The sequence below is a fragment of the Anabrus simplex genome, chromosome 10 (assembly GCF_040414725.1).
Source record: "Anabrus simplex isolate iqAnaSimp1 chromosome 10, ASM4041472v1, whole genome shotgun sequence".
Taxonomy (NCBI): domain Eukaryota; kingdom Metazoa; phylum Arthropoda; class Insecta; order Orthoptera; family Tettigoniidae; genus Anabrus; species Anabrus simplex.
Genome location: NC_090274.1, coordinates 82,411,537 through 82,549,122, shown reverse-complemented (window position 1 = coordinate 82,549,122; position 137,586 = coordinate 82,411,537). Strand labels below are relative to the sequence as shown.

The window sequence follows — 137,586 nt, the reverse complement described above, 5'->3', positions numbered from 1 at the left end:
AGTTGGTACCACTGAGGTTTAGGCCCGTCAAGATGACAGCAGTGAGGTTAGCGATGCGTTGTTGTCGATGACAGCTGTCAAAAAGCACGTGGCTTTGTTTACAAAATCAAATCTCGAGCAAAAATTCTAATTTCCCGCGGGAGGTGGAGGCCTCTCCCGAGAGCCGGAGGCGGAGGCGGCCGCCGAACCATCCAATTATACTACTCCGGAGGGATGCAGTGCCACCTAGATTATATGGATTACCTATGATCCATTAAAACGTTGTTCCACTCAGACATATCGTTAGTGCGATAAGTTCTCCTACGTATGCTCTGGGTAAATACACTGACTGACAGTGACAATGCAAGGAGGAGTGGTTCGAAAGGGATGAAAGTTGGGGAAAAAACAGAGACGGCACGGATGAATAATTGATGTTTATTTCAAACCGATATGCAGGTTACACAATGCGCACGGCATCGACTCAGTAGGATGTAGGACCACCGCGAGCGGCGATGCACGCAGAAACACGTCGAGGTACAGAGTCAATAAGAGTGCGGATGGTGTCCTGAGGGATGGTTCTCCATTCTCTGTCAACCATTTGCCACAGTTGGTCGTCCGTACGAGGCTGGGGCAGAGTTTGCAAACGGCGTCCAATGAGATCCCACACGTGTTCGATTGGTGAGAGATCCGGAGAGTACGCTGGCCACGGAAGCATCTGTACACCTCGTAGAGCCTGTTGGGAGATGCGAGCAGTGTGTGGGCGGACATTATCCTGCTGAAACAGAGCATTGGGCAGCCCCTGAAGGTACGGGAGTGCCACCGGCCGCAGCACATGCTGCACGTAGCGGTGGGCATTTAACGTGCCTTGAATACGCACTAGAGGTGACGTGGAATCATACGCAATAGCGCCCCAAACCATGATGCCGCGTTGTCTAGCGGTAGGGCGCTCCACAGTTACTGCCGGATTTGACCTTTCTCCACGCCGACGCCACACTCGTCTGCGGTGACTATCACTGACAGAACAGAAGCGTGACTCATCGGAGAACACGACGTTCCGCCATTCCCTCATCCAAGTCGCTCTAGCCCGGCACCATGCCAGGCGTACACGTCTATGCTGTGGAGTCAATGGTAGTCTTCTGAGCGGACGCCGGGAGTGCAGGCCTCCTTCAACCAATCGACGGGAAATTGTTCTGGTCGATATTGGAACAGCCAGGGTGTCTTGCACATGCTGAAGAATGGTGGTTGACGTGGCGTGCGGGGCTGCCACCGCTTGGCGGCGGATGCGCCGATCCTCGCGTGCTGACGTCACTCGGGCTGCGCCTGGACCCCTCGCACGTGCCACATGTCCCTGCGCCAACCATTTTCGCCACAGGCGCTGCACCGTGGACACATCCCTATGGGTATCGGCTGCGATTTGACGAAGCGACCAACCTGCCCTTCTCAGCCCGATCACCATACCCCTCGTAAAGTCGTCTGTCTGCTGGAAATGCCTCCGTTGATGGCGGCCTGGCATTCTTAGCTATACACGTGTCCTGTGGCACACGACAACACGTTCTACAATGACTGTCGGCTGAGATATCACGGTACGAAGTGGGCCATTCGCCAACGCCGTGTCCCATTTATCGTTCGCTACGTGCGTAGCACAGCGGCGCATTTCACATCATGAGCATACCTCAGTGACGTCAGTCTACCCTGCAATTGGCATAAAGTTCTGACCACTCCTTCTTGGTGTTGCATTTGCTCTGTCAGTCAGTGTAAAAGCACAATCCATAACCTTATTCAATGCTTATATACTGCACATAAATCTTCAAGTGTCCCATTAGTACAATACAATACATGAGCGTTCTCAGTTCATGTCTTCATTTAACGACTTCCCAAATAAGAGTGTTCTCACTGGCGTGGCGTCAGTTCGCAGGGCCTGACACAGGTGCAGAGTGATATCCCTTGACTTACTGTGGGATTTTATGGTTGTCAGAGCGTCTTTTTTTATTTACACACCAACTCTTGTCACTTCCTTAATACCTCTTATAACAAATAAACTTACAGCGGTTCCAGTGTTATGCCGTGATTGCAAAGTTGATCACTGACTTTTAAATAATTCTGACGGCTTGTGTTGAAATACTGCGCCTAGCGGACTGTGTGGTGTGCTTAAGAAATGGCGCAATACTCATTCTCCCTTGTAGTATGAGGCATTTTCACTTTATCAATTATCGGCCACACATCTAATAAATTTCCTTTCTCTATCATTTACGCTATATAAATCGGAGTATAATTTAAACAAAATCATATGTAACTACTGTTGGATATTCTAAAATGAGTAAGTAAAACAGAGCACTAACGAGGGAAGTACCCCGGCTCGAACGGCTAAAACCGACAGAAAGTGGGCTTAAAGTATACAGTTGTAACTATGTCAATAGCTATCAAGGCCATTCATCTGCAAAAGTACGTGTTCGGTCGCCAGCGCCATCTGACAGTCAGCGCACAGGCCGCGCTGCATTGGAGCTGTACCGTGACCACCGATAGAGAGGGCCTCCGCATACGAGCGTGACGTCATCACAGGTGGTGACACGGACAAGCCAACACGAAGTTGCTTTATAGCTATTACTAAAAAGTGTTGCACTCAATTATGCTATGTTTTCATTTAAAATTCAGCAGCTCAATAAACCTAACCAAATATTTTCGAAATATCGTATGCAGAGAACATAAATAAAACATGATTTCCAGTATATATTGAAATTAAGATTTTTTACGCAAAATAATGTGGGATAAAACTTAAGCAGTATCTCACAGCAAATAAATAAATAAATAAATAAATAAATAAATAAATAAATAAATAAATAAATAAATAAATAAATAAATAAATAAATAAATAAATAAATAAATAAATAAATAAATAAATAAATAAATAAATAAATAAATAAATAAATAAATAAATAAATAAATAAATAAATAAATAAATAAATAAATAAATAAATAAATAAATAAATAAATAAATAAATAAATAAATAAATAAATAAATAAATAAATAAATAAATAAATAAATAAATAAATAAATAAATAAATAAATAAATAAATAAATAAATAAATAAATAAATAAATAAATAAATAAATAAATAAATAAATAAATAAATAAATAAATAAATAAATAAATAAATAAATAAATAAATAAATAAATAAATAAATAAATAAATAAATAAATAAATAAATAAATAAATAAATAAATAAATAAAGTTAGTTTTCTTTCAGAAAAATGTCATCAAAAGAGAGATTCTGTATCGTTATGACAGCTGTAAAATACATTGTGTACTTTGTATAAAACAAATATCGGAGGGTACAGCATTGTAAGCTTGGTATTTCTACAAATTCCTGCAAGCTCGCTTCTTCACGATTACCAGTACTGAATTTGGGGAGAAGGATCTTGGAGATGGCCATACGTATAGTGAATAACAATTATGGTTTGCAATAAATACTGTCACTTTATTACAGGATAATTCTATAATTATATCAACAAAATTGTTACTTCCTCAAAATATTTTTTACAAAATGTGCACAAACAACTCAAATTTAGACCTTCAGGTGCATCACAACTACCTGAACTATCTGAAATGACCATACCATAAGCAAACTAAATATTGGTGTTCGATTATCCACTCAATAATAATACATTCACACATATTCATGATAAACTCTTAGGCTTCCAGTGTTCAATCTGCAAGCCTCTGTGAAATTCCTAAAATTTGTCTAATCTCTATTTGTAACAAGCCCTGTGACCTCGTTTAGTTCCATACCTCTGATCTTTAAATAACTAGAAACTGAGGCTAACCATCGTCGTCAAGGTCTCCCTCTACTTCTCTTACCATCTATGGCCAGGTCCATTATTCTCCTAGGTAACGTATACTCCTCCATTCACTTCACATGACCCCAACACCGAAACCAGTTTATGCATACCACTTCATCAATAGAGTTCGTCTCCTCATTCAGAGTACCTTCCTGCCATTGTTTCCACCCGTTTGTAGCCGTGATCATTCCTGCTACTTTCATGCCTGTTACTTCTAAGTTACGAATAAGATATCCGGAGCCCATCCAGTTTTCACACCGTAAAGCAAAGTTAGCCCGAAACATACCAGTGTAAAGATAGTTTTGTTCATCGCAGCAGCAAGTTCACTGAATTAGCTTTGCTGCACCTTGATTCAATCAATCACTAGTGATATGCATTTGAGGCAGTCGCCCAGGTGGCAGTTTCCCTATCTGTTGTTTTCCTAGCCTTTTCTTAAATGATTGCAAAGAAATTGGAAATTTATTGAACGTCTCCCTTGGTAAGTTATTTCAATCCCTAACTCCCCTTCCTATAAATGAATATTTGCCGCAATTTGTGCTCTTGTACTCCAACTTTATCTTCATATTGTGATCTTTCCTACTTTTAAAGACACAACTCCAACTTATTCGTCTACTGATGTCCTCCCACCCCTCCACTGACATCTCGGAACATACCACTTATATTAAACAACACTTGTATGTTTTAATATTCATCCACCAATACAATACATTGTATACAATACATTGTATTGGTGGATGAATATTTGTATTGGTGGATGAATATTAAAACATACAAGTGTTATTTAATACAAATATTTTCAATACGGACCTAAAAATGAATTTTATCACATGTAACATACCACTTAGTCGGGCAGCTCGTCTCCTTTCTTTCAAGTCTTCTCAGCCCAAATTTTGCAACATTTTTATAGCGCTACTCTTTTGTCGGAAATCGCCCACGACAAATCCAGCTGCTTTTCTTTGGATTTTTTCCAATTCTTGAATCAAGTAATCTTGGTGAGGGTCCCACACTGGAACCATACTCTAGTTGGGGTCTGAGACTTATACGCCCTCTCCTTTACATCCTTACTACAACCCCTAAATACCCTTATAACCATGTGCCAGATATCTGTACCCTTCATTTACAATCATATTTATGTGATTACCCCAATGAAGATCTTTCCTTATATTAATAACTAGGTATTTACAATGATCCCCAATGGGAACATTCACCCCATCAACACAGGAATTAAAACTGAGAGGACTTTTCCTATTTGTGAAACTCACAACCTGACTTTTAACCCCGTTTATCATCATACCATTGCCTACTGTCCACCTCAAACATTATTGAGGTCATTTTGTCTTATCTCTCATTCCACTTCTTTACAAATATCATTGACATATATAAGAAAACATAAAGGTATAATAATACTGCCTTGAGGAATTCTCCTCTTAATTATTACAGGGACAGAAACCTTCACCTACTCTAATTCTCTGAGTTATATTTTCTAGAAACAGAGCCACCCATTCAGTCACTCTTTTGTCAAGTCCAGTTGCATTCATTTTTGCCAGTAGTCTCCCATGATCTACCCTATCAAATGCCTTAGACAGGTCAATCGCGATACAGTCCAATTGACCTCCTGAATCCATGATACCTGCTATTCTTGATGGAATCCTACCAGTTGAACTTCAGTGGAATAACCTTTCCTAAACCCAAACTGCCTTCTATCAAACCAGTTATTAATTTTGCATACATATCTTATATAATCAGAAAGAATGCTTTCCCAAACTTACATTCAGTGCATGTCAAACTGACTGGCCTGTAATTTTCAGCTTTATGTTTATCACCCTTTCCTTTATACACAGGGGCTACTATAGCAACTCTCCATTCATTTGATATAGTTCCTTCATGCAAACAATAATCAAATAAGTACTTCAGATATGGTACTATATCCCATCCCAATGCCTTTAGTATATCCCAAAACCTTACAAATTCCAGCTGCTTTTCTAGTTTTCAACTTTTGTATCTTACTGTAAATGTCATTGCTGTCATAGGTAAATTTTATTACTCCTTTATCCTCTATATGGACATTATCCTTGTAACCAACAGTATTTACATACTGCTGACTGAAAACTTCTGCCTTTTGAAGATCCTTGCATGCACACTCCCCTTGTTCATTTGATTCCTGGAATGTCCTTCTTGGAACCTGTTTCTGCCTTAAAGTACCTATACATACTCTTGCATTTTTCACTAAAATTTGTATGGCCGCCAATTATGCTTGCCATCATGTTATCCTTAGCTGACTTCTTTGGTAGATTCAATTTCCTAGTAAATTCCTTCAATTTCTCCTTACTTCCACAGCCATTTCTAACTCTAATTCTTTCCAACCTGCACCTCCTTCTTAGTCTCTTTACTTCTCTACTATAATATAGTGGATCTTTACCATTCCTTACCACCTTTAAAGGTACAAATCTATTTTCACATTCCTCAACAAAGTAGCCCAAATTCAAAGAGGTTTTGTGCTCAGAATTATTCATGCGTACCGCACAATATCCACGGAAGCAGCCCTTGTTGTGGCAGGAATCCCACCTCTGTATTTAACAGCCATTGCCAAAGCTGAGCTCACATTAACAAAAAAGAGGTGTTTTGTATCCTGTTAGGATATTAACGGTCACTCCTGAACTGCAAGCTAATGCATTGACAGCAGGTCACCCAAGTAAATTTGCCAATAATCTTGAGCAAGAGGTGTGCAACACACTACATCATTACAATATTTATATGGATGGATCCCGGATTAGCAAAGAAAAAGATGGCTGGCTTGTAGGATGTGCTTTTGTAGTGCTACAGAATAACAGTGAGGTGCATGCTGAAAAATTTAGACTATCTCCCTCATGTTCAGTCTTTCAAGCCGAATTGTGCGCTATACAACAGGCAGTCATGTGGATTAAAAAACACAGTTGTGCTGCGCTGCATGAAATGGGTCCGAGGTCATGACGGAGTAGAAGGAAATGAGAGAGCTGATGAATTTGCCAAAGCAGCTACTACTTCTTATGACGCCTTGTTGATATATGAAAAGTCCCCTAAGTCTCATGTACAAAAGGAACTGAGGGAGTATACACAAGATATGTGGAACAACCAATGGATCACCAGCAATAATGGCTGGCTAACAAGGGAGTCGTTCTTTCCAAGTATTCAAGACAGACTACAAAGTAGGTTTTTGCAACATGAACATATTATAACTCAGTTTTAGACAGCATATGGAAAGTTTGGATCATACTTCGAGAGGTTTGGAATCAGTATTCAGAAGCCCTACAGCTGTACCTGTGAAATGCAACAAACTGTTCATCTTTTATTTGAGTGTCCGATTTTTAACAGGAGTAGATATGAATTATTAATGCATTTAAACATGTGTAATATAGAATCCCAAGCACCTCTCAGTATGGCATTTCGGAGAAGATGCTGTTGTTAAATTTCTCCATCTCATTTATAAGTCATCTCTATTTTAATTCAATTGTCATGTATTAACTTAGTCTCACTATCTATAGCCCTAATATGCTACTTGTAAAATAGGGTTTGTAATGGGAAATTCAATAATAATAATAATAATAATAATAATAATAATAATAATAACAATTGCTTTAAACCCATCCCAGAGTCTGTTTACATTTTTATTTATCATTTTTCACTGATCATAGTTACTTATTAAAAACTCTCTCATACCTGTTTTATCAGCCATATGGTACTGTACACTGGGAGAACACACATCCTAAATACTTGAAATGATATACTTGTTCCACTTTTGAATTCCCAACCATAAATTCAGTTCTCTTAGGCTTCTTACCTACCAACATCAAATTAGTCTTGGAAGGGCTAATTTTCATATCACACACATTGCACCTATTTTCAAGTTCCAAGAGGCTGCAAACTTTCAGCACAATCTATCAACAAGACCAAGTCATTGGCATAGTCTGACTTGCTTACCACATTTCCTCCTAACCGAATCCCTCCCTGCCATTTTATACCTTTCAACAGATGAAAGTTTTTTTTCCTAGGGGCTTTACGTCGCACCGACACAGATAGGTCTTATTGCGACGATGGGATAGGCAAGGCCTAGGAGTTGGAAAGAAGCGGCCGTGGCCTTAATTAAGGTACAGCCCCAGCATTTGCCTGGTGTGAAAATGGGAAACCACGGAAAACCATCTTCAGGGCTGCCGATAGTGGGATTCGAACCTACTATCTCACGGATGCAAGCACACAGCTGCGCGCCTCTACGCGCACGGCCAACTCGCCCGGTAGATGAAAGTTTACAGCCTTGTCTAACCCCTGTAAGTACCTTGAACCAAGGACTCATTCTAACATCAACTGCAGCCCAATTCTCAAAATAACTACTTTTGATTGCTTTTAATAATCTAGCCTTAGTCACATATGCCCCAGTATGCATAACATTGTTCCCCTCGGTGCTCTCCAGGTCTACGAAACGAACATAACTGTATACTCTTTCGTAGCATTCTTCAATTACCTGGCACTTACTGAAATTCTAATCCTGACAGCCCCTCTATGGTCTGAAACCACACTAGTTTTCATACAACTTACTTTCAACCACCGATCGCACCCTCTATTCCAAAATGCTAGTGAACAACTTCTCTGTTATACTCATCAGTGAAATAATTCGCTTTCATCCAATATTCCATGTTAATATTACTCTACGAAGCCATTTCATCCCTACCTTCCCACTATATTTCAAAATTTCAGGTCTAATTTTACATATTTCTCCCGCTTTATGACAATGGAGATCATTTACCATCCTCTCCACTTCCTCAAGTGTAATTTCACCTACAACATTGTTCGCCTCCACATGAGCCTGGTTGGTTGTGATGTTACCAGAAAGATTTCCTTTTATGATGAGAAGATTATCAAAATATTCCTTCCACCTGACCAGTGATTTCCTTTGATCTTTTATGAGTTACCTGATTTACACAAAACAAAATTCATTTCCTTCTTCCCTCCCTTTCTAAGATTCTTCATACCTGTCCAGAAAGGTTCCCTGCAACTTAACTGAGCCTTTCCAGGTTATTACTGAAATCTCCCCAAGACTTCTTGGATTTAACAATAAATTTTATTGCCTAGAAATATGTCAACTAAATTAATGTATTTAAACATCATTTGAAAACATCTCATTGAGACTTAGCAGTGCTAACTTAATGATGCTGGTTACCATAAGGATGCTGTTCTGGAAACTTAGTAGTGGATAAGAAATGGGTGTGTGGTAAAGAGCATGAATTAATCATAGATAGGGCAGGATAAAAATATCCTCAGGAATTGGCAGTAATGATTCTTGTATAGAGGCTACATGTGTGTTCATGCAAAAGCTGTTCAGAGAATGTTGGACACTTTCCAAAACTAAAAATTCTATAGCCATCAGCCTTCAGCTAAAAGTCTGTAACTTGCGTTTCTTTTCTGAAGCAACACTTTCAGAACTGGCCCTCTCTTTGCAGTAATTATTTAACAAAATATTTACAGCCAAACACACAATCATTTTCAGAATTGTTTCAGATTCATGACCATTTGGGCAACAGACATCTAAACCTATCTCTTCACTTTCTAATAAATTCATAATTACAGAAGCTGCTATATTTTTGTGACCTTTATCATTCTAAAACCTGATGTCAGAATCTAAACACAACTTAGAAACAGCAATGAAAGCATACATAACAATATGTACTACCACAGGGGAAGGAATCAAAAGGTGACCTCTATCAAGGTTCATTGTAAATCGTATGGCATCATCGTCTGCTTCATTGCAATCTTTGTCAATTTGCAATACAGATCTACAATCATCACAATTTAGTTTTTTCAAAACAGAATAAACTGTATAACCTCCAACATACATAATAACAGGTACCTTCTCTTTGGCTTGCTGAACATCAGCATCATCAATGATGATTGGGAAATCATTACAGGATTCTAAATTTTCTTTCACTAGAGTGAAATCAGTGTCAGTGGACATATCCGTGATGATTAAAGGTCCAGTCTTTGTTTGCAAGAAGAAACTGACAGTTGACAGGATTCTCAATGTTTTTTCAGTCTCATAGATTTGTGGAAGTGAAACATGATACTGGACACCTGACAACTGTCTGTATAAGCTAAATCTACTTTCCAATTGATCTGTCTGAAATTTTTCTGGTAGAATATAACTGAGGCCAAGTTCATTTTGACAGTAGGATACAATAGCATATGTTGTTTGCTTCAAAGCCGTGTGTGTTTCTTTTGAAAATCTACCAGTCTCACAGTTCATTTTCTCCCATGTATCCAGCCAGTCAAGAAACTTGACATCATCTTCAGAATTAGTGAGAGGATATTTGTAAACATCATTCAAACAAGCACCCTTGAACTTCGACTTAACATTCATAATACTCCACCATGTATAAATGATCTTGATGAAGGCAGCAGTTCCTGTGAAGTTTGCTATGTTATATTTAGGACCAAGTTCCAAAAGAGCTTCAATAACAAAATTATTAAATACGTTTAAAACATGATTAACATTCTGTCTTTCTAAATTTGAGGGGGAAAGAGATTTGAGTGTTAATGAATAACTAAACTTCAGAAGACTACTGCCTTCGCAATGAGCAAGTTTCCTCAATGCTGAGAGAGAAGCTATTTGATATGTATTTGCAATTCTCTCACATTTATTGGGAAAGTCAGGAAAATACACTGACTGACAGAGCAAATGCAACACCAAGAAGGAGTGGTCAGAACTTTATGCCAATTGCAGGGTAGACTGACGTCACTGAGGTATGATCATGATGTGAAATGCGCCGCTGTACTGCGCACGTAGCGAACGATAAATGGGACACGGCGTTGGCGAATGGCCCACTTCGTACCGTGATTTCTCAGCCGACAGTCATTGTAGAACGTGTTGTCGTGTGCCACAGGACACGTGTAAAGCTAAGAATGCCAGGCCGCCGTCAACGGAGGCATTTCCAGCAGACAGACGACTTTACGAGGGGTATGGTAATCGGGCTGAGAAGGGCAGGTTGGTCGCTTCGTCAAATCGCAGCCGATACCCATAGGGATGTGTCCACGGTGCAGCGCCTGTGGCGAAGATGGTTGGCGCAGGGACATGTGGCACGTGCGAGGGGCCCAGGCGCAGCCCGAGTGACGTCAGCACGCGAGGATCGGCGCATCCGCCGCCAAGCGGTGGCAGCCCCGCACGCCACGTCAACCGCCATTCTTCAGCATGTGCAAGACACCCTGGCTGTTCCAATATCGACCAGAACAATTTCCCGTCGATTGGTTGAAGGAGGCCTGCACTCCCGGCGTCCGCTCAGAAGACTACCATTGACTCCACAGCATAGACGTGCACGCCTGGCATGGTGCCGGGCTAGAGCGACTTGGATGAGGGAATGGCGGAACGTCGTGTTCTCCGATGAGTCACGCTTCTGTTCTGTCAGTGATAGTCACCGCAGACGAGTGTGGCGTCGGCGTGGAGAAAGGTCAAATCCGGCAGTAACGGTGGAGCGCCCTACCGCTAGACAACGCGGCATCATGGTTTGGGGCGCTATTGCGTATGATTCCACGTCACCTCTAGTGCGTATTCAAGGCACGTTAAATGCCCACCGCTACGTGCAGCATGTGCTGCGGCCGGTGGCACTCCCGCACCTTCAGGGGCTGCCCAATGCTCTGTTTCATCAGGATAATGCCCGCCCACACACTGCTCGCATCTCCCAACAGGCTCTACGAGGTGTACAGATGCTTCCGTGGCCAGCGTACTCTCCGGATCTCTCACCAATCGAACACGTGTGGGATCTCATTGGACGCCGTTTGCAAACTCTGCCCCAGCCTCGTACGGACGACCAACTGTGGCAAATGGTTGACAGAGAATGGAGAACCATCCCTCAGGACACTATCCGCACTCTTATTGACTCTGTACCTCGACGTGTTTCTGCGTGCATCGCCGCTCGCGGTGGTCCTACATCCTACTGAGTCGATGCCGTGCGCATTGTGTAACCTGCATATCGGTTTGAAATAAACATCAATTATTCGTCCGTGCCGTCTCTGTTTTTTCCCCAACTTTCATCCCTTTCGAACCACTCCTCCTTGGTGTTGCATTGTCACTGTCAGTCAGTGTACATGGATTTTGCATCATTCTTCTGGTTTAGCCAGTTATTTCTTATACTTTTCAGCAAGTGCACAGGGTCTATTATATGAAATAAAGGCCTAGTACTGTCAGCAGGATGTGGATACAATATCTGGCATGATGGTGGTGATGAAAATTGAGACATTGCTTTCCTATTAATGGCTTTGTTATCAGTAATAACGCTGATAACTTTGAAATCCAGACCTTCAAGCCCTAAAATTACCTTTTGTATTAAGCAATGTAACTGAACATATGATATACATTTCACTGGTAAGATGTGAACAACAACTTTGTATACTGATGTTACACTACTTATCATAAATACATGAGCACTTGAAGCCATTTTTGAACTATCAAATGCCATTCGAACTATGTCTCCACCTTTATAATCACAAAATGGTTTGATATGTATTTCATCTAACATCAAGTTTACTATTTTGTCCTGGTCTTTTAGGAATTTTGATTTATACTTAAAATACTTAAAATTTGTTTCACTCTGCTCTTCCCCTGGACTGAAATTGTAAGACAAACAGAGCCGCTCGATAGTCACTGGATGAGGTAATCTGATATTGCCACTTGACCTGATAAACCTATATGCATGTGGAGATAAAGTGTAAAATAATGTTGAAAACACAAGCATATCACATGAATAACTGGGCTTTTTACATCCCAGCAGAGCTATCTGTTCCTCCAGAAACTTAACCTTCATATTATTATCCTTGTTAAATAATGGGGAGGATTTCAGTGCACTCAGAACATCTGTGATAAAATCATTGATATTTTCACTTTGGCTATGATTACAGACCTGAAACTTATCGAGATATTCTATAATATTATCAATAGTAATCGTATCTGCTACAGCCAGGGTAATCGTGTACTTCTTTCCAAGACGTGACAAGGCAATATTCTTCGCATACGCTGTAACGATCATTTCCTTACTTACAACTATTGAGAAGTCTATGACTGGAGCAGGATCAGCAGATAATTTCAAAAACAAGATACAATTATTATTAGAAACAGTGACCCAATGTTCTGGGAGAGTGATAAATGAAACTTTAGCCTGCAATTCTTCCAAACTAGAAAATGTCCGCTGTTTATCATACTCTAACTTTTGTTTGAGACTCTCCTGCAAAACCATTCTCATTTGATTCTGTTCTTTCCTTTCCATTCTGTCTTCAGGGGACTCCCTGTGCGTCACCTCCTTAGACAAGTAATGTGGACTGTTTGGCATCACTGAAGGAATAGCACCTTCTCTCAACTGAGGAAATTTCAACGGTGCTGCGAGTGTCTGACCTGTTCCTTCATTGTACACATTTGTTTCTCTGACAATGTAATGGCATGTGAAGTGAAGCTCACAGACCTGAAAGTGGTAAAATATGGAGATAATGTACTTTCTACTTTTCCAAAAGGAACAGATACAAATATGACCTATATGTAACCCTTTCTTAACCACTGGGACTTGCTAGTCCCAATTCCGAGCAGCAAGTTTTATATTTGTAGTGTGGTTACTAGTCAATAGATGGCAGTTAAAAGGTTATATCAAAGATGTGGTACATAGGTGACCATGGATAACAGGGTACCATAACCGATTGTGATTTTTTTATTACTGTACCTTCCATGACAGTATAAAAAATCGTAGGAAAATATATTTAGGAAACATGCATATTTAGGAATATGTTTATATTACAGGACAGACCTTATAATCCATAATATCAAATATTCACATATTTCTAAGTGGGACTTACAAGTCTCGGTGGGCAGCTAGTGACCCTGAAGTTCCAAGCATTAGTGTTACTGAAGGGCGTTAATAATTTTGAATGAAGTGTTAGTTGCAATTCATGTGCAATAATGAAAATGTTCAAGCCTAAGACATGAGGATTAACTGGGAAAATGCATATTTAGGAATATGTTTATATTACAGGACAGAGCTTATAATATCAATTATAATTTATATGAAGATATCACAGTAGGTGAAAGAAATGTAACCAATTTAAAAGAAACACCTGACGCAGAATTGGAAGCTGCTGACTAAGTATTTATATCCCTATCAATAGCCTAATATTTTAGTTGTAATACAAATATACGATAAGATTGGAACAGTCATCGAGTATAGTTTTAATTAATTTTGTGGTGTTATGTTAGTCACATACTACATTAAAGATACTGGTATTTGTTTGTTAATTTATTTTCTCTATTATATAGGTTAATAGACAAATACACAGTGATGAATGTATAGCCCTATTCCAGATTAGGCCTACTCTTCATTTTTGGTGTTAGGCCTAATCATTATAAAATATTACAGCTAGCCTACCAGAATGGTTTGAAGCTATTATACCAGCATATTTGTTTCATTTTTAGGTGTTAGTTCTGAAAATGGTGATAATGATGGCCATGATGATGAACTGTGCAAGAATTTGAAACAAATGCTCTAATGACAAGAAAAACTGCTTTGCTCTGTACCATGAAACAGACTTAAGTTAGGGTGACCGGGCAGACATTTGGACAGTTTTTCAACTTTTTATATTTTTCAGCTGTATGTAACGACAGTCGTTACGCGTGAGTGCCTCCCGGGCTGGACTAATGATATTTGTTTATTGTTAGTTTATAATTACCACATATATTTTCATTATTTGAATATTAATTGTAAATAATTCATGTAAATCTTGTCTCAACACAACATATGTTTGTGGTCAATAATGGGTTATGAAGATCATTTACTGCCCAATGAGAGTCACGAGTCCCATGCTGTTTTCATTATATATTTATATTCTTTTGTAAAATACTTACAGTGTATTAGTATTAAATTTAACAGTATTGGACATAAAACATTTTTTCAAGAATAGTCAAGAAAGGCTTAGTTAAGTTTCCAATATGCATAAAATCACACTTGAAGGTCTAGTTTTTCTGTCTTTATTTTAAAGATGCTGAAGTATCAAAATTGTTCTAAATCTTGGTCCTGGATAAGAAACTGGTATGTGAAAGAACATGAATTGATCACAGATAGGGGAGGATTAAAATATCCTCAGGAATTGGCAGTAATGATTCTTGTATAGGCTATAGTGATCCACTGATGAGTTTGTTTTGTACACAGCATACATGTAAAGAAGTAGCCCTAAGGGAAAAGTTATATAGATTTGTATTAGGCCTGAATTAATAATCCTGATGAACAATTACTACAAAATAGTGAACTGTGAAAGATCTTTCAAACCAAGAAAAGAGGAAATTGAGTACTGGTACTCTTACAACAAAATAAGCTCATATATCATCTGATTTTTTTTTCAAATTGTCACTTGAGAAGCACTGTAAATAAAATGTTAGCAGTGATAGACATCATTTTGTTATGAAATCACCAAATTTTGTACATCCTATACTGGTCTAATTAACTACAAGAACTATTACATCTATCGAAGTGTCACTCAAATAAGTCATAATGTTATATACACTACCATACCTAACCTATCAGAATCTAACTTGGCTTTAAATTTGTTTCATAATGGTACATTCACTGATAGCCATGCTTAACTTATGTAACCAGAAACAAGATTAACAGATTCGGGTATGATAAATTTATATTGTAATAACTTTTCTAACTATAAAAGTGCCAAATTAATAAACGGCCTGGTTATAAATCTACCCATATAAGGAATAGGCAAACAAGATAGTGATTTTACTATATAAGTTTTAAAAGTACTGGTACTGTACCTGAACATGTTTTTCAGTTATCTTTAGAAAGAGTATTTGGGTGGGAACTCAGAATTTTAAAATACGACGTTCTCGGCCTATACTGCAGTTCTTTTAAGGTTAGTGGGTAGATAAAGTGATTATTTTCATCGTACATTTCTAAAGCATAGGAATGTTCCTCAACAAGTTCGTACACTTTATAAAACGTTTCTTTACACTTACCTTGCTGTATGGAGTTGGCTGGAAATCTCGTTTAATTGCACGTATCCACTTCTGTAGTAAGTCCGGATCCTTTCGGAAGCTGAAGACTGTTACTTTCTGCCCATTCCTGTAATTTCCATTACATCTGGGCACCGAGCAGCAGTGCGGCATGTTGGAGTTGATTTATATTAAGGGAACTCGTTTACAAAATTCACAAAAACACAATATCACCCATGTAAATGCAAAGTTAATTAAGCAGAACTTCTTCACCACCATTATATTCCGTACACACAGAATACCCAAGAATCCTAGCGCATAGCGATAGTGGCACCACTTATGATGATGTCACTCGTAGCTCGCTAGGCAATGCGGAGGCCTTCTCTATCGGTGGTCACGGCTGTACACGCAATGCCTGTTAGTTGCACTGAGTCGTCGTCCGACATGAGTAGGTGGAAGCCAATCAACCCTGTGAATGTTGTGAAGTTGCTGCGCGAAAAGGTATGCCGACGCCACACACTGGATAGTGAAGGTGTAAGTGGAGTGCATGCATGTTATATGATATAACGCAGAAATACAATGGATCTGTAACAGAACTGCATACCGACACATTGAAGAGTAATGGTGACTGAGGCGGACGGCGTAGAAGAAACAGCACATGAGTATGAGGGTTCCAACCGTACTGACAATCCAGCAACGGAAGGAACTACACGTGACAGTGATTTCGCTCCTTCACCCCCAAAACGTGTACGAACAAGTGTTACGGAGTATTGATGACCGAACATTGGATAACATTTACGAGGATTATTATAATTGCGGTAACAATTATCAGAAACTAATGAAGCGTTATAGATGCATTAGGTCGAAATCAAACTGCAAGGGAAACAAAACATTAAAATTGAAGGCTTTAAAAAGAGTCTGTAAAAGCACGATTTGACAGAGCCAGAGATAATGGATCAGTGGTGCCCTACTGGCATATTCAAGCGTGGGCTCTGGCGGCCGCTAGAGCAGTTTCTATGGACAATTTTAAAGCTTCGTTGCAATTTGTCAGGGCCTTCAAGGACGAGTATAATATTTCGTCCAGACATATCACGATGTTCATGGCTCGCAAAGAGATTGAAGAAGAGCATGTTAATATACAAACAGCAGAAACGGATGTGGCAGACGTCAACATGTTTATTCAAGACGGGAATATAATAAAGGCATGTGTGTGGAATAGTGATCAGCCAATTTTGTATGAATTAACGTCTTCTGCAACACTTTCAAACATACCGCAAAAATCAACAATCTGTGCGTAGTTCTACGCATAGTTACACAATTGATGTGGCTGTGTCCATGAATGGCAAATTAGCGAACAAGCTTTAAATTTGTCTGCAGGGAAAGGATGGAACGTTTGGTCCACAGGTTGCAAAGAATCTGACAGCTTTTGTCCACGGAACATCCATGTTGAAGCGAGTAAAAGTGGAAAAATGACTAAGGCACATATAATGAGCTTCTTTAATTCGGTCCTCGCGGAACATGTTGGTGAGAGAGGTCTATTACTTTGCGATTCCTGGTCACGACACAAAGACTACAGCTTCATTGAAGAATGTTTTCCAAATAAAGATATTACATTAAAGATCTTGCCACCAAAGACAACCAAATACTGTCAACCTCTGGATGTATATATGTTTAGGCAATACAAGCTCTATGTCAGACGTCCTGTTGATTCTGTACGTTTACAAATAGATACCGCGCAGGTCACGTTATATGATCGATACTTCATCATCAGTTTACACCCCATCATCTACAACCAACTATCTGCACCGAGCAGGTTATGCTGTTGATGTTCCTGTTGCTTCGTTTGATAATGTGTTCACCGTGGCATTTGAGTTTGGACTATTGCAATGCGGGAACATTGTCAAAAGTGGGAAAGATTACTATGTCAACACGGTACTGCATGTGTTAAGAGTTCTTGTTGCAAGCACGTGTTCAACCTTTTCCCATATTATTCTGCACCACATCTGTTTCTTGTTACTATAATGGTCCGAAGTGCCTGTTTCGCGGTAGTTTCTGCTGCAAATTGTGTTTCTGCGATCTTTGTACGCTGTAACTTTCAAACATTGATTGTACACTAATGCGGGGTTTTACAGATAAATGCCCTTGATGGGTAGTAGAACAGACATATCTTCGTATGTAAAGCGCACTTCCAATCGAATTTAGCCGTTCGAGCTAGGGTACTTCCCTCGTAAGTCCGAAATACTCAGAATGGCGAATTTTCATTGGCTGAGGTATTTTGATGCTTGTCTGCCTGAACGATTCCACTTCATTTTGTGGGGTTTCAGGAAGGTTTTTCTACCTTCTGTCTGCGTTGCACAGTGGATTCCTTGTCTTGCCAACAGCGGAAAATTCCCACATTTGACGTACTTTCTCTGCTATCTGTTGCGTACTGGCGAGCTATTTTTCGCAGAGATAATTGCTTTATTGCCCCCAACGGAACGTGATTTTAAGAAACGTGAGTGGCTTATGGATTCTCTTTGTCAATAAACGGCTGTAAGAGCACAGAATTTCGCTGTATAGTCTATTCACATTTGATATACACTAAAGATATACAAATGAGGCTCAATTCGATGGGTGCATTATCTACATATGTGCTTTGTTCAATGGGTTGACTGCAACTGGCGGCTTGGTCCTCACTTTTTGTTTCCACCTGTCCTTGTTGTCGATTATTGTGTAAACATTGAGTCTTCCAGCGATATATTTTGAGTGTATTTCATGTATATATTGGTGTGTTGATGAGGTGTCCATCACGATTATTTTTCAGAATATAGCTAATTATTTTAGAATCAGTGGAGTTACTGATGAAGCTACCTGTAGTCTCTACCTATTAAGTCATTCTTAGAAGGCTAAGTAAGGCCTGAAGAGAAGTTGTGCCAGTACACAGCCTTATGTACACGCCCTGGCAGAGAAAGAATTACCATGCTCTGTTAAAATTTGATGGATTCATTCTGGTGAACTCTGGTGCCTATAATACGGACATTTCGAGATAATTTTTTTGTAATTCATTTTATTTTACACTGACTGACAGAGCAAATGCAACACCAAGAAGGAGTGGTCAGAACTTTATGCCAATTGCAGGGTAGACTGACGTCACTGAGGTATGCTCATGATGTTAAATGCGCCGCTGTGCTGCGCACGTAGCGAACGATAAATGGGACACGGCGTTGGCGAATGGCCCACTTCGTACCGTGATTTCTCAGCCGACAGTCATTGTAGAACGTGTTGTCGTGTGCCACAGGACACGTGTATAGCTAAGAATGCCAGGCCGCCGTCAACGGAGGCATTTCCAGCAGACAGACGACTTTACGAGGGGTATGGTGATCGGGCTGAGAAGGGCAGGTTGGTCGCTTCGTCAAATCGCAGCCGATACCCATAGGGATGTGTCCACGGTGCAGCGCCTGTGGCGAAGATGGTTGGCGCAGGGACATGTGGCACGTGCGAGGGGTCCAGGCGCAGCCCGAGTAACGTCAGCACGCGAGGATCGGCGCATCCGCCGCCAAGCGGTGGCAGCCCCGCACGCTACGTCAACCGCCATTCTTCAGCATGTGCAAGACACCCTGGCTGTTCCAATATCGACCAGAACATTCTCCCGTCGATTGGTTGAAGGAGGCCTGCACTCCCGGCGTCCGCTCAGAAGACTACCATTGACTCCACAGCATAGACGTGCACGCCTGGCATGGTGCCGGGCTAGAGCGACTTGGATGAGGGAATGGCGGAACGTCGTGTTCTCCGATGAGTCACGCTTCTGTTCTGTCAGTGATAGTCACCGCAGACGAGTGTGGCGTCGGCGTGGAGAAAGGTCAAATCCGGCAGTAACTGTGGAGCGCCCTACCGCTAGACAACGCGACATCATGGTTTGGGGCGCTATTGCGTATGATTCCACGTCACCTCTAGTGCGTATTCAAGGCACGTTAAATGCCCACCGCTGCGTGCAACATATGCTGCGGCCGGTGGCACTCCCGTACCTTCAGGGGCTGCCCAATGCTCTGTTTCAGCAGGATAATGCCCGCCCACACACTGCTCGCATCACCCAACAGGCTCTACGAGGTGTACAGATGCTTCTGTGGCCAGCGTACTCTCCGGATCTCTCACCAATCGAACACGTGTGGGATCTCATTGGACGCCGTTTGCAAACTCTGCCCCAGCCTCGTACGGACGACCAACTGTGGCAAATGGTTGACAGAGAATGGAGAACCATCCCTCAGGACACCATCCGCACTCTTATTGACTCTGTACCTCGACGTGTTTCTGCGTGCATCGCCGCTCGCGGTGGTCCTACATGCTACTGAGTCGATGCCGTGCACATTGTGTAACCTGCACATCGGTTTGAAATAAACATCAATTATTCGTCCGTACCGTCTCTGTTTTTTCCCCAACTTTCATCCCTTTCGAACCACTCCTTCTTGGCGTTGCATTGTCACTGTCAGTCAGTGTATTTATATTAGTAATTTTTTCAAGTAGATTTCATTTGACGCCCATGCGTGAGGCGATTAAGTATATTCGTATTTTATTTTGTCATCATACTGCATTTATTTACATTATATTACAAAAGGCGCCCAACGTGATGCGATTATGTATTTAAACTGATAATTTTATTCATCTGGCAATGGTTATTAACGATTTCAATTGTTATTGACATATATAACAGTGTTTGTGTAAGATATTTTATATTCACTTTGCACTCTTAAAGAAACTCCTTACCTCACCCATTACGACAATGTGGGCGCTGTCCATTAATCGCAAAAATGCGTTGTCGAATAATAGATTAGGTTGAAATATTAGCACATTAAACACAATGACGTGGACATGTCTAAAAACTGCTCTCTTTTTTCACACAAATATATATAAGCAAGTGCATATTCAACTCAGACATTTCACCAAAACTGTTACACACATCATTCTCAACCAAGTGGGAGAACTGCAATATATCTTGTGATTTCGAAGACTAGACTCGGTAATGTAACCAATTTTCGCACTGATTCCAGGAATGTACACGCTCCACAGTATGGGGACGAAACACTTCCTTTGCAGAAAACTTCAACGCAGAGTCAATACAAGAAAATGGACTCTCACTAGAAGGCATGAACAGGTGTTTCTGAACAGCCGTCTTGACCTGACGCTGAGCAGCACGCGCACGTAGGTGTCCCCGAATTTGCGCCATCTTAGAAAGCGTATTATAAAAAGAGGGAAACTCTTCCCACGTTTTTTACATTACCATAGGCGCTCTCCTGTATGTGCAAGCAGATGAGGCTGAGGAATTTGACTTTTCTGATGTCTTTCCACATTGTTCACATTAATTAATGCGAACACTGAAAAGTGTGTATAAGCAGGTGTTTCCGGAGATTACACTTTTGCAAGAACTTCTTACCACATTGATTACAGGAATGTGGACGCTCACCTGTATGTGTAAGCAAGTGGCGCTGAAGGAACGACTTTCGGGAAAACTTGTTACCACATTCATTACAAGAATGTGGACGCTCACCAGTATGTGTAAGAAGGTGTTGCCGCAGATTTGACTTTTGAGTAAACTTAGAACCACACTCACTGCAGTTATGTGTACGCTCACCAGTATGTGTAAAACGGTGTTGCCGAAGACTTGACTTTTTAGTAAACTTTGAACCACACTCACTACAGTTATGTAGATACTGACCAGTATGGGTGGCGAGGTGGTTGCGAAGACTTGACCTTAGAGTAAACTTAGAACCACATTCATCACATATATATGGACGCTCACCAGTATGTGTAAGCAAATGACGGTTAAGTTGCCACTTTCGGGAAAACTTATTACCACATTGATTACAGGCATGACACCGCACTTTGGAATGGGTATCCAAGTGTTGTCGAAGACCCGACCTCAGAGAAAACCTTTTACCACATTGTTTACAGGTGTGTTTGCGCTCGCCAGTATGCCTAAGTATATGTTGCGCAAGAGTTGACTTTCGAGCAAATTTAGAACCGCATTCATCACACGAATGCGGACGCACACCGGTATGTGTAAGCAGGTGACGCCTAAGATTCGACTTTCGAGAGAACTTCTTACGACATTGATCACAGGTATGACGCCGCTCTCTACAATGGGTACCCAGATGTTGTCGAAGATTCGACTTCTGAGGAAATTTAGAACCAATTTCATTGGAACTTAGTGCCAATTGGCAAATGGGATGGATTGGCCTTTGATCAGAGTCACAGAACATGTGTAGGTTGCATTCATTACGAATGGACAAACTGCACATTACTCCACTTCCTTCTTTCAATATCTTGCACCTACTGTTACATGTACACACTTCACCTCTGGTCAATAATGCAACGTTCTCAAATCTGGAAAACAGAAAACTAAGATTTATTAGATTTTATGATTGAAATGAAAATGAAAATCAAATACAATATCCAGAAGTAAACGCAATATATGTAACAAGATTGCTTCTTATCACATTACATAACACTCCTAATCTCAATGATTTCAGATCAAGCCTCTAAAACATAAGCCCATATAATTTCCAATTGCCAAAAGGAATATATGATAAGTTTGCAATTAACCACAGCACATCAAAAGAATTCAAGAGGATCCAATATTGAAGAAATTATTGTGAGAATGCGTCCCTTAGAGATCTCTTTACGTGCATTTTTCAACTTTATTTTAACTGAGACTCATCCCATTTAGGATGCCAAATAACACCTAATGTTTTTATAGCTTCATCTTTAGTGAGGTTACATGTTGACAAGATTTACCTATCAAATACAGGGACATCGGCCAGGGCTTCTGGACAATTTTAAGTCCAACTTCTGAGATACACATGTGTACTATAAAGCCGGGAAGAAATTTTGACTGATGCTCCTCACCTGCTTCAAATGAGCTAGAACCTGTCAACACATCAACGTAAAAACAAGAATATGCAGTAGGGTGAGATTCTGTGTGTCTGTCAGCAAGTTGAACTAAAAATCTCGGATCAAGAAATGGGGCAGAACTTTTAACAGTATTAAGGTTGTAGTCCCTGATCTCTTCATCAGAGGATTCATGCCACGCAATATTCTGAAGACTCTTGTGGTCGGGATGTATTAACACAAATTTGTTTATCTTAGGAATTTCAGCTGAATGAGTAACAAGATAAGTTATGAACCTTAAAACAATAGACAGGAAATCAGCGTAAATTTCAGGGTCAACCATTTACAAAGAGTTCAAGGCTATCCAATTTCAAGATTGACAACATCTGTCAAACTCAATTCTTAGGCTGGTTGTCATGCTAGAATCTTTGAGCACACAGTGATGGGGCATATGATAGCTTGATGAGTTAGAAGTCACAAGGGGTACAGATTACATGTGCCTCGTTTCACTATATTCACGCATGAAAATTACATACTGCTCTTTCAAACCTGGAAATCAACACTCATATTTTCAATGTGTTCAAGCATTTTAACAGCATTATGCTTAGACTGAGCTACAGGTGACACTTCAGGACGATTAGACAATTTGCCATTAAATCTACCAGAATCATCCATTTGATCATTATTAAAGAAAAGGTTCTTCAAACGCCCTTTCATCAGGAGTAAGAAATGGTTGATGGAGTTCTTCAAACTTCCAAAACATTTGCAATTTTGTATAAAGAGAATTAAGGTTTATAAGCCTGGCACACCAAACCTTGGTTTTATTCATAACACAAAAGTCAGGGATGGGGCCTGACAATCCCCAACCAAATTTGGTAATCTAGCAAGGTGAGATAACCTTTCTTATGCAATGTATTACAAGACAAGATATCGTAGTAGACTTCAGCACTGAGCAACATATAAATAGCAGAACACTTAAAATGACATCACGAGCAATATACCAACTTGAACAATTCAATTTGTTGTGCATGAACTTCTAACATTCATATCATTATTGGGAGTTGTTTGTTCTTTACAAACCCATAAGGTGTGGGGTCCATTGTACGGGGGCACTTGTGTTGCATACACAGTTTAGATAAATGAAAAGCAAAGACATAGATACGAAAGGTTATTCTCTCTCATAAACTTGCAGCGATAATCATTGTTTGTTTGAACATGCTAAAATCAGAATTGCTATGATTATTAAGTTTTCAACACTTACAATTAAAGGAAATGCTCTTGTTGGTATTTTGAAATAAAATCTAAAACGAATGATAAAATGGCCATGGATCAAAAAAATCTGTGGATCCAATTCATGAATAAAAGGTGAAACCTGATGGTATATTAGAGTATTTAAATACTTTGGATAAACAATTGCATTTTACGATGGAATCTGAAAATGATAGGACTTTAAATTATTTAGATTTAACAGTTACTAGAAATTCTGGTCATTTTGATCTTCAAATTTTCAGAAAAGCTACTCAAACAGATACTATTATAAGAGATGACTCCAATCATCCAGGTCAACAAAAAAGGCAACATTTTACAGTTTAATTAATAGAGCTATGAACATACCTATGTCTAAGAAGAATTATAATAGAGAGATAAATATAATCCATCAAATCGCCCATAGCAACGGATATTCGAAAATATTTATTAATAGAATGATAAATAAAATGAAAAATGAACCCAAAACAACTTTAATTAAAGAGCGAAAAGAGAAAAAGAAATTTGCAGTTCTAACTTTTCGAAATAAGCATTCTTATCAACTGGCTAAAATTTTCAGGACAAAGAACATCAATGTCACATATAAAACAGATGATAATACTAATAAGATAATTTTCAATTCAGAAAAGATAGAGAATAAATGTATATTTAATAAATCATGAATTTACACATTAACATGCTGAACATGTAAACAAGGATACATAGGACAGTCAGGTAGAAGTTTGGCTATAAGGTACAAAGAACATGTTAATGCAGTTAAACATAAAAGATATTCGGCAATGATATATTTGTTATTATTGATGAACAAAAGGTTAAACCTGATGGTATATTAGAGTATTTAAATACTTTGGATAAACAATTGCATTTTACGATGGAATCTGAAAATGATTGGACTTTAAATTATTTAGATTTAACAGTTACTAGAAATTCTGGTCATTTTGATCTTCAAATTTTCAGAAAAGCTACTCAAACAGATACTATTATAAGAGATGACTCCAATCATCCAGGTCAACATAAAAAGGCAACATTTTACAGTTTAATTAATAGAGCTATGAACATACCTATGTCTAAGAAGAATTATAATAGAGAGATAAATATAATCCATCAAATCGCCCATAGCAACGGATATTCCAAAATATTTATTAATAGAATAATAAATAAAATTAAAAAATGAACCCAAAACAACTTTAATTAAAGAGCGAAAAGAGAAAAAGAAATTTGCAGTTCTAACTTTTCGAAATAAGCATTCTTATCAACTGGCTAAAATTTTCAGGAAAAAAAACATCAATGTCACATATAAAACAGATAATAATACTAATAAGATAATTTTCAATTCAGAAAAGATAGAGAATAAATGTATATTTAATAAATCAGGAATTTACACATTAACATGCCGAACATGTAAACAAGGATACATAGGACAGTCAGGTAGAAGTTTGGCTATAAGGTACAAAGAACATGTTAATGCAGTTAAACATAAAAGATATTCGACAATGGGAGAACATATGATTGAAATGAATCATAAATTTACAGACATTTCCAATGACATGAAATTATTACATTCGGCCAAAAAAGGGAAAATTAATGAATGTTTTAGAAAATTTAGAAATTTACCTTACACAAAAATATAATTTTGAATCAAATTTAAATGAGAGAAGTGCAGAAGATAACCCACTGTACAGACTAACATATGATCATTTAAGGAGCAAAAAGAAGAAAAGAAGAAAAACTTGAAGATCCTAAAGTTATATAGTATTCTCATTCAGTTCAACCAAAATTTTATGTATTGATCATTTTTATAATATTTCTTTTTACTCTTTGATATGATGTATTAGGACAATACTTCTTTAAATTGTAAAACAAAAGATTGTGTGATAATGTTTTGTTCTTTGATCTGACCACTGAGGAAGGGAATGGTTGAGATTTCCCAAAACATGTTTGGTTTAATAAATAGTTTTTCTTTCATTTAATGAGTATATTGATCACGGTGGATTCAAATAAACTATTTTAAATAGTTACATTATACATTTACGAAAAAGTTTGGAGTTGGCTCATGAATAGTTGGGTGAGAATGCAACATTTATTAAAAAACAGTCAGAAGTAATAAATCAATGCATCAAGAAAATGGAGAAATTGAGAGAAGAAAATTTGATCTTAAGAAGCAATAAAAAGACATACAAATACAGTTAGATGAACTCGATCAATAAGTTCGTCATGGCAATGTTGAAATTTTAGGCATACCTGAATGAGTTAATGAGGATGTTCTTGAAATTGTTAAGCATGTAGGTCAAGTACTAAATGTGGAGATGAAGAATAAATCGATTGACGCATGTCATAGGTTGAAGAGGCGATTGCACCGGGCGAGTTGGCCGTGCGCGTAGGGGCGCGCGGCTGTGAGCTTGCATCCGGGGGATAGTAGGTTCGAATCCCACTATCGGCAGCCCTCAAAATGGTTTTCCATGGTTTCCCATTTTCACACCAGACAAATGCTGGGGCTGTACCTTAATTAAGGCCACGGCCGCTTCCTTCCAACTCCTCGGCTTTTCCTATCCCATCGTCGCCATAAGACCTATCTGTGTCAGTGCGACGTAAAGCCCCTAGCAAAAAAAAGAGGCAATTGCATCAAGCTTCAGGTGCCATTGTTTATTTATTTATTTATTTATTTATTTATTTGGGAAACCAAAACAGTGAGAAGCCGAATTACAGAGTTCCGCAAAGAAATAGATATTTACAATAGAGTAGCACAAGGCAAGCATAAAGAAAAGTGGAAGAATAATGACGAAAAGACATCTAACGATAAAAATAGAGGAAAAAATTAAAAACTAACAAAATTAGAGACACAACATATAAAAACAAAAAATAAAGGCTAAAGAAACAACGAGAAAAATGGTTGAACGTACAACGAAGAGAAGAACTTAAAGCTAGGCACGGTAAGATAAATACAGATATAACACTTCAGTAATGGTATAGTACAGTAAAAAAAAAATATTATATTATGTACAAAAGAGAGGACAGCAATGAGAAGAGAAAAACAGAATATGAAGAAAATGAACTAGGTTAAGCTAAGGAAGAATCGATTAAAGGAGGCATACGAAGAAAAAACGTCCAAGTTCCTGTCAGAAGATAAAGAGTTAAGGAGGGTTGGTATACGGATAAATAAACTTCTTTGAACGAGAGAGAGGCGGGAATATGGAATATGAAGGGACGTATTAATCCTGGTTTTACGAGTTGGAACATGTAAGGAAAAGAAGGATGCAGGTTCAGGAGAACGAAATAAACCGTTAACAGCGTTATATAGGAATCTAAGGTCGGCTACTTTCCTGCGACTAGATAACGGGTGAAGGTTTAACTTGTCTAGTATCTGATTACTGCTCAAGTTTCGACAATCAGATACTCTGGCTCTAACAATGGCACAGAAGAATGACTGCACGCGGTCAATGTGATTCAGATTAGTAGGTGAAGAGGTAGACCAAATGGGAGACGCGAATTCCATAATCGGTAGGATGCAAGATACATAGTAGGCTCGGAGGGCGTGGATATCGGTGATGTCAGAAAATTTATACAACAAACCGAGAAGTGACATTGCTCGTGCGGTTATCTTTTGTATATGGGGGACAAATAACAATTTACTGTCAAACATCACTCCTAAGTAATTTTGCTCTCTTAGAGTTGGGAACGGATTACCGAGGAGGGAGTATTTACTGCGAATAGGGGATTTACGAAGCGTGATCGAAATAGAGGAACACTTGGCAGGATTAGGCTTAAGACGCCATGTGGAGCACCATTCAGAGAGTGAATTAAGCCCACTCTGTAAGGAGTTTACGTCTGATAAAGAATCGATTTGTTTGAATATTTTACAGTCAGCTGCAAATAATAGAATTTCACAAGAAACGGAGGATATAGAATTAATGAGATCGTCAATAAATAAGACAAAAAGAAGCGGACCTAGGACACTGCCCTGTGGGACGTGAAGTTTGTACACCGTAGTGTCAAGAATGAACTCATTCAAAGACACAAGGTTAAAAAGGATTTAAATGCGTCCCATCTCGGAGTCTCCAAGTATGAGATGGTGTATATAAACAATAGTTTGAAGTCCCTATGAAGAAAGGTCCTTGGCCAAGCTTGAAAAAATTCGGAAGGAGAGAAATTATGCTTCTCTATGGCTAGGCCATGGAGATAACATTAAACTAAAACAGACAGAGGGTGATCGGCAGTTGTTTAATCTAAAAACCCTTGACGATGTGAATGGATTAAATGTTGTATTTTCAGAAAAATGATTTTTAATGTAACTAATATTTACTACCGGAATGCAAGAGGGTTAAACACCAAAATTTTGGAGTTTTATGTTAACAATAGTGAATCAGAGTACGATACTCTGTTGATTACAGAAACATGGTTACAATCTCATGTTGCTAACAGAGAATTGTTTAGTAGGCATTTTAATGTTGTACCGTTACTAGTTAAACACCAAAACTACTACCGTAACGGCCAGCCCAAAATACGAACTAGCAGTTACACTACTGCCCCCAGTTCGTAAATAACAAGTGGAAGCACAATCTGACACTATACACTCCACACAAACAACAACAAAACAAGAAGGACTTACCTTGGCCAGTGGAGTAGTGTCACCACAAACCGTGGATAATGAACAAACCACTGTACTGGACATCAGAAATACATTAAGAGAGTGAAAGAAAGAACACCTTCACTTTAAAAAAAATAAGAATATTTTAATTCATGAAATTAAATGGTGAATTAATAACATCGTCCATAAAGAAAAAAAAATAAGCTACAGGGAAATAAAGGATTAAAGCTACCAGAATAACTGGGTTAAGGCTTAATTGCGGATCCGCTTTGTAAATTAATTTAAAAAAGCAAAGACCCAAAGATTTAAATAGCGTAGAAACTAGAGATAACACCTATAAAGCTTGTGTCTTGTACCAGCAGGATCGCACATCAGCATGAAAATCCAATTCAATAAAATTTAATTTAAGAAAGAAAGATACTTTCCTCAGATCAGGAAACCCAAAGTTAACAGAAATCAAAGGATCAAAAATTCATGACACAGCAAACATTACATCAACAGAGCCATGCCACCCAAGAAGTTGGTATCATTGAAATAATAATAATAATAATAATAATAATAATCACTTTTCACATAACCATGGCAACAAAAACACAAGTAAACAGTAAACGCCCAATGGCGGCATAAGGCAGCAACAAAGAATTAGGCGAAAATGAAACAAAAGAAAATCAACCCACCCAAACAGAGAAGTAATACCAAGAAAAAGAAAAATGAGGGCAAAGTTATCGAGCAACAAATTTAAAGTGAATTAGGATTTCATGCTCATGTTCCTCCCATGTAGATTAAACCTCACCCTAGCCTGGTTAGTAATATTCCAGATACACAGGTTAATCCCATTAACAGGCGAAAAACAATTCCACAAATTTACACACTGTTTTTACAAACACTAAGTTTCAATTTTTTTGAATTTATCAGAGATACATTTTGTCCACATTATAGGCTCTTTAAAACGGATTAAACATACAGTAGGCGCCGTAAGAAAGTTACAGTTGCACGAAGAACATGAGAAACGCAGAACATTTCCAATATCACAGGAGATGAAGTTTACGGTACATTATGTGTACATCCAAAGGCTAACCAGTAATAATTCAGTTCATGGATTCATCATAGTACTTACAGAAGTTATCTCACAGCTCACATAAGTAAACAAACTAAGAATATTACGAGGACGATGTCACCAAATTAGAAGATAAAGGTAGAAGGGCGTAAAACTCACTACAGTAGACTTTAGCCTGGGTCAAATTTCCTCCCAAGCACAAACATTTTGGTAGGTTTCCAAGCGCCATTAGCTCCAGCAACGATCTCATCTCATCATGGCTTCTCGCTTTGTCGTCACCAACTAGCCGTACCTGATTGGCTGAGACAACAGTGGGAGGAGCGTGTAACTTAGCGCGTGGCCACAAGAGTGCAGTACACATCAGGAATCGTAGAAATAAATTCACTTTCGATAGCGAATAAATGCATGGAGTTTTAAACTAGTTTTTTCCTGTCCACAGGCCGGAAGAGTACATAATGAGGAACGAGTAATTCCACAATTACAGACAGTACGTCAGAAAACACTTCACTTACTGAATAAAAGATACCAATTTTCCAGAGCTGAATAGCTAGTTCAAAACCGTTCATTGGGGAGAGGGATATTAAATCCGTAATACTGTCTCAATGTGTATAGAAAGGATCGCAGAGGTATAAGGAAAGGAGGAGGGACATTAATAGCTGTTAAAGTTTCTATAGTATCAAGGCAAAAACAGCTAGATTTTGGTGATAATGAAGCAGTTTGTGCAAAAATTATATTTAATAGTCACAGTTATGTAATAATGTCAGTGCATTTTCCATCTGCAACCAAATTGGAAACATATTTGGACTTCTATAGATTGTTTGAAGTTAATAAGGACCTTTTAAATTTAGATCTTATTATAGCTGGTGACTTAAATTTGACATTAATTACTCGGGAGCAAATTAATCTAGTAAATATTGGACCTGCACATAGATACTTAGCTCTGTTTGTCATTCTATCAGTTGCACTTGGTCAATAATATTCTTAATGCAAATGGAAATACACTTGATCTTATTATTACGAATGTTAACACATTAACAGTATATAGAGATGAGTGCCCCTTAGTTAAGGAGGATAGTTATCATCCTGAACTTATATAGTCACACTACTATTAAACAGAGAATGTAGCCATCTTTCACAACAACCTAAACAATCTAAGCATTTATTTGACTTTAAAGGGGCTAATTTCTTTCAAATTTATAAAATGTTTGAGCAAATGGATTGGTCTAAGATTGTAGAATTTACAAACGCTGACCAGGTTGTTGAGTATTTCTGTGCTCAGGTACACTTAGTATTTTTTGAAACTGTACAAATGAAGAATTTTCACACAAAGAAAAAATATCCTCCATGCTTTACTAATGACAATAAATAACCTGAAACTGAAGGAAATCCATAGAAAGTGAGCGAAATAGGTTATAGTAGGGTAATATTTAGCCAATTAAGGAGAGTAACGAAATATATGATCAACAAAGCATGTAAGAATTGTATTTCTAGACTTGAAGAGAATATCAAAAGTTATGTCAATCAGTTCTGAAGCTATATGAAATGCAAAGGAAATACCAAGAAAAGTTTGCAACAGGGCATGAAATTTAACATTGTGGTAAGAATGCAAACCTTTCGAAAAGTCTGGATAATAGCGAAAGTGTGTCCAGTTTTTAAATGTAGGGACAGTAAAAATATTGAAAACTATTGCCCTGTTTGTATTTTATGTGCACTGGCTAAAGTATTTGAGCAAACAATGTACACACGTATATTTAATAATGTGAGGGTCAGTATACATATTAATCGACTTGGTTGATTGCCAGGTAGATCAATTATGACCAATCTATTACAATTTATACAATACGTGTATGCCGTTTCAAATAATCAAGGACAGGTCGACATAATATACACAGAGTTTTCTAAGGCCTTCGACAAATTAGATCATTACATTACCTAGCAAACATTGGAAACAATCTTCGAGAATGGGATGCTAAACTGAGATGAAATTGAGAATGCTGCTATTCTAAAACTCCTAAATTCAACGGCGTTTTTCAATCACTTATCACATGCATTTCATCTGGCACATTGGCTCCTCTCAAAGTTGGTTTCTCAAGTTTTCTTGCTCCCCTCCTAGCCATTCTTGCTGTTAGCATTTCTACCAAAAACACACTGTCAGCCTGGATTTTTAACACAGTGTTTTCATCCTATGTTTTGGACTGTTATCAAACCAGAAGTTTTAGATTAAGAGGTCCGCAACCTCACCACAAGCACTTATTGTTCGTTTCTGTCTGTCTCATTTCTTTTCTTCTTAGGCTAGCATACTTTCTGGACTCAATTATGTTTTATATTAACCTTTTTTTCACTGAATTTTTTCTCAGCAAGTTAATTATTGCTCCTTCTAAATGAAAATATTGTACGGTTTATTGTTATTGTTTTTATTTCCGTCAAGTCTCATTTGCCTTTCATTTATTCCTTCATTATGCTTTTTAGCACATTTTTAGCTTTATTATGTAGATTACATTAATGCCCCCGCGCTTATCTCACTGAAGATGGCTTAAATGAGCGGAAATATGTTTTAATTTTATTGCTCCATCTAATGATGGAATTAAGTTCTGTATTGAATTAGGAGGATGCATAAATATTTTTCCTTTGTAAATTAGATCATGGCATTTTTATGAGAAAATTCTTGTGTTTTGGTCTGACCCACACTTGGTTAAAACTGCTTTCATCTTATCTTAGGGCACGGCAACAATATGTTTGCTATCATCAACATGGGTCTTATGCATACAATACTACTTCTGGTGTACCACAAGGGTCTAACCTTGGCCATTTATACTTTATTTTATATATTAACGATTTGCCCACTAGAATTAGATCTTCTCAATGTTTATTATATGCTGATGACGTCAAACTTTATAAAGAATTTTAAAATGTTTATGATATTTTGAAATTACAATATAATTTGGATTACTTATTTGCATGGAGTATTGAAAACTGTTTGCAACTTAATATAAATAAATGCTGTTTCCTTCATATTTCAAGTAAGAAAAATACATTGAATTACAGATATAAAATTAATATTGAAGAATTCAAAGTTGCTCACCCATTCAATGACTTAGGGGTAATTGTTACAAGAAATTTACCTTTCAAGGAGCATATTAATAACATGGTTAAAGAGTCCTATAAAAAATTGGGTTTTTTAATTAGATATTCAATAGATTTCACTAACATGTATGCACTCACCTTATTGCTCAATAGTATTGTCCAAGCAAAACTTTAGTATTCATGTATAATTTGGTCTGCATGTTAAAAATATTATTGGAATAAAGTTGAAAGAGTGCAGAAACACTTTTTAATATATATTTGTTATAAAAATATATGATATTCCCTTTTAGAAATTATGTTTCATATGAATTTTCGTTGAATGAATTTAAATACACATCGCTAGCCAGTAGGTATGTAATAGCTCAACAAATTTATCTCTATAAGGTTGTTAATGCATTAATAGACGATAATAGTTTGCTTCACGAGTTATGCTTTAATGCTAGAAAAGGAAATTTACGATTTTGGCAATTGTTCATAACTCCAGTCTCCGAAACTGTATTTTTAAGAACTCTCCTTTTATCAATATGTGTTAAACATTCGATAACCTAATTAATATCATACAGAGCTTAACCTTGTGTATAAATATGACGCATATGTAAATATATTTAAAAATTTTACTGGTCAAAGTGATTTGTTTATATGTATAATATTTACAGGATTTGGTTACAATTTATTTTTTTAAATGTAGTAAGAGACTTCTGTATATGAGATACTGTTTGAACCATTTCATCATGTCATTTACATAGCATTTTCATATTTTCTTCTCTTTGGTATTTCTGTGTGATTTGTGTCAGATAATTTGTAAAAGCCACCTATAATTGGAGTGTGTCTCTGTTGGTGGCACATTTAATAAATAAGCAAATAAATAAAATGATACTATGTTTTAAAGTTCACTTCTGACTATCATTCTTAGATCAGCACCATGCAGTATTTCAAGACTCATAACCTAGTGCTCTGCCACCTGAGCTAATCAGCCTAAGTTTGTCTACAATGTTTCAACATCACCTCTGTCCAGTGATCCTTAGTTCAGCCCTTTAGGCTGATGACAGTGGAGCGCTCACCTCCTAAGTTAGTCTACACAGACTTGATAGCTACCTTTCAACGCATTTTTTAAAATTCTGAAGCTAAAGCTTTAATCTCTAAGTGATGTAAACTTTATGGTATGCAATTAGAAGTCTCAAAAGTTCAAATCTTAAGCTCAACAAGTTAAAATCAACAAGTGAGTGACTCCGTGGCCGCTCAGCTCTGAGATCGAGCTGCATTACATCCATATAAGGAATTTAAATGTGTTATGCCTTACATCACATCTCTAGTCCCATATAAAATATGTACACACACTATCATGTATGGAACTACAAGTTCAAGTCCAATTCCCTCAGGTTGCCTTTGATTATGTCCCTATCAGTATTAAATGTTCACAATCTCTCCAGTCCCATTAGCAAAATGTGTCGCCACCATCTTGTTCCAAGTCCAGCACCGAGTACCAAAGGTCACGGTCCAATCTTTCCCCTCTATGAGTAAAGCACACGTATTAAGCCGAAACTTTGCTCTAGGTCTGCTCCGATTGAGCGAATGCTTCCACACACTGCACAAAAGATAATTGGAGGTATGTTGTCAAGGTCAGACACAGCATTTTGAAGGCTGTTAATTACCTTGATCTCTGTGAAGTAAAGAATGGAGAGGCTTAGCTGTGTTTGGGTACATATTCGTACTTTTATCTGGCTCATTATTGCCCCCTTTTAATTTTTCACTGAACGTTGAGGCAATGGCCTCGGGGGAGGCAACTATTGTCATTAATGTAGAATGCAGTTTGTGCTGATTTGCTGTATTAAGGTATTAACAAATGTCTTTGCTGTTGTTACTTATCTTGTTTATGTAGTTTTTGTATTCTTCATGGATGAGTCCCTTGGTGGTATTCCTCACACATTTATATTTGTCCCACATAAGATTGCTTGTATCATGCTTCCATTTCCTGTAAAGCATTTTCCTTTTGAATATCATTTTGACTATTTCTTTGAGATCTATGAAGTGTTTTTCTTGGTAATGATGGGTATATGGCTTCTTACAAGTTATGATAGCAGTTCCCAGCCAGCTCTTCTTTAGTAATAGACTACTCTATTACATTTTCTTACTGGTGGCTTCTTGTATTTTGTGGTAGGTGTAACTGTTTTCATTACACAGGTTGGTTGAGTATTAATTATTCAATTAATTATTAATTATTCAAGCAACACAATATAGAATACTAGCGCATTTCCCACGGCTTCGCTCGCGTCATAGTTGAGTTATGTCCCATTATATTATTTTATTTCCCATTTTCTTTTGAAATCCACCGAACTAACCATATGGGTTCATCGACTTTCGTAAGAAATGTAAGACATGGACGTAAATGATGTGTTTTCCTGTCCCGGTTTCGGCCGAAATTATAAAGTTTCACGTGTATTCCGAGTTCGCTGTTAAATGAAATTCTCCAGTAAAAATAGTAGCTTCTATTATTTTTTTAACCCCGTCACACATAATCTAGTGCCACTGCACAAATTAGGTGTTTGAGAATACGTAATAGCATTACAGGTGCTCTACTTTCAAACGAAGTTTGTGAGATGGGAATCCTGGAGGATTAAGAGTATTTAGGAATTCTACTGGATAATTGACAGCATCGTCCGTTTGTAATACCGTGTCGACCGATTTATACTCTATTTCTTCTCCATCAAAATATGTCAGCAATGCTTCATTTAATTCATTAGCCGTCTCATTAAAGAAATCTATAAAAATCCAGGATCTTGATGAGCATTTGGCATCAGACTGCCTATGGAATGCTAAATTTGACCTTGCACCATGAAAGTTGGCATAAAGCCAGGTTGGATGACTTGCTTAGCACCAAAAGATGTCATTTGAAAACAGCTGCTATGTTTTGTAATTCGATCAAAAACTGACCATGATCTGGATAGGCACCCATTAGTAATTGTACAATGGTCCAGGTGGGGTTTAGAGTGGTTGCAGCTGAACTTTGCCAGAATGGCAACACATGCCTGGTGTTTCATCTTTTCACTTGAGAGCATTGCAGAATTGGCATGTATGGTTCATTGTGCCAGTGGTTAGCAAGCTGTTATCTTCCTAATTAATTTCAGGATCGTAAGACATCCCGGAACGAAACTTAATTTTACATGGATGCAATCGTCTTTCTTTTCGGACCCCAGGGTGATTTTGCTCATATCGCATTTGAATTGTCCTGTGATATTCGCGATTATTTTGCTGGTGTGTAGCTGCCGCTGCTCAATGAAACTCAGGATTATATTTCTGGTATGTTGGTGCCGCTGCTCTATGAACCTTGGGGTTATTCTTCTGGTAAGTGTCCGCTGCTGCTCTATGGACTTCGGGATTCTTCTTTTGGTATTTACTTCCAGCAATTGAACATGCAGAAGGATTATTCTGTAAAAATGTAGCTGCTGCTTTTTTAAATTGTATTTTTCTCATAGCATTTGAGTATTGAGTACGACGTTTTTCAGAAAAGTTTGTAACAACGAATGAAGCACTTGTTTCTTCGCACAGACATTCATATACAGTACTTCGAAATATCCGTTAGAGAGATTACCAGTAAATCGCGATCTTTTTACGGGATTACCTTCATCACTAAATGTCCAGTATAACTTTTGATCATGAAAAACTTCAAAGCGGAATTGAAATATTTTGACTGCTGCCGTCAACTCACATGTTCCACCATAAGTTGAATATTCTGACTCGAAAAGTCGGCACAATTTGAAGAGGATTAGTTATTACCAAGATGATTTTCGGATAAAATGGAGACAACTTACGAAACTATAGCTTTATGAACATCATTATGCCGTAACTGAGTAGAATATAAAATGTAAGAAAGAGATCTAAATAGACACGCACCGTCACCTACAATGGAAACAATGTAATGTGGCAAAACTTCACCATTAATGTTCAGACTGTCTCCTTGAAATATCACACACCAGTACATTGAATCTTCTGATATGAAATGTTGGTACTCTTCTGAGGAGGAATAGTTATTAGCCAGGATTGCCAAGGTTCAAACGCTTATTGCTCAAGAGTTCTATCACACTCACTTCATTACTGGTCGACAATATTATGCAAGTTGCCTCCAGTCTCTCCTTTGTCAATATGAGTGACATATCTTCGAACCATAGACAGCTTTGCTAATGGCGCATGCACGCTCCGAACTGGTACTTCTTTCGCCTAGCCTGTTTTACCAGTTGTATGGATGAAATAATTCACTTAAACTGTAAGCGGCTGCATAACTCACTAACAAAATATAAAACTGTAATAAATCTCATTGATAAAACAATATTCCTGTGTTAAAAGAAGGCCGCCAATAGGTAGATTCGAACCTGCATTCTTGCAGTCTGTAGTCTGTTGACTTAACCGTTGCGCTATCTGCGCAGCGTTAGATAGCTTCTCATGAATTCACTCACAAACATTCGTATATTATGTAGGCCTACATACTGTTAATTGTATTTTATTTTCTTTAAGGATTTGGTTTATTACTGTCTTAAAATACACAGAAGCGGAGTGAATTGGCGCGCACACTTAAATGTTGGAAAGTGCCGTGGCCATTTTTAATTAGCAAAAGCCAAAAATTCATGCGCGCAAGGGAAATATTTCATCTGGAAAATCTTGAAAATAAATATATTTCCGTTGACTTTTCAAGAAATGCAAGATTTTTGCTGTACTATTGAGACGATTTGGAATACTGAATGAATATATATGAATAATAGTGTTCAAAGAATGGAGATATTGAACACAAAGGTAAAATCACATATCAACCCTTTTCACAACTTTAAAATCGGAATTTTTAAAATTTCTTTAAAACTATTATTTATGATATGTGAAAATAAATATCTGAATGAATATAAGTACAATATTTTTCACAGAAATGGAGAAATTCACCAAAAAGTAAAATCACATACCACCTTTTTCACCCCTTTAAAATAGGAATTTTTAAAAATCCTTTCTTAGTGCGTGTCTAAGCTACGACCGGAATATGTCCTCAAATTTTCATGCAATTATCACCAGTAGGTTTTGCTGTGTGTTGATTATCAGTCAGTCAGGACATCTTACTTTATATATATAGAATACAACAAAAGTTGCTGCTAATGAATTGATAGGAAAAGGCAGGAGGTGAAGTCGATCATTCTGTCAGAACATTTCCAAGATAAAATCACCAGGCTTCTAGATACTTTTAAATCAATGTTGTGTATTTTGTACATGGCTTAGAAACAGTAGTAATTCCTCATTGATGTCAGCAGTGGAGTTCGGAGCTTGGTACATGGAACTCAGAAGGAACTTGCTTCCAGAGAACATGAATTACACCAAAACAAATTCTGCCTTGGTTTCCAACAGCTCAAAATGCACTTGTTTGAATTCAGGTTTCGTGGCAATAAGTGATCCTCCCCCTGAGGTTTCCTAAATACTGTGTATGACTGAGGTACAACTTCTATGTTATAGACTGACGAATTCAGCCTGGACTCACTAATGCACACAATTGGTGGGTCTAAAGTAGCAAGAGTGGCCAGAACGGCCTGTTTACACTTCACATACTTTAGGCTGTAAAACACAGTAACTGTCCTGTTATGTGCAGTCCACTATTCTGAGTTGCTAACATCATTTGATGTCCGGTTAAAAATGATTCTGAGATTGAGGAGAACTACATTTCCAACATAACCATGTCTGCACGCCTGAGTTAATCTTCTACAGTAGAGATATATTAATCATTGCCCATGTTCTCTCGACTGGTGAGTAAAATAATGTACATGTCACAAACAGCTGATTCACATGATGTTTAGAATTACACACGCTACACAGGCATTTGATGAGACTTCTGAGTTTGGTCCTAGGTTCAATTCTACATGTACACAAAGAGCAACTGAACACATCACAAGGTGGTGAAATGATACGGGCGGTTTGGCAACTTTGCTCCCTCTGGCAACCCTCCAACCCCAAAGAAATCTGATACCCATTACTGATGTGGACTGCAGACCTTCACATCTACTCCATGCCCAAGAATTAATCTCACATTTAGATACTAATAACTGCTTTTTAAATTCTAAATCAGTATACCATTCTCTGTTTGTGGAGGAGTACCCTGATACTACTTTTGCAGATGTTATTACACTTTATACCATTGGAAACACGTCACAAACACGGAGAACTCATATCACAACGGAGCTGCTTGCCACCATCTTGAACTACTTTCTGGTTATTTTGTTGTGATGAGCTGCAGATTTAAATATTCAAGAATAGCATTCCTGCAAAACTAAACATTTGAATCCTTCACTTTCATCCAACACAGCCAGACAAGAGGCAGGGTTGCCAACACTCCCATCCCAAAATATACTTTCTACCTGCCTGAACACTGAGGATGCCGAGGCCAACCTCTCGCTCTGAATCAACCCCACTTTTGCTTCTGTTTACTCACTTAATTTAACCGTACCAGGATGCATTTCTCAAATAGGTTGCTTACCGGTTACTAATGACCATATTTCACTTTTATTGATTTGATAGTTCTTGGAATATTGTGATGAGTGGGTGAGTGGTGTTTCACATTTCTACCATACATTGCCTGTGATTGTGCAGAAATCAGCTACTACTTACACTGTCAGATGTAAGAACAAAGATTGTGAAAGAGCAACCGGAGGCCAAGCTAAATGTTGTAGAGCAATAAAGACTTGACATTTAGACACTTAAATATCCCCAAACTGCATGGAGCAGTGTTTATAATGAGGTGATAGAGGTGAAGAAGTTTAAACAAAATACAGACGATGGAATATAACACACCAGCCATTGTGGATCATTGCTGGATTTTTAGCCATTGGATCCCAAGATCAAATTATCAAAGGTCAGAATAAATTCTGAGTACGGAAAACAAATTGAGTACATCAGAACATGTTCATCCAACTGCAAATAATCAGGCCTTGAAATATAAGGAAGATTCCAGGCAGGTTTTTGATGTTATTCTTCCACCTGAAACAACATTTAAAAATATGTACCTAGTAACACCAAGATGAAAATCTACTGTGCCATCATACGAGCCATTATATTTAATGGCTTTGAAACTTAACAAGCCACTGAAGGCGACAGTAAATATTTCAATATCACAAAAAGAAGGTATTTGCAAAGTGTCACTAATGAAGGAAATGGGGATTTCAAAAGAAGAATAATAAAGATGTACAGAGGTATGAAAGGAGACACAATCAAGTGCCTAATTTACAGCAGGTTAATTCTCTGCACAGGTCATGTTGCAAGAATGGATAACTGCAAAGCCACTGTCAACCAGACACACCAAGAACACCTATTACAATATGGAGAAAAGAACTGTGATGGTAATATTAATAATCATTGTACTGGCTCAGATACCGAGTGATGCCAACTAGGTGGCCTGCTGATAACTAGATACTACAGGCTGACTTATTTTAACTTTGTGGAATTTTTTCATGAGCTATGATCAAACCAACAAGTTCGAACCATGAGTGAAGTACAGGAGACAGAACTTGAGAATGACCTGGATGGAACTGTGCTCGCTTTGAACACAAGATATTGGGATATCGAGGACTTCACTCCACATCGTGTCTGCAGAAGGAGCTACTCAACGCATAATTAGCATTCACACCGGTGCCGAATGGACAGTTGTAGATTTTTAATGAACATATTTCAATATGTATCCGCTATAGTTTTAACTATGTCTTTGCTTATATATTTGTGATTCATTTTATGGCTGATGATCGCATTATATATGTCGAAACCGTCCCCAAGTTGAATAAAAGGTATTTGTAACATAAACACATACCTAATTAGTATTGAAAAGGTTGAACCTCCTCGATCTAATAATTACTAATAATACCAACCGAATCCTAACTCATGGACAAATGCCCGTTCCCGGTCTCTCCCGACATGACATGGTTTACGCTGCATATTCCTAGAAGTGCCCTAAATTCAAGCCGAAATTAATTACATATAGAGATTTTAAACACTTTAATGAAGACGCATTTTTTGAAGATGCTCTTAACACACCATGGCACAACATTCAATTCATAAATGACATTGACAGAAAAGTAAATCATTTTAACGGACTACTTCTGACTCTGTATGACAGACATGCACCACTATACACTGTTAGGGTAAAGAGACCTTCAAACCCATGGCTGTCCCAAGAAATACGTGACCAGATGACAATAAGACGCAGCCTATAATTATTACGTGAAATATCCTACATCTGACAATTTCGGAAAGTATAAAAAACTCCGAAACAGAACAACACAGTTAATTAGAAATGCTAAAATACGTCACTCTTATGATATTTTGAACACTCAAAATTCTACTCAGATTTGGAAATCTCTTCGCGAAATGGGATTATGTAAGAACAAGACAAATGGCAACAACTGTAATGTACCACTAGCTGACCTAAACTCATACTTTAGCTCACGATCCTCTCAGATTGACGAACAGACCAAAGCAGCAGTAATTAACAGAATATCCTCAAAAACAAGACATAATGGCGAGCAGTTCTACTTTTCTCATGTGACCCCCAGTGACGTTAGGGAAGTCTTCAGTGAAATAAAGTCAGGGTCCACTGGCCATAATGGAATCAACCTATCTCTTTTAAAAAGAATCATAGACATCATACTTCCAGCGGTCACGCATATCATGACTGGAGTATTTCCTTCTAATTGGAAACATGCAATCATCCGACCTTTCCCTAAAAACAACAACCTCAACAGTCCCGAAGATTATCATCCTGTAAGTATCCTTCCTATATTAGGAAAATTGTTGGAGAAAATAGTACATAAACAAATGACTGAATATCTTATACAGTACAACTTACTTGACAAATATCAATCGGGATTCAGACAAAACCACAGTACTGCCACTGCATTAGTTAAAGTGACAAATGACATGCAACTAGCGATAGATAAAAGACAAAACACTATACTTGTTCTCTTGGACTTAAGCAAAGACTTCGATTGTGTAGACAGAGACATATTACTCGCTAAACTTAAGGCGCTGAAATTTTCTTACAGCACTGTAACCTGGGTACACTCCTATCTTAGTGATCGCCAGCAGCGCGTATCAGTGGGAAACGATACATCTTCGTGGCAAACCACTAAGATGGGTGTGGCTCAGGGAGGAGTATTGTCACCACTTTTGTTCTCATTGTACATGAATGACTTATCTGAGACGCTGACCAATTGTAAATATCACCTGTATGCAGATGATATTCAGTTATATATTCACACAAAGCCTAATGACTTAAACAATTCAATCACTAAGTTAAACGAAGACCTAGCAAATGTTAATGACTGGACTAGCAGACATGGCCTGAAAGTGAACCCATTAAAATCACAGGTCATCATAATTGGCACGTATAAATCTCATGCTAAAATACAAAACACGTATATACCCAGTGTTATGCTCAGTGGAATACCAGTAACATTTAGCGATCATGTAAAGAACCTTGGAGTAGTATCCGATAAATTTTTAAGTTGGTCGGAACACGTCACAAAAATTTGTCAAAGAGTATTCTACTCATTAAATTCTTCAAAAAGGATGAGGGACTTCCTTCCAAGAAACACAAGAAAATTATTAGTACAGAGTCTAATATTTCCAATATTTGACTACGGAGATGTAGTTTATAATAGTATGAGCAAAACACTTTCATGTCGACTACAGCGAGCCTACAATGCTTGTGCTCGATTCGTATTAAATATCCCAATACAAACTCATATTAGCCCTTTCCTCTCTCAGCTGTCGTGGCTAAGATTGACTGAACGACGTAAATACCACGCTGTTTCCCTTCTCCACAGTATTCTGCAAATGAGCAAACCAGACTATCTTAGAACAGACTTTAAATACCTCTCCCCTTCCGATAGAGCTCCCTCAAGGTCATCCACAGGTTCCCTCTTATCCATTCCCATTCACCCCAGTAACTCGTACAACAACTCATTCATACCTGCTACCATACGTTCCTGGAACTCAATCCCAGCTGAAATTAGAGGCATAGGCAATCCGAGGCTATTTAAAAGGAAATGTTTAATGTGGTACTCAAATATGTAAAAAGTAGATTTCACCAAAATGAATTTAATAATTAGCTCTTAATTATCAATAAGGATAGAAATTTTAGAGGTTAAGTAAATTACTTTTAGTGATTTTTAGAAATATATGTAAAAATGATTTTATAAAGCTGTTGTATAATATGGTTTGGCATAATAAAAGGCTTCATAGCCTGAGCCCCGCCATATAAGAAAGGCAATAAACTAAACTAAACTAATAGACACCTTATTGTTGAGGGTTAGGGGTGTAAAATCTAATTAAGCTAAGCAGTACTTACTTGTCTTCTTCTTTGACACAAGCGACCAACTGACCTACTGTGTGTTCATCTACAGTTATTTCATTCTTAACATTGCTGGAAGGCTGTAAGGAACAAATATGCAAAACAAAATAAGAAATGTAGAGTAAACAGATAACTAGAGTAAAAGTTTATAAACAGACATGACATAGCTGACAAAATAAACTGCATAGTTGCACAATAAAAATATCAACTTATTGTCCCAATGTAAAAAAGGAACAAGCAAACAAGTGTCAGGTTAAAATTATAATGAACGGGAACAAGAAAAGGAAACTCATAATAAGAATAGGAGGGAGCAAAAGAAGAAGAAAAATTGAAAGACAACAATCTCTGTAATTTTTTTCTTCTCTTCCCACAACTTCCTGTCATCGCATTCATCCTATTATATGTTCTTGAATGACTGGACAGTTGTTTGAATCTTGTGTTCCCACAGATGACTCTGATTGTCAGACAGACATACATTGGATTTTAACTTGAGAAAGGTCAGTCCCTTGCCTTCCATGTTCAAGTTCGTACAAAAAATAGTCAGTTGTTGGACTTTTCATGGACTCTAGACAATCTGAAGGCTTTATTAATATAGATTTACTACATTTACATTCAGATTTTAAAGGACAATGCTGGCCATGTTTTCCACAGATAGCAAGAACACCATATTCCAGGAAGCCCCAAAATTGATTCTCGGACAAGTCAGAAATTATTATCAGAATCTGACAACTAGTTGCTGGTCCAGTCAGGCTGTATGAGAACAAAGAAGTTGTTAATTGCCAGAGAGGTAGAGTCCTTAATCCAAAAAGCCAAGTATAATGGCGAAGAAAAATTGTTTTGCTCACCACACACTGACTTACAAACTGCAGGCCATCAGGCTTAGCAGGGGTTGCTTGACAGGGTAATGCACATCAGAGCTGTAGAGCCACAGGTTTTGCTTTGGTCTTAAAAGGACTCTGTTCAAAGAGTTTAAAATTACCTAGTATGTTTTCCAGATATGAACAGAACAGCTTAACATTTTTTTTTAAATTGCCATTCATCTGAAGTAGTCTACACTTGACTTTGTATGCAATGTTAGTTTAATGTTACTCATATCTCCCAAGTTTTTTGAATGAGAGAAACCTTACACTTCACTTCCTCACTAGTGAATCTTCCACTTCAATTTAGTTAAAGGTCATTGATTATTTCATCAACAGAGCAATATTCAATTGAATTCATCAATCTAAACCTTAGTAATGTCAGTTGAAGGATCAAAACTAATATCAAATATTTTGAAACTAGCAACCAGAAAAAGAGAAGAACCTCCCATTCACTGTGTAGCAAATACTCAAATAAACAAAAAATGAAGGATCCAAAGCTCATGGGTACCACTTCCATGGAAAATCTCAGGGCTCAATTCCTCCGGATCAGCTGCATCTATGGATATGACACGAAACACATGTAAAATTATATTAACTTTAATGTAAAATTTTATACCGGAAAAGCAACCCCATTTGTTCACAACAACAAAGCTTTAAACAACAATCTATATTAACTTCATGAGAAGAAACATGCTGGAAACAGGCGATTCTCCAGATATATCCATAAAATATTTTCAATGGACTGGTCATATGAAGATTAAGTACACCACAGGTGGATGAAAACAGAAATAATGTTTACTTAGCTCTATAAAATGAAGGCAATCTGAGGTATGGAAGATAAGATGGTTGGAACTTTAAAAGTGACAACACTGCGGATGAGACGCAATGCAATGGAATCTAACAATGTCACTGACAGCACACGTTAGTTGTATACCAACCTTATTTCAGAGCATACATTATCACATCACACGCATGCAAACTGGCATAATGAATACAGCTTCGGGTTAGATGGCAATCTATGTCAGTGTTTCCACAATGTTCTTGAAACAGGAACAATGGAATTGTATCATGATTTTATGTGCAAGAGGTCGTACAAGAGAATGTCCTCAAAGTGTTCAAGAAGCATGCAGCGAAACTGCATAGCCTTACAGGACAGTGGCAAAGTGGGTAAAAGCCTTTAACGAGGGACACCAATAAGTGGCAGACGTGTGTCAGCCAGGTCATCCTACTGTCAGTGAAGGAGAAGTGCTTGCTCTTGCCGTGTTAATGGACACTTGTCGATGTCATATGAAATGTGAGCTGGCCCAAGACATCGGGTTAGCGAATATGACTGTGCTTCATATTAGAAGGAACATGTGGGCATAATAAAAATTTCATCTAAATGGGTTCAGCGTGATTCAACGGAAATGCAGAAATGATTACAATATGATGCTGCTCGTAACCATTTGAAGTACTGTAAGTACGAAGAAGACGCTTTCTTATGCAATATCGTTACGCTGGATGAGACACGGTCTACATTGTATGAGTCACAGCTGAAACGCTGATCGAAATAATGTCATCATTACTGGAAACTACAAAGATTGAGAGTACATGAGAACCCCAGCCATGTGAAAGTTATTGTTTTACTCATGTATGATTGTGATCGTTTTATCCTAATGTACTATGTTCCTCCACAGCATACCGTCAATGCGTATTACCCATCATTTCCCACAACAATGCACGGCCGCATACAGTGCAAATGTGGCTGATGTTTTCGGTTGCACCATATACTATAAACCACAGATTTACGCCATTGTGACTTCAATTTGATTCACAAGATTCAGGAACCACGTTGGGGCCTTTGCTAGAGAACTGTTTCAGACATTGGTCAGGCAGTAAACCGTTCCATTTGAACTATCAAAATAGCAGGTGCTGCAATAATTATCCTATAATGTGCATATCATTGGTAACAAGACGTACACAATGCTGGTACATTCATATCTTTTGTATGAATTGTAATTGAATATTTGCTACTATTAAAGTTCCAAGTTTCTATTTACAACTTGCTTCATGGTGCTCGGAACTGTTCTGTACCAACCTACATACGTTTGTAGTTTTAGTTACTAGCAGGTGATAAGTCTTGTGCCGCATGTAGATTACTCCTTGAAGTTCAGTGAAACTTCTACACCAGTGTCCAAAGTTAAGCATAATCACTAAACAAGGCCATACCACCTGATAGGAATGTCAGATGGACTGCTGAACAAACGGAAGCTGAATCACACACGATATGTCACACAACGCGTCCAAAAAATGTTTCAGAAAGGTTCTGATAGCTAAGGTACAACACTGCCAACAACTAACAAAATTTAGCAATGTCTTCTACAACAAAATAAGCTGTTAATAGGATGTATGGTTACCCCTAACGGCCACAAATGCTTTGCAGCGACGTGGCATGCTTTCTATCAGATGGTCAAAGAGCTCTTGTGGAAGTCGATACCATTCCTCCTAAAGGGCAATGCGAAGGTCCTGGAGGGTCCTAGGTGGAAGCTGACGGGATGCAAATCGCCTCCCCAATGGAACCCAGGCATGTCTATAGGATTCAGATCCTCAGACCTCACTGGCCAGTCCATGCGATGAATGACTTCTCCAGCCAGAAATTCATCCACCAGAGCAACATGGTGCAGTCATAAATTATCGTCCATTAAGAAGTAGTCTGGAGCAATTGCACCTCTGAAGAGTCAAACATGTGGTCTCGGCACCTCATCCCTGTCTCTTCGAGCATAAACAGTGTTTCTCCGACCAACCAGAAAGATGTGCTTGTCCGTATGGCCATCAACCTGATGCCGCCTCATACCATGACACCACCACCATCATACATGTCCTGTTCCACGATGTTCTTGCAGTTGTATCGCCTACCCGGTTCTCTCCAGATTAATGGGCGATGGGAATCATTCTGCGAACTGAAGTGGGATTCATCTGTGTAGAGCATATGCCTCCATTCATTCGTGGTCCAGTCTCGATATTGATGGATCCACAGTAAACGGGCCCGTCTCTGTGCCAGAGTGAGCGGGACGGACACCGCTGGACATCGGTCAAACAACCCTGCTCTTCAGAGCATCCGTTACACAGTTTGCTGGGAAACGGCAACCCCTGAGACAGCTGAAAGCTCCACCGACAATTGTCTTGCTGATTCTTTCCGATTTCCTCGGGCGGTCAAGGCCAGATTTCGGTCCTGCTGTGGGGTGGTAACACTTGGTCGACCTGGTACTGGCCTACACTAACATCTCCTGTGTCTCGAAATCATCTCCAAAGACTGGAAATGATACTCTGTGGCACATTCAAGGATATGGTGACTTCGGTCTGTGTCTTGCCTGCTTCCAGGTGACCAAGAAATCTACCCTGCAAAACGGTGTACAAATGGCATCGTTGTGCCATTGCATGTTCACCACGAGATTACACTCTGCATACTATAACAGGGCAAACACGACTGAGTGAGTATGGGATGCAGGCACTGGCTGTGTGCGGTTACGCCACTAGTCAAAGCTGGGAACAATCCTTTCCTAAACAGAGTGAACGAGTAAGGTTGCCATCTGCATATCACAATGATAAATTTTTGAAGCTTCAACCTCTTCAATACAAATTACTAGTTGTACAAGATATTATTTACAACATTTATTCAATAACGGTACCGGTTCTGACATTTAAAGGTCATCATCAGCCAAAAAATTTAATAATCACACAATTGGGAAAGTCCATGATAATTAAAATTGATATGATACATAAATACATACATACCTTCTTAACAATAAAAGTTTAAAAAGCTTTGGCAAGTTATTGATGTATATAAATCTCTTGAAATGTTTATTCACACTGTGTGCTGAATAAAACAGCAAAAAAACTTATAGCAATCACTTGATACACTCTTTCTGTTGATCTGTTTATGTGCTAATACTCAGATCCTTACAGGTCATACTTACGGTTGCATTTGAATCTTTGGCGATAATTTGTCCATCCTTTAATGCACTTGTTATTCAAATGTTACCAAAGTGAAAATGTAATTTTAGTTGATAACACCTTGTTCATGTAAAGAACTTGTAGAAATATGCATTAGTATATCTCATTACACTCGTTGCCTCGAAAGGCATGTTGCCTTCATTAACATCATACAATGATGTATTAATAAAATTAAAAGTAAGAAACGGTTAATGGTAATTGATTGTCCTTCCGTCTTCTCTTCTGATGTAATACAGGTGAACTAAAATTTCCCAGTTCAATCGTAAGGATATGAATCTGCCTGAAGCAAAATCAAAACAAAGGAATTATATGTATTAAAATATAAGGGGCCTAGACAAGCTAAGGTGTGTGTAATATACACTATATGTGGCTCATCATGGATAGCAGAAGCTACAGTTTATAGAAGGTACGAACTAATACTGGCAGGTGGAGTGTAGAAAGGTAGGTTATATCAGGTGAGGAGAGCGGCAGGGGAGGAGCAGGTTGAGGAAGGAGAGGATAGGGGGAGGGGCTTAAGGTCGGTCCTGTGAACAGTGTGGTACGGGTTTGTAATGTGATAGGGTATTATGTATCATGCTAAATATTCACAGCCTGTTGGGAAGATCGACACATCTAAAGTCTTTAATTAAAAAATCAAAGATAATGTTAGTTTTTCTGAGATTTCGCTCAGGTTCGAATTTGAGTTAAAGAACTGATCCAAGTGAATTAAGCATTCCTCTGTGATGTCGAGAACAGGGCCGTTGTTTACATTCATAAGAACCTCTAAATCCTGTTTTATGTTACTCAAGTTATGCTTGAAATCTTGAATGTGTTGTCTGACTGCCGAGAATCTATTGTGTTTTATGGCATTTATATGCTCCATGTATCTGATTTTGAAGCTCATCGCGGTCTGTGTAATATACGAGGACTCACAGTCTTCACACTGGAATCTGTAGACACATTTCTTTTTATAAAAGTCAGTTTTATTATTTGAGCTGGTATTATATATGATGTCCATATTTCCATTAACAGCTCGGTTTGTGATTTGGGTGTTATGTTTGTTCAAAATATTTGTAATGCTGTAAATATCTTCTCCGAATTTAAGGTTCAATAATGATCACGCTTAGTTTTCTCTATAGTTTAAGTTGAATTCAAGCAATATCTGCGTTAATTAATAATGAGCTCTATAAATTCAGAGAAGATATTTACAGCATTACAAATATTTTGAACAAACATAACACTCAAATCGCAAACCGAGCTGATAATGGAAATATGGACATCATATATAATACCAGCTCAAATAATAAAACTGATATTTATATTTAAAAAGTGTCTAAAGGTTCCAATGTCAAAACTGTGAGTCCTCGTATATTGGACAAACTGGAAGGAGCTTCAAAATCAGATACACTGGAGCGTGTAAATGCCATAAAACATAATAGATACCCAGCAGTCAGACAACACATTCAAGGTTTCAAGCATAACTTCAGTAACATAAAACAGGGTTTAAGGTTTATATTGCACCCGCTCACATCCTGAGTCCCAGACTAGCATTAATCTCAGGGGTGATCAGTTCGAAGAAGATGAAAAAATAAATTTAATAAAGAAAATCTAATTATGTATCGGCGCATCAAATGAACACAGGGATGAACGGGGCATGCAAATTAAGGTAACGGGGGACGACTCATTCATGGATACAAATTTTTGACTCCACAATAGGACTGGGAAGTGACAACTTAAATTCCATGGGCATACTGGACTAACTACAATAAAAGATATAGAAACTGTTTCCTATTGAAATTGCAATGAGGAGCAATTTATTCACTTATTTTGCAAACTACACATGATGACAATTATTACATTGGGGCACTTCCATCCTGAAAAATAAATGACATACTACCTGGATTTACCTCACTACTCTGGTAGTGTAAAACATTTGGTGGATTCGCCCCCAATTGGTTACTGGGGGTCGAATTCACATCCGTATGAGTGGACGTTTCATCGCTGGAGATCTTCTTTCAGAGACGAAGGCATGACAGTAACTATTTACTGTCATCTCCTCGTTCCGTTTGGACATGAGACACTTCCGGTATGTACATTCTGGTGAGCCGGACACCCACCGTGGAAATGTTATCGCCTCGAAAAACGGGAATTTATGGTATGGACAAACTCTAGCCTATTATTTCCAGATTCACAAACACGCCAGGTAGAGTTCATTAACTCAAAGCCTATTTCAATATTTACACTTGTCAATACGACGAGACGTACGGAAAGGTTCATTACTACGCTCTGACAATGAAGACATGTGCCGTCCGTGGGTTATCTTCGCATATAACGCTAACAATCTCCCCCGTGAAAACCCAACATCTGGTTCTGAGCAGTTCGAAACATGACGACTGTCCCTAACATATCCTCCTATGATTATTAAATAATATCATTATCATTCTTAATCTGATCATTATTATATTCTTTGATTAGCATCAATTAATTTATTATCATAATTTTCAATTATAATCCTATATTTGATTATTATAATTTGTCATCTGGGATGATTATATGCCAACCCTTGCCGACGTTTCAAACGAAGGGTCGTTCTTCCTCGTAATTTATCCGCACAATTTAATGATCAGTTTCCTAATAAATATTATTATTATTATTATTATTATTAGTCATCGTCCAAAAATAACTTCATTTTCTGTCATCATAATTATTATTCTCAAATTACTATTGCAAGTTCTTCATCTTCTGCTTCTTCAACTTTTCATTATTATTATTATTATTATTATTATGGTAACTTAAATTCACGTGTTACACTAAAGTTAGCGATATTTATGGTTAAATGCATAAGCTTTTGCAGTTTCAGTCTACTTTGGTACTAAGCAATTGATTTAAAACAAGATTCACTTGGATTATTATTATTATTATTATTATCATTATTCTTATTATTATTATTATTATTAAAATGGAAAGTTGATATTTTAATTTCCTCTTTTTAGAATTTAGTCACATATGTTAAATCCCGTTATGAACCACCAAGATCTGCTTTATGTCGGTCGGGACAACACGGTATTCGGGACCGTACCTTCAGTTTCGTACTGCCGTTAATTTATATGGGGACACACGTCCTCCCAAGACGCATCTCACAACCTATGGCACATCGCGACTGGGCAAATACCTCCAATGCCGGCGATTGCTAAACTATTCCTTCCAATTTGAAGTACATTTCCTTTTATTGGAACTCTTCAAACATTTAATTCGTAAATTAATCCTCGGTGCGTGGATCTGCCACTCATAACACCGGAATATGCATTTTATATCATCTTAGGCCTTGAGATTCATCTATTTCATCATTACAAACAGTACGGCTCAATTTATTTCAAGCCGGATATTCGTCCCTCATGACTTCCAACTCTAAATATGGGCTCAAACCACTCTGGGATTTCCACATATCGTGACCATTCTAATTCACGTGCCTTTATCGCTTTTAAACAAATTTTAATGGTTAAAATAAAGTCCAAACGTGAAATCAACAATTTACGTAAAATCAAACTGATTACGCGAATTAAAGTCTTTAACGCTACATGTCATCTCCACATTGATTATTATTTGCACTAGCTAACTCACGAAGCACTGTCATTATTATTATTATACTTTAACTTGCAAACGCACAAAATATTATTATTATTATTATTATTAATGTACTTTCCTTTGCCAACTCAGAAACATTATTATTATTTCTTTCTCGCAAACACACCGAGCATTATTATTATTATTATTATTATTATTATTATTATTATTATTATTATTATTATATAGAACTTAGGAACGCCCAAAGCAGATAGAACATTATTATTATTATTATTACGACCTTCCGTACGCAACACAAATTTTACATACTCTAGCACTTTAATAATCTGGCTGTCTGGTAGAAAATATTCCTAACTAAAATACAAATAATCACCGCCGTGATTGAAAATCAAATAAATGGGTTAGAACAAAAAGGAATTTAACACTTGAAATGAACTTAAATCAAAGTATTACAAACAGCATGCATTAATTGAAAGAAATATATCCCATATTTACATTATATACAACAAACAGATACTCAAATTAATTAATCTAACCCATTATTACGTTAATATACATTAGTTCGTCCGTCTAACAAAAAAATAAAATCATGGATTCGGGAGGCGGACCATGTTAAGTAACCATAATTAATCTACATTGAACCCCGTTTAGTCGCGATAACATCCCCAAATATTACATTTGTGTACTCATTCCTAGGTAGAATTCCATTGTCTCGTAGCGGATGAGAAGCCTCAAGGCCCCATGGTAATTTACTCATCCATCATATCGCACTTTATAAACTTAACACAGTAAAACATTTCTGGGTGACTACCCATGATTAATACCTTACTTACAGAATTTACATTAATTTATACAAAAAACACTTATAGATGCCTCTAGACCCATTACATTTGCACAATTATTCTTCCTTGAGCCCGAATCACACGTAGTGACACATTACGACGAAGTGTCGTTTCATTCGAACCGGCGCGTATCGCGTTCTTCAATCCGCACTTCCTGAAGTATACGATGCCGTCTCGTGATCGCCTCGCTCCTACAGTTCCCTGCTACAGTAATAGTTACGCCGTCTATCATGAAATATTTACAGTATTTCAGGCTCAGAACACTGCCTTCAAAAGTATTATCCACGTTCCTGTCGATCCTTTAAATTCCAACACATGAAATGTTGAGAAATGTATTAATTTCACATACAGTGATACTGATAATTTACACTCGATATACTGAATAATTATCACTGTTCGTCTTCACCTTCATGACTACTAAGGTACTTTCATTCTAACAAAATCTATAATGAGTTTTCTGGTACTGAATTACAGAGTCACCGTGTCAGCGTAACAAATTATTTCAAACGACTGGTTGATGTGAAGCTCGACTGGTCACAACTGGTGACTGGTAACAACTGGGTGATGTGAGATCCCACTACTGGTTATTTATGGACGATCTGGTTTCCCGCCGGGATCATCCGCGGTCATCTCATGGGGAGGGGGGTTGGTTATCCTAAATCGGCATATGCAGGTGGATTTGGATCTCTTGATTTATCCCACTTAATAAACTTGCGATACACATTCATGTGTCGTATTCTGAACTCATATCGTTCAGTGATCATGGAAATATCACTTAATTCCTGTCCTCCACCTTTCGCGCGCGAAGTCGGCGTCCCTGATGGCGTGCTCTTCTTGACCAATGGCGAGATAGCGTGGGTCATTTCCACGAATTCATTACTTTAATTTATTACAATTACTATTAATCAACATGGGAATGATATGATAAAAATCCCCTCTATTCAATTCTGTGGTTGGAATAATTTAATTATTGTTATTGGAGAAGCTAACTGGAGTTCACTCTGAGTTTCTCTTATGTTGGTTTATCTGCGGGCCTATGATAAATTTTTCCATTGGTCAACACCGCATTGGTTAGTTTAAAATATCTTCGTTGCAACCTGACAACACAAAATGCCTCGAGGCGGTGGAAATCCTCATACGTCATATTCTTCGTATCGGTGATGCACCTGACTCGCCCTTGTTCAGAAATAAATATTCTTTCACTTCTTTCTAGTCATTACTTCTGTTGTAGTGAGCTCTAGATTTAATCCTCTTAGCTTCTGACCAAAAACATTCTCCCCATAATGACAAGCTTAACTGTGGCGACGGACTGTCGCGATATGTCTATGTTGAAATCCTTCCGTCCACACAAACTGACACTGTACGTAAATTATCATTCCCATATATCTGTATTTATATTATAACCAAGAAATCGTGATATCTAGGGCCTATCTCATCCGGGTACAATATGAATGTAAACAAACGCCCTGTTCTTGACGACACAGCGGAATGCTTCCTTCCCTTTGATCAGTTCTTTAACTCCAATTCGAAGCTGAACAAAATCTCAAAAAGCTAACATTCTCTTTGTTTTTTTAATTAAAATCTTTAGATGTGTCGATCTTTCGAATAGACGGTCAATATTTAGGGAGGTAAACAATACCCTATCACGTTACAAAGCCCTACCAGGTTGTTCACACGTTGGCCTTAGACCCCTCCCTCTCTGCCACCTACCTCACTACACTCCACCCGTCAGTATTAGTCCGTACCTTCTCACAAACTGTAGCTTGTTAACACGCTGTCCAAGGTGAGCCACTTATACCATATATTACTCATACTTTAGCTTGTCCAGGCCCATTATATATTAATACTTATAATTATTTGTTTTCTTTTCGCTTCAGGCTGATTCAAATCCTTCCGATTGAACTGGGAAATTTTTGTTCACCTGAATTGCATCAGAAGAGAAGGACAACCATTTTTTAATTTATAATTTTATCAATACATCAATGTATAATTTTAACGAACACAACAAGCCTTTTGAAACAACCAGTGTAACAAGATATTCTAATGCATATTTCTACAAGTTCTTTACATAAACAAGGTGTTATCAACTAAAATTACATTTTAACTTTGACAACTTTTGAATAACAAGCGTCTTAAAGGATGGAAAATTATCGCCAAAGATTCAAATGCAACCGTAAATATGACATGCAATGATTTGAGTATTAGCACATAAACAGATCAACAAAAACAGTGTATCAAGTGATTGCTAATTTTTTAAAACTATTTTGCTTGTTGTTTTAAGGGGCCTAACTTCAAAGATCATTATATTCAGCACATAGCGTAAATAAGCGTTTCAAAAGAATTTTATATGTCAATGACATATTAGAAGTTTTTAATCTTTTATTGTTAAAAATCTATGTACAGTATGTGTTTATGTATCATAACGTCAATTTTAATTATTACGTCCTTTTTCAATTGAGTTCTTATGTATTTTATGGCTGATGATGACATATAAATGTCAAAACTGGTACCATTATTAAATAAATGTAGTAAATAATATCTTATACAACTCGTAATTTGTATTTTAAAGGTTGAACCTCAAAAGCTTAACTCTGTGATCCCAGTTCAATACGGACACAAAAATGTAGTTTATATCTTTGAATTGGTACATATGTCGTGCGATTTGCGGTCTATTTCCTGTTGCCCTCCTTACTCGTAACTTATGCTTAACTTTGGACACCAGTGTAAATGGAATTCAACCTTCCCAGACCACAGAATACTGTTTGTGCTTGTTAGTAAACAAACATGGCTGATGATTATGTAGATATCTTCAAGTGGTTAGAAAATGATGATGAGAATGATTTTTCTTCAGAAGACTGTGCTATTTCTTACACTAATAATGATAGTGATAGGGAAATGATTCTAGTGATGACGACAGCATGGACGATGTAAACGAAGACCGAGGTAGCATCACTGCTTTACGAGATGGATCTTCCATATGGAATTTGTCAAACATTTCCAATACACTGGTGTTTCTGGTCTCAGTGACATTGAATTGAGAAGACTGTATTAGATGTGTGTTCAGAAAATCTTGGGGATGAGTTCTACGAAATGATTGTGATAGGAACCAATGATTATGATGCTTTCCAGGCAAATAATTTGATGAGAAAAATCTATAATGTGACAGTGAATGGTATCCTTGCATGGTTGAAGATATAAAAGTGTATATTTTGCTGATGATTCTCACGAGTCAGGTAAGAAAACCCAAACTCAAATTGTGCAGGTCTAACAGGAAGATTTAGCAAGTAAAATATTTTAAGAGACTATGACATTTGAACTATTCTGTCAAATTTCATGATTTCTGCACTTCTCTGATGACATGTTTACAGATCCAAGTGACTGTTTAAGAAAAATCACACCAGTTATTTCATATTTGCAAACAAAGTTTCAGAATACCAACAATTTTGACAGATATATAGGTACTGATTACAGTGTTATGAAATTTCTACGTAGACTCCCATTTGTTCAATACAATCCCTCCAAAAAAAGCCAAGTTTGTTATTATTGTAAATTCTGTCAAAGTGCTTCTGGATACTGTTCCCAGTTCAAAATTTTTACCAGACAAGGCAAACAGGATGTTATTCCAGCAGCAAAATCAGCAGGGTTGGAACTAATGGAAGCAAACTTGAACCATGTTCATATATTTTCGTAAGTGGTGTTTCTCCTGAACATTTTCACAACTTGTTGGTGAATTGAACTCATGCTGTGAGTACCTTATGCTGTAGCAGGAAGAACGTCCTTCCAGAGTCCCACACAGTAAAACTGATGAAAGGTGAAGCTATTAGTATGACAGTTTATAATATTCTTGCTATAAAATGTTGATGAAGACTTGGACTTTGATGTGAAAATGCAAACAAAACGAGGTGGAGGGGAGGAAGTAGTGAAAAACCCCAAGGGTATTGGAAGATACAACCGGAAAATGAATGCAGTATATCATCAAGACAAAGTTCTTGCATGTTTCCCTGTAACGCGATGGACTATCAAGGGTTATAAAGAGAGAATGCTGTATGTATTGGACATGGCTATCTTCAATTTATACATTGTGTTCATGAACATTACTGGCAGGTGGCTGCATTATACAGAATTTCTCACAGCATTTGCCGAGCAATTGTTGCAGAGTGTTGCTCTCCTGCCTACGACAACAAAAGGAAGAACACCCAGGCAACACAGCCACCTGCAACATCAAGCCTATGTATGGGGACATTTTCCAGTGCCTATTCCTCCAACAGAAAGGAATATACATCCTTCTAGGCCCTGCAAATTATGCAGGGGTCATAAAATAAGGTCCAAAATGTGGTGGCCATGTGAAAAATGTGGTATTCCACTCCATTTGGAGAGCTGCTTCAAAAAATATCACACAATGATTCACTACTGAAGGCTGAGAAACAGTTAACGAACAGGTAGGCATTGACCTGTGATGTATATAGCTTTGAAAAAAATGCCAATTTTTGACCAATCCTCAATATACAAAACAAAAATATAATTTTTAAAATAAATAGTTTTCTGTCCCTGCAGGATAGACTATTAGGTACCAATGGGTTAATTAAAGTACAGTTTCAGAATTTGACTGGTTTAAAAGTGGGAAAACACAGAATACCATCTTTGGAAGAATGGCTGAAAGAGAAGTGTAAGGATGTTCAAGGCTTTATGGTCCTAGAAAAGGTAGGAACTGCATGCAGGAAAATCAAGGAAGCCTTTGGAGAAAAGGAAAACTAGGTAGGAAAGAGTAGTGATGGGTGATACAACGGTGCCAATGGATTGGATATGGAGGAACATAGTCAACAGCTTGCTGATAATCCTATGAAACAGCAGTCCAATGATTCGGCTCATTTCGTATGTGAATCTTTCCCACTGCATCCAAACATACCCCTTCAACAAGAGCTCAGATGAAAAAAACTTCTAGCAAAAAAAAAAGGACAAGGCAGAAATATGGCGGAAACATATCCAACACCAGTATCAAGGTAAGGAAGTAGATGATAGGGTTCTGGAAAAATAATAAGCTGTTGATGCTGTTGAAATGGGAGTCCCAATTATGAGGTCAGAATTCGAGAAGTTTTGAAATATCTAAGTATAAACAAGGCACCAGGAATTGATAACACACCCCCAGAATTACGGACCACCTTAGGAGAAACCAGCATGGTAAGGTCATTCCCTTTAGTATGCAAGATGCATGGAAAAAGAGAATTGCCATATGATTTTTGGCAGAATTATGTTATATCTATTCCTATGAAAGCCAGTGCTAATAAGTGTGAAAACTATCGCACCACTAAGTTAGTATGGAAAGACAATTTGAGACTGAGTTGGAGGACATCAATTTGGCTACAGAAGAAATGTAAGAACACATGAAGCAATCCTGACTTTATGTCTCATCTTAGAGGATTGAATTAAGAATGACAAGCTACTTACATAGTGAATGTAGAACAACAAAAGGCATTCATTATCAGACACCAATAAAGAATAATGTACAATCAACATAAAAATCACTCTGCTGTGATAAGAATCAAAGACTTTGAGAAAGCAGCAGTATTCATAAGGGAGTAGGGCAGGACTGGAGGTTCCCCCTCCTTCACAACATTCATATATAGGAAAGAGTCAGTAATGAAAATCAAAGAGGAATTTGGAAAGGGTATCGCAATCAAAGGAGAGGAAATCAAATCTCTGAAGTTTGCTCATGATATTGTTATTTTATCTCAGTCTGCAGAAGATCTGGAGAAACTGTTCAATGGTAATGGAGTGCAGTAGAACGAAGTCAGCTGATGCAGGAAAAATTAGATTAGGAAATGAACTTCTAAAGGTAGCAGATGAAATTGTTACTTGGGTAGAAAATAAACTAATGACAGCAGAAATAATGAGGAGACTAAAATGCACACTACAGGCTACCACAAGCAATGAAGGCTTTTTTCAGAAAACAAATTTGCGCTTTTCAAACGGTGATAAATGGATTACTTAGAAGTTTCTGAACACATTTGTCTGGAGCATGGTGTTGTATGGAAGAAAAACATGCACAATACCTAGCTCAAAAAAAAAAAGTAGTAGCTCCTGAAATATTGCGTTAAAGATGAATGCTGAAGGTGAGCTGGGTAGATCGAATCATGAACAAAAGGATACTGAATTAAATTGGTCAGAGACCAATTTGACTAAATTTGATGAGATACAATGATACGACATATCTGAAGACACCCAGGACTTGTTCAGTTGGTTTTTGAGAGAAGTGTAGTCAGTAAGAACAGTAGGGGAAGAACAAGATATGAATATGACAAGCAGATCATAGGAGATGTAGGATGTAGTAGTTATTTAGAGATGAAAAAGTCACCACAGGATAGGGGCACATGAAGGGCTGCATCAAACCAATCTTCTGACTGATGATTCTCAAATAATAACGAGTGAGAAATTGTGTCCTGGTTAATCTATCTATCTATCTAGGTATTATGCCTTATGGCAGGTCTTGTCATGGGATGAACCTCTTCCACTGTTGCCTGTCCTGCGCCAAGTTTTTCATGCCCGAATATTTATTTCCTTGGATATTGTCCAACATTTCATATTTTTTCCTTCCTCTTCCTCGTTTGCCTTTCACCATTCCTTCTATTCCTTCTTTCAGTAAACAGTCCATCCTCAAACAATGTCCGATCCAGTTCATTTTTCTCCTTCTAATGGTTTGTAACATACTTCGTTCTTCTCCAACTCTTCGTAATACCTCCTCATTCCTTACCCGGTCTTCCCATTTCACTCGTTCTATTCTCCTCCATACCCACATCTCTAGTGCCTCCAATCTTCCTTTCTCAATGTCCAAGTCTCTGCGCCATACAGCGCTATGCTCCAAATGTAACACTTAGCAAGTCTTTTCCTCAAATCTTTGTTTAGTGGTCCACAAAATAATATTGATTTTTTCCTAAAGCCTTCTTTTGCTATGGCAATTCTTTTCTTAATTTCTGTTGTGGAATACATATCATCTCTGATCATACTTCCCAAATACTTGAAGTTACTGACTTGCTCTTTTTCTTCTCCTCCTATACTAATATGACAACTTCTACCTTTTCCTCAAATTATCATACTTTTGGTCTTCTTCTTATTAATTCTCATTCCATATTCTTCTAGTTTCATGTTGAGTTTATCTAACATTTGTATCATTTCACGTTCGCTTTCTCCCATCACAACCATATCATCTGCAAATCTTACCTCCCACACAAACTCCACTATTTCCATTAAAACTTTCATTGATTATTTCTTCGAGATAGATGTTGAACAGTGTCGGTGATAAAGAGCAGCCCTGTCTTACACCTCTTCCTAATTCAATTTCTTCACTCAACTCATCTCCTATTCTCACTCTTGCTCTCTGGTTTATATACAAATTCTTTATTAGCCTTCTATCCCTCCAATCAACTCCATGTTTCTTCAGGATTGTCATCAATTTGTCCCATCTGACACAGTCAAAAGCCTTCTCAAGGTCAATAAATACAGCATAAACCTTCCTGTTTTTCTCTATGTACCTCTCTCCTATCACCCTCAGAAGTCCAATGGCATCTCTTGATCCAACTCCTCCCCTGAAACCAAACTGCTCTTCACCTATAAAGTTATTCAGCTTTCCATATATCCTTCTGTTGAGCGTCCGCAGTAAGACTTTGGCTGCATGTGAAATCAGACTCAATGTCCTATGTTCTTAACATTTTTTGCTGTTCTTTTTCTTTTCCATAGGGATTAAGATGATTTCACTGAAGTCCTTTGGCCATTTTCCTGTCATGTATATTTGATTACATAATCCAATCAACTCCTTTCTCCCTTCATTATTTAATGCTTTTAACAGTTCAACAGGAATCTCATCTATTCCCATTGCTTTTCTATTTTTCATCTCGTTCAGTGATGCTTCGATCTCTCTTCTCAGTATGGTTTCCCCTTTATCATCCTCTTTAACCATATCTTCCTCCTCTAATTCAAGTTCTTCTTCATTTGGTCGATTGTCCCGATCATATAGCCATTCTATGTATTCTTCCCATCTTTTCATTATTTCTTGGGGTTCATATATCATTGTGCCATCTGTAGCCTCTATTTCCTTATTGCTGTTGTTCCTTCTCTTTTCTCTGAATACTATATTTGTTGCTTCTTTGTACATCAAGTCATATTTCCCTTCTTTCTCCAGTTGCTCTATCTCATCACACTTTTCTGTCAACCATTTCTTCTTTGCCTTTTCTGTTTCTCTTCTTAATTCATTATTTAACTTCCTGTAGTTACGCTTCCCTTCTTCTGTATTTACTGTTTTCCATTTCCTGCGTTCCTCCATTTTACTTATCATTTCTGATGTTATCCATTCCTTCTTTGCCCTTTTCCTCTCCTTGACTCCAAGCGTTTTCTTAGCTGCTTCTTTTATCCCATTTTTAAAAGTTTCCCGTCTCCTTTCTACATTTTCTGTTTCATTTCCTAATGTATTATTGTTACAATACTCATCCTCTAGTTCTCTACACTTGTCTTTATCTTTCAGTTTCTCAATATAAATTTCTTCTCTCTTCTTTCCTTTCCATACTATTTTCAATTTAATCATTACCTCTACTACAACTAATATATGGTCAGAATAAATGTCTGCTCCTGGGTAACATTTAGCATTCTTTAGGCAGTTTCTGTACCGTTGTTGTATCATTATATAATCAATTTGATATTTCTTGTCATCTAATCGAGATATCCAAGTATACCTTCTCCTTTTGTGGTTGTCAAACAAAGTGTTTCCAACCACCATGCAATTTTCATTACAGAATTCAATCAACCTTTCTCCCCTCTCATTTTTGTCTCCCAATCCAAATTTACCAATGGTCTTACCATCTGATCCTTCACCAACAACCACATTCCAATCACCCATTACAACAATACATGCATTCTTTTCCTCTTTCTCAATGAGTTGATCTATCTTCTCATAACACTCTTCTACCTCTTCATCAGAATGATTACAGGTCGGCATATAAACTTGAATGATCACTAAGTCTTTTCTTTTCCCGTTCAGTCTTATCATCATAATCCTTCCATTGATATATTCAACCTTCATAACTTTGTTCCTCAGTCGTTTTCCAATCAGTATTCCCACTCCATGCAATCCATTTTTATCTTCACCCGAATAGTACATTCGGAAGTCACCGCTTTCTAGTTCTCCACATCCACCCCATCTCACTTCACACATTCCAAGTACATCCAAATTATTTCCCTTCATCTCATATTTAGCGTTTTCTAATTTTCCTTCCTGTAAAAGGGTTAGAACATTCCATGTCCCTATCCACAATAATTCTTCTTTCTTCTTCTCCTTCCTTTCATATTTTAAAAACCTTGTTGTACACCCCTCCCGGAAATCCGAATGAGGGGAATCTTTACCTCCGGAATCTTTTACAAAGAGGTCCATCTCATGAACGTCTTGGAAGATAATGCCATTGGTGGTTTCCCGTTGCCTTCCACTGTCCTCCACATCCTGTCGGCTCTCTGACCCAGATTCCCACTGGGGTTGATACCCAACCTTCCGCTGGGTTGCTCAGCTTAACAGGGGCACCATGTGTAGGTAGAATTGTGGAGAATTGGGGTGAGAGAGGCTAAGAGAACTCTCTTGTTGAGTTCTTATATTCGCTTCTCACCCCCATTTATTAGCCAGAGTCACAAGGTTGAATTAATGACTCCCCCAGGTCATCTCCTGGGCCCGTCCTGGTTAACAGAGACTGAAATTCATTTCCAACATGACATGCTGAGAACCCGGTTATATTCATTAATCAAGACGAACAAGCCAGTCCAGTGCACTTATAAAATGGACTGTATTTAAATCAAACATGGTCATACTGTGTTACAGCTTTCTCCATATCACCCAGAATTGAATCCCATTAAGCTGATATGGGCAAGTGTCAAGAATCGCATCTCTGAAAAATTTGTTATGTTCAGAATGGAAGCATTTCTATAATTTATGGTGAACAAATTGCTTGTATTACAAATGAGGACTGGACGTAAAATATGTGAGCATGTAAATAAATTTGAAGATCAGTAATTTCATGTGAAGGTTTATTGGACCCTGGTGAACATAAATGTGGGAAGTGAAATGGACAGTGATAGTGATGGAAGCAAAACTGGAACTGGAAGAGAAAGTGGTAATAAAACAGTAGACACTGCCAGTGGAAGTGAAATAGGCATGGATACAGAATATCATGAAGCAGGGGGAGGGGCATTCTCTAAGAAATTTAGTATGCCTAGATACAGTGACAGTGAATGATCCATAGTCTTCTATCAACTGATTAACATACTGAGTTATGTGTAATGTGCTGTTACGTATGCAATTTGTTATAGATTCTTAACAGGAATACTATAATTTATGATGAGATTGTATGTTTCATAAGGCATGCATTGTACAATATCCTCACTTATACCCTCCTATGTATGCTCGAACTTAGTCCTTGTCACCTTCCACTAGAGCGCACTTCCTGTCCTGCATTCAAATGAGTGTTCTCCACAATTTGCAAATGCTGTACCCAATGATTGTGACTTTGTCCTCAACACAACAAAAACCAAACCTGAAACCCAATGGCGCAAGGGCCCATGCAGGGCCATGGCCTACCAAATGACCGCTGCTCAGTCCGAAGGCCTACAGATTATGAGGTGTCATGTGGTCAGCACGACGGATCCTCTCGGCCGTTATTCTTGGCTTCCTAGACCGGGGCCACTATCTCACTGTCAGTTAGCTCCTCAATTCTAATCATGTAGGCTGAGTGGACCTCGAACCAGCCCTCAGATGCAGGTAAAAATCCCTGACCTGATCAGGAATCGAACCACGGGCCTCCGGATAAGAGGCAGGCGGACTACACTTACACAGCAGGGCTTGCAACAAAAGCAATATAAAAAAGAAACCCACACCATCAGAAATCATTCTGATGTACAGCATACAGGCAGATAGGGTAAAAAAATATGGTATATCTAGGGAGTAACATAGGACCATTGTGCTGAAATCAAATACTGGATAGATAAAGCAGAGTCCATCTTCATTAGAATGTGGCAACTCTTATCCTGAAATGATCTCAGAATAAAGCTCAAAAAGAGAATAACAAAGTGCTGTGTACTCTCCAGCTTACTAAATATATTTTATTACCCACGCAAAAAAGAATCCATACTTTCATGATGTAGATACATAATGACAAATTGTATAATTCCTGTGAGTTCTTTTCCATGTCACACCAATGGAGATAGGTCTTGTACAGACAGAAATAGGAAAGGGCTAGTAGCAAGGAAGCAGCTGTGGCCTCAATTAAGATACAGCCCCAGCATATTAATGATATGAAAATGGGAAACTATAAAAACCATCTTCAGGGCTGCCGACAGTGGGGTACCCCACATAATGAGCTGTTGACCTGAGCTTATCAAGACAATTTACCTTAAGAGGCTGAAATACATGTATCACATTATGAGGACTCCTAAAAAGGACAGTCTGTTACAAGTAATATTTTGAGGAAAAAATTGAGGCAAAAGAGGACTTAGAAGAAGACAGACATTGTTATTTATGAGTTTCATGTCCGTATTGACTAATTACATCTATATAGATAAGAAAGGAATTCCATCTTATCAATACTATTTATTGAAAATATAGACTTACATCAGTACCAGTTTTGACCCTATTTGGTCATCATCAGCTGACAAATCATAATATTACATCTATTAGGCACTGGTGTGTATTACTTATGCAAATAGTTGTTGTCACCCATTAGTACATCCGGATATCTAATGGGGATATGAGTTGGACGTTATCGTCATTTCAATTGTAAGTCCGTGAAAGTAAAATTGTTTTTGAGATTTAAATATGATTGTAAAAACTTAACCTAAGCTTAAAACTAATTGTATATACATATTAAACACATTTATAAAACACTGAAAATATGTAAACACCTTGTGAATTTAAAAGTTCATATCTTGCGTATTCCTTCTTCAGAATACCTCCTTAGAGTCTTGTGCACATATATTTATCTTGGTTGATTTCATATTCGTAAACAGTGGTGTAGGTTCTTGAGAATGTTCTATTTGACTAAAAGATGTCTTCATATATGCTTTGGGCCGATGACCTCCGATGTTAGGCTCCTTAAAACAACAAGCATCACCACAAGCATATATGCTTATAATAAAAACACATGTCATTAAATGGTCCAGTATTTTGGATAAACACAATATGTGGCTCAGCTGTAAACTTGTTCATAAAAGATTGAAGATCCAACCAACAACAAGCAAAGAAACCTCGAAAGCCTACTTAAGAACTCACACTTTCTTCTCACCAAAACAGAATCCACAAAACTCATAACGCTGAACCCCCAACTACCGACTGCTAAAGCCTATCATAAAATACATAAAGAAAACATACCTATGAGTCCAATCAAAAATTACAGAGCTAGCCCAACCTATAAACTTTTGCAATTCATTCATTCATTCATTCTGTTTACGAGCAAAAAATCAACCAACATAAATATATGCATACAAGAATCTAACGAGGAAGTCTGAAGAAGGAATACGCAAGACATGAAGTTTTAAATTCACAAAGTGGTTTATATGCACATTTTCAGTGTTTTTAATGTGTTTAATATGTATGTAGAATTAGTTTTAAGCTTAGGTTAACTTTTTACAACCATATTTAACACGTTGGGTGCCACGTGCCGCCATATGGCGTCACGGTGGTCTACAAATTTGAGATGGCGTGACGCCATATGGCGGCACACCGTTCTTGAAATCAGAGTTGGCGTGACGCCATATGGCGGCACAGTTGAGTTTCAGGCGATGCGCCGTAGATAATCAGCTGTGACATCTATGCGCGTAAAATTGGTACTACGTGAAGGGCGAACTTCAGGGTCTATTCCAGCTATGTATTTTTACTGTATGCCACCATGTGGCGCCACAGTATTCTTCCGAAGCCACTGACTGGCCAGTGGTCTTTGTCACAGGTTAAAGCGCGCCAGGCATTGTTTATTCCCCGTTTACGTACGTATTATCACTCAGTTTATATAGTTGTGCAAAAATTTAAAAAATGGAAGATATTGGTAATAATCTTACGAGGGAACACATACATGTGTTACACTCGGATTCGGTTGAAATTTGGTAGGAATATTCGTGGGAGGCAGTAGAATGCCAAGGTGAAAACTGCATGTACCCAGCGCAAGTTTAAACGCCAAAATTGAGCAAATAAATAGTCATAAAATTAGAAGTACCACGGGAGTATCGGGGTGTGGCGGAGAGGTAGGGAGGAGAGAAGCATCGGACGTGAACCAACCGGGCTGCGTCGAGCTGCGCCAGCAGCCAGGTAGCGTACAGTTAGCGCGTTTCCCTTAACTTCCCGATCAGGTGTGCAAAACGTAAATATGAAAACAGCACATGAAACAAGTGTACAAAGGACGATGTTTGAACAACGATGCCGATAAGGTTTGAAAAATTACAACGAGTAACAAGAACTCGGGCATGCCGAGACGCATATTTTCATTGTTTAGAGTTATCAGAAAACTGTTCACAACAATATGTAATGCAATATAAGTACTTGTTTTGCATTTTACTAGGTTTTCATAAATATTGCGTTAATTTGAATTAGGAAATAAATATCCCGTATTGGAAATTCGTATTGAACATTCCATGTCAAAAAATTCTGTGACACCATATGGCGTCACGCTATATTTTATCTTTCCTAAAAATTGATGTGACACCATATGGCGTCACGCATGACCATGGTATGGTGAGATAAAATTTACTTAGTACATCATATAAATACATCCCAAGATTATATAAACAGTCTACAACGCGTACAATTGCTTTGGCACCAGCGGAATGCAATTCAAAAACATGCCTGGCACCAGTGGAATAGTGTGCTACAATCGGCTCGGCACTCAACGTGTTAAATCTCAAAAACAATTTTACTTTCACAGACATACAAATGAAATGACGATAACATCCAACTTCTATCCCCATTAGACATCCGGATGTGCAAATGGAAGACATCTTTTTAGATAAGTAATACATACCAATCCCTAATACATGTAATATTATGATTTGTCAGCTGATGATGACCAAATAGGGTTGAAAGAGGTACTGATGTAAGTCTATACTTACAATAAACAGTATTGATAAGGTAAAATTTCTTTCTTATCCATATACGAGGACGGATATCTTGGATCAACATTTTGAGAAATGAGTTGGAGCACTTTGGCACATGACAAAAGGAAGATAGCTAGAGGCATGATTTTTTTGCATTAACGATAAATGCGACAAAAAATATGTTGAAGCAATTTTGCGATATCTTTACAAATCACATGTTTCTGGTTAAGAAAATATGGATATTATGTTCGCTAATTAAAGCGAATTAAAGCGATAAGGCCATTTTAAAGCGAAATTAAATTATTTTGCGATAAGCGTGATATTACAGCGAAAAGTTTTCTAAGACCTCTTTCGGGTAAACATTTTCCTTTTTTCTATTGGTTAGGATCTGGAGACCTTCCCACAGCCAACCAACTAAGGAAACAATACGTCCCCCGTTGCTCAAACTAGTACTAGCAAGCATCAAACAGTCTTTGGAAGGGAAAACGGACTTGGGTCTTATCTGCGACGAAACTACCGACGCTTCAGGCCGCTGTGTGTTCGCAATCTTGATCAAAACTCAAGATCCAGTATCTGAACAGGAAATATTTTTATTAGAATGTGCGTTTCTAGATGCTGCGAACAGCAAAACGTGTTTTCAAGCAATCCTGGATGTTTTGCATAATTTTGAAATTAACCATGAGAATTTAAAGTATGTGATAACTGATTCCGCCCCGTGTATGTTAAAATGTTGTGAACTGCTTAAGGGAACTATGGGAGAACATTTAATTCACATCACTTGCTGGGCTTATAAATTCAGTTTGTTCGGTGATGTCCTGCAAAAGAGTTTGAAAGAACTTAATGCCATTGTGTCAAAAACAAAGAACTGTTTTCATATGTCAAGGAAAATCAAACCCATGTTTCATTCATAGCTAGACGAAAACTTCCCAGGTATGTCAATTCCATTGTATCCCAAGCCTGTGTTGAGTAGATGGGAAAGTTGGTTCAAAGCTGCCTCTTACATACATGCAAATGTAGATGTCCTACACTCATTTTTCAAACAGTTGTCACTGAAATCTGTTCCAGTGGTAAACTAGTTGGCAGAAATGGAAGAAGACAGATTTTGCAATCTGGTAAAATCCCAAGCAGCATTTTTTTGAAAATTGCAAATTTATTGCAGACGTCGTTTTGGAATTAGAAGGGTCTAATTATCCATATTCTCACTTGCTTGTTTCGAAAATAACACAACTGAAAGATAGAATGAATGCAATTGCTTCTGGCCATGTTGGTGAACTAGTTAGTAAGATTATTGAAGGGTTCAGTGAATCGTTAAAAGGTGAAGCAACTCTTCTCTTCCAAGATGTTAGTGTCTTAGTTGTAAAGAAAACTGAAAAGCACATATCCCCAAGTGATGCTAAAATTTTATTTGGACTTTTGAATGATTTGTTTCATCCAACTAATGTAATTCAATCAAACTATACAAATGTTGTGTCACTAAGTGAAAAAGTACAAAAATTTTCTGGGTTTCAAATGTTGAAGCAGTCTGATATTATTGCTGGGTACCTTGCTTTTAAAGATATTCTTCGGAAAAAAAATTGAAGAAAATCCCGGTCAACAAGTTGAAGTAATTTAGTCACTGCTAGCATTAAAATTAATGCACCTGAAATTTTGCAAATTCTGTTTTAAAGTATATTTGGGTTCCCTGTACATCCGTTGATGCAGACTGATTGTTTCGAAGTACAATTTGATTATCAATGACCGGAGACGACCAATGAAAGTGAGCTCCATTGTAACATGTGCTATATTATCTTTTCACAAAGTAGGGAATTAGTAGGATGGCTGAATGATACTGTAATATAGGTTCTATGTAATCATAATCAGGAATAAAATAAAATTGGATGCTTACTAGTAATTTATACATCTACCATTCATATAAATAATTCAGAACCGCAATAATGAAACCTTAAATTATTAATTTTAGAATTTTATTAAAACGAAATTAAAGCGATACGGCAATATCTATTTTGCGAAATAACGAGAAAATTAGTATCCTTCTCGCGAAATCGTTCAAAAATTAATGTGAAAAAATCGTGCCTCTAAAGTAGCCATGCTCGTAGCCTAAATCTGGTTATGATAAGGTAGCAGTAAGAGTGAAGAAACCAGCCACAAGACTGCCGTGCAGTGGAGGGACTTCAAAAAATAATAGCTGCTATAAATTACCTAGCATAAAATTTCAAACTACATGAAGAAAATATGAAAATCGTCCCTAATTTTGGAAATCTCACTATACATCTTTACAAGGATCTTCAGAATGTCTGCTTTTAAAGTGAGAAGTTGCTCAATTAAGTCTATTCAGCAGTTTGTAACAATTTCCATTACCAGAAAAATGTCATCAAAATATTAGATTACTTAAAAATGTGTTCACCTGTGTTTCTCTTGGCACTGCCAACTCTGATTTGGGTTCTTCTTTCAAATGCATCTCTTCTGATATAATTTTGTAATTGTCCTGTGGAAAAGTTAATATATTAGACAAATTTTTCAGACACATCTAGAAATGTATTTATATACGGGTGGACTAAAAAAATTCATCATTTCCTAGTAAATGAGACAGTTCCAGTTTCAAATCTTCATTATCATTTGTCAGAAAATCTCCATGTAGAGTATCCATAAAAGCATGACAACTAAGAGACCTTCAGGAGTGGAGGAATGTCCTGTTTGAATGCCCAGTTATTTTTGAACAGTAGAACAATTACATAATATTGAACCTTCCAAATAACACCAAATGATCATGAAAATGTGCAGACACACAAATAATCTGCTCATTATAAAAAACAAATTCTGAAATATTAAGAATTTCAAAGTTTATCACTGTTATATTTCACATCCTGTACCAGCAAATAAAACTCAGCAGGAAAAGGTAGCTTCCATATTTCCTCTTGTATATGAAGTGCTCAGCCTGAAGGCAGGGAGGATCCTCAACAGCTCTACCATCAGCTACCGCAGAGAGCTAGGTGTCACTGAGGAAGCAAACTAAGGTAGTTTTCCATTGCTTTCCTCTTCCAGCCAGACAGTGCTGTTACATACCAGTCCCCAATGTTCACTGAACTGTACACTCAGACCACCTATTTCACACCTTTTTCTATAGGATCTTGCTGTATTAGGAATGGCGTTACCCATACTGCTCATATTTCAGTCACTTTCATATTGTAAGAGCCAAGGATAAGACTGAGACCCAAAATACAAGTGACAAACTTGTTCTGGGCCAATTCAGAAGACCACAGGCATTGAGCACACAGTATCTCACCAGAGATGGATTAGGGCAAGCCACCTCATATGGAAGTCATAAGGCCTAAACAACATGAGCCATAACCTATAGGTTACCTACAATATCATCGAGCGCCTGTATGCCTGACATCAGTGCTCCTTGTGAAGGCACGAGTACATATGGTCAACTGACAGGGATATTGCAACTTGCTTTATTTTTGCACCGACACAGATAGGTCTTTTGGCGATGATGGAATAGGAAAGGGCTAGGAGTGGAAAGGAACTGACTGCGGCACTAATTACGGTACAGCCCGACCATTTGCCTGGCATGAAAACAGGAGAACATCGGAAACCATGTTCAGAGCTGCCAACAGTGGGTTCGACCCACTATTTTCCGAATACAAGCTCACAGCTGTATTGACCCTAACCACAGGGCCACTTGCTCAATATACCTATATTGTGCGTTGTGACAGGACTTCATATGTATTGAGAAGCAAAAGGTCAGATTGTTATCTCAAGAATGCCAGCCCTATGTTCAACATATAGCTGCACTAATCAGTATAACTAATCCAAGGATACATTTTGTTTTAACTAAGTGTTACAGAATTATAACTGACATTGCTTTAGCAATTCCTGTTTGATATTAACTCCGTTTTAATGTTTACACAGAGGAAGTACTGTGAGACAGAGTTATTATTCATTTGATCATGTTTCTGATTTCCTTTTTAAAGACCAAGGACATAACTCAATAATGGGCTGTGAGGATGAAAAGAGACAAATTGTATCCCACACAGTAGAGTCATTTATGCTCTGCACACTTCAGAGTTAAGTACATGTATCAAATGGCCAGTGGCTATTACTGCAAAACATGACAAAGTTCTAAGCATTTTATCTTCCTTAACATTTGCAAACAAGGAAAATAGAGAGCTCACTGCCAAAAATACACAAACAAGAAAACCCACCAGAGGTAACCTGTTAAAATTAAGGTATAAAAAGTGGGGACTATTAAACAGTTTTAAAATGTCTTCCCCTAACCATTTTCTGCTTCTATTTATCATGCAATTTAAAATTGTAGTGATCTGGGTGGCATTGTCTTAATTTTTTTTTAATCACCAAACCTATGACCAAAACTACTGATTTTGTCCCATCCCTAACAAATTAAAGCAGCAATTGGTGCAGGCTACTAGCAACATACACAGCTGAAATCATAGCAAAGCACACAAAGAGAAACAGGAGGAAAGTCTTCCATCAGCAAGATATCACTGAAGTTCTTCCCAAGAAACATAATGATTCAGATAACAATGTTCAGGATAGTTATTTGCAAGAGGTGATCCAAGATGTTGTCAGGCTTCAGGCCAACCTCAACCATGCATCGATATCCCCAGTATCCCTATTGTTAAAGGTACCTCAGGAAATATTTACACCACCACATTTTCAAAATCTTTGTCACTGGGCAACATCTATTGATGGCAGTCCACGTTTTACAGAGGAGAGTTTTTAAAAGAAAGAAAAAGTTAGGACTGTTTCACAATCAACTCTCGGAACTTGGATGTTTAATTAGATGACTTGTTTTGAATATGAGGATCCAATAGAGTCCTATAAAGGCATAATTCTTTGTAGTGCACAAGCACTCACACATGTGGATTCGTGCAGTGTAATGAGTCTACATGAAACACATCCTTTTCTTATCATCATGGTTCAGATGCACAGTATGGAAGATATGACACATTCATGTTTTCCTATAGGTGTCAGCTCAAAAATTCTGCAACAGACCACAATTATTATTATTATTATTATGTAATATTCTGAATGGCTAAATTAAGACGAGAAGGACCATTCCTTGAAAATATTCTTTCATTCTTATTCTAATAACAAGACTCTTCCTTAATGGGGCTGACTGATCGAAAATCACCATTAAGGAGGTGAACTAAAAGTGAACCAACACTCAAATCTGAAAGCATTTATGTATATCATGCAATAAGGCAATAAACTGATGACTGTATGTAAGAATGCATTTAGTATTTTGTACTGCATAAAGAACAGAGGAATCTTCCAGATAAATTCAGACCATGCCGCCAATAGTGGCAAACACGGACACTGGACTAATGCAAGTTTTATCCATGAGGACATTACGAAATGTCCTGTCAAAGGAATAGATACATACATACATACATATTCATTATAGACTGTTATTCTTTTTGGTGTTCAGTCTGCAAGCCTCTGTGAATGTACTAATCACCACAACAATCCCTTATTTCTAACTAGTTCTATATCTCTTATCTTTAAATAAATAGAAACTGAATCTAATCATCATCACCTTGTTCTCCCTGTATTCCTCTTACACTCCATGACTAACTCCATAATTCTCCTAGGTAACCTATCCTGCTCCATTCACCTCACATGACCCCACCATGATTCCCTTCATGACAACAGCTCCATCCATTGAGTTCAATCCTAATTTAGCCTTTATTTATTCATAACAAGTACCCTCCTGCCATTGTTCCTACCTGTTTTACCAGCAATCCTTCTTGCTACTTTCATATCTGTTACTTCTAAGTTATGAATAAGTTATCCTGCACCCACCGAGCTTTCACTCCCGTATAGCAAAATTGGTCTGAGAACACACATATGTAAAGATAGTGTTGTCCAGGAGCTGACTTCATTTTTCCAGAATACTGTTGATTGCAACTGTGAGCAGACTGCATTAGCTCTATTCGTGTTCACTTATATATTACCAGCCTGGGCATGCGCACATCCTAAATATCTGAAATTATCTATCTGTTCCAACTTTGTATCCCCAATCTGACATTCATTTATCTTGGATGTCTTACCTACTGACATCAATTTGGTCTTGGAAAGGCTAATTTTCATACCATACTCATTGTACCTATTTTCAAGTTCCACCCCAGTAGACTGCAGGCTTTAGGCAAAATCTACCGTTAAGCTAAAGTTGTCAGCATACGCCAGATTGCTTACTAAATTTTCACCTTACTGAATCCCTTCTTGCCACTTTATAACTTTTGGCAGATTATCTATGTAAACTACCAACAACGAAGATTTTTCAAAATTCTGGCGAATACAGAAAATCGGATCCTGAAAGTCCCTTTACGGTCTGAAACCACACTGCTTTTCATCCTACTTCATCTGAACCACTGACCTCACCTCCCTTCCACGAGCCAGAAACACCTTGCCTTGTATACTGATTATTAAGATACCTTGATAATTGTTGCAATCCTTCCTCTTTGCTTGCTTATAGATAGTTGCAAATACAGCTTTCATCCAACCTGAAGTTACCCCACTAACACTCCATGATAATCTTATTTTATGAAGCCATTTCAACCTTTCCATTCCACTATACTTCACCATTTCAAGTCTAATTTCATTTATTCCTGCTGTTTTATGACAATGGAGTATAGCTACCATCCTTTAAGATTCATTTAGAATAATTTCTCCAACATCATTGTCCTCTTGACACAAGAGTTCAGAAACAATAGAGATTGCAAGTAATATATGACACAGCGATGTTGCAGAAAAAATACTGTGTTCTACGACTGATAATATTACATGTGAGAATTTATTTGATGAGTATGATGCTGTACTGCAAGAATGGACTAAAGATGGTATTGTTGAAGAGAGGCATTATGAAGGGGCTAGAGGTAAAGGATACATTCTGCCTCATCATGGTGTATTTAAGGACAGTGCAACAATGTGAACTGGGCCCATATTCGACATATCCAGTAAAAGGAAGAGGGAGTTGTCACTGAATGACTGTATGACAAAGGTCCAAACTTAACTGAATTTATTCCCTCTGTTGCGTTCAGGTTTAGAGAGAGGCCAATGGGTGTTGGCATATTACACGTTGGCAATCGCATGCTACTGTTGTACTTGTGTGAGAGATTTTCAGTTACACAAGGTCAAAGGAGAAGCCAGACCATGCTATCAAGATGTGTGAACTGAAAAATGGCACAAAACTAAGAAGGTGGATGTTATTTCTGGAACTCTATCAGAAAAAAGAATAACAGAAGCTGTGGTATTTGAGGTGACAGGTGTAGACCTTGCTGGACTCTTGATACTGAAAGTAAAAAGGAAGGGGTGGATTATGCTCTTTACATTTGCTATGTATAGGGCAGTGCACTAGGAACTGGTCAGCAATATCATAACGAATGGATTTTTACCGAGTTTCGACAGTTCACCACTCGATGAGAAAGACCAAAAGTGTCCACAACAACAATAGAACAAATTTCACTGGTACAGATAATTTGTTCTGAACTGTTGACTAAAACCACACAGAAAGAGAGTCCACAATGCAGCGAATACAGTAGAGGATTAACCCTTCCACAGCAGGCTGATGGGGTGGTTGGTGACAAAGTCTTATTCAGATAGTAAAGAGAAATTTGAGATGTATCCTCGGGAGAGCTTCACTCTGTTGCGAAGAGATGACGATGCTACTGTGTGAGTGTAAAGCTGTCATTAATTCCTGTCCTCTTACCTACTTGACTGAGAATCCTGAAGATCTCAACTAACTTTCACCTTCAAGTATTTTGTAAGATGATGTCTGCAAGGGAATACTAGATTTAGATCAACTGGATTCTGTGAACTTATCAAGGAGACTTTGATTTCTACTACAGATGCAACTAGACTTGAGAAGAGTAACTAAGTCAGTTTATCCAGAAGCAGAATAAAATGTCTAAAACACTGGAGAAGGGATGTGGTGCTGGTTGCAGCTGATGGGAAGAGCTGCATCGACTGGCCATTAACATGGGTGCTGGAAGTGTTTCATGGGAAAGAGTTGGAAGATATGTGAGGCTGAAAATATTGTCAGATGAGGTGAATAGTCCACATCAGTGATTTCTGAAACTGCAGGGGAGGATGCTGACGACTGTCCTAGTAACTTTCACTCTCATGAACAGTCCAACTCACCAGACTCCTCAAAGTGGCATAATGACAGCACGTACACTGTTCCATGTGAATATATAAAAACTGATTAAAGCTAAATACATACATACATTATCATTATACACTCTTATGCCTTTCAGCGTTCAGTCTGCAAGCCTCTGTGAATTTACTAAACGTCGCCACAATCCTCGATTTGCAACTAGTGTTGTGGCCTCATGAACTTCTATACCTCTTATCTTTAAATCATTAGAAACTGAGTCTAACCATCATCGTCTTGGTCTACCTCTACTTCTCTTACCCTCCATAGCAGAGTCCATTATTCTCCTAGGTAACCTATCCTCCTCCATTCGCCTCACATGACCCCACCACCGAAGCCAGTTTATGCATACAACTTCATCCATCGAGTTCATTCCTAAATTAGCCTTTATCTCCTCATTCTGAGTACCATCCTGCCATTGTTCCCACCTGTTTGTACCAGCAATCATTCTTGCTACTTTCATGTCTGTTACTTCTAACTTATGAATAAGATATCCTGACTCCACCCAGCTTTCACTCCCGTAAAGCAAAGTTGGTCTAAAACAGACCGATGTAAAGATAGTTTCGTCTGGGAGCTGACTTCCTTCTTACAGAATACTGTTGATCGCAACTGCGAGCTCCTGCATTAGCTTTACGACACCTGGATTCAATCTCACTTACTATATTACTATCTTGGGAGAACACACAACCTAAATACTTGAAATTATCGACCTGTTCTAGCTTTGTATCACCAATCTGACATTCAATTCTGTTGAATTTCTTACCTACTGACATCAATTTAGTCTTACATAAAATCAGCTTCATGGTCCGTATCGCACTTCAATAGATTCACAATTAAGTATTTATTTATTTTCCACCTAGTCGATACAATGATTGCTTAAGGCAATTTTTAATGGTCAAAAGTGGTACATGTTTCGTATATTATCAACATCTTCAGCCACATAATACTGTTTAGATGAAAAATATATAAAATTGACAAGGTAATGCTTTAGAGGAAGTGTCCTTAAAATCTTATGTTAATTTTAAGGACACTTCCTCTAAAGCATTACCTCGTCAATTTTATATATTTTTCATCTAAACAGTATTATGTGGCTGAAGATGTTGATAATATTTTGTTAAAAATGAAGCCATGTTTTCCAGTGTTGACTTAGTTAAATGTAGCAAAGGCTTTTCAGTCTGTCAAACACATAGCAAATACAATGTAAATTAAAACACTAAAAGCATATCTGTATGTTAGTGTGTGTTTTACAGATATGCTTTTAGTGTTTTAATTTACATTGTATTTGCTATGTGTTTGACAGACTGAAAAGCCTTTGCTACATTTTACATGTTGATAATATACGAAACATGTACCACTTTTGACCATTAAAAATTGCCTTAAGCAATCATTGTATCAACTAGGTGGAAAATAAAAAAAATACTTAATTGTGAATCAATTTAGTCTTCGTGAGGCTAATTTTCATACCATACTCCTTGCACCAATTTTTAAGTTCCAAGATATTAGACTGCAGGCTTTCGGCAAGATCTGCCATTAAGACCAAGTCGTCAGCATAGGCCAGACTGCTTATTACATTTCCACCTAACTGAATCCGTCTCTGCCATTTTATACATTTCAGCAGATGATCTATGAAACTACAAACAGCACAGGTGAGAGATTACAGCCTAGTCTAACCCCTGTAAATACCCTGAACCAAGAACTCATTCTACCATAAATTCTCACTGAAGCCCAATTGTCAACATAAATATCTTTGACTGATTTTAATAATCTACCTTTAATTCCATAGTCCCCCAGTATGACGAACATCTTTCCCCTCGGTACCCTGTCATATGCTTTCTCTAGATCTACGAAACATAAACACAACTGCCTATTCTTCTCGCAGCATTTTTCAATTACCTGGCGCATACTGAAAATCTGATCCTGACAGCCTCTCTGTGGTCTGAAACCACACTGAGTTCATTCAACTTCCTCTCAACAACTGATGGCACCCTCCCTTCAAAGAGGCCAGTGAATACTTTGCCTGGTATACTAATCAATGAGATACCTCGATAGTTGTTGCAATCCTTTTTGTTCCCTTGCTTATAGAGAGGTGCAATTACTGCTTTTGTCCAAACTGAAGGTACCTTACCATTACTCCATGCTAATTTTACAACTCTATGAAGCCATTTCAGGTCTAATTTCATCTATTCCTGCTGCTTTATGACAATGGAGTTTATTTACCACCCTTTCCACTTCCTCAAGCGTAATTGCACCAACATAATTTTTCCCCCTCCCCATGAGCTTGGCTGTTCACATCACCACCAGGGTGATTTCCTTTTACATTGAGAAGATGTTCAAAATATTCCCTCCAGCTATCCAGTGATTCCCTGGGATCTATTATGAGTTCACCTGAATTACTCAAAACACTCTTCATTTCCTTTTCCCTCCCTTCATAAGATTCTTTATTACTGTCCAGAAAGGTTTCCCTGCTGCTTGACCTAGCCTTTTCAGGTTGTTACCAAAATCTTCCCATGACTTCTTTTTGGATTCAACAACTATTTGTTTTGCTCAGTTTCTTTCATCTACGTACAAATCCCTGTCTGCCTCAGCCCTTGTTTGGAGCCATTTCTGATAAGCCATCTTTTTACATTTACAAGCTGCTCGCACTTGATCATTCCACCAAGATGTTCACCTTTTCCCATCTTTACACACAGTTGTTCCTAGGCATTCCCTTGCTGTTTCTACTTCAGCATCCCTGTATGCCACCCATTCACTTTCTATATCCTGAACCTGCTTATTGTCTACTGTTTGAAACTTCTCACTAATCATATACATGTACTTCTGTCTAATATCCTCGTCCTGGAGATTTTCTACCCTTATTCGTTTGCAGACAGATTTCACTTTCTCTACCCCAGGCCTAGAGATACTTAGTTCACTATAGATCAGATAGTGGTCTGTATCATCGAAAAATCCATGGAAAACTTGTACATTCCTAACAGATTTCTGGAATTCGAAGTCTGTTAAGATATAGTCTATTATGGATCTGGTACCAATAACATCCCATGTGTAGCGGTGAATAGCCTTATGCTTGAAGAATGTATTCGTAACTGCTAAATCCATACTAGCACATAAGTCCATTCCCATTAGCTTCCGTATATTCCCCACATTTACCAATCACCCTTTCATATCCTTCAGTTCTATTCCCAACTCTCGCATTGAAATTGCCCAATAGCATTACACTTCAATTCTACCATGTGGCTCTTGTCTAACAAACCTGGCCACTCTGCATAGCTTTGCTTCACACGCCATTGCAGCTAAATCACAGCTGGATATATGCTACGTAGACATTTCGAAGGCTTTCGATTCTGTAGACCATACTCTGTTGCTCCATAAAATCTCCAAACGATTTAATATACATGGCAGTCTTCTGACCCTTCTTGCTGGCTTCCTACATAACCATTGGCAGAGAGTGGTAATATCAGGCACTTCATCCTCATGGTTACAAGTCACCTCCGGTGTTCCACAAGGCAGTATTCTTGGCCCCTTGCTGTTTTCTTTGTTTATGGACGATCTGCCGTCCGAACTCAACGAAACAGCGAATACCCTACTCTTTGCTGACGACTGCAAGATATTTAGGGAGATCAGGAATCCAGCAGATGCAGCTCTGCTACAGTCCTCACTTAACGCCCTCTCGAACTGGTGCCGTACTTGGAAACTTATCCCCAATCCACAAAAATGCAGCCACATGACCATAACACTACGTAAATCTCCTCCACCGATATCATATTACCTACTCGACAAGCCCATCACCGTGGTTACGCAACAGCGTGACCTAGGTGTAACATTCGATACAAAATTACAATTTAAGACCCATATAGAAACATATACAACCAAGGCTATGAAATTACTAGGCATTCTCTATCGCTTCACAGAAATTTCTGACCCCATTGCTCTTCGTCACTTCTTCCCCATGATAATTCAACCTCTCTTAAACTACTGCTCTCCGATTTGGACAACAGTCTCCCCCTCCAATACTAAGCAGTTAGACAGAGCAGTGTCCTTCTTTGCTGCAATTGTTAGGAACAGAAACCCCAAGCTCAGAAATTTGTCTATGCAGCAGGTATTAATGGCAATTAATATGTCACCGCTGCACATCAGGCGACAGGTAGCTGATCTGAGATTCCTTCATGGGATCTTAAATTGACATTACCGCTCGGAACATCTTGTCTGAATCTTCTCTCTCCGTGTTCCTTCCCGCTCCACCAGAACCAAAGACCTTCTCCACATTCCCAACACTCAGCACTCAATACTTCAACGATCTTTCCTAATCCGCCTCCCAACACTCTTTAACAATATTAATAAGAGACAAGAGCTTGATCTAGCATGAAATAAAAGTGTATTCGAGAGGTGTGTAAATAATATCTTAAAGATAAGTTGATGCAAAGGGATTATACCGCCATCTTGACCCACGACGACTTGGCTATGAACATGGACATTCTTACGGTTTTTGATTTGGACAGTTGTTACTAGTAGGCTGTGTACCTGATCTTGTTATATTTTGTTATGTTTCTTATGTTTTATTATGAAATTTTACGTTTGTTAAATAGTCTGTTGACAGTGCAAGTGAAATTTGCTCAGTGTAACTGTATCTTGTGCTTCGTGAATAAATAAATAAATAAGTAAATAAATATTAGCTTTTCAAGGCAATTTTGTCAACTTCATGCAAAAGCTGGAAAATTTGCATTACCAATTTTCAAGAAAATTCCGAAATTACATTTTATGCATATGATACTGATTATCAGAAAGCAGACTCTCATACTGGTTACTCAGCTTTACAATGCACTTTGGAGAAGTTCATCACCGTAGAATGTTACTCACATTCACGGTGTGAGTGGAGCAACTCCCAGGGAGGAATTGCATTCTTCACCTGCGGAGCTGGAACCGAGGGAGATGATCATTTCTTCCACGCAGTGTTCCAAAACTCTTTCCTTTTTCCACTGCTTCTGCGCCAGTTCCCATGTGTGTTTCACCAGAGAGGCCCATTTTTCTGCAGTGACATTCTCAATATCCTCTCTGGTCAGTCTATTTCAATGATGGTGAAACTCTTGTTGTTCTCATCTATGTAACCCTTCACTTATGACCAAATATTTTCTATGGGGTTCAAATGGGCATGGGAAGGAGGCAGCCTGATCACCTGGTGGCCATTCATTTTTGCTATCTCATCAATGACATAAACAGGTTTCGGTTTGTAAGTTGCCACAAGCTCCAATAGCTCTGACTTTGTAGTACAAGGTTCAATGGTAATATCTGTGTTCTGAGGCAAGACATTTATTTCTATTCAAGCCAGCATGTCAGCTTTTCTCATCTGCATTGTTCGGGCTCTGTCCGCTTTTACAGAATGGTATGGAGCATTATCCATAACAATGGTGCACTTGGGAGGAATGTTTTAAGGGAGGGAATTTTCAAACCAAACTGTGAAGGAAGCAGCATTCATTTCTTTGTGGTAGTCCCCTGTTTTTCGCGACTGGAACATGAGGAAACAATTTCGAACGAAGGCTCGTGCAGTGCCAGCATGCAGGAAAATGACCCTACCTCCCTCTCCTAATGGGGCTTTCTTTGTGCCTTCTGGAGTTCTGTCTGACCACCCCTTGGTTAAGGTGTGGCCAGCGTTTACAAATGTTTCATCGAGCCACACAATCTGCATTCCTAACAGCCCTCAAGTAGCGACAGCACCAAGCCACGATGTCATGTCTCTCCATCACCACACTTCGGTTTGAGTATTTTTTCAAAATGAAATCCTAACTTATGAAGGGAGATTCGAAGGGAAGACGCACTACCAAAAAACAATTTATATTCTCTAAGACTCTTATGTAGTTTCCGTAGTGCTGGGTGTTCCTTTCTCTTGTAATAGGCATATATATGCCGTCGAATTGCTCCTTCCTGGAAACCATCCATACTGGTCACACGTTTGTCATAGTGCCGGGTTTTGCCCGGTGTTGATAACCCGTCATGTGATAGTCCAGATACATCCACTCCCTCTCTTTCCTCTTCCCCTTCTACCCAAGGCTCGTTTTCTTTCTTTCCTTTTTCTTTCCCTATTCTAATTACTGTAGCTTGAGAAATTTTTAAAGCTACTGCAGTTCTTTCTACAACTTTGTTAACGTCTATCAGTGGGCCTCCATTTTCTCTTTCAGCATCAAAATATTCCTCTAAGACACATACCATATCGCGAGCTTGACCACGAATAGTGAAGCCATGCCTCCCCATTTCCCTTGCCTTTTTTCTAGGTGAATGAATTCTAGGTCGCCCTTGTTGTCGTTTAGCGGCGCTCTGAATGGGTTGCAACATTTTGAGTTCAGTAAATGAGATAGTGTTAAAACAACACTATACTACACAATACTAAAATTTACACTACACTAGAATGCCAGCCTTGATAACGATACACTTACTAACACGAACACAATAGCACTATAATATTTAGCTGATTTCAAAAACACACTATACGGATAATGATATCGCTCAAAGTAGACATTGTTATATAGCCCAGCCACAAGTGCTACGGTATACTATATTGGCAACGTGGAACTCGGACCAACCGCCTCACGAAGCTTTAAGACAGCAGGGGTAGGAAAAGGGAGAGTGCATGTCGAGCTGGGATTGGCTGAGACGGGAGGTGTGTACTGTTTGCCATAGTAACTGCTACCTCCTACTACCATGCTGAGAGCAGTCAGAACACAGATTGTTTTAATGGTACTATAGGGTGTTGTAGGATAAAAATAGAATACGAAAATTAGTATGTAGTGTAGTAGTCGTGTGATCTTTGAGTACTATCCTAGACAATATTTCTTTCTGTTCATTTTCTTCTTGCACAAAACAAGTTATTTATTTTTCCTTTTCTTTTCACTTTTTCCATAAACAATGGCTAAAGAATGCAAGTGTAGGAACTGTGGGTGTGGCAAGGCATTGAGGGGTATGAGGGAGGAGCTGGGGAATTTGAGGGAGATAATTGGGATTCTCACAGAAGAGAGAAAGGAAGGTAGGCCTCCCTCACAGAATGTACAGTTTACAGCAGATGTAAAAGAGGGATGGGGAGGAAAGGGGGAACTGTGGAAGACGGGTGGTCTAATGTTCTCAGGGGAAGGAGATTGCAGGCTAAGGGCTCTATTCAGGATCAGAATTCAGGACAGGTGTCTGTGAGAAATCGGTACGAGCCACTCCAGGTAGAGCAACAGAGGGAAGATGAGGAACAGGGAAATGTTGCTGAGATGTGTGGAAGTAGGAGGAAGGGAAAAGGTGGGAAAGGGAAATGTAGAGTAGAGGATAGGGAAGGACAGGTGGAACAGGGTCATGGGAGGGAGGAAAGGGAGGAGGAAGTAACTTCTGCAGCTATCAGGAAAGATAGGGCTGACCAGAAGGGGAGGGGATCAAAGGAGGTGAGTAGGGTCGAGGCTCTGGTCATGGGAGATTCTATCGTTAGACACGTGGCGAAAGTGTGTAGACCAAGCTCGATAGCTGCAGTCGCTTAAGTGCGGCTAGTATCCAGTATTCGGGAGATAGTAGGTTCGAAATCCACTGTCGGCAGCCCTGAAAATGGTTTTCCGTGGTTTCCCATTTTCACACCAGGCAAATGCTGGGGCTGTACCTGAATTAAGGCCACGGCCGCTTCCTTCCCACTCCTAGCCCTTTCCTGTCCCATCGTCACCATAAGACCTATCTGTGTCGGTGCGATGTAAAGCACCTAGCAAAGAAAAAAAAAGTGTGTGGAGGAAAGGGAACCAGGGTAGTGTTATCCAGGAATTAGGTTGAGGCAGGTGCTAAGAAAAGTAGAAGAGAAGGAGGAGGGTAAGGAGAAGGTGGTAGTGTTTCACGTTGGTACCAACAAAGTAACGCAAGCTGGTGTAAGTATCAGCATAGTTGGGAATGTGTGGGAAGTGGTATATGCAGCACGGGTGAAGTTTAAGAAAGCGGAGATTGTTGTCAGTGGAATGCTATGTAGGAGGGATACTGACTAGAGGGTGATTGGGGATATAAATGAGACTATGGAGTGGGTATGTGGGAAAATGGGAGTGAAATTTCTAGATCCTAATGGGAGGGTAGTAGATAGGGATCTGCGCTCAGATGGCCTTCACTTAAACCACAGTGGTGCGTATAAGTTAAGAAATTTGTTTAGAAGGGCAATAGGGAGGTACATTCAGGGAAACGGAGTTGTCCTGGGAGTGGTGATAAGGATACAGAGATCTGGAAGTCAAGTAGGGACGACATAAAAATGTTAGTGTTGAACTGTAGAAGTATTGTAAAGAAAGGAATAGAATTTTTAAAAAAATGGCGTATGGCTTTTAGTGCCGGGAGTGTCCGAGGACATGTTCGGCTCGCCAGATGCAGGTCTTTTTGATTTGACACCCGTAGGTGACCTGCGCGTCGTGATGAGGATGAAATGATGATGAAGATGACACATACACCCAGCCCCCGTGCCAGCGAAATTAACCAATTAAGGTTAAAATTCCCGACCCTGCCGGGAATCGAACCCAGGACCCCTGTGACCAAAGGCCAGCACGCTAACCATTTAGCCATGGAGCCGGACAGGAATAGAATGAAATAATTTAATAGATATATATTTACCAGGTATTGTAATAGGAGTTGAATCATGGCTGAGAAATGATATAATGGATGCAGAAATTTTCTCACGGAACTACAGTGTGTATGGTAGATAGGTTAGGAATGGTGGGAGGCAGAGTATTCAATCTGGTGAAAGAATAATTTGTAAGCTGCGAAAAGGTTAAAGATGAGAAACATGAAATTCTAGTTGTAAGAATCATTTTTAAAGATAATAGGCAACTTGATGTCTTTGAAGTGTACAGATAGTGAAAGGGTAGTGCTGACACGGATTCAGAATTATTTGATAAGATAATCAGCTATGTGGGAAACGACAAGGAAAGGAATGTGATTGTAGCGGCAGATATGAATTTACCAAATGTCAATTGGGAAGGAAATGCGAACGACAGGAAGCATGACCAACAAATGGCAAATAAGTTAATACGGGAAGGACACCTGATTCAGAAAGTGATGGAACCAACTAGAGGGAAAAATATCCTGGACGTGGTGCTGCTAAAACCAGATGAGCTCTATAGAGACACTGAAGTAATAGATGGTATTAGTGACCACGAAGCTGTTTTTGTCATAGGTAAAAATGAATGTGATAGAAAGGAAGGTTTCAAAAGTAGGACTATTAGGCAGTAGTTATGATTGGTGGAAAACAGTAAATAAGAATGTAAACCGACTCTGGGATCGGTTTAAAGTAATTGTTGAGGAATGTGATCACAGGTTTGTACCTTTAAAGGTGGTAAGGAATGGTAAAAACAAACCTTATATTAATAGAGAAATTAAGAGACTAAAAAGGAGGTGCAGACTGGAAGGAAACAGAGTTAGAAATGGTTGTGGAAGTAGGGAGAAATTGAAGGAACTTACTAGGAAATTGAATCTGGCAAAGAAGGCAGCTAAGGATAACATAGTGGCAAGCATAATTGGCAGTCATACTCACTTTGGTGAAAAATGGAAGGGTATGTATAGGTACATAAAGGCAGAAACAGGTTGCAGGAAGGACATTCAAGGAATAATTAATGAACAAGGAGAGTGTGTATGTGAGGATCTTCAAAAGACACAAATATTTAGTCAGCAGTATGTAAAGATTATTGGTTCCAAGGAAACTGTACACATAGAGGAGGTAACTAATGCTAAAGAAGTATTAAAATTTATATATGATAACAATGACATTTACAGTAAGATACAAAAGTTGAAAACTAAAAAAGCAACTGGAATTGATAAGATTTCTGGGGATATACTAAAGGCAATGGGTAGTGATACAGTACCATATCTGAAGTACTTATCTGATTATTGTTTGGTTGAAGGAGCCATACAAAATGAATGGAGAGTCGCTATAGTAGCCCCTGTGTATAAAGGAAACGGTGATAGACATAAAGCTGAAAATTACAGGCCAGTCAGTTTGACATGTGTTGCATGTAAGCTTTGGAAAGACATTCTTTCTGATTACGTTATACATGTTTGTAAATTAATAACTGGTTTGATAAAGGCAGTTTGGGTTTAGGAAAGGTTATTCCACTGAAGCTCAACTTGTAGGATTCCAGCAAGATATAGCAGATATTTTAGATTCTGGCGGTCAAATGGACTGTATCATGACTGACCTGTCTAAAGCATATGATAGGGTGGATCATGGGAGACTGCTGGCAAAATTGAGTGCAACTGGACTAGACAAAAGAGTGACTGAATGGGTTGCTATATTTCAAGAAAATAGATCTCAGAGAATTCGAGTTGGTGAAGGTTTATCTGACCCTGTAATAATTAAGACGGAAATTCCTCAAGGCAGTATTATTGGACCTTTATGATTGCTTATATATATAAATGATATGAATAAAGGAGTGGAATCACCAAGCTCGATAGCTGCAGTCGCTTTAGTGCGGCCAGTATCCAGTAATCGGGAGATCGTGGGTTCGAGCCCCACTGTCGGCAGCCCTGAAGATGGTTTTCTGTGGTTTCCCATTTTCACACCTGGCAAATGCCGGGGCTGTACCTTAATTAAGGCCACAGCCACTTCCTTCCACTTCCTAGGCCTTTCCCATCCCATCGTCGCCATAAGACATATCTGTGTCGGTGTGACGTAAAGAAAAAAAAAAAAAAAAAGGAGTGGAATCAGAGGTAAGGCTTTTTGCAGATGATGTTATTCTGTATAGAGTAATAAATAAGTTACAAGGTTGTGAGCAACTGCTAAATGACCTCAATAATGTTGTGAGATGGACAGTAGGCACTGGTATGATGATAAACGGGGTTAAAAGTCAGGTTGTGAGTTTCACAAATAGGAAAAGTCCTCCCAGTTTAAATTACTGCATTGATGGGGTGAAAGTTCCTTTTGGGGATCATTGTAAGTATGTAGGTGTTAATATAAGGAAAGATCTTTATTGGAGTAATGACAAACATGGGATTCTAAATAAAGGATACAGAACTCTGCAAAAGGTTATGAGGGTGTTTGGGGGTTATAGTAAAGATGTAAAGGAGAGGGCATATAAGTCTCTGGTAAGACCCCAACTAGAATATGGTTCCAGTGTATGGGACACTCACCAGGATTACTTGATTCAAGAGCTGGAAAAAATCCAAAGAAAAGCAGCTCAATTTGTTCTTGGTGATTTCCGACAACAAAGTAGTATTACAAAAATGTTCCAAAGTTTGGGCTGGGATGAACTGGGAGAAAGAAGACGAGCTGCTCGACTGAGTGGTATCTTCCGAGCTATCACCGGAGAAATGGCGTGGAATGACATTAGTAGACGAACAAGTTTGAGTGGCGTCTTTAAAAGTAGAAAAGATCACAATATGAAGGTAAATTTGGAATTCAAGAGGACAAATTGGGCAAATATTCGTTTACAGGAAGGGGAGGTAGGGATTGGAATAACTTACCAAGAGAGATGCTCAATAAATTTCCAATGTCATTGAAATCATTTAAGAAAAGGCTACGAAAACAACAGATAGGGAATCTGCCACCTGGGCGACTGCCCTAAATGCAGATCAGTATTGATTGATTAATGAAATCCTGCAAGAATTTGTTTCTAAAAAGATAATAATAATAAGGTTATTATAACATTCCTTCAGTTGTGGTGATTTCATAGAACATTAATAAAGCTGGCAACATGCCCGCCTGACACACGGCGGCCCAGGGTTTGATTCCCGGCTGGGTGAGGGATTTTTAATTGTAAATGATTAATATCCCTCACCTGGGGACTGGGTGCTTGTGTCGTCCTTAACGTTCCTTTAATCACATTCAACACTCTACACTTCCTCCATTCCAATAACATGCAGGTTCATATTACATGGTGCAAGTAGGGGCAAAATATCTCTACAGGTTGATGCTGCAAACAAATAGCATTCAAGAAAATAAATAAATGCAGCTGCACTGCCTACACCCACACAATCAGGCCAGGTGATACCAGCGTTGTACCATCATGATAGAAAAAGAGGTGGTCAACTATTTTGCCATCAACTGGTTTTTAAATGCAGTACAAGGTGACTATTTCATTTCAATGGAGTACTTAACCATCTCACCATCCACATGAACCCTGTGAATCCCCCACCCTAACAGGGAATAAATATAGTACTCCCCTAGATGTATCCCTCTGTGCAATCTCCAAAGCAACACTTTAGGAAGCATTAAGAGTATTGTGACAGTGGAAAATCCAATTATCAAAGTTGACCATCAATGATATAAAATATTTCCAATCAGGAGAAAAGGATGAGTAAAAATCAAAAATGAGCAAGCTCCTCATATGAATGTTAATTCAAATCTGCCGGTGCCAAAGAGGATAATATAGAATTATCAATACTGCATTAATGGACTCCATCCCCTCATGACTTTAGGCGAAAAAGGAAACGACCAGTCACAATCAGTAATTTTATCATAAACAGTAACATAAATGTCACTGTAGTAGTTTTACCTAATAAAAAAATGCCATAGCAGTGACAGGATCCAGAGACAGCATTAAATTTCAGGTACTGATATCTCAAACTCATTGGATACCTTACTGGGGCCTTGTAGGTAAGATAAAGGTACGCATTCTTTAAAAAATAGGGCTTGCTCAGTTAATTTACACTGAAAATAATTAGTGTTATGTAACCAATCATTAAACTATCCATGGGGAAAAGTAATGAATACAAGGTTCCAATGCCAACAACTATCCACTATTTCCAATAACAATGAATGACATCAAGCATATAATATAATACGGGTGATGGTATTGTCTGCACTGACAATATATTATCTCTTTCTAATTTTGTACAATTATTTCTCTCGTGTATGTTTCGGGTGACCCTACTCAGTTCATCAGCGATTTCTACATCATAAATGAATATTCCGCACATCTTAAGGTCTAACACTATTCATCTATACACGAGGCATCATCAATAAATACCATTATTTTTAATACATACACACATAATGACCATTTCTTAATAATATTCATTGTAACAGAACACTTTAGAAAATTTATAAAAAGTTCAACTGGTTATTCTTATGTTATGTAACACTCTAAAACATGTATTAAAATGTCAGATTGTTACCTTAGAAAAATCGATCAGTGATAAAATGTTTCTTGCTACTGTTTGTTCTGTTGTAGCCTACTTAAGCGTAGGCCTATTAAAAATTAACTATTATAATACCAAAGTTAACATTTTTGGCTTATGATTCTTAGAACACTTTCTAGAATGAACTGGTTTGCCATTGAATTATTTGACTCCTTAAGATCTAAACATGTAATTCATTATATCATGTCAGATGGAATCTTTCTATGGTGGTGCTGTGCTGGAATTTTGACAGAAAGGATCAAACCTTCCGTCATATCCTTGAATTCGTGGCTATTATTTGCTTTCCTTATTGTACATTATTGAAGCAGAGGAAGACTAACCACTCACCAGCCTAACATTTATTCATTCTATGTCATGCAATCTAGCTTTAAAGGTTTGGAAACACTAAGATGACGGAAATTGTTCCCACAAGAGGCTAATGTACTTGAGCACCTTTAATACTGTCAGGGTGATCGAGGATTTAATATGCCAACTTGAAACCATATGGTAAGCCCTCCACAACCTGAGCTACTCAGACTGCCATTTTTCCTGGCAAGAGCTACAAAGCAAAGACAGATGAAGAGAAACCCACTTCTTCTTCAGCTTTCAGACATGCTGTGCCAAATGAAAGGTATATACCTGTAAATTCTGCGTTTGTGTAATCTTAGAAAATATACTTACTCAATTTGAGATTAGTATACAAATATATATGTGCCTTAAGAATAGACAGCAAGATACTCATATATCACCTGCACATCAGATAAAAGTATAGTTATGTAACCAGTCAAACTCAGACGACTGCTAAGGGTTTAACTGAAATCACTATAAAGTTACCTGGAATGATACTTACGCATGAGGTATTTGGTGTTTCCTCAAAGCAGATTGGTTCCTCTTTGATCTTTACTTCCAAGTCCATTTTAAATAATGTGTGAAGGTATAGACTGTTTTGGGATGTAGATTACTTCCACAGAACTTGCACTGAAACATGAGCAACAAACACTATTATTGCTTTTTTGTTGTCAAGGCTGTAGTTTTAGGTGACTGTCGATTTTATGCTCATATCCAGAGGACCATCCAGTTTTGCCTTGAAAATGAACCTCAGGGATAAACATTTTCAATGAAAGAACATCCTACACCCACAGAATGGGACTAATTTGCACACCCCTTGCAAAAAGCCTGCAACTATGCAACTTATATATCACCCACTACACTGGGAGTCTAATGACTGGTTTGATGTAGCTTCTTTTCTTTTTATGATTTTACATCACACTGACACAGATAGGACTTATGGCATTATGGCTAGGAGGGGGAAGCAAGTGACAGTGGTCTTGGATAAGAAATAGTCCTAGCATTTCTTTGGCGTGAAAATGGAAAAACACAGAAAACTATCTCTAGGGCTGTGACTTCCTTCCCACTCCTATCCCATCATTACCATAAGTCCTATCTGTGTCAGTGCAATATAAATACAAAAGAAGGAATTCTACAACCAAACCATGGAAACTACTCATTTCTTGCTCAGCTTCCAGGGCAAATGATCTGCTTTTAGCCACTGTGAAGACACAATCCCCATGCCCTGTCCATCTGCTAGCTCTATTGCTGGTGTACATTTTGCACTGCTCAATATAAACCTCACTCTCTTTACACTAAAGTCTAGCAGTGATTCAGATACAATATAAAATTTGAAAGGCACTCTTGGGAATGTTCTGATATAGTACATTCAGTTTTGTTTTCAATCCACAAACCTTCGGATAGTAAGTGGTGAACCCAGTCTTATTCAGAACACTTACAGATTATGTAAATCATCCTGGATGGTAATGACAGTTGTGGGTAATCCCTGTGCCCGATGTATTTTAATAAGACAGATTGTTACAAAGATATAGCCATAGTTCTTCTCTCGATGCACGGTATTCACCTGGGCAGCAGCCCCTTTAAGAGCTACCACATAATATGTTGAATTCAGTAGCAGTTTAGCCAGATTCCTTATTGATCAAGCAATGTATTTGACAGAGGATAGCCAGGTACTCATTGCCAACTTTATCCAAAAATTTGACATCATTACTGATTATGCTACACTATATACTGTATGTCCATTACAACAAACAGTTTTGAACTGGCTACGAACTCCTTTGTTACAGCAAACAGTCCTGAACTGGTTATGAACTCCTTTGTTACAGTTCCGAACTGGCTATAAACTATTTTGTTAAAATAAACAGTTCTGAAATGGATATAAACTACTTCATTACAACAAACAGTTCCAAACTGCCTATGAACTCCTTCAAAATTATCTTAATGAGCATGCATGAATCAGAATGCCTCCAGAACTGATTGTTAATAATGGTTTGTTGGAATTAGTAAATGTCATTTGTGGACGGTATCAACGCCATCTACGAATAGTTACAAAACATTAAACAATGGATCATGGAAGACCTCACTATTCCAATGAGAAGTACTGCATTTAGTTACACCGTTTACTGGTCGAACCAAATGTGTATGTATACAACATGCAGTCCCTGGTATTGAACGCACACTTCTGGCATTGGCACTGAAATGGATCTGAATGTCATTAGAACAGCATGAATACAGAACTCACAGTTCAGAAGCAGTTCTGAGTTTCTGTTGGAACAGCATGTACACTGGCACCAAAAAGTATAGGCGCAGACACCATTTCACATATAATACAATTGTATAAAGATTAGGAACATTATATGTATACCGTTAACCCTTACTCAATAAAGGAAATAATTTGTATATTAAACTACTTTCTAAACACAACCTACACACATGTATTCTATTAAAAAAAAGAATTGGCACACTGCACATCGTTTGTTATCGAGCTTTACAGACAGTGCCATGTGTACCAGATTTTTGCAATCGGAGTTGACGAGAAGTTCAGTCGCTTGCCTGACGCCAGTATATGGGTCATACTGTTGTCACGATTAATCAGAAGCCGAAGGAGCATTCCGTGTCATTCCACACCGAGCTAGTTTTCTTGAATTCACAGGGTAAAAGTTACCGTGAAATTAGTAGAGAACTTTCTGTTACTTATTCGAAAGTGCGGGCAATCATCAAGAAATTTCAAGAGACTTGTACAACATGTAGGGAGCATCAAAGCATAGTCCGTCTTGCACTAAGAGAGTTCTTTAAAATGCAGGGTTGATTGCATCGGACATCCAGTCAACGTTCTAAAAACAGGTCAGTCCACAAACTATTAGGAATGTTATGAATGCAGCAGATATTGATGCATGATCTCTCAGAAAGAAACATTTTATTCTGAAAGTTAACCGAAGGAGACACTTCCAGTTTGCTAAAGATAATGTCCATAAATCGATTGAATTTTGAAATTCTGTGATATCTTCTGACGAATCCAAGTTAAACTTGTTTGGATCTGATGGAAATGCAAAAGTGTGGTGCAAATCAAATACAGAGCTCCAATCACAACATACGCTACTTACAGTAAAACATGGGGGCGAGGAAGCATTGTGGTTTGGGGATGCATGGGAAATTCTGGTCTTGGTGACTTGGCAATTATTGTAGGTGTCATCAATCATCGCAAATATACCGATCTGCTGCGAGTCCATTTATGTAGCAGTGCACAGAAACTGGGTCTTGATGGTATATTTTATTTTCAACAAGACAACAACCCGAAACATACGGCTCTGCCAACATGGGAGTGGTTGCTATATAATGCACCAAGAAGAGTTTTCACTCCCCATGGAGCGCTGATCATAACCCCATAGAGCATCTTTCGAATCACTTGGAGACAAAAGTTTGAAAAGGTTTTTCTACAGGAAAGCGCAAGTTTCAGACGGTGTTGTAGGAGGAATGGTCAAAGATATCAGGAGAGATAACTCACAACACGGTTCCCTCCAAGCCAAGATGTCTTTAAACTGTCACCAGTGCCAACGGTATGCACACAGGCTATTAGACTTGAGTTATGCGAATTACAGAGACTTTAATTTAATTAGTGTATAGGTGTGCCAAAACTATTTTTTGATGTGTAGAGCAACTGATTTTGTTTTGTAAACTATTATTTTTGTTGCGAGAAACCAATTATACTCGAAGAAACTTATATTTGCTACTGTACATTTCAATAAATATATCCGTGTCTTGGCATCATCTTTATTTGTGTGAAATTTGTATATAATGGTAGGTGTGCCAATACTTTTTGGTGCCAGTGTATACTACTGCGTAAGAGCAGGTTATTCAGAAACAATCCGCTACCATGTTGGAACAAATTTGCATGTATTATCACTAAGAATGGTAGCTGAGATGTACATAATGTAGACAGCTTACAATCGGCTGAAAAACAGAATTATCTGCCGCGGAACTTTTATGTTTAAATACGAACTGAACAATAAAACTTACCTTATTTCGTACGATATAAAGTTCCTTATGGAGATGTACAAGACTGCGACTCTTCTGGACACGGTGTAAAACGTAAGAAACCACACCAACCACAGAATAAACCTGCACAAGCAACCGCAATATGTCCGAGAAGCACAGCACAAACATTACATAACGACAAGCAACCCACTTCGAATGTAAACCGGAAATAGTGAATAGGGCTCCTCACAAATTTATAACCCGTGCGTCGTTCCTCGACCGTATACATACACACGCGGTATAATTTATTTATCTCCAGCTAACTACTGCACATGGATAGAAGTCAAAAGTAGTGATGTGCGCGAGTGATGCCTGGAATCGCGTTACTCGACACTTTCGAGTCCAGGCTCGGACTCGTCTCACTTGCGAAGTGCTCGATGACAGCATGACGTCACAGATTCGCTCTCTCGCCCGCTCTTCGATGGATGAAGCATGCGTACAAGTGGTCCCTGAGGTTTTATGGGATTGCGATAGTGCGGTACGATATAAAAAATCATAATGAATGAGCAAAAGGAATAAACTAAATTTGATGATGACTACAGCTATATACGCATAAGGTGATAAAATATGAAAATGTCTGTTTACGGCGTCTCACACCCACTCCACTGAATATGCCCTCTAGTCTAATATTGATATCATAACTTATCTGGTCTTCTGAGCCCAACTTGGAGGTTCGATACTGGTTCAGTCCGGTGGTATTTGAAGGTGCTCGGACACTTTAAAGAACTAGAGGACTACGATAAATTCCGGCAACTCGGCATCGCCGAAAACCATAATAATGTACGTAGTTGGACGTAAAACTCATAACATTATTATTATTATTATTATTGTTGTTGTTGTTGTTGTTGTTGTTGTTGTTTAAAATCTTTGTCACGATATGTATGTTGTATTTAGTATATTTTAAACATGTGTTATTTTTATACACGGTCATTCTGCACACATTGTATTGCTTCGCTACTGAGAGGTTAGATCTCAGGTAGCCATTATGCCATATATACCGCCTACAATCCTCCCGTTGAACAGGTGAATAGTTTACATGTACATCATACTTTCGGCCGATATAATGTGGGGTATTAAGATTAGGCGTCCAGAATGTGATGTATGTACACGCAGCAAATCATCAGACAGAATTTTTTGTTAAAAATGAAGCCATGTTTTCCAGTAGATATGTTTATAGTGTTTTAATTTACATTGTATTTGCTGTGTGTTTGACAGACTGAAAAGCCTTTGTTACATAACATCAGACAGAATGTCATTCTGTTCTAGCTAAACAGCTGATGGAACGCAATGAACAAAATACGCTCTCCGTTTTGACGTTTATCATTACAATACATGACTGTGCAAGAGAACAAAACCGAATATACTGCAGTCTTTAGAAGCTGAGCGAAGGTCGAAGAACAGTTGCGGGTAAACATCAACAATGTCAAGTAGAAAGAGATTGGCTGTATGGGTCGTCTTTGATGTCTCTGAAACTGTTACAACAGAAGTACAAACACCAAAACACCTGAATGCATTACCGGTACATGAAATCAGTGTGAGAATGCGTAAAAGGTAATTACGTTACCATCGTGGGACTGACAAGGATCATAATGCAGAACAAGGCAAATTATGTACCGTAACATAGTTATGTAAACAATGTAAACGTAGTATAATAACAGAAAATCAAGTGTGTAATGTATTACTTACATAATACAATCTATTAGCCTACTTAAAATAAATATTTTGTGCTCTGCTTTTCTCTAGGTCGATGAATACTAATATTTTCCATCCTTCAGCAACAAAAATATGGTACCGTACTGTAATTCCGTTGCTGGTCACAGTGCTCACAGTTGTAACAGGGTTCTGTAAATACATCAGTTCTCTCTCACACAGGAAACATGATGTGTAGCAACAATGTTCGACACCTACAACCCCAATGTGGTTATTTAAAGATTGAAAGGAACCCAATCCTTTGTGTGTTAATTGCCTGATGAAATATACAATTACAGGTATTAAAGGACGCACCCCACTTAGGCACTGGCCAGTGGATATTAATGTGATTTAACCAAATAGGAATCAGATGAGATTTGCATGTTATGTATGCAGACTGCGTGAATACAATACCATTAAGTGACACTACAGCACATAATTATGTTTCTGAATGCCTTACAGATGTATCTTTGCAATAAATTTCTCTGGCACTAATGTTGTCATTATTTCGCACACTATTATTACACGTTTTCCTCCAAGGACGTAGCCAGAATAATATTTCATAGCTATCAAGAAGTCCCTTGTGGCTACTTCCAAGCTGCACAATAATAAAATAAATAATAATAATAAGAAGAGAACGCTGCCGTTATCAGCATTAGTAAAGGTGGGGGGACAGAATTCACTCATACTTGTCTATCTTTCAACATGAGTGTTTGTTAGTAAGTCATAAATTTCAGTGCTTAAGATGATAATTGTTACAGAGATTATCCGTGGAGCAGAAAGATGTGAAAGAAGGTGCGGGTGTTGAATGGATCTAACCACCACTCAAAAAATTGAATTTAAAACTTCAACAAAGGTTATATTTCCTTAGAATTTGAAAAATTAACAAATAACATAACAGGGACAATTAGCAATCTTGAAACAAGACTTGGAAAAATCCAACATTCATAACTTTAACAATTTTGGGCTTCAAGCCCCTATTTTAAAAATTTCTCAGCTACGAGCTCAACCTTCAATTCAAAATGAGGAACAATTCAAGAGCGCTTGCACCCTGAAGTGTAATATCTAGCCTTCCAAAGGCACTCTTTACTGTTACAAAAGCTTGAAAAGAGCTTACAGGGTCTCGGTTTCTTTCAGCCAAAATCTGACAATCTCTGACCTCTTAAGGCACTATTTACAAGATGAAATGTATTTTACACAGGGGTATCTGGTACCCAACCTACTGGGCCTTTTCGAAAAAGAACAGGTTAAATAAACGGCCCGAACACGAACTGAATGGAGGCGAATAACGCGCTCCAGATAAAGAAATGTTAAAACCTACAGGGCTCTCGGCCGATGAAACTGGGGCTATTCCCAAACTACTGAGTGGCTCGAATGGAAATAACTTTAATACATGACAGAAACGAAAGGTTGCGAAAACGTAGCCACCTCAAACCAAGATGAAGGGGAGCTCGAGAGGGTAACTCATTCTCTAACCCCGATTTACAGTAAAAACATAGTGAAAATTTTACATTAGCCAAAAGAATATTTACATTTTAGAAAAGTTCGTTACATAGTTACAGATTCGGACCTTTCCCTCGGATTAATTTGCGGATACAGCAAGAAAGACAGAATTTATGAGGACATTACCTTGTAGATGTTCTGCTGCCCGAAGAAAGAGGCGCCTCGCCACCTGTCTTAACACAGACACTTAGAAAGACGGCGATCAATTGACAAGGAAACACGGAAAGCCGCAGTTTATATACCCTCAGGGAAGGTTCGAGAGGATTCTGGGCTAATCCGTACACACCCTCTCAATTTTATTGGTTAATCTCAAAAGTTACACTCAAAATCGAACAAGAAGCCCGTGATAGGTTCAAAATTAATTACAGAAATTTTCCATTGGCCAGATTCAAAACTGGCGGAATGAGACAGAAGTGTTGCAAACCTAGATTTACGAAAAAACAAATGAAAGTTGAGAAAACTTGTAAACGCAAAATTTCTTTCAATAGCAACCTCCTTTACTTTGCACCAGAGTGCATGATCATAGTTTTAAGGTAGTGTCATCTGTGGAAAAATGTTCAAACTTCTTGGCGTATAGCCGGAAGATGGACTCCGGCGCGCCGTTCACAAGGAGTCTTCACTGGAGTGGAGTGGGCCCTTACTCCGCTCTAGTTTCTCTCGCCGGATGTTGCTGCACGGCGGCTGATGGCTGGGGGTACTGAAACAGTAAGATCTAGGCGACACAGAAGTGTTGTTGGAGCCTTGACTGTACGATCTTTGTTGGAGAGGGAGAGGGGCGGGCGGCGTTGGTGTTGATGTGAGTGTCAATAATGCGTGGATGCAGGAGACGGGGACTTGGTAATGGCCACCAGGGATTTGACAGCAGGAAGAACAGAGGGGAAGATCGTACATAACAGGTCATATACAAAATTTAATAACACAATTGTGGCAGAAGCCCTCGAATTAATGAAACATAATCTTCAAACTCCTGCTAAATGTTGATGGCAAAAGTAAACAATGAAATTACACAGGTTTCACCTGAGAGAGGTGAACCCTAAAGATTCTCTCTGTGGCTGGATTGCTGACCAATAATGTAACTGGTGTCAAAAAACCTAATATGACGCACGGCCCATGAAATCTATGGGCAAGCTTGCCCACAGGAACAACATTTCTAACCATAACTTGATCTCCAACATTTAAACTGGTGGGCCTCCATCCACGATCGTCTTTACACGGGAAGCTTTAAAATTGGCTTTAGCCGTCTTCCATAGATCTCTAATATTATCGGGATCTATTGACTCTGGTAAGATATCATTATGTGACCCAAGATTAGCGAGCGGCGTGTTAGGATCAAATTTAAACATAAGAGAAGCTGCAGTAAACTTATGACTCATGAACCGCCGAATTTAAAGCAAAGGCCAACCAATGCAGGGACGTGTCCCAGCTGGAATGATCTTCAAGATGAAATGCGATTAGAGCAGATCTAAGATTACGATTGACCCGCTCAGCCAGAGTTGGTTGAGGATAATACGCCGAAGTAGTTACATGTGATATAGATAGATCAAAACAGAATTTACGGAATAGGTTGGATGTGAATGATTTAGCATTATCAGAAACTATATATTGACAGGGTCCAAAAGAAGCAAATATGGTATTAAACAAGCAATGGTGGACTGAGCGGTTGCCAGCTTAGTCGGGAATAACCAGAAAAATCAAGTGAAACCATATGCACACACTAGAATGAATTTATTAGCGTTCCCCTTTGATTGGGGGAAGGGTCCGACGTAGTCTATATATAGGCGCTTCATGGGACGCGACACTTGGTGAGAAGATAATAGACCTATCTTAGCGGACAAGGTTGGCTTACTAAGCAAGCAAGGTTTACAAGATTTTACTAATTCTCGAATATCGCCGTCCATGCCTTTCCAAATGAACATCTCTCGGATTTTTCCGGAGTTTTGAAAATGCCTAAATGCCCCCCTAATGGTGTCTCATGATAGTACTTGAAGATCATAAGCACAAGAACAGCTGGAACCACTGCTTTCATCTTTTGGTCATGCCTCAACGGGCAACACATAACCCCGTTTCTCAATACATAAAGGACGACATGTTCCCCAGAAGAAAGGGTTTCAGTAACAGGGGCCAGCACAGGATCTTCACGTTGATATTTTTCAATATCCCGGAACAACGTGGATCATCAGTTAGAATGGCATTCATTCCCGAAGTTATGGGCGTGGTAATAGAAGCACTATCTTCCTGTTCGGTGGTCTCCACATCATGAGAAACCATGCTGCTTAATCCATCCACAAAAAAATTTTCAGATCGTCTGATATGTCTCACATGAAACTGGAAAGTGGAAATCCTGATGGCCCAACGGGCTGTACGACCAGAAAGACGCGGCCAAGCTAATACCCAACTTAAGGCTTGTCTATCTGTTTCAGGGTCAAACTTGGCATGTTCCAGGTAGAGTCGGAACTTCTCTAGTGCAAATAAAACTGCCAAATCCTCAAGTTCATAGATGGAATATTTGGCCTCTTGAGCTGATAGTGTCCTGGACGCGTAGGCGATGGGTCGCCTTCCGAGTTCTGTTTCTTGAAGAAGTACAGCCACCACCGCCGAGGATGAGGCGTCGGTTTGGACAATGAATTTCTTCAAAAAATCTGGCATTGCAAGAACAGGGGCGTTGCAAAGAGCTAATTTCTGATCTTCGAAAGCGGCTTGTTGAGACGGACCCATTCAAATTTGACGCCTTTCCTACGGAGTGAGTTTAAGGGTGCCGCTCTGTTAGCAAAGTTAGGAATAAATTTCCTGAAGAAATTCACCATGCCTATGAACTTTGCAATATATTTGATGTCTTAAAAGTCACGGATGGCCTGTGTTCTAGAATGATCAATAGAAACACCATCGGGCGACACAATATGTCCTAGGAATGACACAGAAGGTTTAGCAAAAGCTACCTTGATAACTTGACAGTCAACCCGGCCTTACGAAGGCGGTTGAGTACCTCCTTTAGATGATCTAGGTGTTCTTCTTAGGTCTCAGAAAATACGACAACATCATCAAGATAGTGATACAGGTATTCAAATTTGATGTCGGAGAAGAACCTATTTAGCAGTCTAGTGAACACAGCTGCCCCCGTGGGAAGCCCGAAAGGCACGCGGTTGTACTCATACACGTTCCAATCCGTGGCAAAAGCTGTTAGATATTTTTATTCTTCAGCGAGAGGGATCTGGTTGTACTCCTGATTAAGGTCTAGTATGGTAAAGAACTTGGCTTTACGGAACCATAAGAAACAAGAATGAAGGTCAGGAAGAGGCACAGATTGTAACACTACCCTACGAGATTTAAAGCCCTATAATCAATCACAGGCCTGAAGCCACCTTGGGGTTTGGGCACCAGAAAAATGGTTGATGAATACGCCGATTTAGAAGGTCGAATAATACCATCTTTCAGCATTTGGTCGATGATCTCTTTAAGAGCCTTTATTTTAGGTGGAGACAGTCTATAAGGTGGAAACCTAACTGGGATCGAATCCGTAACCTCAATCTTGTAATCGATAAGGTCAGTAACACAAAGAGTATCGGAAAATACATCAGGAAACGACTAACATAATTTACGAATACTTCCAGCCTGCTCCTCAGGTAGATGTCTATGGTCTAACTACATCTCATCCTGGGTAGGGGAAACAGATGAACATGACACAGAGTTACATTTTAGCAAAGGAATTTTACAATTATTAGCAAATTTGAATGTGCACGACTTGCTCTGAATGTCGAGCACCAGAGCAGTAGAAGACACGAAATCCGCTCCCAGTAGTACGGGGCACGACAAGTGTTCAGCCACAAACAATGTTATTTTCCATGTGAAACTAGAAATACGAATTTTAGCAAAGATAAAACCAAAAATTTCTAATGGAGACGAGTTAGCTGAAACGCACTGGACAGAAGATGAACAATATTCAGGAAACTTACTGACAGACTTTAATTTGGAATACCATTCAGCTGAAATAATAGAACAAACACTCCCAGAATCTAAGAGAGCAGTGAGGGGTTCACTATTCAATCAATTTTAAGAAATGGTACAAGTGTGGGTGTGTCCGCCGCAATTCTGAGGCATTCTTTAGGCCTTCAAAGAAGAGCTTTTACCCTTACCAAAGCTTTCGTTAGTTTTAACAGGGGCTGAGCTTTGGGAAGATAAACATGCCGACTCAGCCGATGACACTAGTCACTTTATATTATTGGAGTTCGCGGAGGTTGCACCAGAAGTTGAGCAGGAGTGGGTGCTACTGGCATTAGGGCAATTCTTGGCTAGGTGAGTAAACGAGCCACATTTGAAACATCCTTGAGATGACCCTGCTCCATTCTTTGTCCCACTCGATTTTATCAATGGGCACCTGTTACGTAGATGTTCCGTAGACCCACAGGCATAGCACTTGCGGGTGGTGAAAGTTCGACGAGGAGGAGGCCGAAAACTAGTATATGATGGAGGGGGCTCCTTCGCAACACTTAAGATGTCGGCATACCTCACACCTTTGGCTGAAAGCACCATAGCCTCTAATTCTGCCAAGGGTTTGGGGACGTGACTCAAAACATAAGTAAGATCTACAAGGTGGAGAGATACCTTCCACGAGAGTTTACACTATTTGGTCCTGAGAAAAATCCAGAGCGAACACTCGGGTGTAAAATTTGATATCTTGAATGAAGTCTGCAAGATTTTTGTCCAGACGTTGTACCCAAAAATAGAACTTCTGGATTAAAGAGGGCATTGCCCCAGTCGGAATTAAATTAGCCAAAAGATGGGCGTGGAAGTCTTCTATGGATGAGTGATCAGCAATGGCCTTAACTATTTTGTCCGAGAGGACGCCTATTGAATATGGATACATAATTTGATGAATTTGAGAGTGAGAGAGGTAAAACACTAGAGCATGATTTTGGAATTCAACTAAAAACCTGAGAAACGAAATGACATCATTAGTGGAGTTAACTGAAAATTTAGAAATTCCCTTAAGCAGCATAGCCAATGGATGGGGCAAACTACTAAAACAGGGTGACATAATTATTGATGGCCTAGAGGGTTGAGAGGCTTCAACCACAGCATTGTTTAAAAAGAATGGAGGAATTTTTACGGATGACCAGACTCAGTTTCCAATGGGGCTGGTGTTTGTTGAGTTGCTACAAATTTTCTACTTTCTACCATTTTGGAAGAATCCTCTTCACTTACACTGTTTATCACAGGGGCATGGTCGTTTTTGGGGGCAGCTGCCTCTGTCAACAATTGATTAACTCTATTTGACATTTTTGATAGATGGTCAACTAAATTACTAGACTCCTTAGCATGATCTTTTAATTTTAGAGACAATAGGTCCCTAGCCCTGTTATAAAAATGGAACAATCGAGCCTGTGCTCTTTTAAGTTGGTTATCAGATGGATCGCTTACTTCAAAAAACTAAATACAGGCGCTACCTCGGTGGTATTGTCAGTAATAGTGGAGAGAGCCTCATCAATTTCCTTTTCTCCCAAAATTGGGATACAAATAGGCAATTCTAGGGATTCTTTAAGTTTGGCAGTATCTGCCTCAACTGTGCCTCCAGATTGAACATTTGTAAAGAGTAACTCATAGATCAGTTCCTCCTTGCGCAAGTACCCGGGATGGAGGGCTTCGCGAGGGCCAGACATGATGATAGAAAACTGAAAATTTAGAAACAAAATCCAGCGACCGAGAAAATTCTGAGAGTACGGATTGGTTTCGATTTTAGCCGACAAAAGGGCTTACTTTAGAACCATTCAACCACGCTCTGCTGCTACTTGTTACGGAGATTATCCGTGGAGCAGAAAGAGGTGAAAGAAGGTACGCATGTTGAATGGATCTAACTACCAAATCAAAATTGAATTCAAAACTTTAACAAAGGTTAAGTATAATATATAGCCTTCCAGAGGCACTCTTTACTGTTGCAAAAGTTTGAAAAGAGCCCACAGGCTCTCAGTTCCTTCCAGCCTACTCAAGGCCACATTACATGAAAATCTGACAACCTCTGGTTTCTCAAAGCAGTGTTTACAAGTTGAAATATTTTTACACAGGAGTATCTAGTACAAACTTACTGGGCCTTTTCAAAAAAGAACAGGATAAATAAACGGCCCGAACACAAACTGAATGGAGGCGAATACTGCGCTCCAGATAATGAAATGTTAAAACCTACAGGGCTCTCGGTCGATGAAACTGGGGCTATTCCCAAACTACTAAGTGGCTCGAATGGAAATAACTTTAATACATGACAGAAACGAAAGGTTGCGAAAACGTAGCCACCTCAAACTAAGATGAAGGTGAGCTCGAAAGGGTAACTCACTCTCTATCTACGATTTACAGTTAAAACATCATGAAAATTTTACATTAGGTAAAGGAATATTTACATTTTAGAAAAGTTTGTTACATAGTTAAAGATTCGGACCTGCCCCTCGGATTAATTTGCGGATACAGCAAGAAAGACAGAATTTATATAGCCATTACCTTGTAGATGTTCTGCAGGCCGAAGAAAAAGGCACCTCGCCTCCTGTCTTAAAACACACACTTTGAAAGACGGCGATCACTTGACAAGGAATCACGAAAAGCCGCAGTTTATATACCCTCAGGGAAGGTTCGAGAGTATTCTGGGCTAATCCGTACACACCCTCTCAATTTTAATGGTTAATCTCAAATGATACACTCAAAATCGCACAAGAAGCCTGTGATTGGTTGAAATTTAATTACAGAAATTTTTCATTGGCCAGATTCAAAACTGGCGGAATGAGACAGAAGTGTTGCAAACCCAGATTAACCAAAAACAAAACAAATGAAAGTTGAAAAAACCTGCAAAAACAAAATTTCTTTCAATAACAGCTTCCTTTACATTGCACTAGATAGAATGATCATAGTTTTTTGGTAGTGTCATCTGTGGAAAAATGTTCAAACGTTTTGATATATAGGAAACAAAACAAGGAGAAATTCAGTCAGTTTAGGAAACTTCACATTAACAAAATTACTTAATATTTCAGTGGTGACACCTTCTGATTAAAGTATATAGTATCAGCTTCGCCCTTTGATCGATAGATGAGTTAATTGAGGCGGTTATTTTGAATGAGCGGAGTTGAGGTGTACCTCCCGGTACAATAATAATTATCGTAACAAGCAAATTATTGACGGCCGATGACTCAACAAAACCAATCATGAACAGCAAACATACTGCAATCCACACCAAAAAATATATTCTGCGAGTGACCCTGAATGCCGTGCACTCCAGTGCAGTAGATTATAATTTTAAAACATGTCCACAGATAGCAACACTAGTATGCTTGGACTAGAGTCTGAAGTCGAGTATACCGATTCTAAGAGCACATTACTCGATTCTACTCGATTCGGTCGCTAACCCATCACTAGTGAAAAGTCATCTGGGAAAACCAAGGGTAACCATTACACTCAGACCACAAGAAAGAAAATACGTTGCGTGCGTACCTACCGATAGACGGGAGACGAATGGGAATCAGAAGCGTACACCACCAAATACCAATATGCTCATAGGCTGTCTAACATACAAGTTGGCCGTTACGGTTCCTTATTGTTGTCAATCTTGTGTTTCTAGTTTCTACATGTAGATTGTCCATCCATTAATCAATCACTACTGATCGGCAGTTAGGACAGTCTTCCAGGTGGCAGATTCCCTATCTGTTGTTTTCCTATACTTTTCTTAAATGATTGCAAAGAAATTTGAAATTTATTGAACATCTCACTTGGTAAGATATTCCAATCCCTCACTCCGTTTGCTATAAAGGAATATTTGCCCCAATTTGTCCTCTTGAATTCCAACTTTATCTTTCCTACATTTAAAGACACCTATCTAAGCTATTCGTCTACTAACTTCATTCTACGCCATCTCTTCACTGACACCTCGGAACATACCACAAAATTGAGCAGCTCGTCTCATTTCTCCCTTATCTGCCCAGCCCAAAAGTTGCAACATTGTAAATCATGATTGATAAAATCATTCTGCCATAGTTGCCATTTTTTGATACGGCGTAACCCCAACAGTCTATATCATGTCGCTATTATAATTGATGGTCTTTGAAAAACTTATTTCTTTGATGAACCTTAACTTCCTTCCCTCTGATACCAGACTTACTATCGCATATTTGCTTATCGGAAGCCTCAATTCGTGTGCTTGCTGCACCCAGTGAGGTGATGGCATCATCAATATGTCCATCTTTCACTTGACGAATGCAGTAGTTGTAAGTTCTAAATCACTGGTGTCAGCACCCGATGTCGTTGATCCTATGGCGTCATGACCATGTGACTGTGACATCACCAGCATCTGGCCTTGTTTGCAAACAAAAGCACGTGCTTTGACAGTTGTCATCTTGACAGACCCTAACCCCACTTTTGTGGACTAGAGAACGTCCATAACCTCACTGCTGACATCTTAACACGTCCTGACGTAACGCTTTTGTGAACATGTAAACGTGTCTCACCTCACCGCTGCCATCTTGACTACGTTGGACGCGGAATTTGAACAGCTGTCAAGATGACAGCTAACATCTTGACACGTTCTAAACACGTGCACTTGTTTGGCGTGAAATTTTGATCGTGCATAACCTCACTGCTGCTCTCCTTTTTGGACAAGAGAACGTCGCTAACCTCACTGCTGCCATCATGACAGATCCTAACCATGTGCACTTGTTTGGCACGGATTTTGAACAAGTGCCCTTCGCGACATCCCCCTTCCCCGACACTAACATAGAGGGGCCTAACATCAGAGGATTATAGTTTCAAGGCTAGTTGCCATTCTCGACACACACCCTTCCCGACACCATCTTGGAGGGGCCTATGAGGTCAGCTCATCACATTACGTCTCCATCCGACAGTAACGAACAAGTCTAAACATGTATAACCATGACGACGTGATCTTATGCTTAAGGTTTTACGTCCCCTCATCCGACAGAATGTCTCCGACTGGACAGAGCATGTGCGATACTAAGATTATTCTGCTTATAACATGCAGCGATGACGTCGACATGTTTATGCATGTTTAGACTTGTTCGTTATCAAGGTCACTCTCTAGTAAACTCAAGCCTTTGTAGATAATCTGAGTGTGAATTTTTCTTTAGTCTCTGAGATACTGTGATAGAAAGTAGAGCACTTTACTCCATAATGACAAGAACATTAATAGTTGATGTACAAGGCTTCACACAAACGGCAACAAATCTTTGTTTAAGGAGGTGGCTGTGTTGGATTGCACTGTGTTGTGGGCGCCAATTTAGTATTTAGCCCAACTTTCCCTTCCTGTTTGGAAACAGATGAAGACAAGAAACAGACTCAATGGATTTCAAACATTAGGTCTGAAATGGGAAGAAATAGGAACACCTTATCTCTTTCTGTCTTTGATCATGAACGCTTATTTGTCAAGAGCAGATCTTGTTTCTTAAAGGGTTGTGAAGAGGAGGAATGGTTGCGTGAGTATCTACCACCAACGTGTGAAATTATCGACATCCATGAATCAGGATGTCCGCCATTTAAAACTCTTTACAAGGAACATAGTGGGGAAACAATTAAACAGTCTTTACGACTTGTGTGCATGCTCTTTCATTGGTTGTGTTGCAGTGCATGTCGGGAGGTGAACAACATATGTACATTGCAGTATCGAAATAACGTCAGTATGAAAGAAACATTTGTAGAGTAAAGACATCATGTCATTTCTATCCGATACTAAGTGTAGCCAGTTGAAAAAGTAATCGTAAATTTTATGCATGCAGAAAGAAACTAAACACTTTTTACTGAAGAAGAGTTGAATGCCTTACCACAGACGTTTCGGTTAATATAGCTGCAAATGCTGTAAGGAAGATCTGGGATACGGTGCCTTGTGAGTGGACTCAAGACCCTGTTTTGTCAGACCTTCAAACGTGTAGTTTACATCATGAACAAGTGAGTTCTGAGCCACACCCAGCACGCACAAAATCCTACTCACCGTACATGATATAACATCATTATCTAAAAACAGAGGCCCGGATCGAGATTAGGAAAGGCCACAAGCCTTGAGCTGGAGATGAGCGCCTCGGCAGAGAAATACCAAGAGACTGATTATCAAACCAAATACCAAGAAATTCGACAAATAACAAGGAAACATTTATTGTATCAATAAAGTGAAAATGGAGAAATTAAATGAATTTGAAAATTGGGTAAGATAATCAGTACCAAAATTATACATAAGTAATTCCCCTTATTCAGAGATGTAACAGCAGTGTCACTGTGACAGTATACCATCATTCAGAACCCAATTATATTACAATCAGTTGAACCGCTTATAAGCGTGCGGTTGTGTTAAGATTATCCCCACGCTAACACGACGCAATCCACACAGTTCATTAAAAGGTGGCCTAATTTTCCAACAGTTATTAATTTCACCTAGTCAACTTATATCCACTCCCGTATAACACACTTCTGTTCTTTTATATCTCTTATTTTTCCAACAATCCGTCACCCCCAGAAAACTATACTCCTACGCATCAAAGAGCAGGCTAAAGGAAATTATTACTCGTAGAACCTCAGGAGTAGATTTAAAAGGAGGACGAACACGAACTAAAAAAATGATGGTAAGGGCCAAAAGCATGCGCAGTGCATACATCAAAGAAAGATAAAAAATGTCCGCCGGACACGATACAAGAGGCTAAGATAGGTGCAAAGGAGTAGTAGGGCAAAGAGAGTTCTGAATCGCTGTCTTCTTCTTCTTCTTCTTCTTTTCCTGCCGCTTTTCCCACACCTGTGGGGTCGCGGGTGCGAACTGTGTCGCACATGTGGATTTGGCCCTGTTTTACGGCCGGATGCCCTTCCTGACGCCAACCCTCTATGGAGGGATATAAGCACTATTGCGTGTTTCTGTGGTGGTTGGTAGTGTAGTATGTTGTCTGAATATGATGAGGAGAGTGTTGGGACGGACATATACACCCAGTCCCCGAGCCAGAAGAATTAATCAGAATCGATTAAAATCCCCGACCCGGCGGGGAATCGAACCCGGGACCCTCTGAACCGAAGGCCAGTACGCTGACCATTCAGCCAACGAGTCGGACAGAGTTCTAAATCGCTGTGCCAGCACTATTTTTGAAGCAACAGCACTGGAGGTCATTGACCCGGGGAGACCACGTGCTGTTGTTTGTAAACAAAGCCACGCGTTTTTGACAGCTATCAGCTGCCGTCCTTAAACAGGGGGGCATCACTAACCACAGTGCTCCCATATTTACGTCGCTAAACCTCGTGGCTGCCACCTTATTCACGTGGGTTCGCGAAATTTGAATCCCTCCTTCTTTTTTGACAGCTGACAGCTGCCATCTTTAAACGTGAGAACATCGCTAACATCGCTGCTGGCATCTTGATGGGCCAAAAAGCTCATAGCTGCCACCTTGTGCACGTGGTGGCGGGCAATTTGAAATCACGTGTTTTTTGACAGCTGTCACCTTTTAACTACGTGGGCATGGAATTTAAACAAACATAGCTAACTTCAGTGCTACTATGTTAACAAACCCAAACCTTACTGCTGCCACCTTATGCATGTCGTGTGGCGGGCAATTAAAAAAACTACATGTATTTCTGACATCTGTCAACATAACAGCCGCTATCTTTAACCACATGCAATTGTTGTGAACATGACTTTCTTGAGTGCTGCTATCTTGACGGAGCTAAACCTTATTGCTACTACCTTATGGCGCGGAATTTAAATTGATCTTAACGGGACAGCCACGCCGCGGGAACACAGCTAGGGAGTCTAACGACAAGCAAGCTTCCCTTCTCAACCTCCTACATCTGACTATATTTCCACAGATGCACAATAATAGAAAAAGAAATAATAGGAAACGTGTAGAACGTGGTGCCTACAGGCATAGAGACAGGATCAAGGGAACAAACCCTCCATTTCTTGATAAACAACCTAAGTAACCGATTGCGTTTTTAGAATGAAATATCTTGCTTTTGCAAAATGTCATGTGAGAGCTGAATGGTGGTTGGAGTGGACATCCGCTGTGTTTTCCGATTAAAGCCGGTTCTGTCTCGGTGACAGTGATGGCCATGTGTCGATTAAAAGGAGGTCAGGTGAGCGCCTGCAATCCACCTGTCTGTGGCTTCGACACACTGAACTTTCACCGGGCGTTCTGTTCTGGGGAGCAATTTTCTATGACAGCAGGAGCACTCTGGTGGTTATCCAACGCACCCTGACTGAAGCTGTATACGTCCGTCCATCTGGTGATTCGACCCGTTGTTCTGACACACAGGACCTGCATTCCCTGGGTGTTTTACAACAGGATAATGGACGCCGCCATGCTGTTGTTGTAACCCAACGTGCTCTACAAGGTGTCGAAATGTTGCCTTAGCCGCTGGATTCCACCCATCTGCCTCCAATCGAGCACGTATGGGACATCACTGGACGACAACTTCAGCGTCATCCATAACCGGCAATATCCGTCCCTGAATTGATCGACCAAATGCAAAAGGCATGGAACTCCAACCCAAAAGCTGACACCCAGCACGTGTACGACACAATGCATGCATTCAAGTGTCAGGCGATTACACCAGTTACTAATGAACCAGCATGGCATATTTGCGATGGATTTTCTCGCGCGAATATTTTGGACAAGGATATAATTACATATTTCTTTATTATCGAACCACTTACCGTACTATGAAGAGGCAGGAGACGTTCGTTTGTTTGCGGATGTCAACGTATTGTCAGCATATTATCATCAGTTCTGCAGGGCAGACTAACATTAATGATCAAGACCACATCAGTTGATCTGAGTATGTAGCAAAGATGCAAGTTTGATAAGACTGAACGTGACAGATTTGATGGAAGAGTAAAATAGCCGAGCAGCAGTGCCAAACTGAGTCAGTTGGTTTGAGAGACCCGCTGTCGTGTGCTTGTCCGAAGTATGAATGATTTTTAACACCACATTATCTCAAATAAGTCATTTCTCAAAGCCAACAAAGTGCACATAAATAGAAAATTATACGAGTAGAACGTGCTGCCTACAGGCACAGAAACAGGATGAAGGGAGACAACGTCTCCACGTCTTGATAAACAAGCTGAATAACCGATTACGTTTACAGAATGAACTCTCTTGCTGTTTGCGGAATGTATTCAGTTTGAAACACACACACTATAACCTGCATCACACAACTTACTGTATTAGCGTATTTAGACAATCGTGCTCTGTGTACTGTCTGCAAAGAAGTAAATCTCTCTTCATGAGGAACTTTATCCTCCAATAAAAGGTAGAGGTACGTGCTGAAACAGGTACGAAATTACAATTTCCAAATCAAAAATGTCTGAACGATAGGGTAATTATTTTAAAAATAGATATGTTCTCTAAACACATCACGACTGGAGGAAAGCTCTTGTAGACAGCGAGACTATAAGGCCTTCTTTTCCGAACAGCCATTTACCCAAATATATTGTACCGGTTACGAGCGGAACATGCCGTTTTTTGAATATTAATTATATTCCATCTGCACGCGAGACATTCAGAGTGAACTTGGTTTGTTTACGCTTGGAGAAGCGAGCAGGCGAGCTAGCGACTGCTGGGTGTGTGACGTAGATGCAGGGACACGATAGACCACCCGCCTGACTCCACGAGTAGCCTGCCTGACCTGGTATGTTCTGAATACGAACATCACCCTCGTCGCGAACATTCGATGGAAAAATTAAAACTTCTATAATAATAATCGCAGCGATTCGAGCGATACATCGTTTTGAAGAAGATAATATAAACGTCTCAAATTTTGAATCTCAAGCAAATCCGTCGAGGGATTCTCGAGATAATCAGCTTCAAAAATGTCACGCTATCTGATGACGTAGGAGCCCAACCTGATTATAAGCCGAGATCACTTGACCCAAATCAGACAGTCATAATTGGGAGTCCAGCCTGACTCTTCACGCGGCAATGTTATTGTTCGTCGAAGTGCTGACCGAGTCTATCTTCGAATTGTTCAAAGTTTTCGTGTTGGACTTAAACTCTGACAGTCGAGTTGAAGTTATAATTTGTACGCGTGTTAAACTCCAATTTGTAACAAAGTCTTTATAATGGACATGAAGCCTATCAGCCGTATTTGAACATAGAAATATTGCGTATGTTGAAAATTAAATGATACACAAAGTCTTTGTAGTGGACTTGAATCATGTCAGTCGGGTTGAACTTTGAATCTGTGCGCGTATTAGGACTCTGATTGTGACGAGTCGTGTATTGGCCTTTGGTGCTAACAGTCGAGTTGAACATACAATCTGTGCGCGTATAGAAACTTCCCGATATAACTTACTTTCATTCTTGTGGAACTTGGTTCATTACCACGTTGTCTGTGTATAACTTAGTCTCTGAACCAAATTTATTGATTTCAATGTGACACTACCTTGATATTCCTTTTAAAATCTCAGTCAGCAGAACTTAGTCTCTGAACACATCATTAATTTCAGTGTGACACTATCACGTAATACTATTAACTGTGACATTTCTTAAAAATCTCAGTCAGCATAACTTTGTTAATAGACAAGTGTATTTATGAAAGTGTTCGAACTTTCCCATGAATATTAATGCATGGGATTACCATGATAAAAGTATAATCGTGTGCTACGACACAAGTGTTTCACTTTGAATTGAAACTGTATTTTTTATCCAAGTCAAACAGAACTGTGTGAAAAGTATTTGTGTGTGACTGACAGTATTTGATAAACTATCGAACAGTCGCCTATTTTATTTTTTGTCAAGTGCGCCTAACAACGAACTGTGCTTTTCATTTCAACCTTATTTCTTCGTCAAAGTGTTTATTATTATTGCATGACTGACAGCAGTGTCCTCGATAAACTCTAGAGCATTCATACATTTCTTTCCAATTCAAGTGCTATTTTAGTTAGTGGAAAATCACCATGAATTGTGCCAAGTGCGTGAGCAATTTTCAGTTTCATTATTTCTATTCATGAACTGCGCTTTATTTTCTTCCAATCTCGGTGCTACCTGCATCTTCATACTTAGTGAACTTATAAATTCTGCCTACAAGATTAAGAGTGAATTCAACTGCATATCAGAACCATATTAAATTAAACAGTGCTGTTAAACCAAAGTGTCAGGGGACAGTGTAATTGTGGACACTCATGTAAGTTATGTGACGAGTGATTACCCCGCAAGAACGTCGGAGAGCGTCCAGAACGTCGAAAGTTCGAGACTCAAACCCATATCAAACCGACCTTGGTGTTCGGGCCTTATCTCAACGTAATATTGGCAACTTGCAGAACGTGTTCCAGTTCAGCGTGGAGAACGGGGAGCACGGGTCATCAAAGGCATTGTTGAAGACAGCAACTATCAACAGTAAGGTGATGTGCACTTCAAAATGCATTTTCTGAATCAAACTCTATTCTTAAATCTATTTTAAAATTTTCTTGTACCAATCCCTAGCTAGAAACTACCAAGTATTGACCTGAGATCAACTCCGTGCTAACTTTAAAATTAATTCATAAAGTCGGCTATTTTACTGGTACAATATAAATAACTGAATTTGCAACAATTAATTTAACAACTAATACCAACAGATTCAAAACGAGACTTAAAATTCTAGCACACAGGGAAAATATCACGCTGGGAATTACTTTCCAGACAGCACTAATTGCATACTTATTTCTCAGTGTAAAAGCTGCAAAGTGGCCGAATGAAACATGCAGTGGCAGATTTTTATCCTAACATCCAAGATGAAAAGAACGAGTGGTCATTTCATAAAACCGCTCGTGTTCTTTCCTCCGATATCTGATTACTTTTCCAGTAGTTATCAGCTTGAATGTTAAACATGGCACTGAAGCTTCTACGTTCTGCCGGGTAATCAAATCTCCTCGCACAAGATTGAAGGAATAAAGTTTATATTTATAAGTAGATTCGCCAGCAGTTAGGATATGATCTGTTGGGTTTGCAGGTTTGGAACCTCAACTCTGGGCTCCGGGGTCAAATACAATTTGTCCGTGTAAAATAATTTAAAAATATCATTGACTTTATGTCACACTAACTACTTTCAGAGGCACCGAGTTGCAAGAATTAACTCCCGCAGTACTTTTTTGTGCCAGTAAATCTACCGACACAAGGTTGACGTATTTGAACTCCTTCAAATACCAACGGGATGACCCAGGACCGAACCTACCAAGTAGGGTTCAGAAGGCTAGCACCATAACACTCTGAGGCATTAAGCCGGGCAAAATATTTAATAGCATTGAAAGGAAAATACATACGTTTATTCATCTTCTCATTGCATTATTTGCTGTCATAGTGGGATGGAGTGATCTGTTTTGTTGCTACCTGAAATGTTTGAATTAAAACAAACTCGCAGTGATGGATTGGTAATCAACAACAACAACTCAAATATACCCCAAACTAAATAGTAAAGCTTAATAAATACAAAGTACTGTAGATACTATGTGCCTTATGCGAGAAAATCAGACAAAAATCCTAATTAAAAAACAACCTCTGAATAATATCATAGCCAATGTTGAGTTTTAGATTAGGTGCACCAGAATGAACCACGTAGTCTAATCAGCTTCGGTGAGGATCGCGTCAAAACAGAATGCTCTCTCATTTGAAGATTCCTCGTGTGGCAACGCATTCCTTGACTGTGAATATTCATAACTTTACTACAAAATATCGAAGGTTCAATTACTCGTCCTCTGTTCATCATCACTTGACAGCTTGCCTGAACATTCCAGGTTAACTGAGACTTGGGTGTTCTATGACGAGTGTAGTGAACTCGGGAGTGCCCTCCAGAATATTGGCAAGTAGGAGACGTATCTCGATAAAGTACACTTATATTTCATTCTTACGGACCTCGCACACACGGCCTCCGAATTCATAGCTGTGTCACAGTAATCGTCTCTATCATGGTGAGGAATTACGACTTATAACTATACATGTAGGTACATTATCAGAGGAAATCTGCTGTGTTAACAGCAAGATAAATGAAATTTATGAAAGTAAAACTTCCACTACCGTAATTTTAGAGTTTGTGTCTTCATTGACCACATTGCACAACACTTAAAAAATTTGTCATCTCCGGTGTCGTGTTATTTTTTATCTACTTTATCAATTATGTTAATTATAACACCAGATATTTCCAGCCGCATTATAGGTTATGGAAAAGTTTCCATAATCGAACTTCGTCATACATATTTTCTGAACTCATGGGTTGTACCTTTTTAAAGGCAACTGGATATTCAGAAGATAATGAATAAATGGTTTGCATGATTTCACTGTAATGTTCTGCGTAATTCAAATCAGCTTTAACTCAAGTGCCTCATGTAGTAAGTACCCGTTGAGCAGGAAGATGAGGACACTGCACAATTTTCGTACATTTTGATAATTTCGTTTCATCTTTCATGTCATCTTTAAATTTGGCCATCATATTTCCACAACAAACATGTATATGTTTCCACGTATTAATGATACGCCTGGGATTGAACTCAGGTAATGTACAATTGTAATGGCAGCTGAATCACCAGCACTCAATTAACAACTTGTGAGATTTAACTAGTATGTTCTGCCTATTACAACTTAGCTTTAAACCAAGTGCCTCATCTTGTAACTATACGATGAGGTGGTATCTTGCATCGTTGTATCAGAGCCCCACGCCACGCGGACAATTCAATACGGGTGCCCTTACTATTCACCAAGAGATAATATCGTCAGATTTATAGAAGTTTAATTAATTTATTGAACCCTACGAGACAAGGATCCCTGAAGCTAATACGGAATGCTTTTATCGCGCCGATTACGTTTATCAGCCCGTGAACCAATAGCCCACAACGAGGGAAGGCTCCGTTTCTCAAGCGAGGCAGACAAGGAGCTGGGTGCGTCAATCTCCACTGTCAGAGAGAGACGCGCAAGCGAGGCAGTCACAGAAATTAAATAACGCAAGCTTGTTCAATTTGTTCGGGGAAATACAATTGCCAATTGTGAGGGGGGATATATGAGATGCTACAACGTTCGAAAACCTAACGAACTGATTTCTATCCAGCACAGGCACCAGATATGGGCAAAATAAAAAGGCAAAACAGTCAGGATATAATTACGGTGGCTGAGAACGAAAGAGTTACAACTCAAAAAACTAATTTTTGAGAATTTTCTGTCAATGTTTACAATATGCCGACCTATACAACACCCGAAATTGTAACATCTAATGCATTAATTTTAGCAAGCACTTCAAACAGTTGTCATTGTTCTGAAATTCGTCACGTTTCTTAATTCACATTATAACAACCACGTAATCCTCACGTACACACCCATTTCCATAAAAATAATGTAACACGTCAAATTTTGAGGGGAATGATGTAAACTGCTAAAACTCTAAATTCTTCTCTTGAAAATCATAGATTTTGAATTGTAATTATTTCGTTCTGGCCCATCGAATAATGCAGCCATGCCCAATGATTGTTTAATTCATCATTCTGGTAGAAGCTATGAAATTACAGCGAACCATATAATGGAGTTTTAATTATTCTACTCGACCCATGAACAGTTCAGTATCTCCGCGTAATGCAATTACGAGATTTGGGTCCGTCGAGTTGACTGAGAGTTATTAAAATGTCACCTCTTTCTGTGTTGGCTTGGAGAGCTCATCCGTGCTATTATATATGCACCTGTCTCAGTGGCAGACTGTATGCTGATGCCAACTTGCGGTATCTTATGAAACTGAGTCGATTGTCAACTCATGAGAGCAAACAATGCCTCGTGCCTGGGTTGTGTTTCATTTGTCTAGTTGAAGAAGGAAGCTTGTCACGTACTGCTGCGAGTGAAGCTAATTATTCTGGAAATAAGGTAAAGAGAAATGATGAAGTGGGGCTTCGATCCTGGTTAAGTCAATCGGCAACTTGGCGTGAAGCCTATCAAATTGGATTTTTAATTTAAATAACCTCGCCGACAACTGTAAGTAGCTTTGGCTTATAATCTGTATTTCTTCGAGACCGGAGTAACCATTCGACTCAAACTAGGAAAGATACTACGGAAGTACAACATGAACTAGTCTGGCTTCATGAATGTTAAAGGGTTACCGTTTATTCAAATTACAAGAAATCTGGACTTAGAAGTTATATGATGAAGCACAGGTCGTATCATTATTGATATTTGATATGGGGCTTATATGAAATTGTAAGGTGATATTTACTTCAAGATAACTTCCAAGGCTTTCTGTGGTACTTTTCGCTGACGTTTAGTAGCTCCGAACAGCTATTTTAAAATATATGTAACTCATGATCTGGTGGTTCATGTGTATTTCTCCTTAATGAATCGAATTATTTGACTAGGTTCTGTTTGTCTCTCGACCACCTAGATCGTGCGTAATATGCTAAAGTGAAGGCATTTTCTAATGACTACTGAAGTTGTTTCATGGCTGCCATTTTTGGTGTGTCACGTGACTGTTTACCATGGTAACTTAGAGTAAACGTTTGGTGGGCGTATGCCCTGTTGATTTGACATTTGAGTGTCGGGTTCGTTGTTGAAGGTGACATTTGAAGTTCACCGTGTGTTATCACGATTGATTCTTCTGGTGTACAGACGTGTGGTTTGATTTGGCTGGTTGTATTTTAATTTTCCTACTGTTCAAGCAGTTTTGGGACTTTAAACTTATGTGATTATTCATTATTACTTCGCGGATTTTGCCTCTACACATTTCTTTAGATTTTACCTCCCTCTCCATGGTTATTTAACCTTTGTATCCGCCTGTATCGTAGTGTCATTTTAATTTTAGGTTACTCTGGTAGTCGTTGGGAATTGCTTTGACTTTCATTGCCTAATCATCGTTTCTTATAGGCAATCATGGTTATTTTTGTAAGGTTACTTACTAAAGAATTAATTTCTTGATATTTTTTTAAAGGGATCCTATTTTTCATAATAATGAATTATATTTGAATCCTAATTTCCTTTTGTTCATACTAATTGATTTCAAGGATTTAGATAATAATTACATTACTTTCTTAATTTCAATTATTCGTTGTTGTCGGAGTTTGAGGTAACTTACTTTAATTAAAGAATTCTCTTATTGGAATAAGTCTTGTTATTTCAGTCAGAATAATATTAATAAGTTAAAATATACCTCGCGTTCCGCTCGACGTCGTGGGTCCAGTCTTCTACACCATGCGACGACTTTACTTGGGATCATGAGTTGGTAAGTCTTTCTGAAATATCTTATTTATTTATTTATTTATTTATTTATTTATTCACGAAGCACAAGATACAGCTACACTGAGCAAATTTCACTTGCACTGTCAACAGACTATTAACAAACGTAAACTTTCATAATAAAATATAACAAACATAACAAAATATAACAAGGCCAGGTACACAACCTACTAATAACTGTCCAAATCGAAAACCATGAGAATGTCCATGTTCATAGCCAAGTCGTCGTGGGTCAAGAGGGCGGTATCATCCCTTCACATCAACTTATCTTTAAGATACTATTTACACACCTCTCGAATACACTTTAATTTGATGCTATATCAAGCTCTTGTCTCCCATTAATATTGTTAAAGAGTGTTGGGAGGCGGATTAGGAAAGATCGTTGAAGTATTGAGTGCTGAGTGTGGGGAATGTGGAGAATGTCTTTGGTTCTGGTGGAGCGGGAAGGAACGCGGAGAGAGAAGAGTGAGACAAGATGTTCCGAGCGGTAATGTCCATTTAAGATCTCGTTGAGGAAACTCAGGTCAGCTACCTGTCGCCTGATGTGCAGCGGTGACTCATTAATTGCCATTAATACCTGCTGCGTAGACAGATTTCTGAGCTTGGGGTTTCTGTTCCTTACAATTGCAACAAAGAAGGACACTGCTCTGTCTAAATGCTTAGTATTGGAGGGGGCGGCTGCTGTCAAAATCGGAGAGCAGTAGCTTAAGAGAGGTTGAACGATCGTGATGAAGAAGTGACGAAGAGCAATGGGGTCAGAAATTTCTATGAAGCGATAGAGAATGCCCAGTAATTTCATAGCCTTGTTTGTATGTTTCTATATGGGTCTTAAATTGTAATTTTGTATCGAATATTACACCTAGGTCACGCTGTTGCGTAACCACGGTGATGGGCTTGTCGAGTAGGTAATATGATGTCGGTAGAGGAGATTTACGTAGTGTTAAGGTCATGTGGCTGTATTTTTGTGGATTGGGGATAAGTTTCCAAGTACGGCACCAGTTCGAGAGGGCATTAAGTGAGGACTGTAGCAAAGCTGCATCTGCTGGATTCCTGATCTCCCTAAATATCTTGCAGTCGCCAGCAAAGAGTAGGGTATTCACTATTTCGTTGAGTTCGGACGGCAGATCGTCCATGAACAAAGAAAACAACAAGGGGCCAAGAGTACTGCCTTGTGGGACAGCGGAGGTGACTGGTAACCATGAGGATGAAGTGCCTGATATTACCACTCTCTGCCAATGGTTATGTAGGAAGCCAGCAAGTAGGGTCAGAAGACTGCCATGTATATTAAATCGTTCGGAGAGCTTATGGAGCAACAGAGTATGGTCTACAGAATCGAAAGCTTTCGAAATGTCTACGTAGCAGATATCCAGCTGTGATTTAGCTGCAATGGCGTGTGATGCAAAGCTATGCAGAGTGGCCAGGTTTGTTAGACAAGAGCCACCTGGTAGAAAACCATGCTGCTAGGTTGAGATATACGGCAAAGTGAATGCCAGGAGACGCTGGTGTATAATTTTTTCAAAGATAAAGGTTAGTGTGGGGAGAATAGAGATTGGTCGGTAAGATGAAACATGTTATTGTTATTGTTTTAATGTTTACTGATCCCTGGTCGTGCGAAGTGCTCTCACTGTGTTAAGTATTGCTTGGTGGTGAGAACCAATAAGAGGAAGTCGGACGCACTCAGAAAGAAACGTTTGTTAGTGTCTGTTAAGGGGGCCGAGACTTCAAAACATGAGGGTGCTTTGCTTCCCCTTTAATGTGTCCAGAGCTGCTGCTATAAGTGCGTGCCTACTGTCGCTGTGAGTTGTACACTTTTGCTCTTCGTTCAGAGCGGTTAGAGAATAGAATCCAGTAATTAATATGGAAAACCTAGAGGTGGGAACAGTGGATTTGTAAACAGATTCAATAATAATTGCAACCGTTAATATGGGCACTCAACTAGAAAAGCTTATAAAATTTATACTAAAGAATATATACTTACGATTGGACGACCTAAGACCATGATGATGATGATGCTTGTTATTTAAAGGGGCTTAACATCTAAGGTTATCGGCCCCAACTAAGACCTTTAGGTGTTATCTAATATCTGCTAATTAGTGGACAGACAAATTCCAGTGAGGCAAGTAAACACACCAAACATTCTCTGGTATTTTTCAAAGCTGGAGACATTGTGTTCGACTGTCGCGTGCGGTAAAAGTGTACCACAACCTTCGTGCGGCCTCTAGTTGGGAGTTGTGTAAGTGAACAATTACTAAATAGCCTAATGTTTTATGTATCAGTGACGCATTTTTCTACCCATCAAGAATAAAGCCTAAATAGTATGGTGGTCGATATCACAAACAGACCCATGAACTACCCTGGATTCAATATTATTGCCATGAAACTCTAATCACCAATGAAAGAGACTACGAGGCCGATGTTCATCACAGGATATAGACGAGGTGTTCTTTTTAAGAGAGTAGTAACACACATGGTCATCTGTAGATATCAATCGCTTATGATTCATTGTGGCGATTTTAAAGTTTCCTAATTACCTAGTATATAATTGATTTAATGCGTGTCCTATTACGGTTGATGGAATGCCTAAGTGAGTATTAGTTAATGTGGTGTAAATATTAGTAATCACGAGTGTACAGACGTATTTGCTTAATGTTCAGTCGACAAGAAATTATTTTAGTTTAGAAAATATTATAACTAATGTAGAAAAATTTATTTATATGTTGTCATAGACTATTCATTGCCTCATCAAAAACGTCTCACGCATCAACTATCATGGCAAAGCTATCAGCAAGCTAACATTCCATGATGATCGGGCAGAAATATGTAATCTCAGTGGAAGAAGGAAACTCAGAAACACACTAATATTTTAAGACTGAAATATTTAAACTGAATTTAAGCTCTTCCCCAAAGGAAAGCTATCCAAAAGAACTAAGGTCATATAAAAACCCATAGCACTACAATAAGAAAGCTTACTATTAAAAGCTACATTCCTCATCTTGCAAGTAATCAGAAAGGGAACTGATTTATTGCATAGCTAAGCAGGGTATTTCTCAAGAAAAGGGGCGGTAGAAAACCTACAAAATATTATATGGAATGGAAATATAAAAATTATAGTCAACGACAAAATTATACGAGATTCTAAAATTAATGTAACACTGCTTGGGACATAATAAATTATGTAACTGGTAGGTTGTAATAAAAGAGTCAACAGCCATTGCACCACATATCCTGATTTACTTCTTTATAAACAAGTACAAACTGGAAATAATTTTGATATCCTTGCGGAGAATTACAATTTACCTCCTGATATTCTGAGTTAACGTCGATTACAGATGTAATGATGTAAATTTTATGACATGAAATTACATTTAAAAGGTCTGTTCATTGTAACTGGTAGTATACATGAATTGTGTACGACTAGTGGCCAGTAAATAAAAATATCCTTGTGTATAATTCCTACTGCTCATTTATCTCAAGTTGCCATGGCATTTGTGTTGCTTTTCTGCACATGAATTTCAATTCTGTAATATTTCAAATTCTCGTATACTGCACTACGAGGGTATATTCCTCTTATGGCGTTTCCTAAAATAACATTTTAAACAAGAATTACCTGCTTGTGCCCCAGTGCCGCCCCTCACGATATTATACATCACAATCGCAAACAATATAGGTGACTACACATTTCATATATTTCAGACAACTTAATAATTTGTAGACTATAGCACGGAGTACTATTATAGAGTAAATACACGTGCATAATCGTATTTTGGAGGGTCAACAAGCTCGAAGTGTGGAACTATAGGTTGCTGGGCGGCATTAATATTATGTTATTCATACAAGAAAACAAACATCTACTTCCACTGTTTTTTCATGCAATTACACTTTTAAAGATATTTCCACAAATCGAACATCTCATCAGCCATACTGAACAGTAAGTAGATAGAAGGGCATTAAGTAGAACTTATTGGACAAACAAACTTTCAGGCACAGTAAAACTCCATGACACTTCTCCAGAGAGAGATAAGAATGAAAATGAAAACCTACAACCTGTTTTCCAGTCATTGACCGGGTCAGGGATGTAATGAATGAAACATATATATAGGCTGTCATTAGAATGGGGTTGCCACTCCCAAGGTGATTTATTAATGCTATGAAATGATAATGGAGAGTGTTGCTGGAATGAAAGATGACAGGGAAAACCAGAGCACCCGGAGAAAAATCTGTGCCGCCTCCGCTTTGTCCAGCACAAATCTCACATGGAGTGGTCGGAATTTGAACCACGGTATCCAGCGGTGAGAGGCCGACGCGCTGCCGTCTGAGCCATGGAGACTCAATAGAGAGGCAAGAATGTTATGTAATAATAACAATAATGTTACTTTAGGAAATAACTGTTAGAAAATCATGGCACTGTATACATGATAAAAGTGCGGCCTGAATCGTGTGTTAGTGGACTGGTCACATCGACGATTTTACCACTGAGAGAATTTACTGTTGTTACATCGCTATGGATGGGCGTTAGTCCAAACCATGTTAACCCTACACCAAAATGTGAAAATTGTAACATGAACGGTCGGGATGGGTATGATAGACCCCATATCAAAACAAATAGTAAACCATTTTAGTGATTAATTTTTCACCAAAAATATTTTACAATAAAATAGCATGTTAATACCCTGAAAGCATCTTAGAATAGTCAACTCGATAAAAAACTGTAAAATGTCCACTGAAAAATCAGTATAACATTTAGGGTTCAAAACACACACGGATATGAAAATTTGTGACAAGCAATATGTATTTAAAACATCTATCTCTTAACAGTACTGTCCAAAAATGAGCACAATGATCCTCAATATGGCAAGCAAAATGTAACATGTATATGACACTTACAGAAGTTCCAACTGAATCATATTCATTGGTTTCTTCTGCTTTTTTCAACAAAATATCGAGGAGAGCTATTTGCATTTGAATCCTTTGTAATCACCATAAAATTGAAATTAGCTATAGTTGCATCTCCAATGTCTTCTTCTCCTTTAATAAATTAGCTGTTGGATTCAATATTACTGGTTATCACAAAATCTGGGACGGGTTTGAATCATCATTCTAGGGTTAAACAGTCGTCTAACAAGATGAGACTTCAGACATAAACATATTTGCACGTTGAATTCAAGGGTGTAGCCATTCTATAAAAATCTCTTCTAAGATTAAGAAATCCATATAATTACATTGAAACGTACCAAATAACAACATGGGCGTTACCGATAGGGTCTAAGTATGTGTTCCTTGCGAGTGGACTTACAAAAAGATTAAACGACCAATGACATGTAACATCAGTGTAGATGTTCATCGAGGTGAGCTACCACGTTTGTCCGAAAATAAGTCTTGTGGGAAAACGTTTTTAATTCATTTATTGAAATGGTTTGATCCTTCTGCACTGTTAGTGGGTGAGTACTTCTTAAGATAAAAATTCTACGAAAACTTCTACCGCACTTATAACACAGAAGAGTCTATCCTGAAGACTGAGTGAGCAGGTGTTTATAAAAATTACCACACTCTTTACAAGAATGAGAGAGATTCCACTAAATTCTTCAGATGAACGCCCCGTTCAACGCCACATGTCAGTAAATATAGTTTTATTGCACGCTTGAGAAAATTTACCATCTTATTGACATCAACAGAGTGACCGTAGCTTGGGATAACTCACCGGATGTTTTCAAACCTGCCTCTTCCCTAAATTTTTACCTCATTCGTTACACCAGTGTAAACGCTTTCCATTACAAGTGACCTTGTGCATTCGAAAAATAGATTTCCTGAATTACTTACTGCCACATTCTTTACACATTTGTAGGAGCCCAGCAATTTGCGTGGGCAGGTGTGTTTGAAGACGAGATATCAGGGGAAATTCACCACAAGAGCGCGAAATGTTTTTAAGCAGTTGCTCACTAACCGTGCACTTTTCACGAAACCTTTTACCACATTAGTTACGGGAGTTTGGGCGAAATTCAGTATGTATGAATAGGTGCTTCCGAAAATTATGTTTGCAGTGCGCTACGATAGTGAGAAAGGAATGTCATCAGGTGATATCACTTGACTTACTCTGGGATTTCATGGTTGTCAGAGCGTCTTTTTATTTACACACCAACTCTTGTCACTTCACTAATACTCTTATAACAAATAAACTTATAACAGTTCCGTTGTTATGTCGTGTTTGCAAAGTTGATCACTGACATATAAATAATTTGGACGGCTTGGGTTGAAATATTTCGTCTAGCGGACTGTGTGGCGTTGTTAAGAAATGGCGCAATGCTCATTCACCCTTGTAGTACGACGCATTTTCACTTTATTAATTATCGACCACACATCTAATAAATGTCCTTCCTCTATCATTTACACTATATAAATCAGAGTATAATTTCCACAAAATCATCTGTAACTACTGTCGGATATTCTAAAATGACTAAATGATGAAGAGCGCTAACTTTGAAATACTCTGAATGACAAATTTTCATTGGCTGAGGTTTTTGCTGCTTGTCTGGACGATTGTACTTCATTTTTAGGGGTTTCTGGAAGGTTTTTCTATCTTCTGTATGCGTTGCTCCGTTGTTTCCGTGTCTTGCAAACAGCGGAAATTCCCACACTTGACCTACTTTCTCTGCTATCTGCTGTGTACTGGTGAGCTATTGTTCACCGTGTTCACCGAGATAATTGCTTTATTGCCCCCAACAGAAGGAGCTTTTAAGAAACTTGAGTGGCTTAAGTATGCTCTTTGGTGGTCTTTATTAATAAACGGCTGTAAGAGAACAGAATTTCGCTGTATAGAGACAATTCACATTTGATATACACTGGAAGATATATTATAAACAAATGAGGCTCAATTCGATGGGTGCATTACCTACATATGAGCATTGTTCAATGGGTTGACTGCAAGTGGCGGGTTTTACTTTTAGTTTCCCACTGTCTTTGTTGTCGATTATTGTGTAAATATGGAGTCTTCCAGCGATATATAGTGAGTGCATTTTATGTATACTTTGGTGTGTTGATGAGGTGCCCATCACGCATATTTTTCAGAAGATAGTTAATTATTTTAGAATCAGTGGAGTTACTGATGAAGCTAGCTGAAGTCCCTACCTATAAAGTCGTTTTCAGAACGCTAGGTAAAGCTTGAAGGAATTGTACCAGTACACAACCTTATGTATTATCGGCACACTATATCTGGAAACATTTGTGTACGGGGGTGAGGAGTAAGGAGGGAGCTGACCCGGTTCCGGTAGAGCTGCCAACTGAATAAAAATGAAATCTGTATTGAATCGAGAATATGATCGATCGATATGAAGTTTCTGAACTGTTATTATCTTTAGCCAACGACTGTGTCACATACACATTATATGACATTATATAACATTTCTCGATGCGAATTTTGTTCCTAGCATGAATTATATAGTTTGGCTTTGCTGTGTAAACAACAGTACTAGTACGTAAAGTGTACGCCAGATGTCGCACAACGATGCTTAAGCGATTCATAGTTTGTGTTTCAATGGTTGCCAGTACGAATCTCGAAGATTGTCGAGGTCGACCGATTCAGCACTAGGGTGTAAATGCGTCCAGATAATGTGTGCAGATAATACACGCTCTGGGAAAGAATTACCGTGCTTTATTAAAATTTGATGGATCCATTCTGGTGAACTCCGTCGCCTTTAATACCGACATTTCGAAATATTATTTTATTTATTTTATTTTAATTATGTTAGTAATTTTTCAGGTAGTTATCATTTGACGCCCATGCGTGAGGCGATTAAGTATTTTTCATATTTTATTTCAATCATATTACAATGGTTAATTATTAACATTATATTACACATGGCGCCCAACGTGAGGCGCGAAAGAACTTGAATTTATAATTTTATTCATATGGCAATGGTTATTAATGATTTTGATTGTTATTCACATATATAAAACAGTGTATGTGTAGGATATTGAATATTCACTTTGCACTCTTCAAGAAATTTACCTCTTCCATTACAATAATGTGGGCGTTAACCAATAATAGCAAAAATGTGTTGTCGAATAATAGGACAAGATTGAAATAATACATTAAATACAATGATGTGGCCGTGTCTAATAACCGTAGTCGTTTTTCACGCAACTGAGAGATATATAAGCTAGGTCATATTCTACTCAGACTTTTGACCGAAACTGTTACATCAGTCTCAACAAAGAGGGGGAGCTGCAATACATGGTGTGTTTTCGAAGACGGGACTTGATAATGAAATAATTATCGCATTGATTCCCTGACTGTACACGCTCCCCAATATGGGTCAGCGAATGTTGTCCAGGCACTTCCTATTCAGAAAACTCCTTCGCAGAGTCAATACCAGAAGATGGACTCTCACTAGTATGCATAAACAGGTGTTGCTGAATAGTCGTCTTATCCGCACGCTCGTCAGATTGCGTTCGTAAGTGTTGATGAAGATGCGACATCTTAGAAAACTTATTACAACATTGAACACAGGAATATGTACGCTCAACACTGTATGTAAGGAGGAGTTGCCGAATATCTGACTTAGGAAAAACTTTTTACCACATTCTTAAGAGGTAGGTGGACGATCACCAGAATGTATAAACAAATGTTGTGGTAGAACTGACGTTTGAATAAACTTAGAACGCTGATCACAAGAATGTGGACGCTCATCAGCATGTGTAATGAGGTGTTGCCGAAGACTTGACTTTCGAGTAAACTGAGAACCACATTGATCACAGGAATGTCGACGCTCACCAGAATGTATAACCAGGTGTTGCCGAAGAGTTGCCTTTTGAGTAAACTTAGAACCACATTCATCACATGAATATGGACGTTCACCAGAATGTATAACCAGGTGTTGCCGAAGAATTGCCTTTTGAGTAAACTTAGAACCACATTCATCACATGAAAAGGGACGCTCACCAGAATGTATAACCAGGTGTTGCCGAAGACCTGCCTTTAGAGTAAATTTAGAACCACATTCATCACATGAAAATGGACGCTCACCAGAATGTATAACCAGGTGATGCCGAAGACTTGCCTTTTGAGTAAATCTAGAACCACATTCGTCACAAGAAAATGGACGCTCACCAGTATGAGTGTGGTGGTGCTCCCGAAGACTTGCCTTTCGAGCAAACTGAGAACCACAATGTTCACATAAATACGGACGCTCACCAGTGTGCGTAAGCATGTGTCGCCGAATAGTCGACTTCAGCATAAATTCCTTACCACATACTTGACAGGAATGAGGGCACACACCAGAATGTATAACCTCGTGTTGCCGAAGACTTGCATTTTGAGTAAACATAGAACCACAGTCGTCACAGTAATCTGGACGCTCATCACTATGTGTGAGCAAGTGACGCCGAAGATTCGTCTTCAGAGAAAGCATCTTACCACATCGTGTACAGGATTTTGGCCGCACACCAGAATGAATACCCACATGTTGCCGAACACTCGACTTTCTAAAATCAGAATGGCTATGATTAAAAGGCTTTCAATACATACAATTAAAGTAAATGCTCTTGTTTGTATTGTGAAATAAAATCTAAAACATGTGACAATAACAAAATGGCTATGAATTAAGAACATTCAATGGATCCAATTCACAATGCCTTATTTTTCTGAACCTGGATATCAACCACTCACTCCAAATCTTCAATATAATCACCAAGCTTCTGACCTATGTCACACGAGATTATCCCCTAGAAATTCAGTACAGCAAAGATGGCCACCCCATGAATACTTCAAGAAATGTTTATACAGTCCTAGTCAACAATATAAGACTGGCATACACTGAAGTAAATGGAAATTGCTACACCATGAGGGCATTGGTCTTTTGTGTTTATCTTCAAGATGTGGAACGATGCCATGTAGGTATGTAAACGATCAAATTTTAAGACCCATTGGATTGATGCTACAGGTCTCCCTAGGTGATTGGTCGTGGAGGAATCAACTCCAGTATACGGACCCTGGTGTAGCGTAGTTGGCTTGCAGTCTGTGCAGTGAAGTGTTCCACGTCAAACATGCCTCGACGACAGCGAAGAGCACGCTATCAACAACTGTCGCCGTTTGAGAGGGCTCGGATAATTGGTCTGTATGAGGCTGGATTATCGCTAAGGACTGTCGCTGCACGTGTTGGCCGACAGGCATCTACGGTACAACGTGTATGGCAGCAGTGGTCAAATGAAGGTACCCACACTCGTAGACCTGGCACAGGCCCAGCGCGACAGACAACTGTGAGAGAGGATCGCCGCATCATTGGGATGGCCGGATGGAACCCCATGCAACAGCAGCGCAAATTCGAGCAGCTAGGGCACCCCACGTTACACAACAAACAGTCGGTAATCGCCTGCGTGCAGGTGGCTAACGAGCCTGTGTCCCTGTAGACGGTGTTCCATTGACCTCACAACAGCGACGTGTAAGACTGGCATAGTGTTGAGAAAGATCGACGTGGGTCGACGAATGGCATAAGGTCGTCTTTAGTGATGAATCGCGCTTCTGTCTTGCCCGCAGTGATCGCCGGAATTGTGTGCGCCGACGTACCGGGGAGAGGGCCACCCAGATCTTATTGTGGAAAGGCACACAGGGCCAACACCAAGCATTATGGTCTGGGGAGCTATTGGCTTTAATGTGAAATCACAATTAGTGCTTGAGTGCACTATGACTGCTCGACAGTACGTTGATAGGGTACTCAATCCAGTGGTTGTCCCTATGATGGCGAACATTGCTAATGGGATGTTTCAGCAGGACAATGCCCGGTTTCACACTGCACGCATCTCCAGAGAAGCTCTCCATGACATCACAAACTTAGAATGGACCGCCAGATCCCCGGACCTCAGTCCTATTGTGTATGTGTGGGACATGATGGGTCGACAACTGGCCAACCGTTCTCAGCCGCCCACAACTCTGAAAAACTGACCCGTGCAGTGCAGCAAGCATGGACCACAATTCCTCAGGAAGCGATACAGGGACTTATTGACTCCATGCCTCGACGAATTCATCAATGTATTGCAGCTCGTGGTGGGCACATTCTGTATTGATTGTTGTCCAAACTTGCGGTCAGAGGGACCTGAAAGTGTAAGCATCGAATCAGAATCGAACACTCTTCCTGCATGTTCAACTGCAGCAATGTAGCACTACTCCTTCTGGGTGTAGCAATTTCCATTTCCTTTAGTGTAGTTTGGACACATCCTGCAGCACAGAACCTAGCTCAACAATGCGGAACAACTAACCGCCTTTGCGTCCAGCCTCTACCCGGTCAGCGGTGGCACATGGGGAGCATAGGAGCTACACGGAGGACGTTATCATTGGCCATCTTCAGAAACAGGGACATCAATCATTCGGATGCAGAGTTCTAACGGACGCAACACGCTGATGCGTATCCCGTCTCGGATTATGGCAACAATGAACCAGCTTCTGAGGGATGGTTTGCTGATCTACGTGAAGCGACATCATGTGGAGGCCTCTTGGACATATTGACCACAGCGCAGACACGGCGATCACTGCCAATTCTATGATCATCCCACTATTTCTTCCTTCAAAATGTATGTGCGATTTGTAGTGGCCAACACACCTCAAGTGCTTGCACGAGAAAGGGATCACTAAAATGCAACACTTGCAGTGAAGATCATCCGACTTTCTCTGTTAAATGTAAGGGTAAACGTCAACCTTCTCCCACTCAGCCGGAGAAGTGTTACCTATCACACCAATTGACATCCCTGCCCCACCCTCCCCTTCCACTCTTCCCCTCCTTCCACTGAGACGATTCTGAAAATCATCACTATGGAGCTCCAGACTATTGTCCCGTTCGAACGTCCTGACGTTCTGTATCGGATCCAGCTAGTGGCGCGATTGACCTTTGACGGAACTTTCTCTGAGACGTGAAAGCAGTGTGCGTTATTTCTCCTTGATCGTAGCCCACTGTTGTAGCAAAGGAATGTTTATTACAATAATATGTGTTCTTTAAGGGTCAAGTGGCTGCTGCCAAAATAGATGTAATGGAGGGGTAGTCCATCACTTCAGAACAACATTATCATTCTTTAAATGAATATCTATCTGAAAACATAAATATAGAAATCACTATTGGAAATCAAATAATAGCTTTAGCAACAATTTGTATACCTCTTGGCTATTCCCCACATCAGAAATTTGTAGAAAATGCTGATTGTAAATACAGTACTTACATCATGATCACAGATTTTAAAATTACTTCATATACACAACAACAGCAACAATAACAAGCTATTTACCATCAACTATTACATGTTATACTTATCTTTCCCATCCCCTAACCCGCCCCACATCAAGTACGAGCCCTGAATTTCTCATTCTCGTCCTTCCCTTCCCCCAACCCGCCCTACATCAAACATAAGCCCTGAATTTCTCATCCTCAGCCCTAACCAAGCAATGAACCGTGACATCACAATGCTACCTTCAATGGGGAATGACCATACCCCTGCCTTAACCATAAAAATGTACAAACAAAACCATAGCAACATAACCAACGTCCCCAAACATTCATACGGTATACACGAACCTATTGGGTGGCATGCAGACAATATCGGACATAATATGCAACACTGAACCACAAACTATTGTCTACCGACTCCATATTCCTCACCAAACCTGCCATCTATGCAAAACTCCCCTGCCTCCCTAATCACTCCAAATATTAAAATATTCCAATGAACATTACAAGGCATACCTTCGAACTGTGACCCAAATATTCAGGAAGAGAAGAGTTCGAACCATTATCTACTCTTCCTTCCGCGTTTGTAATTCCTTAATGACTAATTTGGCTTTCAGAATTTTTTCATCAGGTTTCCATAGTCCCTTATCGAACTGGGAATCATGCATGGTTTCAAAATAAGATCTTCATATGACCATACTATTTTCTCTGGAACCACCTGAATTAAGACCGTCGAATGCCACACCTTATACAAACAAGAGTTATTCTTTGCATGAATGACATGTTTTGCAATTTTGATTTAACATGACGAAGATATAAACATTTTATAACATATGCTACCAGCTGGATCATCTTTCATGTGTGTACGGACTTAACAACTAAGATTCTCACCTTAGATATTAAATAATTTTACTTCATGGTCTGACGCGCAATAATCTCATTCCATATTTTTGTACCATCATTTTAACTTATTTTTAATCACTATTATATGTGTTCCATGTCTCTGATACTGTTTTTTGGATGTTTGTATTGTGTTTAATTGTATCACTGGCTGAAGATGACACGTAATTAGTGTCGAAACTAGTACCACTATTTTATGAACCGCATGTGATATCTTTCACATCAATAAATTAGTACTGAAAAGGTGAACCCAAAATACCTTTAATTCACTGACAAACATAAAGCAATCCTACCCTTATTATCTAATAATGCATAACAAATCTGCTCTCAGTGATAATAAAATAATGACTGACATTTTTGCAGATCATTATAAAGTAATTTTCTCACCACCTTCTGATCCCATTATCTACCATTCTCACCGCGATTCAATATTGGAATATTCAGATATCACACAAAATCCTCTTCACCTTACATATGAATCCACTCCAGCTCTTGACTCCCAACATCCCCTAAATGCTCCTATTACAGTCTAAGATATAAAAAGTGCACTCAGGACTAAAAAGAACACTGCCCCTGGACTGGATCAAATTACTTACAGACACATAAGAGAAGCCCAGCATCCCTTCCCACAACTCCAAAATGAAATATGCACCATAATTCTCCCTACTGGATACTTCCCCAACTCTCCCCCAAATTGGGTACATGCCAAAAATATGTCATTTTGAAAACCCCAAAAACTACCATCCCAATTAACTTCATATTGTCTCACAAATCTTCAGTGTTCAAAAATCTTAGAAATCATCTTAGCTCACTGTATATACCCCTATCTCGACACCCTTCATCTCATACCTCAACAACATGCCAGTTTCTGTCCTCAGCACTTCGTACATGACCATGTCTTTCATATCTCTGTATCTGTCACAAAATTTTTACCTACAAAAATATGCGCAGCCCTTACCATTCTTGATGCTGAGAATGCCTTTCAATGGACTGATATATGAATTCCATCAACTTCCAGTTCCAATAACAATCACCAATTTCCTAGCCAAAATCAGTATCCAAAACACATTTACCAACAGCTCTCCAATTAATGCAGGAGTACCACAAGGTATCCCACTGTCACCACTTTTGTATATCCTGTTTTGTATCAATATTATCTGACCTAAACCCCTACATTCATTGTGTCAGTTCGCTGAGCACACAGCAATACTGGCTGTGGAACCCAATAACTGATCCTTGCAATCCCATCACCAAACCAATTTAAATGAACTCGAACAATGCCTCAATTTCTGAAAAATCAAAATTAATGTCAGCAAAAAAATGTATAATTTTTGTCCTAATCGTAAATGCAGATGCCGTCCTCTAACAAACACTTTCTAACCTTAAATAATCAACTCCTTGCTGTAACGACCACAATTACCTACGCAGGGATAACGTTTCAAGATAATTTTCAATGGAATGTTCATTTGGACCAAATTTATAAAAAGGCATCTGACAGGATAACACCTCCTTCCCTGGCTGTTAGGTCAATCCTCGGGATTAAAAGCCATACAAATCACACCTCCTCCCAAGCATCACTTCCCGCTTCCGAGTCAGACCATAGATAAATTTAAACACAAAATGGAATTATGGCCAAATACAGATCGCACATCTCTAGACGAGGTTCTCCTTGCTATATTTCTTCCTCAGAAATTATGACAACTTGGCTTATTCACATGGAGAAGAATTCGTTAATAACGTTATGTCAACGATTGTATACTGAAACTTAAAATGTATATAAATGTATCTAAGTAAAAAATAAAATAAATATATTTAACATTGTTTCACATCGAGGAAAAAAAAATGTGTTTTGTTCTGTTATTATATTTGTAGTGATTCAATTCTTTAACATTTCTGACAATGTGTTTGACAAAAGCAGAAGAAAAGTTTTTTTTAAAAATTACTTCCATAGAACATGTGAAATTAGCAAACAACCATAACTGAAACAAACATCTGTAAAGGTATCCATGGCTCACTCCCGTAGTGGGGAGAATGAAAAACAATTGGTTCATCTCTCTTTGCCTCTCTCTGTCTTTAGGAAAATATCTACCATGAAACAATCTACCCTGGGTTATATTTGCAAAGATTGTGGAAAAACCTTTCTCTAGGGGTACAGCAAGAGCGCCATAAGATGTGTAGTGAGATTTTTTTTGCTGCAAACACTGTAAAAGTCTGTTGTACAACCCTTCCAATGGCAAACATCATGAAGAAGATTGTAGTGTAGCTTCGAGAAAGAAGTTTAGCAAGCTCAAACGTATTCTACCAGATAATTATTTATTTGCGAATAGTAAAACTTTACAAATTATTTCAAACTCTACTTAATTGTCTAGATTTACAACAAGTTCTGTTCCTATGCTCACACCTCAAGAGGAAGAGATGCAAGATAAAGAAGAGGAAGAAAAAGATGATCTCAATGGTATTTACCATCAGAGTTTTTAATTTTACTTCACTGCCTCAGCCTACTACATATTCTATCGCAATGCAAACATCTACAGAAGGAGAACCGCAGGATGAGGTACAAAATGAAGGCAATGAAAAAGAAGATGACCGAGAAGGTCTCAACGCGTTTTTACTGACAAAGCAAGTTAAATACAGTTTTCTACATATCAACTGCCTGCACATAGTGTGAAAGCCTCTGTTACCGTATGTAGATGTAAGATCCCAACCTACTCGTAGAACGCTTGTAAGAGATAAGAGCCGGTCTAGATTGTCATTACACAAAGCACGAAGCAGAGATTCTACAAGTAGGGCAAGAATTACATTGTGTGGGTATTACTGAGTTATAGATTTTATGGTACAGTCAGTACAGCACCTTTCTTTTTTTCTGTAGCATACAGTACACTACAATGCTGCAGACTTTTCAATAACCTACATCTCTTAGGGTGTTATCTCCAGCTCTATCTGTAGAGCAGGTCTCAAGCCTGGATAAAGCAAGAGAGACACCCAAAATAGTAAGCTAGCTGAAATGGTAGTTTAGGGGACAGTGTTAGTAGTCGTTTTATCGAATAACTAAAGATGTAAAACAACATTTCTAATCATTTCTGGCCGAACTTGAGTTTTCAAGTCATTGTACAGGCTATATTAACACAGATATTCATGAATATAAACTTAACTGAGTTGTAAGGCAATAGATGCATAATATGTTAAAAAAACTTATAATCCACACTTTTTAGTCACTGCTCATTAGCCCGCACTCATTAGTAACTGCTAATACGCCCTTGAACAATTGCCCGCTGATCATTTGCAATTGCTTATTAGACTCTGCCCATTAAGTCATGCTTAACTGACCCTTGCTCATTAGTGACTGCCCATTGCTGATGAGCACGCATCTTTCAACAGCCTTACACCTCACCTACGTAGTTTACCAAACTTGGAAGATGGATGGGTGTTTGTACCATATTTAGAATTAGATGACATTTTATCAGGCTAAGTTAGTCTATACAAACTTCTTTCTTTGCTATTTGCTTTACGTTGCACCGACACAGATAGGTCGTATGGCGACGATGTATACAAACTAGATATGGCAACATGGCAATGGCTGAGTAGTGGGTGTGTGACGGTAGTGCTCATCGATATTTTGTGATTATGGTTGTACCTAAATTGAATAACGAAATGAAACTGTGTGCCGCTGGATTACTAAGGTTTGAAGAACTGATGTACGTGTTGGATTATTATTAGATATTAATTAATGATGTATTGCTGGTCACGTTTAGGTCATTTCAGTAAGAATCTGTGTACATGAACATTGAGGTGAAGTGCTATCAACATGAACATATTTACAAAGTGAAGTGATGTGCAATTACCCTGAGCCTACGCAATCGATTTCTATATCGATCGTGATACAATTCATCACCACCACGAGCTCTTGTGTAGCATGTCATAAGGCTGTCTCTAGGCAAGATATAAATTCTAAGATTCAGAGTAGTAACTGTCAAGGTTGCTTCCATTGAAAATGTTGAAGTAAATTCCTTAAAAAGCTGAAAATCAAATTTGGAGGTGGGCTCGTTCTGAAAAGGAAAAAAATTAGTGTACATGGCCTGGAACTAGCAACAACATCATCTATTGGGGACATCTATCAACTCTCACTTGAGATGAAGATATTGCAGAGATTAGGAAATCAAGTGTAGAGGTTGAGCGAGAGTTAGGCAAAAGTTTGGAGTTAGCTCACATAAAGTTGGATGAGAATACAACATTTATTAAAAAACAGTTGGAAGTAATATCAATTCAAGGAGAAAATGGAGAAATTGAGAGAAAAAAGTTTAATCTTAAGAAGCAATAAAAAGACATACAAATACAGTTAGATGAACTCGATCAGTATGTTCGTCATGCCACTTTTGAAATTTTAGGCATACCTGAATGAGTTTATGAGGATGTTAATGAAATTATTAAGCATGTAGGTCGAGTATTAAATGTGGAGATCATGAATGAATCGATTGATGCATGTCATAGGTTGAAGAGGCACTTGCATCAAGCTTCAGGAGCCATTGTAGTGAAGTTTTTACACCGTTGTGTCAAGAGTTAAGGATAGTAACGAAATATATGATCAATAAAGCATATAAGAATTATATTTCTAGACTTGAAGAGAATATCAAAAGTGATGTCAATCAGTTCTGGAGCTATATGAAATGCATAAGAAATACCAAGAAAAGTCTGCAACAGGGCATGAAATTTAGCAATATCTTATTTAGTAATAACAAAAGTATAGCTGATAGCTTTGCAAACTTTTTTGGATCGGTATATTCAAAACTTCCACTAACCAATGACATTCCTTACACGTCTGTTTCATATGTTAATTATCCATGATCTTTACAATTTGTCGATGATAAGGAATATATGTTAGCTATTAAAAATTAAAACCTAAAAGGACATGTGGTGCTAATGGAATACAGCCGTACCTACTGAAAGCATGTTCGAATGTGTTGGATTTCCCCTTACAAGCCTTATATAACATTGTGGTAAAAATGCAAACCTTTCCAAAAGTGTGGAAGATATCAAAAGTGTGTCCAGTTTTTAAATGTGGGGACAGTAAAAATATTGAAAACTATTGCCCTGTTTGTATTTTATGTGCACTGGCTAAAGTATTTGAGCAAATAATAAACACGCGTATATTTAATCATGTGAGGGTCGGTATACATATTAATCGGCATGGTTTAATGCCAGGTAGATCAATTACGACTAACCTACTAAAATTTATACAATATGTGTATGCCATTTCGAATAATCAAGGACAGGTCGACGTAATATACACAGATTTTTTTAAAGCTTTCGACAAATTAGATCATTACATTTCCTAGCCAACATTGGAAACAATCTTCGAGAATGGGACCACTAAACTGAGATGAAATTGAGAATGCTGCTATTCTAAAACTTTTAAATTAAGCGGCGTTTTTCCATCACTAACCACATGCATTTCATCTGGCACATTGCCTCCACCCAAACTTGGTTTCTCAAGTTTTTTGCTCCCCTCCTAGCCATTCTAGTTCTTGGCATTTCTACAAAAACACACTGTCAGCCTGAATTTTCAACACAGTGTTTTCAACCTGTGTTTTGGATTGTTATCAAACCAGAAGTTTTAGACTAAGAGGTCCGCAACCTCACCACAAGCACTTATTGTTCGTTTCTGTCTGTATCATATGTTTTCTTTTATTTTCTTCTTAGGCTAGCACACTTCTTGGACTCAATTATGTTTTATATTAATGTTTTTATCACTGAATTTGTCTCAGCAAGTTAATTATTGTTACTTCTAAATGGAACTATTGTATGGTATATTGTTATTGTTTTTATTTCCTTCATGCCTCCTTTGCCTTTCATCCATTCCTTCATTATCTTTTTAGCACATTTTACATTACATTAACCACTGAAGATGGCTCAAATGAGCGGAAATATGTTTTAATTTTATTGCTCCATCTAATGATCGAATTATGTTCGGTATTGAAATAGGAGGATACATTAACATATTTTCCTTTGTAAATTAGATCATGGCTTTTTAATGAGAAAATTGTCGTGTTTTGGTCTGACCCATCCTTGGTTAAAACTGCTTGCATCTTATCATAGTGCACGGACACAATATGTTTGCTATCATCAACATGAGTCTTATGCATACAAAACTACTTCTGGTGTACCACAAGGGTCTAACCTTGGCCATTTAAACTTTTTTAAATATATTAACGATTTGCCCACTAGAATTAGATTATCTAAATGTTTATTATATGCTGATGATGTCAAACTTTATAAAGAGTTTAAAAATGTTTAAGATATGTTGAAATTACAATATGATTTGGATTACTTATACACATGGAATAATGAAAACTGTTTGTGACTTAATATAAATAACTGCTGTTTCCTTCAGATTTCAAATAAGAAAAATACATTGAATTATAAATATAAAATTAACAACGAAGATTTCAAAGTTGCTCACTCTGTTAATGACTTAGGTGTAATTGTCACAAGAAATTGATCTTTCAAGGAGCATATTAATACCATGGTTAATAAGTCGTATAAGAAATTGAGTTATTTAATTAGAAATTCAAGAGATTTCACCATCATGCATGCACACACCTTATTCTTCAATAGTATTGTCTGATCAAAACTTGAGTATTCATGTATAATTTGGTCTCCATGTCATAAATATTACAGAGATCAAGTTGAACAAGTGCAGAAATGCTTTTCAAATATCTTTATTCAAAAAATATAAGATATTCCCTTTTAGAAATTATGTTTCATATGAATTTTTGTAGAACGAATTTAAATATGTATCACTAGCCAGTAGGCGTGTAATAGCTCAACAAATTTATCTCTATAAGATTGTTAATGCATTAATTGATGATAATAGTTTGCTTCAAGAGTTATGCTTTAATGTTAGAAAAGGAAATTTGGTTTCGGCAATTGTTCATAACTCCCATCTCCAAAACTGTATTTTTAAGAACTCTCCTTTTATCAATATGTGTGAAACATACAATAACGTAATTAATAAATATCACATAGATGTTAACTTTGTGTATGAATACGACAAATATGTAAATATATTTTAAAAATTGTAGTAGCCAAAGTGATTTTTTATATGTATAATATTTACATGATTTGGTTACAACTTATTTTTTAAATGTAGTAACAGACTTCTGTATATGAGATACTGTTTCATCCATTTCATCATCTCCTTTACATAGCACTGTCATATTTTCTTCTTTTTGGTATTTCTGTGATTTGTGTCAAATAATTGGTAAAAGCCGCCTATAATTGGAGTGTGTCTCTGTTGGTGGCACATTTAATAAATAAATATGTAAATAACATGCTACTAAGTTTTAAAGTTCACTTCTGACTATCATTCTTAGATCAGCACCATGCAGTATTTCAAGACTCAAAACCTAGTGCTCTACCACCTGAGCTACTCAGCCTAAGTTAGTCTGCCATGTTTCAGCATCACCTCTGTCCAGTGATCCTTAGATCAGCCCTTTAGGCTGATAACATTGGTTCGCTCACCACCTAAGTTAGTCTACACAGACTTGATAGCTATCTTTCAACACATTTTTTAAATTCTGAAGTGAAAGCTTTAATGTCTAAGTGATGAAACCTGATGGTATGCAATTAGAAGTCTCAAAAGTTCAAATCTTAAGCTCAAAAGATTACAATCACCAAGTGAACGACTCCGTCGTCGCTCAGCTCTGAGATCGACCTCCATGGAAGATAGGAAAAACTAGAAAGGGTCCACCTTTACAATACAAAAATGTTATAGTTTATTTATAACATGTATTTGCACTTGGGACTAGTTTCGACGCTGTGTTGGCATCATCATCAGCCAAAAAATGGGAAAATAGGCCAGTGTGTAGGCATTCATATTACACAAGGTGTTACATTAAACAATACAAATCTTGCAAGGAGGTAAAAACATGGATGAATATAGAAACAAATGAATCGTTGAGAAAGCAAAAGTTATACATGTTAAAAATAACCTTAACCACACATCTTGCAGTGCGAAAATATTCTTCTTGAATGATTCCTGAGTATAAAACACACGCGCACACATTTCTGAAGAGCCAGCAGGCAGGACAAAGTAAAGTGAAACCTTAAGAGTTCTTCTGAGAAGAGTTCATCATTTTTCTATGTTCCGATTAAATAATGAAGTCTCCCTTGAGTTCCTGATAAACATACACAACAGGAAATTCTCCTTCACTCTCAACAATAGCTATAAAGACCAACGGTAAATTTCATTTTTCAAGGACGTGAAAGCATGATCTTGAACGTGATGTAACTCCTTTCATTAAACCCATTTTTTACACAAGGTGTTACATTAAATAATATATCTCACGAGGAGATAAAAACAGGGACGAATGTAGAAACACATGCATCGTTGAGAGAGCAAAAGTTGTACATATTAAAAATAAGCTTAACCACACAACTTGCAGTGCGAAAATATTTGAATTTGAAAGATTCTTGAATAAAAGACGCACGTGCACACACTTCTAAAGAGCCAGCAGGCAGGAAAAAGTAAGGTGGAAACTTAAGAGTTCTTCTGAGAAGAGTTCATCATACTTTCAATGTTCCGACTAACTAATGAAGTCTCGTTTGAGTTCCTGATAAACATACACAACAGGAAATTAAACAATACACATCTTACCAGGAGATAAAAACACAGAAAGTTATACATATTAAAAATAGTTTTAACCACACATCCTGCAGTGTGAAAATATTCGTCTTGAATGATTCCTGAATACAAAACACACGCGCATACAATTCCGAAGAGCCAGCAGGCAGGAAAAAGTAAAGTGAAACCTTAAGAGTACTTCTGAGAAGAGTTCATCATTTTTTCTATGTTCCGACTAGCTAATCTTCTCAGAAGAACTCTTAAGGTTCCACCTTACTTTTTCCTGCCTGCTGGCTCTTTAGAAGTGTGTGCGCGTGCGTCTTTTATTCAAGAATCTTTCAAATTCAAATATTTTCGCACTGCAAGTTGTGTGGTTAAGCTTATTTTTAATATGTACAACTTTTGCTCTCTCAACGATGCATGTGTTTCTACATTCGTCCCTGTTTTTAT

At 38.5% G+C, this 137,586-nt stretch overlaps 1 protein-coding gene across 1 annotated transcript; it reads right to left on the bottom strand.

The window, feature by feature from the left end:
* Nucleotides 1–16,677: 16,677 nt before the first annotated feature.
* On the bottom strand, nucleotides 16,678–88,574 carry LOC137502338 (uncharacterized). The gene is made up of 5 exons (XM_068229342.1): nucleotides 88,509–88,574; nucleotides 68,792–68,872; nucleotides 43,023–43,105; nucleotides 21,889–22,166; nucleotides 16,678–16,682 (listed from the first exon to the last, which is right to left on the bottom strand). The coding sequence occupies exons 1-5, from the start codon at nucleotides 88,572–88,574 to the stop codon at nucleotides 16,678–16,680; spliced, it is 513 nt and encodes a 170-aa protein (XP_068085443.1).
* Nucleotides 88,575–137,586: the final 49,012 nt, after the last annotated feature.

Excerpts from the sequence above, each read along its gene's own strand:
- LOC137502338 (XM_068229342.1), bottom strand. The coding sequence starts at position 88,574 with ATGGACTTGGAAGTAAAGATCAAAGAGGAACCAATCTGCTTTGAGGAA. Across the intron at positions 68,873-88,508 it reads AAACACCAAATACCTCATGC|GACAATTACAAAATTATATC; the intron begins GTAAGTATCATT and ends ACTTTTCCACAG. Across the intron at positions 22,167-43,022 it reads TGTGTCAAAGAAGAAGACAA|ATTTGAGAACGTTGCATTAT; the intron begins GTAAGTACTGCT and ends TCTGTTTTCCAG.